The sequence below is a fragment of the Ammospiza caudacuta genome, chromosome Z, assembly GCF_027887145.1.
Source record: "Ammospiza caudacuta isolate bAmmCau1 chromosome Z, bAmmCau1.pri, whole genome shotgun sequence".
Classification (NCBI taxonomy): Eukaryota; Metazoa; Chordata; class Aves; order Passeriformes; family Passerellidae; genus Ammospiza; species Ammospiza caudacuta.
In genome coordinates this window covers 15,031,842-15,176,020 of record NC_080632.1, presented here as the reverse complement: position 1 = coordinate 15,176,020, position 144,179 = coordinate 15,031,842, and the positions used below count along the sequence as shown (strand labels likewise).

The 144,179-nt window shown below is 37.7% G+C and overlaps 1 protein-coding gene across 2 annotated transcripts; it reads left to right on the top strand.

The window, feature by feature from the left end:
• The first annotated feature begins 37,275 nt into the window (after positions 1-37,275).
• On the top strand, positions 37,276-105,753 carry KCNN2 (potassium calcium-activated channel subfamily N member 2). 2 transcript variants are annotated; one of them, XM_058823967.1, is made up of 10 exons: positions 37,276-37,297; positions 37,540-38,714; positions 38,888-38,983; positions 58,483-58,901; positions 73,233-73,271; positions 83,136-83,277; positions 96,092-96,202; positions 98,699-98,826; positions 103,175-103,244; positions 105,096-105,753. In XM_058823967.1, the coding sequence occupies exons 1-10, from the start codon at positions 37,276-37,278 to the stop codon at positions 105,381-105,383; spliced, it is 2,490 nt and encodes an 829-aa protein (XP_058679950.1). In that variant the 3' UTR covers positions 105,384-105,753. The 2 variants fall into 2 exon arrangements, with proteins under 2 accessions (XP_058679950.1, XP_058679949.1); XM_058823966.1 differs by lacking the exon at positions 73,233-73,271.
• The last annotated feature ends 38,426 nt before the right edge of the window (positions 105,754-144,179 follow it).

Genomic DNA, 144,179 nt, shown 5'->3' with positions numbered 1-144,179 from the left:
TTTCTGCTCAGTTTCATCTTAGTCTGCAAGCTCCAAAGCCTTTACCATTCTTCAGCAGCTGAACCTTTCTGCAGACAGCATTCAGCAGTGTGTATCCCTCCTTTGGTTAAACACCTTTGGATGCTTCTTACATCAGTCTCTTCAAAAGCAATCATAAAGAAAGCTAGTAGCCTTCACCCACCAAGCAGCTCAGAGTGAATAATCTTTTGTTTACCCACAAAGTGGTTTGACCCCACACCTCCTACCATGCTGCTTTGTCTCCTAAATTACAATGTACTCTCTGGTAGGGCTGTTCTGCTTCATTCCTATGAAGCTGTTCCCCTCAATCCCCAGCCTACAGCAGATGCTTCACCTGCCTTAGAGTACCTTGGAGTGACTGTTGTGACAGGAGTTTTGTGTATGTGAGTGCACGGGCACACACTCATTGGGCTTGGGCAGGTTTCTGAGATCCTTCCAAAGGATGTGCTCAAATTTCAACTAGCTGCTGGTATTCCTGCTTGAACTCTAGTTGATATTCCTTCCGTTTAGATCACAGTTAATTCAGCCTTCCTTTTCTGAGGCTTCACTAGTAACTTCTTCTATTATAGTCTTTGCTAGTTTTCACTTAGCAGAGTTACTTAGCAGTAAGAAGGCCCTTTGTCACTCTTCTTGTTGCTGTCAGACATGCCTTTGAGAAACTGAAGAAGAGGTTTTGTTATGCTAGCTCTGAACATTAAAGGGTCAAAATAAAATGCCCCAAAAGACATGGAAAGAGAGACAGGTCACAAGCAGAGTTTTTGTGTTGGCTGCTGACAGCTTGGGTAGCTTTTGCTGTGGTTTCTCTTGGTTGGATTTACCATCTGGCCTGTCCCTCCATTTTTCATCCTCTGAAGCACTGTGGGTTCTTGTGCACTTGTGTCAGGTGGCACCATCTAACCTTGGCTCTGACTGAGTGGGAGACCTGTGGTGACCTTCTCTGGCTTACAGCTGTGACTCTTTACTTTGCTCCTCACAGGGCAGCTATTGCTGCTTTAGCTGCTTCTCTCATTTCTCACCCACCAGACTGCTGTGCTGCTACTGTGAAACATGATAGATTTCTCCTTGAACTTGTTCCTCATAAAGGAGCAAAGTAGCAACACACTGCCAGGTCAGATATGTGGATGTGACAATCTCCAGGCTGCAGGGCCAGGGTACTGAAGTATTTTATAGTCCATTCGTGGGGTAGTAATGTCACAGCAAGTACCTCAGCAGACACAGGACAATTCCATCTGCAGATTCAGCTCGTTTCATTCAGCGATTTCAAAATAATTTACATTTTAAATAGCAACTTAGAAGTGTTCATTTTCTTTATTTAGAATGTAAAAATGGAACAGCTGATCCCTATGACAGTAATTATCATGATGGTGTGATGTTGTTAGTACACAGATCATACAGCAGAAAATGAGGACCTACAGATTAAGGTGTCCAGTGGGAAAGTACAGGGCAGATGCGGTTCGAACCTTTTTATTTGGGCGGGTTCATTTGTTTATTTGTTTGTTTTGTTTATAAGTAAATTACTTGTATTAGGACTAATCAAAAGGAAGCAGCTGTTCTGTGTCTGTGAACCAATTCTTAAATAGTAGTGGAAAGTAACAGGAAAGGATAGCTGAATGATAAAACAGGGACATTTTAAAAAGTCATTATTTGATTTGTCAGGAAAAATTTGCTTAGGAAAAACTATTTAAACCAGAAATTACGTACTTGTTTCCACAGTTTGGAAGCCGAACCGTGCTGTTATTATTTAATACTCTCCCCTTATTTCCTGTGAGTGAACCAATTCAAATTGCAACAGTCTCTAGTCAAAGGCTTGAATTGCACCAGGATAGGTAGCTGGGATGAGTTTCTCTGCTCATTTGAATCTCAGAGCAAGCCACAGCATTTTCACTAGAACAATAGAGAGGCTAGAGAACAATGAGGCTAGAGGGCTTCTGATATCTATTGGCTTACAGAGAATCAGATGCTGAAGCAGATGTGTGTGGCCCCTCAGTACCACTTCTTACTTCTTCTACAATTGAGAGGATGGTTAACAGTTTTCATTGCTTTGCCCATGTCCTTTCACTTTTTCTTTCCCTGGGGAAAGCTATGTGGACCATTTTTCAGTCTATTCCTGCTGCTCCTTAGGCACCTTCTCCTGAAATCCATTAAATGAAATTAAGTCTGTCTACTGGGTGTCTTAATTGGGAAAAATTACAGTTGTTAACAAACTTGAAGCTACACCTCAAGTGACTGAAAACATGGCAACGAAAGATAGCTTAGTGTCTAACTTCTGCCTGGCTTAGGGGTGCAGCCACCCAGTGTTTGGCACCAGCCACACATAACACAGATATTTTCCCTGTGCTGGAAAATTGCTATAGAATAACCTCAGGAAATGAGCAGATGCAACAAGCAGGAGAAAGGATATAAATCAATAGTGAAATAAAATTGGCTGGTAAAATAAGCAATGGTCAAAGCACACCATCTGCTTTTTTTTTTCTTTTTCTGAGCCTACAAATCACTAAGCAATGGCTGGAGTGTGTTTGAAAGCATTTGAGGGGAAAAAATTATGTTGCTGTGGTTCCTGAGCATATGTAAAAGAATGGATTTCAATTGTATCTTCATCTTTTCCAATAATTCACAGGATATTACAATTCAAGACTATTTTATTCAGAAGTATTTCTGTTTCTGAACCAAATTTTTGATGGCCAAAGCAGCAGCTATGTTTACAATTCAGAGGCACAGCTCTGCTGTCAAAGCTCCAGGAAAAGCATCTGTATTGGAAAACTTTCTATAAGGCAATGGCAATTTTTTTCTTTTCTGAAGGAGCATAACTCAAAACTGCTGCGAGTTGTGATTTTGCTGTGTTTTCTCAAAACACTTGGAAAATTTGCTACCTTCAAAAAGGTGGTTGTATGTTAAATCAAAATGTTTGCTGAGAGCCACATCTTTCAAAATTCCTCCCCACAGGTGTAGTGTGCCTCTGCTTCTTCTGGCAGCTTCCCTGAAAGTAGAATTTGGACTGCATAAAGAATCAGTACTCCCTTTTGCTAAAGAAATATTATCTTTTTTTTCCTATGGCAAGATATTAGATATTATAAGAGGTACAATGAAGCACATCCCAAATATACTAATGGCCTAGGACTTGAATGCAAAATACAACTCTCTAGTTCCATGTCACATACTTCAGGGAAATAAATTGTCATTCTTTTTATTGAGACTTGCCACATTATAAAAAGGATACCAAAATCTACTGCATACAGTCTCTGTCTTATGTAATCCACTCTCTCTGAACTGTGTGCCTAGTGACAGATACAATTCCTCCTCCCAAACCCCACCTTGCCTTGAAGTTTTACATCAAGAACATCAGAAAATAGTAGTCTTGCCAAGTTGCTATTGTCACTAAGGACAAAACAATAGTATTGGCCTTCTATTTTAAAATAGCATTGGTTTTGATTACTAGTAAACTTCTTTCTTTTATCTATTACACTAAGTTACAAACAATAGAAACTAGAACCCAAATTAAGTATGATTTCCTGCTGTTTCCCTCCTGACACTACAGGTACCTCTGAGATTAAGTGATTCTGCTCTTCATCTCCACCACTTGTCTCATACCCTCTTTTAGGTGTATTTCACCGGTTATGTGGGAAAAAGCTCACCTCATTTTCTAATTTTCCAGGTTTTTCAAAATGTAAGATTGTAATAGTCAAAATACTTGAAAGCTAGTACATATCCCATGGTCAGCATTGTAACACAGGGGAGCAGAAATATGCAGAAATGCTAAAGAGTTAGGAATTTCAGCCCAGAAGGCCAAGGCATGTTATTTAAGCTTTGTCAAGCCCTAAATCTTCAGGCCAGATTATACTACATATTGCAGCTGATAACCATCAAGGGACCAGTTCACAATTTGGTCCACCTGCTTTAGCAGTGTATGAACAAATATTTGGGCATCCAGTAATCTCTTGCGGGTTTTTTACTTGTTTTGTAGGTTTTACTGATGAATTAGCTCTTGAGGGATCATCTGCTTATCAGTTTCCAAGTAGCTATCAGGTGTAATCTCTGGACAACCTGCTATTATGGCCCAAAGAACCCTCTATTCTCTTGTTTCTGATGTGGTCAAGTGAGACACAAGAGCCTTACACTTCTATTACAGCTGATCATCATTCATTTTAAGAGTGTGCAGTTAAAAGAAATGCATATTTTCTTTCTTACACTTCCATATCTCACAAGGGCCACAGTCCCATGCTTTACTATCATGTTTTATTGCAGCATACCTCACGTGGTGATTTGAGACTTTCAGGGGGAGTAAAATAAAGGTCATTTATGTGGAGGCTATTCCAGATATTATAAAAATTTTGAGGCCATAAAAAGTGAAAAAAAAAATTCCAGTGATTTTTTTCCTCTATGATTCCTAAAATCTAGGACATCTGTGAAGGGTAAATTTTTTCTTGGTTGTCTTGCAGGGAGTCTGAAACACTGAATTATACATGCATACATACATACATACATACATACATACATACATACATACATACATATAAAATATTATATTTTACTACTATGTTAAATATATATAAATATATATATATTTCACATATATTTATTTTTGCTAATTTTATGAGTGAGGAGGAAATGTTTGTGGAGGGGAATGGCTTCTTTGCAATCTCTTTCTTAATGAATTGGAAAATCAAGGAAAAAAAATGTTTGAGTCCTGGCTTTTTTTTTCCCTCCTGAAAATATGTGGGACAATTTGCCCTCTGAGCTCTTTGGAGAAAAAATATTTGTACATAGAAGTGTGCTTGGACTGGGAAGAAATCAAAGCCTTTTGGTCACACTCCCCTGCTTCCACCACAGTTGTCTAGCATAGCTTAACCGGGTAGGTAATGTGAGAGAAAGAAACTCGCAATAACTAAACACAGCCCTGATTCAAGCACAGTCTCTACCAACTACCATTGAGTTCTGGACAGTTTCCAACATTACAGACAAATGCAAGAACTTCTTCAGATGAATGTATATGTAATTTAAAAATAATCCCGGATCTACAAGAGTTTTCACTGTTTGATGCAGTATGTGAGGGATTTTAATTTAACTTATTTTGGAAGGGAAACTGAGAATTCTTGGTCAGTAAGAAGAGAGAAACTTTGTTCTTTCTGTAGGAAATAATTGCCATTGTAAATTTTCCATGTGTTGGCTTGTAAGGCACCAACCTAAGCACTACAGTTCCTGCAACCTTGCAGGGCTGTCACAATTTGCCAGTTTAATTGCTCTGCTACTGTTTAAGGCTGCTGGACTTACAAATGCATCCAGCCTTCTTCAGAAAATACTGAAATTTAATGTATCAATATAGAAAAAAGGAAAGGAAAGGAATAGGAGGATTTATTTAAATGGGATTTTTCCCTCTCTGTCAAGTCATAACTCCCTGTGCTCTCTTAGAATGTCTTTCAGCTCCTACTGTGTTGCTGCAAGGGATTTACTTGTAAATTTAATCTCTTTTCCTCATCTGTTTGACTACTTAAACTTGGTGACTTCTAAAACATAAACAAAAATCCAGACATTTGTCTTGCAATTGTCTTGGGAAAAGGCTTATTTCTACAGGGTACCTTCAGGTATCTTTGTGCTCATCTTTGGTTTCTGACATGCTGTCTGGCAAACTGTGGCAGGCTTTGGGCTGCACCACAGCCCTACCATCCTGGAAATAAAACTCAAGATAACAGAAACCAACCTGTACAAAATGAATATATAGGAAACCTACCAGGCCTTTTTGCATAGACTAGACTAATGTATTATTTGTTGCCAAGTGTTACATGGTCCTGGATTTTTACCTGCTTACAGGAAAAAAAATCAAAGAAAACTCAGCAGACTTTTGCTAGCTGCTGAATAAACATACTGCCATTATTTTTAGTTGTCTAGTGATCACAAGATATTTTTTCATGATCTGCATTTTTTCATGACCTTTATGCAATGAAACACTAGCATTTCTCTATTTCCAAGGATGCAGTAAAGCCAGTCATTCAGTGGCCTCCACTTATGTTAAATTAGCCATGGTTTAAGTTGTGATGTGACAATGTGGCAGGAGTCAAGTTCCTCCACTTCTAGCTAGACATTTAGGTGTTAGATATGCCCAGAAGTGTTCCAGCAAGTTGTCACAGCTCTAAAAGGACATTGGGAAACACCTTATTTGAAGGGTCCATGTACAGTCAGGCACTAATACTGTGGTATGTATACAAAGTAATACAGCTCCCTTTCCCACATTTTTTGTCCTGTCCTGTTAGGATTTTTATTCATGCCAAGTTCAATTAAGTCAGATACTTAGCAGTAACTATAAATAAATACATCTTAGCATTGGTGTCAAATTAAGATTTATGATTTGGCTTCCTTGTATAAAGTTTAGTCTCCATAAACCTTTGTCACTCTACAGGGTGCTCCTTGGGGCACTAAAGGAATAGGATGTTTTTACACTGTTCTGCCATATCACAAAAGAACTATGAGTAAAGGAGAAATAATCTCCTTGTTCCCACTCTCTGTTACACTGACAGAGAGCAGCATCGGAGAGGTGGGTTTGGCTCCCTGGTTCTCCCTTTTTGTGATGTAAAGAAGCACAGGGCTTCTGGTACTGGCTTAGACTAAAATAAATAATGGGATACAAGCTGTGCAGCTTATAGCCATATGCCCCTAGAAAATTTGAAACATCCTCTTTCTCTGCAGAAGCAGGAGAACAACAAGCCCTGCATGGTTTATTAGGTTCAGGCTGGCATGGACTGCTGCTACTTGTTCAATTGATGTTCAAGTCTAGACCTCTGGCTATCTCAAACCCACTGTTTCATGTTCACATGTTTCATGAAGAAAGGAGTCTGTATGTTGCAAAGTTTGGACCAGTAAATCTCATTTGTTTTTAGTGCAACATCTTTCAGCATTTGTGCCAAGTTAAGCTCTGGTTGAGTTACCAAAGACAAAAGGAACCCATAATCCTGCATGGACCTGCATTGCTTTGCAGCAGTCTGTGAGAAAAAAGGAAAAGCAAAAGGATTAGTCTGCAATATTTCACTAGTATGGTGTTAAACTCCTCCTAAGTTGTTGTGTTTTCACAATTAATGTGGTAGGATTAAAACAGTAAAAAGTTTATCAAGTCTCATTTAGATGTTCATTTCAGAAATGTGGTGGATTAAAAAGCTATTTTCCTTGGATTGTTTGCTACAGCTCTTTGCCAGAACTTAAAACAAAGGGATGCAGAGGATCTTTCCAGTGTTCATTATTACCCTCAGGACAGTGAGAACCATATTGACATTACCATGTTTTAGAGGTCACTCTGAAAAGGAGGCTGAGCATGATTCCCAGTGCTTCTGGATTAGGAACTGAACCCTCTTTGGGCAATAGGATTTTTACCATTGTACCAATTGACTCAGTAAGCATCTGCCTCTGTTTATCATCTTGCCTTGATATAAACACGAGAAAAAGCTGAAAGGTATTTTCAAGTTGTTATTCAGATATCCTTTTTCATAAACTGGTAAATGTTTGAAGCTTCATTTTTTTCTCTGAATGCAATAAGAGAAAACATACAAACAAAAAATTGAATTAATTTTGCTTGGATTTGGGCTGTGCTAGCAATCTTTTAAAATTTACATATTTCCCGTATTTCACCTCTGAAATTTTAGAGGGAACTTCCTCTTTGAAGGAAATATGAGCATTTTGTGATCTGATTTGGAACAGACATTGATTTGAAAACTTCAGTAAGATAGGGTGATTTCTTCCTATTTCTGCTTATTGCAGGCTCAATATAAAATCATGGAATAGTTTGGGTTGGAGAGGACCTTAAAGAGCACCCAGCTCCAATCCACCTGCCAAGGGCAGGGACACCTTTCACTAGACCAGGTTGCTCAAAGCTCCATCCAGCCTGGCCTTGAGTACATTCTGGGACGTGGCATTCATGGCCTCTCTGAGAAACCTGTTCCAGTGCTTCACTACCTTCACATAAAAGGATTTCTTCCTAATAACTAAAATTTCCCCTGATGTTTTCTTCTCCATTCTTTTAACATTTTTGAAATCGATGCAGTTGCAGATGCAGGCCAGATTTGAAACAAAAATATGTGTGATATATAAGTACATTCTTGCTCATAAGGTTCAGCTTTGGGTTTGATGAAAAAGAAAATTTTCCTCTTTTAAAAACTATCAAAAGGAAAAAAAAATAGAGAGTGTCTAAATAAATCCTTTTTCTATAGCTCCTAGAAACAAATAGCTGTCCCTTGACTTTATTCCTAATCTCATTTATTTTTTTACAAGGATCTTTTTTCTAATTGCTGTTATTGTCTTCAGTTTGCACTGGCTCTCTTTTGAGTGCCTGCAATTCACCATGCTCAGATTACATGGGACCATGACATTGTTCAAGGTTCATGTTTTATATTAAATTGCAAGATGATGGGGAAGTATCATATGACTGCTGCCAATACTGAAGAGATATTGCCTTATAGACAGTTGGATAGAAGGCTAAGCTGGTGCAAACTCTGACATGGATCTGCTCAAATATTCTCCTTATAGTGAACTCCTGTTCAAAGACCAAAATATTTTTATAATCCAAAAATCTTCGTTTCCATTCAAAACACAAAAGAAGGGTCATTCTTTTGAAATAAAGAGAGCACCAACCAACAAATTAGGGCAGAACAGAAGTAAAAAGTGTTTCTATGAGATTTGCAGGCCCCCTCTGTCTTGTCAGCAAAATGCTTCTGTTGCTGGTGCAGCTTACCCCTGAGATGACACAGGAGGTTGAGAAGGTCGAGGTAGAAGAACAAGCCCTCTCTTTTCCCTCCTCCAGGGACCTCTGTCTGCCTTAGTTTTCTTAAAAAAATGTATACATCTAAGTCAAGAGAAAAACAGAAACTCTCTGTGATGTGCATAATAATCACAGGGTTTTCTTGGGCATTGCCTCTATTTTTTGTTATCAAGAGGGCCTTTGGATGGAGGTGCTTTTTCCACAACAGCAGGAAAATACAGAAAATTTCTGTATGTAGCTCTCATACAGAAAAATCTGCAAATGTTATTGGTTTCTATATGGAATTAATTTCATAAGATATGAAGATATATTGGCATTTTATTTTCTACTTTTGTTGCAGGCTGATGCAGGCAACTAATTAATCAAAATATTCTATTTAAAGAAAAAGATCAAGCACTTAACTCTTATACAGAAAAGCTGCAAATGCTACTTGTTGGAATATAAGGTATGAAGATATATTGGCATTTTAATTTCTACTTTCATTGCAGGCTAATGCAGGGAAATAATGAATCAAAATATTCTATTTACTGGAATGATAGAATTATAGAATGGTTTGGGTTGGAAGAGATCACAAAGAATATCTAGTTCCAATGATTCTGTTGTGGACAGAGAAACCTTTCACTAGGCACTTTCTCAAAGCTTCAACCAGCGTAGTTTTGAGCACTTCCAAAGATGGGCCATCTGCACCTTCTCTGGGCTACCTGTTCCAGTCCCTCATAGTAAAGAATTTCTTCCTAGTATCTAACCTAAACTACTCTCAATTTGGAAACTATTCCCCTTTTTTCTGTCACTACATGCTCCTATAAAAGTCTCTATCCATATTTCTTGTCAGCTTCCTTCAGGTACTGTGAGGACTTATATTCCAAAAGAAGCAGTGTCTACCGCTATTTACAAAGATTAATTATTTCCAAGGCAGCTAAATTGTGACTCAAGGCTGTAGAAAATTAATGAAAAAAAGTTTTGGCAGAAAAATTTCAATTCTTGCTTCAGACTTTTCAAATGAGACATCTCATTTGAGCAGTCTGAAGCAAGAATTGAAACCCCAACTGTGAACAAAATTAATGCTTTGCAGCTATGCAAATTTTTAACATGCATAGGAGGATAATAATATGATAGAATAGTTACTCTGCATTGTAATACTGCCAGTGACTGTTGGATCAAAGACAATGAAAAAATTTGATGATGTGTATCACATTGCGATAAGCATCTATTAATTAGCACACACTTTTGCATGCCAATGTATTCATAGATTATGCAGCTTGCAAGACAGTAACAATGGGTCTGGAACAATGGTATGTGTTCAAGATTTGGTTTTGAATTACTGAATAAATGGTTGCCCAGAATGTTAATCTGCACTAGAAACTTTCAAAACAATTCTCTCCTAGGCAATATCCAAGCAAACTGGATTTGCAGGTCAAGTATGTCTGGTGGATTGCAAGAAATGTAAATGTTTTCTTCTATGCTTGTACAGAACACTCTATGTGAGGGAAAGAGTGCATAGCACACAACTGTTTCTTTCCCCCTTATGTTGTTATGGACAGGAGACTTTCTACATGGAAAATTCTGCAAGAAGGCAAGAATGAAATTACATATCTTAGAAATGCAACCATGAGGGCCTCAAAGAGACGTACTTTTCCCTGTGCTTCTCACTTGCTTCACTTGTGGGTTTTGCCTCACTCCAGAAGAATGCAGGGGTCTTGATACCAAAAATTGGTGAAGTAAAACCCATTAACATCAATGGAACATTAAGCAGAAGACATTCTTTACTCAGCCAGATTCACAAGGAGGTAAAGGCCCTGAAATTCTGTACACACTGAGTACAGAAAAGGCTCCTGTTTAAATACTATATTTCACATATATTTTCATTTGTTTTCCTGGAATGAACATGCATATGATAATAATTTCTTCAAAATCCCTGTCTCCACTCCCCTTTGTGCACATGTTCTTCTCTCCTGGGGATCTCTTTGGTAGTCCCTGGTGGTTTGTGACCCCAAAGCCATACCTGACAGCCTGATTAACTACTTCTTTCAAAGTTGAGAGAAAAGATGGCATAAGTGGTCTGTTTACTCTCCCATTCTTCTTCTTGGTTAGTGTTTAACCTGATCCTACAGAATAAGCATTGTGTGGTTCCATGGGCTGGTGGTTTTAGAAGAATAAGCATTGTGTTAACCCACCAACTGTGCAAACTGTTCTTCATCTGGGAACAGTCTTAGAGGACTCCTGGAGACAGATGTGCCTCTGGAGCATGAAAACCTGCAGTGAAAACAAACTAGAGCCTCACAAAGACAAACTGAAACAGGTTTTGACATGTCACATGGTAACTAAACGATTTGTAGATTTTTATTCATTCATAATGTGTATGCTTTTCACATAGAAGATTTACCACCGTCCTGGATGAAGAAGACGTAGCAAGATTGCTGCAGACAAGTTGCTCTTTGGATAGTTGCAGTGTCTAAGTGAGCTGTAGATAGAAAGCAGCAGTTGTCTTGAATTAGTGGTCTCTTTATTCATTTTTGGTAATTAAGACAATTTGAGGTGCATATAAGATCATGGTTCACTAAGTTTTTATGTAACCATCCTCTGATATCTATTATTTCAGACTTGCCTGGCCTCTCCATGCTGAAAGCTCAGATATCTAAACTCCTTTTCCTTTAATTTTTTTATACTTTTTTGAACATATAAGATTTTAGATTCAGCAGTAACTAGACAAACTTCTGTTAGTGACTACTGCTAAAAAAGTCAGAGAGAACCACAACCCAGAAATTTGAAAGAAGTTTGCCAGAAGTAAGAAGTGTCATTTCCTCAGCCAAACTATGGATCATTTCTGTAAATGTTATTGTTTCCAACAGTGTTATGCTGTACAATATAAGAGTGTGGGAAAAATATAAACTAAGATAATTGTGTGATGATAGCAGGGAGGGAGGACAATTTTAGTGGATTTTAATTAGAGAGATTACCTATACCATATTTGAAGTATTTTCAGCTTAAATCTTTTCAGTAGGAATAGAGAAGAAAGGGTGAACACACAGCTTTACTGTGGGTATCAGTCCAAGTCTATTACCAGAACTAACTATAGTTGAAATAAATAAAACAATTTGTTACTCCAAATTAGAAACATCAAAGAGAAAGAAATCTATTGTTCTGAGACACTGATGAATTTGGCTCAAGGGGTCACTGCCATCAGCAGACAAAAGCTGACACATGCTGCATTGTGCTGCACTGCACGTTGTGCTCCAATAGGCATGCAAACACAATGTTGTTCACTTTGCATCATATGCCATTGGTAAGACACCATAGTCCTGAAACACTGACTACAGAGAACTATCTGTCCTTGTGCGCTTGTAAAATTGTGTCACATGTGCCATTAAATGGAACTCTCAATTATGTCACCCCCACAGAATAGCTGATAAAAAAAGACTAAAGTAGAACAGTACTAGATTTTTTTTTAATAATTCTTAATTAAAAGTGAAACATCAATGAGTATGGAAAAGGAGTCTTCCCTCCAGTAACGTGTTAGGGAGAAAAACACAAGGTAAGTCAGGAAACATTGGTTTTTCTAAAAAGTCTGTGCTGTGCTGGAGAGGCAAGTGAGAGACAGCAGTACTGATGGTGGTAAGAATGACATGCATTGTGTAGATTAGGCCCACAAAAGAAAATTAATGACCTAAACTTGTGAGCCACTGTACACATTGGGCCAAGAATATGTCATGAACTTTTCTAAAACTAGTTCAGTACAGAAGATGAATACTCGGCTCTCCTAGACCCAGCAAGAAAGAATACAGCTAGAAGGGACCTCTTTAGATTATCTAGTTCATTCCCAACTACAGGAACTCTTCCAGAAATTTTCCTGGCAAAAGGGTTTTTCTCTAGAAAGTTCTATATTCTTTCTTGCATAATACATTCTCTCTCTTAACTGTCCATACCATCACAGACATCTTATCTACATGCAGTTGAGGATTGTTGCTCTTGTTCTACATCCAGGAGACATATGGAAATACTTATTAATTCTTTCACTGAAATGTAGTGTCTTGACTAAATAAATATCCAGTCATTCCTGACAACCCCAACACCCTGAAATTTTGTTACCACTTGTTGCTCTTCTCTGAAAGCTTTCCCTTAATATAACATTTTTTTTAACTGTGGTGCTTAGAGCAGAGTATTCCCATTAGTAAGGCTTTCACTCGTGTTGGTTGTCAGTCAATTTCACTGCTGGTAGTCCTGCTAATAACTCAGATGATGTTATATTGGAAAAGTATGAGTGGTTAAAGCCTCTTTGATCTATGAGTCATTCTATTCCCCATCTCCTTTTCTGCAAAGCTTCTTCACAGATGTTTTTCCAGTTGAACTTGTGCAGTTCATTATTCTCACAGAAACATAGCATTGTGCACAGATTATCTCCTTGACTTGCCGAGATAATTTTGCATTACTTCTTTCTGCCAAAGTGTGTGCAATCTTTTCCACTTCACACACACACAAATGTATTTAATGCACAGTCTACTCAAGTATTCAAAATGATTAATGTAAAAGCCTATTTGATAAATTTTTACAGGTTGATGGTGAAGCAACAAGGACTACTCTGACTATTATTTTTTAATCGATTCTATATTTGGTTCATGGCAGCTCCCACCTGAACAATATTGCGGCAGTAAAATTCTGGAAAGGTCATCAGAGACAGAGAAAACCTTCCTTAAAGTAAGAGATATCGCATCTACTCTCTTTTGCCTATCTACAAAGCTTTCAAAGACTTTTTTTGCCCTTGAGGAGATTATCTTAGAGGGCAATGCATTTTCCCTCTACTTGTAGCTTTTAGGTTAGAGAAACTGGTGTCAGGAATGCCATAAGGGAATTGCCTAAGAGAATTGAGTATATGATATCTTGAGGTCTATTTCATCCCAATTTTCTGTGATAGAAAGACATTGCTGGCTAGATTGTTCTTTGGCACTCTGCTAGCTTTATATAAGCCTGATGAATGCAGCCTCCAGAGACTTATCACATAAAACTCAATTATATGTTCTCCAAGAAAGAGCTGGAACAAAGATATACTGGGTTGTTAGGGAAAAATATATTTTGGGAAGTGGAGATGTTACTCAGCTATACATCTCATATTAATTAAGAGTTGAGCCCACAGTAAAATCTTAGTGGAGTCTCTGCTTACATATCTTCTTGATAGTTGTATATTTTGTGCTTCACCAATAAAAATAACTTGCCAGTTTGCACTGGACTCCTCTCTGCTCTGCTGTCATTTACTACCTGCAAAGCCACCAAGAAGTTTCAAGCACTTTGAACCTTTGAAACGAGTGCAGTTTAAAGCAGAGTCCATGGAGTTGCAGGAACCATTGGCACATCCATGACTCAGACCCAAGCTTGTGTCCACTTGTGTCTTTGCAGAGCAGTGTTGTAATATAACTCTGCACCACCAATTCAGAAGGAACTATGGGAGAAAGAGGAGAATTGTGAACCATACTTTAAAGATAAATGCTTCAAGACACATTGAAAAGAGACATAGTAACTGCTTTTCTCTGTGACTTTCAGGCTAATGAGTATAGAGAGGAAAAAATGTTTTGTTTTCCATTTTAACTACATAAGATTACTTTTTGTTTATGTCAGAGTTGTTTCCAGCTCCAATAATGGTTTGTAGCCACCTAGCCTTCTTGTCATAACTACTCTGGCAGTGCAAGAGCTTCATACTATTTAATGCACACAGTTTAGAACCTAGACTTTTGTCTTTACCAAAATTCATTTTTTGATCAAGTAGTAGTTATACAACAATGCATTTTTTGTTTTAGTCCAGCTCTTGCATTGTACAGGTAATGAAGTTTGACACCTTGTTTCCATGTTTCCCACTGCACAAACACTTTAAACAAGTGCACATAGAAACTACATGACTGTTATCTTAATGCTCCCAGGAGGCTTAGACAGAAAGACTGGCTTGCACAAAAGATAGGCAGGAAGAAACTAGTGCAGGGTATACCACTTCTGAAAGCTGAGTATTTTTTAAATCATGTACTTGTCAGCCCTGGCTTCTTCTCTCGGTAAGAAATATAATTTGTCTGTTTCTTCTGGGGGCAAAATGACAATTTTATGCCTCAGTAAATGTGACTTGTAGAATATGTTATTTCCTGTTGTAACTAACAAATAACACAGTGAGCCATTTTGTTTTGACTTAGTGGTTATTCTGGACTATCTTAAGAACCTAGGTTTTTTCTGTTGTTTTTTCTGTAAAAAAAGAAATTTTTTTTTTAATGATCAAAATGGTCTGTTAAGTTTGCTAACTACCTCAATGACTGGTCTTAAGAAAAAGGCTGTGTGTTATACTAAAATAGGTGGAGATTTGATTTGTAAAACAATTTGTAAGTTCTCATTCTTTCTTCTGTACATGCAAACACATGTACAGAAAATATTTGGGCTAGAGGTGTGAGCATTTGAATACTGGAAAATAAGTTAACTCATTGTGGATAACCTTATACTGATTTTTTATAAAAAGTTGCATATTTCTCCTTTTTTTTTCTTCTCAAACAAAAGAGTAAGCAAACACCTTCTTCCCAAACATAGAAATGTATTAAATTCTTTTTTAACTTAATGAAAATATTTGTTAATATGGTAAGGGATAACATGATCTTATTATTAATTTTTTAATAAATTTATTAGGCTTTTCTCCAGTCTTGTGCAGACAGTAATTTAATCAGGAGCCACATAGGTTTGTTTCACTGCTGGGAAGATATAAGGCAGTTTACTCCAAAAGTCAGAGATGCCTTTCTTGCTACTATTGAGAGATATAGCCTGTTATGCTTCTAGTTTGACCTGTTACCACAAGGAATAACATAACATAACATGTTAAAAATTCAAAGGGGTATACCCAAATGTGCAAAAATATTCAGGGTTATACCCAGGCCTGAATCTATTCTAACTTATGGCCTTAATCAAATCATATTATAACATGAAATGCCTATATCCAGCTAACTGAAACCCTTGCTCACTGAAATGTTTTGACTGTGTTCCAGACTTGAGCTACAGACACAGACTTTTTTCCAGTCTTTTGCTCAGGGTATTAGAGAATGCCACACACCTTTTGTTCACTGTGCCAAATCATTGTGAAAGCTAGCATCTGCTCTGAGTTATCACCTCTGAAAAGACTGCATTATCTGCATAAAACTACATCTGTAACTATGGACAAAACATCCCAGGGCTTCACTTGGTTTCTAAAACTTTTGTCAGATACTGCAAAATTCAAAAAACCAAATAACCATCTCCAGGAATCCTGTGTGAAATTCAAACATTTTTCTGTCATTTAACTTATATAAAATAGGCAGCTTCATAGAAGATGATGAAACATTTGAGACTAAATACATCATAGCAGACTCTTTAGCTTACAGTTTTCTGAATTTGAAATCAATCCAGGACTACATCAGATCCATTCTAAAAAATAATGCAAGCCTAAGGATACCAGAACAAGCTTCATGTATTAATCTCTCTCAAGCATAGTGCCAACTAGAATTATCTTGTTAAAAAGGAGTGTGTGAGTAAGAGGTGTGTGTGTAGACATAAATATTCAGTCTGGATCAATATTAAATGAAAAATCCAATCCACTTCTGTAGTCGTAAGGTGGGAGATGTGACAAGATTCCTCCAGAATCTTACAGTAACAAATGTGTAGTGGGTTTCCCTGTCTGGATAAGGGTTTCCAGTATGATGCAGTAAGACAAACTTAGCATCTAATAGCTGTGTTTTGGGGGGCTTCTTTGGTTTTCTGAATTTGCTTGTTTTGTTTAGGTTTCTTTAGGTTCCTTTCCTTTCCTTTCCTTTCCTTTCCTTTCCTTTCCTTTCCTTTCCTTTCCTTTCCTTTCCTTTCCTTTCCTTTCCTTTCCTTTCCTTTCCTTTCCTTTCCTTTCCTTTCCTTTCCTTTCCTTCCCTTCCCTTCCCTTCCCTTCCCTTCCCTTCCCTTCCCTTCCCTTCCCTTCCCTTCCCTTCCCTTCCCTTCCCTTCCCTTCCCTTCCCTTCCCTTCCCTTCCCTTCCTTCCCTTCCCTTCCCTTCCCTTCCCTTCCCTTCCCTTCCCTTCCCTTCCCTTCCCTTCCCTTCCCTTCCCTTCCCTTCCCTTCCCTTCCCTTCCCTTCCCTTCCCTTCCCTTCCCTTCCCTTCCCTTCCCTTCCCTTCCCTTCCCTTCCCTTCCCTTCCCTTCCCTTCCCTTCCCTTCCCTTCCCTTCCCTTCCCTTCCCTTCCCTTCCCTTCCCTTCCCTTCCCTTCCCTTCCCTTCCCTTCCCTTCCCTTCCCTTCCCTTCCCTTCCCTTCCCTTCCCTTCCCTTCCCTTCCCTTCCCTTCCCTTCCCTTCCCTTCCCTTCCCTTCCCTTCCCTTCCCTTCCCTTCCCTTCCCTTCCCTTCCCTTCCTTCCCTTCCCTTCCCTTCCCTTCCCTTCCCTTCCCTTCCCTTCCCTTCCCTTCCCTTCCCTTCCCTTCCCTTCCCTTCCCTTCCCTTCCCTTCCCTTCCCTTCCCTTCCCTTCCCTTCCCTTCCCTTCCCTTCCCTTCCCTTCCCTTCCCTTCCCTTCCCTTCCCTTCCTTCCCTTCCCCTTCCTTCCCTTCCCTTCCCTTCCCTTCCCTTCCCTTCCCTTTCCTTCCCTTTCCATTCCATTCCATTCCCTGCTATACTTTAAAAAGTGTGCCTACTTGAAAAAATTCTAAAAATAACATTGAAGGGCAGTACATGTAAAATTATTTCAATCCTCCTTCTAGGATGGCTACATACAGTCATATAATAAGGCTGTTGATTTTGTTCATATTCCATTCCAGGGTAAATACTTATCTAATTTATTTATCAATGGACAATACAAAGACTTTCTTAGCTTCCTTCATAAGTACTTGCATGTAATGCTTTATATGCCTGAATAGCAGGCTAATGACTGTAGAGTAATATATAATGAAATCCGAGACCTGTGTGATGTAAATGCAGAAGCAATAGACATCTGAGAAAAAAGAATGCTACGGCTAAAAAATGAAGTGTTTAATTGTAAAAAATGCACCCAATAACTCAGGGATGGTATGAAAGCTTTGTATGAGTACGTCTGCTTCCAGAAGAGAGCTTCCTATATAAGGAAGTTCTGACACTTTGCTTCTGAGCAGAAACAGTCTGATTGTGTTGGAATGACAGTTGTTGAGCCCTGTGTCTATTTGTTTATACAAATATTTATTCTTTCCAGCATGTTATCAAACTAAATCCCAAACTCTTTTAGTTTATTTTCAGTTTAGAAGAATTAATTGAGGGGCAAAAATGTTTCATTTTTATCAAATTGTAATGGCTCAGGGAAATGGTTGAACACAATTGCAATCTTTAAATATTTATCTACCTTGGGTTCTACAGCTTGAATGATACTTAGTTTAATCTGTTTACATTTGATTTTATTTTTAGGAGAAAATATCACGTGTCAAATTCAGCTTTATTCATGAAAGGTACTGAGTTCTATCATTTACATCAATGAATACTAAACACACTGATTTTAACAAGATGTAATGAATCATACTTTCAAGTGTTCAGCCCACCTCAAAGTTTAGCTCATAATGTAATTAATCACATAGGCAGGACAGGCAGGATTTGAACAACAGCATCCTTGCTAACGTAGCAAAATATCCACTCATGGCAATGAAAAAAAAAAAAGCCCAGGATTTTTCAGGCTGAAAAGTGTCTTCCTGACCTCAAACCAGTTTGTTGTTCTTGTGATCTTAGTGTAGAGGAAGAAGAGGGAGTGGACTGTTCTCATATTGGAGTAGCCAAGCTCTGTTTTCTCCTGTGGGAAGACTGAATGCTGCACTCGGGACAGGACGCCCAGGTCTTGAGACAACAACAGTGTAGCTGCACTGCTTTTGCAGTTTACAGGCTGTAAACAATAAAGTTACAGGAAGGTGAGGTGGGACTGGCTCACAGGCAGAAAAATGTCTGGCTGCCCTAATGCAGCTGAAGGAAAAACGGAAATTACAACATCCTTGCAGATTATGTATAAACACTTTATTTTCATGAATTGAGGGGCAACATGGCTGAGAAGAAAGTTCTATGTGAAATACCAGGTGAGGGTTACTGGTTAGGGCACACAAACCACACACCAACCTGTGCTCTGGCTGTGTGATGAGGCAAGGGCTTCTCTAAGACACATGTCACAGAGAAGTGCTGAAATATCACTGAATAAAGATGCATAAATTCACCTCATCAGTGTCTGTCCCAGACTCTACCAAACTTCTCTAGCTGAATCACTTCAGTGTTGTGCAAGCCTCTGTTGTAGCAACCATTTCCATGCATTGAAAGTGTCTACATTTCTAGCCTTTGTTATCCAGCTCTATTAACAGGTACTTCAATTTGTTTCTTCCAAAGCACCACACAAACAAATTATTCAGATGAATGATGTTGTAACTTTTTAAGTACTTTTCTCTGTTCACAAAGTTTCATTAAGTAAACATTTTCTTTGGCCTTCACATATTTATAGTTATTCATATCTGCCTGTAGCAGTGGCGTATTTGTGGCTAAACATCAGAAGACACCAAAGCTTTATAGAAAAGAAAACAGAAAACATAGTTTATCAATTTGGTTATGATAATAAGGTTCAATTATTTTACTAAAATGAAAAAGTAATTTCTAGAACTAATAATATAATGTGTATATATATATATATATATATAGTCAATTTCAATAATTGCTAATATATGTATTCAAGCTGGTAATATTTATTTGCTGAAAATTTAAAATGTATTTTTTGCAATTGTCTATTAAAAAAAAGAAGAAACAATACCAACACCTTCCCCCCACCCTTTCCTCCCCAGATTCTCAATTTATTTTGGGTCCAGTGAATTTTGTTTTCTTTACAAATTGTGGCCTAATTATCATGACTGGAAAACAGTGCTTGACTGAGACAGAAGCCTAGGAGAGAAGACACTCTGGGCATTTTAGCATTAATGGGGTAAGACAGCCTTAGGTTTGGTTTTTTCTGCCATTCACCTTATACCACAAGTAAAAGAAACAAGACCATGGGACATTCCTGAACTGACTGGAGAAAAAATTTGTTTTCCCGAGGTCAAAGTAATATACTCTCAACAATTTCACTTATTCAATTTGTATCTATCACATTAACAGATACAAAACTCTAGTGAGAAAAAAAAAGCTGACTATTCTCAAAAACATATAAATAATTAAAATTCAACCCAGGGACTATTACATAAACAAAGACAGAATCATTTTTGCTGTTAGCCATCTCACTTGAGTCCAATAAACACATTTTACAAAACCCTAAAGCTTTTGTTAATGAATTACAGATAAGAGACATCAAATGAACCATGGATATTTTGTGTTTCCTTTCTTATTGGGGACCAATCACAAGGGAAATGTAGGCAGACTCTGAATCACTAGAACAACGTGGGCATGCCAAAGAGTGGTAACACAAGGGAGCTCAAGATTGCAGCTGTGCTTTGCTGCTGTGTTGATACACAGGATACATAGGCACACAAGATGAGGGAATTTTTTATATCCCCTCTTCTTGTCCACCTGAAAGCAATAATGAAAGTATGATAAATATTCATAAACATTCACTTTCATCTGGGAGTCCTTCTGGGGGGAGTCTATTCAATTATAATCTACACGACCTAATCCATGACTACTTTAGCTTCTTCCTCTAAAACTAATTTCCTGTACCAGAAAACACTGTTGGTACCTTTGTTGTACAGTTAACACATAATCTCCCTTTGACATAGAAATTAGATGTTAACACATCAGCCTCTTTGAGGCAGTGATCTGGTAGGGTTTTGTACAGCACACATTGTACAAAATCTAGAGGACTTCAGTTTTCATGAAATGTAATAACCACAGGCATTGCTGTCTTCCAAGCATGGCTTGGGAAGAGGTAATTGAGGTGATGCTCTGGACTGGACAATTATCAGAGTCTTAGACAGCAGGAATCCCTGTCCCACAGAATACTGAATAGGCTGTATAGTCATGCTGCTTACCTTTTTCTTTTTCAGAGACTTTATTTAATGCTTTGGCAGGAGAGACGTGCAGACCGTAAAATATTATTCTGGGAGGGTTTCCAAAAGGTAGGAGATGAGTTTCTAATCCCAAGACTATGATGCAGGAGGGAAGATGCTGTTTCTGTTTCTGGCTGTCTTCTATACTGACACGTTCAGGAGAGGTTTTGGGTTCTTAGGTGGACAGAGCTATTTCCCTCTGCTCAGAGACCTGGGCATATATATTGCATCTTTTTTACACTTGTGTTTACCTATTAGCTAGTTCTTACAGTTCCTCTTTGGGAAACAGTATCTGTGCAGGAAGCCTAAGTGCTTAAAATTAATTCCCGTACCTCAAAGCAAAGTTTCTGCGGTGCTCAGAACTGTGACACTGGAGTGGCTTTATTGACGTCGCATGCTAAATGTGACAGAGTGGTACACTCTGATGTGGCAGATAAATGTGGCACCTGATAGTACTCTAGACAGAGGTTTGTTTCATCATCTGTTGAAATTAATATCCTTTTACTTACTCTTAGAGGCATTTGATCCTACTGAATATTTGATTTTCATGTGAGGAATTTGTCTTTTATACTTCAGAAAACAGAGAACTAAAAAGAAGGCTCAAACACAGTTCTGATAGGAATTCTATACAGGGATTTATACAGGTATTTCTCCTTGCATCAGCAGCAGTTGCATAGAACATGTAAAAGTCCAAGACTTTCACAGGCCTGCAATGACCTTGGAAACACTGCTTTTGGTGATTTCAAATATTTTCAAGGTGTGATACTTAAGACTGGATTTTCAGCAACTTCTGAAGACCAAGACACTATTTAAAGTGTTGAGTATATTTGTCAAGAATTAATAGAGCCAGCTTTTATACTCACATCTGAAAGAAATAAATTAATTATTTCAGAAGATATAGAAAAATTGGGTTCTTTAGCAAAGCAGTTATGAGGAAGCACACTGATGAATTAAGCAAATGAATATAAGGTATGCATATAGATAAAATGGGATAACCCCCCCCCATCCCCAATATGTGTTGTCCAGGTCCCAATTTAATTTATGAAGAAGAGAGCTAGAAGAATTATTCAGCACTTTGGTGCCTCAGTATTTTTCAACCACGTTCCCCTAAGTTAAAATCAAGTCCTTTGTAACTCATCTGCAAAGTACAAATACTGTGCAAAGCAATTTTGAAGTAGAAAGGCAACTTTTTCACAATACTGTACATTGCAATAGCTGTAACTAAGTCTAAAATAGATATTTTTTTCTCTTTGGCTTCACCATGTGAGGAAGTACAAAAAAAAAAAAGCAAGTAAAAAACAATGTCCTGTATCTTTATAGATTGGCTATATACAGTCCAGCTGCAAATGCTGAAGTTCAGTTTCTACAGTTCTTCTTTAGTTTTATTACATTTTGAAGGCTATGAGAAAAGTAACATTTTTTTATGTAGATTGCTAATGCTACTCCTGTTAGATGGAAGACAGAAAATTCAAAGGAGAATTTAATATACAAAGAAGATTTTACTTCTTCCATTAACTTAATATCTTCTCCACAGAGGAGCTTCTCTTTATGTAAGATCAGCATTTCTCAATGCTGTTCTTTGTCTTTCAATAATCCTTTTGTATCTTTCCCTTTCATATAATTGAAATCAATATTGTCAGCTAAAATTGCTTCCTAAATTCTGTTCAATGAAGATGAATGATAGAGTGCAATGGAATAGTAATTAGATTCTAAAATTTTAATTTTTTTTTTCCTCCTCATGACAAAAAACTGTTAGGCATTATATTCCTTTTGGAAAGGTGAAGAAAAATGCTACATAAAACTTATTGACCAGCTGTCAGTAAAAAGGTGATTCAAGGACTCTATTCCCTCTGATCTCCATTGCCTTGGGTTTTTTCTTAATTAAATCAGTCTGCAATTGCATATAGTTAGGTATAAAACTCTAGTCACAATAAAGCTTGAATAAAGCTATATAAAGAGGAGGAGAAACCCCTATGGGTCTCACCCTTGATGAAAATATCACTTTTGATAAAAAGCTATATACATTTACTTTAAAATAGATTTGTTCCATTATCCAGCTAATTCAGTCATGTGAAAAGTCTTCCTCCAAATCCAAGCAAAAAAAGCTTTTTCAGTATTTATTTACCTCGATGGTTTGCTGGAGGAATCTGTCAGTTTGCCCACTGACTAGTGGACTAGTCACCTTAGCAGGAGTTTTCCTGCCACATGACTCACAGTTTCAAAACAGGAAAAAGAAAAAATATGCTGTATTTTACTGCAATTTTTTTCATATTCAGCTGCCATTTTGTTTTATTTATTTACAGTAGGGCCTTAATGGAACATGCGGTAAAATTTTCTGGAGCGCTATGCATCCTGGAGCACTACACTTACAAATAAAATCTGAAAGTGTTTATACAGAGGAAAAAAACCCAACAGTTGAAATCAATGGGTTTGAAATTCTTTGAAGAAATTACTTAGTATTCTGCTTCACTAAATTATTAAGTTTTAGTCTTGTGCTCTTGCCATATGGAATTTTACTTTAACATTAAAGAAATATTGTATGATTGGGTAAAAATTGGCAATCATCCCAAGACATTACTGAAAAGACAACTTTGCTTCAGAGTCCTCTACAGATTTTGAAAATCCAAATGTATTAAATGATTGTCCCTTGTTAACACCAGTGTGGTGACTTCATCAAGCAAATCCATTGAATTTTTAGGCAGGACATCTGCTGTGGGAAAGAAAAAGGGATTTGCATCTTTCCCAAACTCATATCAGTCCAAGTATGTATTACTATTATCTTTTGATATAGTTCTTACTAATTTTTGCAGTTCAAACATCAGGTTTACTGGTCTACAGTGTCACTCATCATTCCAGGAACCTTTGCACTGTATTAGCCATTTGCCAGCTCTGTGGTGTTGACACAGTCTTTAGCAAGATGTTATATGTTCTGCAGTTAGCAATTCAGCTACTTCATCTTCAAATCCATTTATAAACACTCATTGATATTTTCCCCTTTATTTCTTTTTACTATATCCTTATACTGCAAAAACAATATAGGATAGCTATTCAAACTATCCATCTTTTTCTTCTTTGTGGAGTACTAAGTGAAAGATGTAAGATCAGGACTCAAGGCTTTGAGGTCTTTATCATATCTACTACTTGACTCTTTAGATGTTTTCCCTTCTAGTAGCTAAATTCTTATGTCATTTATTTTTGGCAATGCCCAGGATTAAAATCTCACATGTAATGATCAGCCAAGTACCCAGCTCATGTCTGCATCTGCCTAAAACTGATTTTAAGTATTTTTTCTACCTCTGTCTCACCATCATGGCCAACTCCATTGGACATTTTTGCAACCTTTCATATAATTTCTCTTCTTCCCTTACTGCTCTCCTCAGAACAGAGGTGTTGCTACCTGTTTCCACAAACTCACTTATTTAATAATCTCATGAGATAGAAGTGTCCCCTAGCATGTGAGAGACAACGCCATAGATCCCTTCTGTGTGATAAAATTTTAAATCCCGCTGAGCAGGATTGCTAATTGCCAGAATATAAGGTAAGGTTTTTTCAATTACTCTTACTGTAGAACAGAATAATTAAATAGCCACTGCAATGCTTTTCAGACTAATGGCTGAGGAAGTAATTTGGGACTTGGAAACCTGGATTCCAATCCCTGTACTAATGAGTGTTTAAAGTTCATTATATTAAGTGTTTTATTTCAGAAAACTACTTAGGTTAGTGGCTAAAGCATAGAGTTAGGAGACACATATTAAAACTCATCAAACAGAAGGAGATATTGACCCTATTTGTTCTGCAACTTGGGCATATGCTGAGCAGGTGAAACATTGCATGGGCACTCCTGCATCCTGTTTGTCCTTTCTTCATGTTCTCTCCATTTTTGCAAGGAGCAGTGATGAATTCTGTGCCCCAGGAAACAGTCTGGATGTGGGATCTATCCTGGCATGGTAGTATCTCATTTCTCTGAAGTGCCATCATCCTTCACAAAGCAGTTGCCTGCTGGCTAGCTTAGGCTCAGGTGCTGCATTTCTATTTTGCAGTTAGGTGATTAACTCTTGAAGTATATTAGGTAAAGTTTCAAGTTGTAATCAGCAAACAAAGGGTTCCTATTAGATTAGTAGCTAGATACCCAAGAACAGTTGTAGTGCTGAGAAATACAGCATTAACAACCACCGCTGATGTGGTGCACAGCTTTTGAACCTTTAATTCAGGTCACAGAGATCAAGTGATGCACTGTGGAGCAAGGTGCGTATTCAAAAAAAGAGGAGTTTCACTGGTTAACAATTTTAAGTATCACAATTTTAAGTATCACTTATGTCCTAGAATGATAGATTTCATAATTTTATGAAATTTTTGTGAAGATATACTCAGGTGAGAGACAGTATAAACCATGATTAAGAAATCCATCTACTAGGAAATTTTCTGGAAGCAGAAACTTACAGTATGCAAGCTACTGAGCAGTTACTCAAAACAGGCAAAGACTGAAATGAGAGAGGTGTTCTAGGATACGTAAAAATTGCCTGTCTTAAATGAGCACCTTTTTAAATTAAATTCTAAAATTGAGAAAATACAAAGATAAAATTGCAAACTAACCCTAATTTGGATTATCTTCTAACAATTCCTTCTTTTGCCAGTGGTCTTGTGTGCTTCATTGATCTTTCATAATTTCTCAAGTATTTGGATTATTATTACATCTTTATCCCAGTTTGGTCATATATTAGTGCTCCACTGGCTCACTGAAAAAATCTAAGAGGAGAAAGGCAATGTAGTGGCTAAAAATCACCCCTTAAACACTTCACTCTCACGGTATTCCAGGCATGCAGGGATTCAGGGAAAACTAAGACAATGTAAAAGGATTTTTAATCAAGCTATAAAACTGCTGATATTCTCCTAGCCAAATAAGGAAGTTTTATTTATATTACTGTAAAATATGTATCTTTAATTCCATGACCACCTGGAAACACTACTGCTTTCTTCCCGAAGTAGCCTAATTCCAATAGTTTACTTTTAATGTATTTTATTGATATTCTTTTAGAAAAAAGTCTTTACACTCAGGGGAACACCTGAACTCAGGCTGGAATACTCTTCTTCTGCTCTTCTGCCTTGTACTGAAAAATAAAGTCTTGTACTAGAAATATGAAAGAATACCAAATCTGGTAGCACAATAGTAATTGGCTTCATTTTCAGAATTCCTAAGCACCTGATATAATTGTCAGTTTAGCAAAATATATCAGTCAAGAAGTTCCAAAAGATCTGTCACACCACCTCCAAGAGTTTAACATAATTTGCAGAGTACCTGAGTCATATCCTTCACTGGTATAATAGAACCAAATGTGTCCTCTTGACTGCAGTGCTCTGTGACAAGTATTTTTAAAAAACGTGAATATTCACAAGCCTCCTGAAAAGTAAATTGGGTTAATCTTTGCTCATGCCTTAACAGGATAGAGGATGTTAAGAATGAGCTCATCATTACTAATCCTGTGTTCTTTGCTTGGACTTTGGAAATAAGCTTGGTTTCAACAAATTACATAAAATTAGGAACCTTAGGAAACTACTGCTTTAATGTAGCAATAAAGGAAGAATTTTTAATGTTCTTTTACAAAATGACCTGAGGTAGGAATATTAGACATTGCTGCGGGTAACACAGTGAACAGCTTCAGTATGCTTTCACAGATAAAGATGCATTTTAAAATAATAGGGTGAAGAATAACAAGAATAGCTTAATAACTTTGAAGACACATCAGTAAGCATTCTGCTCTGAAATGCTGTTTTGGACATTCCTTCTCAAGGAGGTGTTTCAGTCCTAAGTGTGACTAAGAAATGGATAATATACATAGGCCAGGTATAGGAAACACGTTTGAAAGAAAAAACTACATGGACTTCTCACTTAACTTTTTTGAGTGGCCTTCTGTTGTAAAACACAATGTTATTAAAATAGGGTTTTTTTTAAATAAAAAGCCTAAAAATGAAATGCAATAAGAACAAAAGAAATAAGACCTGTGTCTCCTTTCTCTTATCAGAAAAGTTAGCAGCAAGTGAATGAAATATTAGAAACATAATTATTCAAAATTTATAGTGGAATTGGGGTTGTTTTTTGAAATTTTTTCCTGAACTTTTACAAATTATTTTCTTGGGGAGTCTGATCTCTAATGCCAGAAAGATTAGAATGTGGACAGGGCATCAATTTAGATTTATAACTAGTGTTTTAAATAAGAGACCTTGGAAGAGGGATCCAACCTATTATCTCACAGCATCACTGCCAGAGCTATTACAGGGCACATCTGAAACCAGACAGGTCTGCAGACCCTGTCAGCCTGCTGCATTCTGGAGATGCTCTTCCTGTCAGAAGCAGAGCTGCTTCCTTGCTCCACATCCACCGATCCAGCCTCATCAATCGCCAGGCTTCTGTCACCCACAGCATTTAAAGTCATGCTGAACACATGCCCTAGCAAGGGGAATGGATTGTCCCCTTATTTACTGCCAAGTCCTGAGCACCATCCATAAACCAAATGTCTGATCAACTTCCATCAGAGATAGGATACTCTCCTAAATTTGGGGTCTAGACACTGCCTTCTCCTCACAGATTACAAAGAGGGGCAGCCCTGGTGCTCACAGGCCTTATCTGCTTTCTGTAGTTGAGAGGAAGGACATGTCAGCCATCTCTATCATCTGCTGAGGACCTAGATCCAGCTCGTAAAAATGACAAGAAATTTTCACTAGCATGATTATTCTTAAAAGAGCAAGTACTTTATACCAATAAGCCAGTTTTCACTGCTCAGGAGTCCACTAAAATGGTATTTGTATTCTACAGAGATAAAATATGTTCCCAGAATTTAAAACTAGTATTTAATTACAGGCATTCTTGCATTTAAGAAATTCAGACATGGTGACATTCAAATTCAGACAATTTTTTTGTATACGTATTGTATTTCTGGCCAAAACATCACCTCTCCTTTTAAGCACCCTTTTCAAACACTGTGTCTCAGATTTTTTTTTAAACATCTGCTGTCACATCTATTTAGGAATTGCAGCTTTTTTTATCCCTCATTGCCATTCTTTCCACCTCACATAATTCATCTCTATAGTTCCACGATTCCTTCACAGTGACTGCTGTCTTGTTTTCATTTCTAGCTCTGCTGCCATGAGTCAGTTTCATACTAGAGACCAGTAAGCAATACTGTTCTACTTAAAAGGCTTTTACCTGCTTACAAGGAAATTGCTTATGAGCATACTAGGGGGCATTTTCATGCAAGTTCAAACTTTGCATCATAATAAACTGAAATTACCCTCTTCCTTCCAGTGTGTGACTCTGCAATCACTTTCAATGCTTCAGTGCCGACCTTCCCAGCCTGCCCACAGCCCTGTTACTACATAAGTACACATGTAGAAATAAATGTGTATTGGCAGAGTTTGTGCCTGCCAAAAGCAGCCACCCTTCTGCAAATGTAAATCACTACATTCCATTAGAAAATGACACCTATAATTGTATGTCTCTTTATTAATGCCTCATAGTGCCTCCTGTATTTCACTTGCTGTAGATATATCATCCTCACCAAGAATCTGCGATTACATTTGCCACTGTCTTCTAGGACAGATTTCAAAAGTAAGCCTTTGGACTTTGTCTACAAAATACTTGTTTACTTGTGCAAAGAGAGACTTCTGTAGAAAGACATGAGCAAATACTATCTGTCATATACATTTGATCTGTGTAAATACTTAACTGTAGAAATGAAAGCATTACACTCAAAGCAGTTGAGCTAGAGTAGAAGGAGTAAAACTGAATAGTTTATTACTAGTAATTAGTTTATTACAGAGTATTAGGTAATTCAGGTTTACATCAAAATAGATTTAGGAATTTTTTTAATCTCTAATGAAACTGGAAACTGAAAGAGGTTTTGTGGTTGCAAATAAAAGAAAATAGATAAACACATATTTTCATAGATGTCATTATTCTCTTCCTTATTCCATAATCCTACTGCTAGACTAAGCCAACAAGGACCTTGCAAACTTCTGCATTTTTTTGGGAGATCCAGCCCCACAGGGCAGCACAAAGTGGTCTGAGCAGAGATATTTTTGTGCCACCCTTTTGGTATTTTTGTGCATTGGATAGATGGCTATTCATGAGTGCAGAAGCAGAAACAACAGTGTTCACCTGCAAGTCTTAGCTGCCAGACCTCAAAGGCCCTCATGCACAAAAGGGAACAGGAAAAGGGAACATAGAAGCACTGCTTACAGCTAATTATTTGAGAAAGCAGAGATGGGCTTTATTGATTTATTTTTGTGAATAAGCATAGACAAACTTTTTATAATATGGGGTTTTTTTCATTAATGCCACATTTCACTTTCTAAATAAAATTTGTGGATATTTGAGTCAAAGAGAAAGTATTTTTTCCTTTTTCTGTTATGCAAAATGTGCTCATAAAGCACAATTCATAAAAATCCTGGTGAAGTTGAAAAAAAAATTGCCCAAACAATTTTTTTGAAGTGGCTCTTCAAAGTAAGTAAAGAGTGTATACAGAGACTTAAAATAAATTATTTTCAACTACCAGAAATATAGCAGCTCCACCTCTTGGAAAAACTGTCCTGTCAGTTATGTAGCATGTGCATGAGAAGGGCAGCAGAGCAAAAAACTCATCCAAACTGACACATGTATATTAGCTTGATGACAAATGAATTTGATGGCATTTAGCTTGTAGTGAATCCTCCTTTTCCCACATACCTAACAGACATAGGAGAGATGACATGCTGTGTTTAACATGCAAGAATAACAGCGACTATAGGTCACTACAGGTGACTACAGATTGGCATGTTTTAAAGTATAAGCAATCCTTGAATGTCAGATTAAACTCCCAGAGGTCGTTGGAAATTTCTATATACAAGATTTCTATATACAAATTTCTATTATACAAGCCTCAAAATTTCAGGGCAATTCTGAAAGTAGCTTTGGGATCTGGGGTTCAAAGTGTTGTGTGTTTCCCGAGCATTCAAATGCTGATACTGCATTTGATATAGAAGCCTGATCATGAGAAAGGCTGGAAATGACCAACTGGTTCCTTTGGCTCCTCCAAATGGGACAGCACTGGATGTTGCTGCTGTTTGGTGAGGATATGCACCCAGGTTTTGGAAAGGTGCCTGTTAAAGGGCCTCTCTGCACCTCTCTGTGGGGGTGGAGCTGGGATCCTGTTCCTGTTCTGATGAGAGTGACTGACTTTTGTTTAGACATGTGACTTGGGTACTTTCTTGCTCAGTGACCGATGAATCATCTCAAATTTCATAAACAGATAATTGTAAAGGGACGAGATTGGTTGTTTCTTCCCTCAGTTACAATACAGCTTGATTTTTAGGACCTGCTTTCTGAGATGGAATTCATCCAGGCTGGCAGAAAAGAAAATAACTATTTCTTCCCTACTGTGTTTAAGTGAACAATACCCAGATACATATGCCGTAGATTTAAGAGGCGAACACAATAGCTGATGGTATTTAAAGGAAAATATGCTCCCACCCCATCTGGAGAGAGTTCTCAGTAGAACCATTTGTTAAGTGTTGGATTTGTGATTGTGTCCCTGTCCTCTGTTGACACTTCTGACTAGCTGAAGCTCTGCACACTGGGGTTGCTACATGCTGGAATCCACATCCTCGAACTCCAGAGTGGGGATCAAGGGCCTAGAAACAAGGTACATGGAGGCACACGTAGATGTTGCCGCTCCACCCTTCAGAGAACATGACTTGCTGAATACTGGAATTCTGTTCTTGAAAAGACTTTTCATGGTCAAGTAGTGTGTAACACTTTGATGACTTTTTGTTTCAGCACTGTCACTTGCACTGCTGTTTCCTGAGACAGTACAGGAAGATGTTTTATCTAATGATCACAAATGGGAAAATGGATCCTTCTACAAAAGGCTTTCTACTCCAGAAGACAGGCTTCTTTGAGACAGAAAAGGCTCGTTTTATTTAGACCAGCTTCAACACTGATAAATTTTCGATATTGGTAAAATTTTCTGAGAAAGAACATTCAGGTCATACTTTGTAACAGTAATAGCAGAGATTTCATAATTTAAATAGGAAGATCTTTTCCACATTGAGCTTGGTTTTGATCTTCTGAAAAGATAAATAATCTAAAATACTAGTCAGGGTGAAGAAACCATACTATCTATATATTTTGCATGTTTGCATCAGACTACTCTAATGTAGAATATATTTTGAATGTGTGAAGAATAATAATTTTTTAATTTAAGAACAATAATTTTTTAAAAGTAGTTCTTCTGTTGAGAAATCGTCTGGTTATCCAAACTCTTTAAAGCAGTCTACTGTGTTATATCTATTTGAAATATCACCTTGCTAATACAATAGCTACTAATCTCATATACGGGGTTGCAAAGATATTCTTTACCCATCTGGAAGGAATTAATTGTAATTCTGTAGAAATTCTATTTCCTGAATAGGGTAGGATTTAATGGAAAAGTTGTTGTGTTTTAACCCCAGCCAGCCAACAACCCCCAGGCAGCTCCTTGCTCAGTCCCCCACCAGAGAGACTAGGAAGAGAATGGGAAGGGTAAAAGCCAGAATACTCATGAGTTGAGATAAAGACAGTTTATTAGGGAAAACAAAAGCCATGCACTCAAGTGAAGCAAGATAAGAAATTATTTCACTGCTTCCCATGGGGAGGGAATGAAATGAAATCACTTCAAACATTCCCCCTTCCTCTTTCTTCCCTCCAGCTTTATGTCCTGAGCATGATGTCACAGGGTCTGCAAATCCCTTTGGTCAGTTTGGGTCACCTGTCCCAGCTGTGTCTCCTCCCAGCCTCTCATGAACCCCCAACTTCTCACCAGTGTGGCAGCACAAACAGCAGAAAATGCCTTGGCTCTGTGTAAGCCCTGCTGAGCAACAACAAAAACATCTCTGTGTTATCAACCCTGTGCTCAGCACAAATCCAAAACACAGCCACTGTGAAGAAAATTAACTCTTCCCTAGCTGAAAAATATTGAAATAAGAGATAAAGTAGAGAAGTGAGAAGAATTATACTTTAGGAAATGCAAATTTTATAAAATTTCCCATCAAGTTCTGGAATATCACTTCAAATAGTTTTTTTGCTGTACAGCTGACCCAGCCAGGCCCAGCATGAAGCAGAGGGTGTTTGAGTAACTCCATACTTTAATAAATTCTTCCCTGTCTTCTACCACCTCAGAAGTGCTTTCAAGTAACGTAAGTGTACTGTTTCCTCGGCAGCAGGGAAGGGTGAGAAGGAGGGGTAATGTGAAAGGTAGGGGAGGGGAGAAAATAAAGTACTGCAGACATAGCTAGCTAGGAAGGAAGGAGATGCTCTTCCCGAAGTCATTTCTCAAACCAGCCATTTCATAAATTAGAAAAACAAGTACATAAATATAATCAACAGTATATTGAGTAGGAAGTGTAACTGCAGGTGACAAAAAATTGAACATTTGCATTCATCTTTTCTCTGCTTCCATTTGTTCTGCAAGCGCATAAACTTTCCAGACTTGTTAGAGAGAATTTCTGTAAGCAGGACCACAATGTACATTGATATTTGTGTGTCCTATGAGCACATCCATAAAACTTTAGGTGTGATGATGACAGCACTAAACAAACAGACTTCTGCAACAGGAGATTTGAATATGCTGTAGAAATTGCAGACTTTCAGGGTATCAGGAATGCAGTAACAAATAAAAATCTTCCAATAAACACAAAGAAGGAAGTTTACATTTTATATGTTTTGAATTGTGAGGGTTACTGGCTGGAAGAACCTACCATTATAGATTTGAAAGCATTCATACACACCTGATAAAAGCAATGTCCATCTTTCACATTTTACAGCCTAATAAGGGAACCTGTTATTAAGTAACCTTGAAGGAACTTTCCAAATAAAACAAAGAAAATACAAATCTATAGCAATTCTGTTCTTAAAGCTAAACAGAGCACTAAAGATTAAGTACCTATAGGGAAAAAAAACCCCAACAACCTTATTTTTAAACATGGGCAAATTTAATTATTTAGAACCAATTGCTACATGAATCACAGATGACATATTTTACAGAGAGAAAAAGCATGGCTAACGTCCACCTCTGCAAGGTATAATCTTATATTTAGATGTAAGTGCTGTCTCACTGGCTTTGACAGGTCAAAATGCTGCAAAAACATTCTGCACAGTTAAAAGTAAATTCTTACACTTGATAATTCCATACATGCTAAAAGTCACTCTGCGCTCTTGCACAGGCTGAAATAGGAAAAACTATTTCAATGCATTAAATTAGCATTTCAGTAATTGTACTGAGTTATCTGAGTTCCGTTACAAAACTGCAACAATTTGTGAGAATAATAAAAGGCAGTCTGATTAAACATAATTTAAGAGTCACCTGCTGAGCACCTGAATCAGCTGGCTAAAAAAGTATTAATGTTGATGCATTTAGCTAGCTATGAAATTCTTTAAAGGTGGCAGTATCCCTTAATAATGAAAAAAAAAGCAAAGGAAAGAAAGTAAGTCATTAGGTGTGTGTGACCTTCAAGTACTATAAAAATATCCAGAAAAAATGGAAAGTTAATTAAGTGAAGAAATACTTTTACCAGGTATTTTTTGGACCACATTCAATATTTTCAATATGTATAATAGAAATAAAAATTGCTTTTAGTAAAAAAAAAAAATAAACCCCCATCCCTTAATGCCCCTTAACTGGATGAAAGGCATGCAGCAATTCTAGATATCTCTTAAGCTACATCCCTATGAATGAAACCATCCCCAGTCTTGAAAACTTTGGCTACTGTTTTAGAGCTGTTGTCAATCCAGTGTCCTTATGTGCCACACCCTACACATCCCAGATTACAAAAGGTTTTAAACTGGAGCAGACTTGCATTTCCATTGGTGGTGTTGCTGGAGAAGCAGAAGAAAGTGCAGAAATAGTCAAATTGTATAAAATCAAAAGTAGAAACAGCAAAGCACACATCCTACTAACACACAATTGTATTATCTGTATGGAGTCATAGTATTTTCCTTGTCCTTTTAATGTGGAACATTATCAAAAGGTCTAGGAAATAAGCATAGGTACAGCAGAGGTGGAATTCCAGTTAGGGTATATAATTGCATGACACCAGTCATTGCTGGGGTGAAAGTTAGGGTCTGGTGGGTAAAAGCCCTGCCAGATGGTATGGAAAAGGTAATTTACACACGTGGTTCATGCAGTTAGTTTCCATGCCCATCATCTCAGCAGCTATACTGCAGTCATTTGGTATGGTCTCAAGAGCATTTTTATTGCTGTATAGATACCCTTGAATGATCTTGTATTACCCTATATTACCCTGGTGTTATCCCTGTTTTTATCGTGACTCTGCCTTCACTGAATGACACCTTTCAGCCTAATATTGAGCTCTGCAATGCCAGGTTAGTTTTTTTTTTTTTTTTTTTTTGTCATTGGACAAGGCTTTTTCCTTTGCTGCCTTCTTAAAAACTCTAGATGTTGTGCAGAATATGCTTTGAGAATGGAGTTTCCTTGGCTTTTCTTTTTTCTTTGTTTCACTTTCTTTTATTTACTGTATTTCTTTATTTTTGACCTTATTATGAGTTCAGAATTCTCAGTTATTTTTACAGGAGCTTGGCATTAGTAGGGGCAATAGGGTAACAGCCAAAGTAGCTTTCTAATATCTTTTATTGTTGTCTGTAGCTGTTGTATCTCTGTTGTATGTTGCTATGTGAGCTTTTCAAATGACCAGCTGATCCACGCCACTTCAAATATTTCATAGTGGTTTTTATCCTCCCAAAAATCTAATTTTTCTTGTGTCTGTTGTGTTTCCAGTCCTGTTGTTAATACAGTTTAGCTCAAAACTGCTTGGCAGCATTTATCTTGTTCTTGCAATTAGAGAGGTTAGGAAAAAAAAAATCTGTTTTCCAAATATCTCCATTAATCATAATTATCAAGGGAGATCTGCAGTAACTGCTTCTCTCTTTATATTAAGGTGTGCATGCACATGCATGTAGGCATACCCGTGTAAAATCAACCTTTTTGGCACAGCAGATACAGGCCTTAAGACAATCAGTAACAGCAGTTCCACCCAGTATATAATGAAAAGGCAGGAAAAACCCTGAAGTTTTATCCCAAACAGATAATGTTTCTGTTGTAGGTGTTCACCGTTGCCATGTTAGCATGATTGAGCAGTTCTGAGCTGCCACACTAATTAATGTATGGTATATGAAATAGTGTAACAATTAAGTTTGCATGAAGAATAGATTTTTTTTTCAGAAAACAAACACATCCATTCTTTAAAATTAATTTCAAAATTATTTAGCAATGGAAGATAGAACAAATAGCTAATTTCTGTTCTTCCTCATTAATCATGCCACAGCAGGGAAGGTTTATTTAGCTCTGAAAATGCAGAGGTAAAAAAGTCTTAGTTTATACCTTGAAATTGTGATAAAATATCCCAGACTGCTCAATGAGACTGAAGTGAAAACCTGGCTTATCAGTTTTCCAGCAAGCTGTGTGATGAGTATGACCTCTTGTGTTAGACATGGGAATATTCTTTTTTTTTTATTCACACAATGAACAACCAAGACAGTAGACCAAATATGTGAAAACTTGTAACAGCACTGTCCTTGCATTTCAACAAATAAACAGGATAGCAGAAGCAGAGGTATAACATTTGGGACTTGTGACTTCTATATATGAATTACAAAAATAAATGCAATCATTTCCCGACACAGCATAAAGATATCAGATATTTTAGTATAACAAGACCTTAAAAAGATTTTTTTTTTTCTTCTTCACAATTCTAATATAAGCTTCCATGATCAGAGTAGATGAAGTTACAGGACAGAGCCTTGGTGACTTCTAAATAAAACATGGAGATTTACAAATTTCTTAAAAGGCTTTTCAAGGTAAACTACGTCATGAGCATTTATATCCTGGTAAAGTGAAAGCTTAAAAGAAAGTACCTTTAAGAAAAATTAAGGACACAGAATGAACAGAAAAGGAAAGATGGAACCTTGCCTATCTAATTTTTACGTAGTTCACAAAACATGTATTTTGAAACCATGGTTCAGCAAGACTGAAGCAGAACAGTAGAAGCCCAGGTTCCCTGGGATTTTAATTTCCAAAGATTGCTGAGATTCATGTGTGTTTCAAAAAACAGGCAAAAATGGGACAAGCAAGACAGAAGTACAGCACCATGTTTTTCCAAAGAAAATGGAATATCTGAAGCTGCGCTAAACAGCCTGTTCATTCTTAAGAACAAAAGCACCTTTTATCTTGGCTGTTGGTGTTCAGGGAAATTAGTGCAATCTTGAGCATCCAGATATACTTCTGTGTAACTTAAATATGAAAGTACTTTATCATTTGTGGAATGAAGTGTGTGTAGATTTCCATTCAAAACTTGGTTGTAAGACAATTTTTTTTTATCACAAGACATTATGATTTTTTGTATCATATATATTCCCACTTATGAGTGCTTTTCAAAATAACATGCTATGTAAACATAACTGAATTTTGGTCTGTCTGTAAATAATTTATCTATACTGTAACACATGATATTTACCACATTAGTGAGGGTTGTTTCATTGTGGGGGTGATACATGTACTTGCTTTAAAAGCTACATATTGATTAGGAATTAACTTTAAAATTTTATAACAGAGCATATTTTAAAACGTTGCTAATGACACTGCCTCACTCATCTTTCTAACCTACAACTCATGTAAGGATTTCCAAGGAAATTGAATGTCACAGGAGACACAGAAATTATAAGGATATTATAAGGATGCGGGCTTTTATCCTAGAAAGGCTTGGTGGATTTTGTCTTTAACATTGCCGAGAAATTAAAGATGTAAGGAAGTCTTCCATGGTATCAAATATTGTCTGGGAAAAAAAAAAAAAAAAAAACCAACAAAAAAACCCCTCTCTTATAGTCTTGCCTAATTAACAGCTGACAGGAATGACACAGCTGTAACAAGGTAAACCATTTCTCATTTTCATAATTCTTTCCTTAAATAATCTTTCCTTAAATAAATGCAGAAAGCAGACTTTACCTGATGCAGACATGTCTCTGCCTAACGGAGCTGCCAGAGCAGATTACTCAGTGGGGGCTTGAGAGGCAAAGAAAGGGGAAAAGGCAAAATGGCAGCGGACAACCAACTTCAGGGCAGTGCATGACAGGGAGCCGGAGACGGAGGGGACCTACTCAGTGACACCGGTCCCGTTTCACGGTACAGCTCCTGCCGACCCGGCGGAGCAGGTCTGCAGCCCTCGAACCTCCCCCGGCTGCCGCTGGCCTCACGCCCCGGCTGCGCCTCTCCCTCCTCCGGCTGAGGGAAGAAGGAGCAGCCGGCAGAAGCCGCGCGTCCCCCCCACCCGTCCTTCGTGACAGGCCCGGGATGTGCCGGGAAGGGCTCCCCGCCCCGCGCCGCGGCCGCGGCCCCTTCCAGCCCTCCGCGGCCCGGGGCGGCGGGTGCGCAGCGAGCCCGACGCTGTGTTTTGCAGGGCGGCGGCGGCGGCGGCGCTGCTGGACAGCTCCGGAGCGCGACGCGGCGCCCATGTTCCGGAGACGGCGCAGATGTGAGTGGGGAGCCGGGGAGAGCCGCCGGGGAGAGCCGCGGCGGAGCCCCTTCGCCGACAGGCGGGGGAGATCCCGGGAGCGAGCGCGCTCCCCGCCCCCGGGAAGCCCCGGGTTTCCGCGGCGCGGGCGGGGCGGGCGGGGGGCGAGGGCAGCCCTCACCCGCGGGGGGCGGGAGGCGGGATCCCCGCGGGCGGGGGCCCCGCGCCCCCCGCTGACGGCGCGGCCGCTCCGCCCCCGCCAGGTGACGTGATGCCCGTTGTTTTGGTGCGCCCGACCAATCGGACGCGGCGGCTGGATTCTACGGGAGCCGGGATGGGCCCATCGTGGCGGCAGCAGGACGCTCCCCTGCCGACCGTCACGCATTGCGCAGGGTGCACCACCGCCCGGTCCTCCTGCGGCTTTAACGGCCCCGGCATGGACCCGCCGCGCCACTTCCCGGCGGGCTTCGGCCCCGAGCAGCAGCAGCAGCAGCAGCACCAGCAGCAGCAGCGCCCGCCGGCGCCGCCGCACTGCCAGCAGCACGGCCAGGACAAGCAGAGCCTCCAGCAGCAGCAGCAGCAGCAGCAGCAGCAGAGCCCGTGCCTCCAGTGCAACAACTGCGCCTACTACGGGGCTGCTGCGGCAGCCGCGGGGGATAACCTGCCCCTGCTGCTCCGCGCCTCCTCGCCGCTTTCGGGCGCCTTTCGGACGCACTCCTCGCCGCTGTCTTCCGCCGCCTCCTCCCGGCACGGCAGCCAGCTGAACGTCAGCGAGTTCACCCCGTCCAGCCATGCTGGCGCGTCCAGACAGCCTCACCAATATTCCCAGTACCACCAGTGCCATAGCCTGCAGCAACAGCAGGCAGCCAGCCCCAGCAGCAGTGTCAGCAGCAGCAGCACTCACCATCATCATCACCATCACCATCACCACCACCATCATCAGCAGCAGCAGCAGCGCCGGGAGAGCAACCCCTTCACCGAAATAGCCATGAGCAGCTGCAGGTACAACGGCGGCGTCATGCGGCCGCTCAGCAACCTGAGCTCGTCCCGCAGGAACCTGCACGATCTGGACTCCGAGTCGCAGCCTCTCCAGGCGCCGCTCGCCAGCCCCGCCGCCGCTGCCGCCGGCTCTGCCCCCGCCGCCGGCAGCCCCGCCGCCCCGGAGATCGTGGTCTCCAAGCCCGAACACAACAACTCCAACAACCTGGCGCTGTACAGCTCCGCCGGCCCCGGCCCCGGCCCCGGCACGGGAAGCTCCAACAACGGCGGGGGCAAGTCCAGCAAGAAGAAGAACCAGAACATCGGCTACAAGCTGGGACACCGCCGGGCTCTCTTCGAGAAGCGTAAGCGCCTGAGCGACTACGCGCTCATCTTCGGCATGTTCGGCATCGTCGTCATGGTCATCGAGACCGAACTCTCCTGGGGCGCCTACACCAAGGTATCAGCTCAGGCGGCAGCCGGTCCCTCCGCCCGCGGCCCTCGCCCCGTCCCCGTGCCGTGGTGTCCCCGCTGTCCGGTGCCGCCGGCCGCCTCCTCGGGCCGGGGTGGCGGTGGGGCGGAGCGGCCCCGCGCGTGGGTTCTCTGAGGAACGGCGGTGTCTTTCTCTTGCAGGAGTCTCTGTATTCCCTCGCTCTGAAATGCCTTATTAGCCTCTCCACGATTATCCTGCTCGGGCTCATCATCGTGTACCACGCAAGAGAAATCCAGGTAACTTTTCCTTCTGTGGGTCAGGGAGTGTGGCTGGCTTAGGTGGGGGTGCGAGGCGGTTTGTCCAGGGGAGCTGTGCTGGTAAGTACTGGGCACGTCCTACCGCTTCAGAAAGCAAGCGTGGTCTCTGCAAGGCTGCCGAAGTCGGTGAATGGACCTCAGCCCCGGAGACGGGCACCAAACGACGGGCAGAGAGCAGCCAGGAAGCTTTGCCTGCTAGGGACTGTTGTCTGCAGTTGTGCTATAGGACTGCCTAGCCTTAAGGTTATAACCTGCTTTCTAGGTGATGTGCCTGTCGTCTCCTGCAGCAGATGTGCAGCAATAGTCTTTTATTTTTCAGTGACTAAATTTCATATTGTGCGTTTTCTCTTGACAGTAAGGTTAATGGTCTTCACTGTGCAAGGTATGTAATCCTCAGTGAGCTGTCTGAAATAGGAGTGCACTCTAGGAGAGTGTTTAAAAGCAGGGGGATGATTAATATTTGACTTGTTTTATTTAATGCTGTAGTGTCTAGGAATGTGACCAGAGAAAAGTGTTAGGAAGGATAGGGCTGAAGGTAAGAGGAACATAATGGTCAAAACTATAGAATAAACCTCACAGATACTGTCGCAGGTTCTGTCCAGGTGACTTAGTCCTAATTTCAGTTGCATTTTTTTCGACGAAGAAATTAAAATGTAGCATTTCAGCTCAACCAAACGGTACAACAGACAGAATTCAAAGTTTTGAAGGGAAAAATAACCTTACTCATAGATATAGTGCGTTTGCTTTTTCAGAGACTCCTTGAGCTGAAGACTGAAATGTCAGGTTTCAAGGGCAATGAAGACTTTTCCATTGGTACCATTCAGTTAAATAAAAAGTAAAAACTTAAGCATTGTATAGTACAATTCTTCTTCTGTGCAAATGAAAGCATGTAGCTTCAACATGAAATGGTACATGGTCTACTAAGGGTAGTGTTTGCAAAGTATTATGTCATGGAAGACTTTTTGCCAAATTGAATCATGTTGTACAGTCTTTGCACATGCAAAACTTCTTCTCCTGGCTCAGAAACAGATTTTTCTGCATTAATGTCAAAGATATTAAAAGCTGTTTAATGATATTGTATTGAATAAACAAGTGTTCTGGAGAGACAGCAAATTTATAAACTACAGGACTATTGATGAACAGGTTTCTTTATCAGTATAAAAATAAATAAGTAGCACTCCTGCAGTGTGGGAGCCTTATTTGGTGTATCTTTCCATAATATTTCTTCAGGCATGAACAGCAAAGCATAAAACAAGCCCTCTCCAAATGTTTAAAATATTCTATGCATTTTTCAGAAACTTTAAATGAAGAATTTTATGGAAGATAAATAGTTGAATGAAATAGTTGAATGAAAATGAAATAGTTGTAGGTCTGTGCAGGTACCTCAGCTTATACTGAATAGTTACTCCAAGATTCAATAGTTTGTTGGGTTTTTTCAGGTAAGGATTTAAAAATTTTCACTGTCTTAGGAATCAGATCCCTTATGGATCAGAAAAGAAATATTTTTTTTAAATTGTCGTTCCATTTTGGTCGGTTTTTTAACTGATCATTTTAAAGAACTTCGTCATGTATGCAGCTTCACAGCAGGAGTTGTGCAGTCATATGGCTTAATCACAGTTAATGTAGTTTTCAGTGCTGCTGGACAGAGGACAAGTATACCTGCCTGTAAAACTGAAATACCCCATGTTTCAGAATGAGAGACACCAGAAACTGTAGTAGTCATGACAGTGCCTGGAGGAGCTGCAGCTTCAAGAGGTTCTGTCATTCACATCAAAAATGAAGAGAACTTCTCTGTTTCAAGGAGTTTGGAAGGAAAGGATGTAGCACCTTCTGTAGCTGTTAGATATCTGCTCTCTTTTGAGCACACACTTGACTTTTAAAAAATATGATGATGAAAGTGCAGGACAAAGGCTATGTCAATTCTGTGGTAATAAAATCTATGTTGCACTAGACACCTGGGGAGAAAAGGTATCTTTAAAATCCCTTGGCTAAGGACGTAATGTTCTCCGGGCAAAAGAAGATACTGTGTAACCCTGATAATGTAATGTTTTTTAAATAACCTTTAAAGTAGACTGTTTTCTGAAGGCAGATGTGTCATTAATTTAAGGAAACGTTCTGCTCTGTGCAGAAGAATGAATAAGGTCTGCAGAACAGAGCCCACAGCTGGTTGGTTGTGTCCTGGAGGATTTTTGCACCAGCTATTTGTCAGTTGTTCCCGTTGAAACATTATTTTCTGATTATTGTCTGAAACATACTTAAATATTTGTTATAGTGTAAATAAGCAGGAATTCATTGAGAGAGGAAAATTTGTTCCATTGAAGAGAAGAAGGTGGCTGTATTCGGCTTGCAGCTGTGGTGTCTTTCATACGGGAGCAAACTAACCTTTGCATGAGTGGATTTTTCTACAAAGCATGAGGCAAAGAAAAATGTCGGGAAATACAGAGCTGACAGTTTAGTGATTATTACTGAGTGCAGGATGAATACTGACTGAAAAACTACTGTTGACCTAGAATACTGGCAAGTGGAAGTCAGCTTTTTCATTCTTTTCAGTAGTCTTTGACCTTGATTTATTGGTAGGATGATCAAACAGCCATGCTGCAAGGATGTCCATGGGACAGTGCCTAGAGGCACAGCAGGTGGCTTTAGTCTTCTCTTGAAGTGACATTGCTTGTGTACTTTGTTTTGAAAAGTCAGCCAGTTAAACCAGTCTCCGGAGTTTATCTGCCCCAGACTGGCTCCTCTTTTTTTAAGGGAGTTGGGAGGGAAGTTTGTAAAGGTTTGCCAGGATTCTTCCTCAAGGCGAGAAGTGATACAGCAGCGTAAGGCGAGTGGGTGTCCGTCCGTTCCGGCGGTCAGGCCGCGGTGTGTGTGCGGTGGGGCGCCGGAGCCCCCCGGGTGCGGCCGGGGCGCCGCGGCCGCCGCCGGTTCAGCACCGCAGACAGCTCCGCGCGTCCCGCCCGCCGTCGGAACCGGGACCCGCGCGGCTGCCCCGGGGCGCGCACCAACCTCTCCAGAGGGGTGCGAACGCTGTGCTTAGGCAAGGCTAACCGCGGGCATGCTGAGCAGGCTTTGTGAAATGCTGGAACTGTTTAAGCATCTCCCACAAATACGTTTTCAGGTATGGCGCTGTACTAGCCAGACTCCAGGAGTAAAAATGTGAGCTGTTATGAATTTTAAAAAATGTGAATTAGTGTTAAAAATACAATCAAAGTCAGTTGAAAACAGTTGGGTTCAATTGTTAATTCGTAGCTTAATTTGGCATTTCCCGAAGAGAGGATAAAAATTGTGAGCAAGATTGCTTCACATCCTTCCCCCTTCTAGAAAAAGTCCTAATGAGTAACAGAGTTGGAGTTGAGGCTAGTGATAACCCCAAAATGTGTGTTCACTTTTTGCTCTATTTTTTGTTGTGCCTATAATGCTGTTAAAAACATTACACTTGGGAGATAATGAAATATGCATTGCTCCCTCTCCAGGCCTGTGTGGTTGTTGATTCAGTTCTTCAGAACAAGTGCTTTGTGTTTGAAAGATCAACAGGAAAAATGTAATTCATCATTACCCCAGCCTGGAACAGGTATTTCTCTGACTGTTACTCCAGTTGAGAGTTTGAAGAGGTGAAAGAGGGAAGAGCTAAAAAGACAACATTACCCAATTATCATAATATTTTTTGATGTATTAATTATCCACTTCATGCATAAACAGTTTGTTACTTAATACTATTTTACATAATTAAAGCAGAGGCAGTATGTAACATAATTAAAATTGCATTCTTCAGAACTTACTGTTCCATTCCACATTTCTCTAGTGGAATTCAATTCATAAATAAAATGGAATTTAAGAAAGTTTTGAGTGGCAGTTTACAAGGTAAATCTGTGGTTTTTTAAATTTTATTTTAAAATGGACCTTTCTGCCTATCTCTAGTATGGCTAGAGATAGAAATGCTTTTTAACTATGTACCTCTGAACTAGTACTGACACTTTCTTGTATTACGAAGAGCAAAAGGATTAAATCAAAAGTCTGTGAGACTGCCATTCGGAGGTCTTTAATGTCTTTTGTTGGGCATTCCACCACAGCTGAGTATCTGTTGAGAGATAGTGTTCAGTGGAAAAATATATCCACTGGAACACTTCTTTAATGCTGGACTGCTTAGTGTACCCTTTCTGTAAATAAACATACTGCCTGTCCTGAATAATAGTAACCTGAGTATTGCTAACCTGTGCTGTCTCAGACAGCATCTGGGCTTCTTTTTCTTTTCCCTGATACAGATGCTGCCACTCATGCAAAAACATGAAAGTTGTTGGTATTTGTTAAAGCTAATAGAAGTCTTGTGTGTATGTGTGTGTGTATCTGAAGTTTCTAACCACATTTGAAATGTATTGCTAGTTCATACTTTGATAGAACACCCGTGGAAAGGCTTGCAAACTCCAAGGTTAAGGTTAAGTTATTGCTTGCGTAGCCGAGCGTCACAGAGCTGCAGGGAGAAAGCAATGTCAATCCCAATGGTTCCGAAGTGGTGGGATAATAACGTGCTACTGATAGATTTGAAGTGAAACATTTTCAGTTGTCATTACCTTTCTATGAAATTACCACAGCTGAGAGCCCAAATGTCTTCCTGAAGAATCAAGAATCTTCTTTTCCCTGTGCCTGAAAACTTGAAAAAATGGAACAAGCAGTATCAGGTAACAGAAAAGAATGGTAATAACAACATAATACCTATTAATTATGCAAATACATCCCATAATGCATGATGATAATAAGCACAGTTTATGGGAGTTTCATTATTTTACTGGCATCAGTGGAAAGTTTTACGGTAAAAATTATGCATTTGTGAACAGTTAAATCCCTTACAGTTTCTTGTCATAAGAAGTAATGTTCTTCTACAGACAAACTTATTTATTTTTAGTTAACTGTTATTTATTTGTTTCTATCCATGTCATTGTTTCGCCTTCACTGGAGTGGTACATCTGTATTTCATTGTCTTGCTGGCAATCTTTTGACTTTGTGTGGAGTTCAACTTGTCTTTGCTTCGGTGTATTGAAGTATCAGAGATTGCTCACACAGACTAAATCTTCAGCTTAAGAAAAGAATGAGTTAGACCAAGAGCACAGAGAGCAAGTCTAATGAAAAACTGCTGCAAATAAAAAAATAAACTTAGAGTGTTACTTAGCCTGATCTGAGGTCTCTTAAGAATTAGTGATTTCTTTTTCTAATTATTCCAATAGATTTTGAGTCAAGCAACAACAAAGTCATTGTGACGAAGTTGATCAAGGATACGATAACTTCATGTGCAGATTCAAAAATTCCCTTTTACCAATTAAATTTAATACACATTTCACTTCTGTAATGAACAGCAGAAAATCACACAGGAATCCAAGGAATCACACAGGAATCCAGTGTCACTGTATTTGACAAATTAACAGCATATCTGTCAAGTTAACACTGTACAGTATTCTTGTGAAAACGCTAAGTTTCAGTTCTGTTCAGTACATTTTTGATAGCTTTATGTGCAGATCCTGTTGATGTAGGAAACACTGCACGTGCCCGTTGTCTCGGAGAAGCAGCAGTGGAATGCGTATGGCATGGAAGGCAGGCTTGAAAATCCTTTAATGGTGATCAGCCTTGGAAGGGGCAATAAGGTTAAACATATATTATGTCTCTATTTCCAACAGGCTTCATTAAATCATAGAAGGAGGTGGTACGTGGTGGTCAGTACACTGAGTGGTTGGTCCGGCCATACTTAGAGTTATTTATTTATATCTGGTGTTGTTCCAACCAGTTTTTAGTGAGGCTGTTAGAAGTTTTTCAAGACATAACAATGCATTATGAGGTGTGAGAAGGTATGTCATTGTCACTGTTGGAGGAGAGAGAGCATTGAGAACATCTGTAACCAGGAATCAGATTGTGGATTTGTATAAATTGTGTAGCCTAGCTGAAATGAACAGATGCTCTTGTCTGCAGTGTTAGAGACATTCTGCATGCCCATCTTAATGTGAAACTGTGGTACATGTCAGATCTTTCACCTGTGAGACCTTCAGATTAGGAAATTCCATCAGGTACTTGACTACAGCTCTTTTTTGCCTGACTTTAAGTGAAAGTGTGCCAGAACTAATGAGTATACATAAATGCCTTTTTGGTTTTGGTTCTGGTTTGTGTGTGATCTACTAAATGTAGTACTTGGGCTTTGAGTTTGATTTGAGATGTATTTGACATCTGTTTTGAGTGAAGATCAAAACAGGAATGGCTGCTGTTTAGGACTCTGGAGAATTAAAAGTTTCTTTTTCAATCAGATGTTTTCACCATTGATGATGAAAGTTGTCACCTTGCCTTAGTAGAGGACAGAATATTGCTCTGAGCCTATGAAGCTCCTTTTAAGATGTAAATTACCACTAAAAGAAGAGGCTGTAACTGATCTTGTAACTAGCATTCAGGTAAGCTGGAAATATTGATCACTGTAAAAATTTAATTAAAAATTTTATAAAGTGTTCAGGAATTTTGTGAGGAAGTTTTTACAGCTTTTTTGGAAAAGAGAAAACTTGCATATCATGATAACACACACAAATAGAATTGAATTTTTCTCATGCCTTTTTTAAAATTTAATATCATTTATTGTAATTTAAATGGCATTACATTGAAAAATGTGAATGGGAAAACTTATGTTCAGTAAAAGTGATATGAGAAATTCAGATCAAATCCTTAACACATAATGAGTGCTTTAAATTGAAATGCTCTAAAGATCCAGTTAATTTAGATATTCACAGATATAGTTCCCTTAGTGTGATTATTCTTCTTAGAGAAATATTATGATATATTCTTGATTCAGTTGTGGAAATTGACCTTGTCCCACTGTTTTAATGAAAGCTATATTAAGAGATTTCTTCCTCGGTCTCTCAAATGATCAGAAGAAACTGTCATGAGAACATGCTTTACAGCTTAGAAAAAATTATTTTGTTAAGGCAGCAGTCAAATATGAACATCTTATATTTTAAACTGGTGTGTCTGAACCCAGACTTTTGCAAACAAAATTGTTCATTTAATGTCATGTGTAAATATTTTCGTATTGCAGAGTATCAGACATTTGTAACTAACTGATTCATTGACTTCTTCCCGCTTGAACAGTCCCTGCAATTGTGCCCTTCATCTATACGAGAACAATCGTTAATAAGCATAGTTTTATATTGACATTTTATAGAAGGGCATGAGTATTACATATTCCATGAAGGAGTGAGAGCATTGGGTTCTGAAGAGCAATGGCTGTATTCTAAGGTGCTTTCTTATCTTTTTCATTTTGTTACAGACAGACCGATCTTTTGGAATTAAATTTCTTTTAAGGAAATTTTAAAACTTTTCATGATGGATGAAAACACTTTTATGTGTTCCATATAAAGTAAAGCAAAAGGGCAGGCCTCAAATAACTTTATATTTTAAAGACCTGCTCTTAATCTTTTTAAGAGTAATGTGCTCTGGTTTTGTTTTTTTTTTTTTTTTTCCCTACAGAAACATATTAAAACAAAACCTTGTGTCAAAGTAGCAGCTTCTGAAATTTTATCTATACTAGTACTATAGAGTTATCTTGATGTGCAGTGGAGAGGTGGGTTCTCTGTTATATGACTGACCAACAAAACTGTTTATGGAATTCTAATTGAATACAACCACAAAGTTACTGAAGGCTGCAGGAACCATGAGGGTGAAAAACAGAGTTAAGAGGCTGTATAGTGTAATCTCTTAAATCTCATCTTCAAAACCCCTGCTTGTGAAAGAGTATATTTGCAATAAAAAATAATTGAGAAGTAAATATATGTGGGCTTGTATCTACAGATTTTATTTTCACCTTTGTATAAAGACCTTTGTGACCTTTATCTGTATTCTGCAAAAAATTATGCAACTGTGTGTCTTCCATAAACAGTTATACATCAGTTCTGTTGTTTGATGAGAAGGTGTAAGATAGTCTGAAAAGAAGGAAAAACTTTTCTAGCAAGTATTTATATGGTAAAAGTATTTCATTGTAAAAGGCATTTATCTGGACAATTCCTCACTTTTTTTTTTTGGTCACATAAAAGATGTTTTAATGAAAGGGAACACAGAGATTAAGAGTTCAAGTGCTGTGGATAAAATCTGGGGATGGCTTCATAGCTAAACTTGAAGCTTAGGCTTGCCTGTCTTGTAGTCTTATGCTCAGATCAGTCATTTGTCATGTAAATAAGACATTGTAATTGCCATCCATCTATGCCTATAATTTTCAAGAATTATATGCCTACTTTAGCAGATGTCCCAAAACCTGCAATATAAAATGAATGCAGTGTTCCACAATATGTTCTAATGAGATACTATTATTTATGAAGCATTTTATTCCTATTAAAAGTTTTATTCCATCTTTCATAGCTCTGCAAGTTCTGTAGCATTACTGCAGATCTACACAGTCATTTTGACGTGCCCTATAACTGACCTCTTATGGTAGTGTCTTTCAGTAGAGGAATGCATTATGAAGCAATGCTTCATTTTCAGCCACTTAGCAAAACAAAGATTTGTTCTAGTTGGTGAATGGTATTTCTTGTTTTGTGACAGTTGTTAATAGCTGTCAATAGCTTTTAAGAATATGGTCTCTTGCAGCCAGAGAATAAGGCACGTCTTTAATTAAAAACAAAAATGGCACAGTAACTTTGATTCAGTCTGCACCATTGCATCCACAATATAAATAAATAAACACAAAATAAAACCCATGCATAAGAAATTCAGTCTGGGAACCTGGAGAAAGACTTAATGTCCAGGTGTGGCTTGACAGCACAAAATAATATAGCTTCTACCTCAATATATTAAAAAAAAAATATTAGAAATAATGATCCTGAGCATTCACCGATAGCATCTAAGTTTAATGACATTTTCGCCAAAATTATTCTCACTGTGTTTCTGGTACAAGTACTAGTTATTGCTTTTACACCAGTTATGAGCAATTGACTTCAGAAGTGCATCTGTATTTTGGAGTATCTAAATTAGTGGGATCTTTAGAGCATTTCAGTTGAGTGCAGCCGTATTATATGTTAATGATTTGATCCTCAACACCTTTATTATCATTCAAATATTTTTTCAGGGGGATTTGAAAACTCTTGAACAGACACTGATTTATGAGTATGATGAAGTTCTCTTAACTGACTTTGCCTTGGCCATTTCTCTGCAGTAGCAATAAAATTCAGTTTTAACCATGCAGCTACTATAGCGAGATTGTAGTGGGTTCTTTTTTTGTAAATTTCTTCATAGTTTGCTACCCATGATTTTTTTCCTGGGCACTACATAAGAAGTGGACTGCTAGAGCAGAAATTCTTGTCCATTCAAATTCAAGTACAACTGAAAAGGTACCTTATGGCAGCTGCTATGGAATATGATCCTTATCTGAATGGTGTCGTGGATAAAGGGGATTCACACCAGGACCACTCCATTCTTTTGCCCGTATTCAGGATTAAGCTTTATGGTAAAAGCCCGTAATTTGCATTTTGTTGTAATTTTTGCAGTATGATAGTTTAGAATAATTTAAACTTCATGTGGTATGATAGACAAGTGCTAGGCCTGATGAATTGCCAGATAAGTTTCAGTGTAGTTTTAAGACAGTTTAATGGCACTATGTTTTGAAAAGGTATTGATATAAGACTACCCATGGCCAGTCTGGTTTTCAGATTCAGTTGTCAGAAAAGAAAGTGGTTCTCTTTATGGGGAGCTGTACACGACTAGACATTTGTCTACCTCCCAGCAACAGAATAGGATGCAATGGAGTCAGATGAGAAATTTAACAGTGTGGCTGTCTGCTGCCAGGCCATTCTTCTCCCCCACCATTTGGCACTGGAAAGGAAAAGAGGGGACAGGGTTTTTTTGGTTTTTTTGTATACAGCTTGTGTCAGCAAATCCAAAATTAATAGTCCTTGCATTTCACCAGTGGCTTTTGTATGTATGTTATGGCTGGGAACATCCTATGTCAACTGCTGGACATCAGAATTTTTGCTGCTCTAGTATGTCCCATTGAGCATAAAGGTTGTGAAAATAAAGCTTTCTGAAACATTTTGAACAGCAATTTTATTTTTAAATTGTGGATGATAAGGAGATTGGCTGAAACCAGTGCAAGCATGTTTGATGTATTTGGTTTCCAGAGATATTAAAGAAGCAAGTTTCTTTGAGAACAGAGCATCATTTACCTGAGAGCTGCTGTAAACCAGACAGATTTGATGAAGCTGTAACATTGAAATAATTTTTGGGCAGCAAAAAGAATTTTGTGTACTAAGACATAGGCTGAGACAATTCTTTTCCCTGAGGAAGCAGGTGCACTGATAATTAATAGTGACCAAGTAAAATGGTATTTTACCTATGAAGAAATGCAGATAAATACCTGTAAAGAAACTTGAGCCTATGTTTATTGAACCTAGTGTTGAAAACTGCCCTACTTAAAGATATTTTAGGTTGATCTTTGAAGCAGTTTGAAGACTTCATCTGCCATACAGTTTAGCCAGAAGCCCACTTTAGGCTTTCTAGCGGAAAAGATATTAAGTACATACCTTCTTTATTGCTGCCCTCTCAAAATTTTATTTGCCAGGATGTATTACAGAGACATTTGAATAAGACCAAATGCCTCTAAACTTGGAGTTAGTGCATAATTATGCTAATTAGGATTTTGAAATACACAAGTACTTTTAGCTCCATTCTGCTTTTCCTTCTGCACAACATACTTTCCCTTATTTTAGTAGTCACGCTTTAGGACAATACTTGGATTTTATATTTCTATATTTGTAGTTGTTTTTAACATACGCTTGAATGAAATTCTGCGTTAAACTGTATTTCCAAGATAGTAAAAACACAGAGACTTCATGATTCCTGTGGTGCTGATGTGTACTCACCCACTCTCATGTAAATAAAAATGTACTTAGTATAAAACGACCTCGGCATTCAAACTTTCTCACATACCTGAAGTATTTATGTGATAAGTAAACACTAGAGGAGGAACTGAGAAGAGAGATTCTTGTGTATATGATGTGTTGGTACTCATCATTTCCTAAAAACAATTTCCTATTTTAGAGTCACTGTTGTGCTCCTTTGGCAGAATGAATGAGTTAGCTCATCTTATTTAGCCTCAGATTTAGTGTTTCTTCCTTTAACTCCTGTCTCCCCTGCAACAATATTGCTGGTTTCTTCAGAAAATACGTCCTTTTTTAAAATTGATTCCAGTTTTCCTAGTAGTAATGAAGTTGATCATCCCTGAAGAGAGTGAGGTTTCTCTCACAGTGGCAGATGGCAGTCGTTTTGGGAGATGGTGATTTCTTCATGCAGCGATCCATAGAACAAACTATTTTAGTTCTGAATGAAGAAAAACAAATCCTAAATGAAGAATTGTAATATAATTATTTAAAGTTAATAACATACATATATTGAAATGTAGATTTCTTCCAGTGACTTTTGCATCTGCAAGAAGAATGTAGAATTAGAATTACTTTATTTCTCAGGTACTTGAAATGGAGAAAAACATATCACAAACCACTATGTTTCTTGATATATATTTTTAAATTTAGTTCTGCAAAATAGCACAGTTACTTTATACGAAAATGTGCTGTGTTCTTTATGTACAAAGTTTGGTAACTGCTGCTCCAGTGAAAAGCTAAAATCATCCCTTACTTTGATATCAATGTTTCCATCCTTGTACTATCAAGTTCACTGTAGTAGTTGAAGCAGACCTAACACACCAGATGAAATTTTTGAAGAGTTTTTTTGTATTGTTGTTAGAGATTATTTCATTAGCATGGTTGTTTTTTCAGTGTGATAATTTTTTATAAATTTGTGAAAGTAGACCTAAGCAATCCATTTACTTTGCAAATTTCCTTTTTAGATGTAACAAAACTGGCACAATTTTTGTGCACTCTTTTAGTAGGGAGAGTGTGCCGGGGTGGGCCAGCAAAAGCACAGGGCAATGCAGGTTGGCAGCTGAAGGGAGCTGAACTCAGAACAAGGTGTGGTCTGGCTAGCTTAGGCTACTGGTAGGTTTCTTAAGGGCTGGCTACATCCAAATAACCTTACTCAGGCCTTAGAGATGCTCCAGACCCTTCAGCTCTTTGGGCCTCCTCTGGACCTTCCCCAGTAGCTGCTTGTCTCTGTTGTACTGAGGAGCCTGGAACTGTACACAGCACTCAGGTGTGGTCTCCCTAGGAGTAGAGGGGCATACTCCAGGATTTAACCATTTATAACCTCCCTACCCTGCTGGCCACACTCCCCCAAATGCGCCCCAGGCCACCACGGGCCCTCCTGGCCTCAAGGGCAGTGCGAGCTCATGGCCAGCTTGTCATCCACGAAGACTCCCAGGTGCTTCTCCACAGAGCTGCTCCCCAGTAGGTCAGCTCCCAGCCTGTGCTGGTACTTGGGGTTTTTCCTCCCCAGGTGCAACACACCCTGCATTTGCCTCATGAAGTTTCCCTGGCCAACTCTCCAGCCTGTCAAGGTCTCACTGAATGGCAGCACTGCCTTCACGTGTATCCGCCACTCTCCCAGTTTTTTCCTTTCTCTCTTATTGTTCTTGCACTTCAGTGATGTTCAGAGCTTTGATAAACCATGCTGCTTCTGTATCTGCGTGGAGGACATTATTGATTCTCAAGGCCAGGCACAACAGTTTTTGGAAATTTCTGATGCTGGATGGAAGTCTTCTTCATGTGGTAACTTAGGAGCTTATTTTTGTTGTTTTATGCAGCACAGGGGGTAGGATCTGAAACGCTGGCATAATGAAATAGCTGTTAAATTAATATTGTTAAAGTGGAGGAATACTTTTCATAGACATTGACAAGTAGAAACTCCTGTTTCTGTCAATTCAATTGAGTCACATAGTGCTTATTTTGCTGAATATCTCAAATGAATATACTCACCCTGAGTGGTGGACTTTTATTTACGGAGCTCTGATTTGTTCAAAGGTTCATAAAAATTCATGTAGCCAAATATCTCTCTGTTGATTACAGATCTGAGGAAGCTCAGCTGTGATTGTTCAAGAAAGACTCCAAACAGAATTATGCTAGGAAATTGTCTTGTGAAATATCTGTTTAATAATGAAAGTGAAAAAACTCTGCTTTTGTTTTAATTTTGTTTACAATCTATTGTTAATAGTAAGCTCATTACCTAATTACTTTGATTTTTTAATATATTTATGAGCTTTTGATGACTTCTTAGCTCAATCCATAATTATGCTTTTCTTAGGGGGTTCTCTGTATCATTGGGAAAGAATCTTGATATCTTGGAATGTTTTTTCTATTATTTTTGTAGTCCTTGGATTTAGATTCTTAATTCTGCATAGAAAGTAAGGACATTATCAGGAGTGTCTCACCTTCTTTGAGTGCCTAGAGCACATATATGTATATGGAGAGACCTATATGGAAAGAAATTATGTACGTCCCAGCAATTGCTTGTGCTATAATGGTCTTTTGGCATTGTAGGCTGTTGGGGGGAGGAGGGGGTGTTAAGCTATTGCATAGTTTGGGATGAAGAGTACAGCTGAAAATCTGTACAGTACCATTTAAGAATATTGAGGAATGCTTCTGAATATCTTTAGAGAGAAAAAGCTAAAAAGAATACTGTTAGCATGTGGATTAAACCAGAAGGGAAATATGGGTAGGTGGAATTTAACTTTGTGTGCTTATGCAGAGTTTAGCCCTATGTTATTCATTGGTTCTAAATTCTTTTCTTTCTAAAATCTCTCCCTTTTTAAAATAATGATCTGAGGGATGGATATTAAAAAAAGACACAGACAAACCTGGTTAAGAGCATTGTTTAACACACACATCATTTTTTTTTGAATGATTGTGGTTATTAGTGACCTGTCAGAGTAACCAAGATGTACTGTTCAGATGTATTTTAATGTGAAATTTTTAGTACTGCACTTCTGAAAATATAATTCACAAGGACTATAAATTCTCTGAGCCTCTTTTCCCCATCTCTTCTCAAGATGATAGCATTTAAATACAGTATTTAAGAGGGGGGCATGTTTAGCCATCAGGAATCATTAACACGAAGTTTGCTTTACATACATGCTTTAGTTATAGCAAAATATTAATAATTGTAAAAATTTTGCACAGAGATGTCAAATTTAAATGTACTACACAAATAATAATTTTTGGGCTGATACTAAGTACCAGATTTTTAAGATCTTCTGTTTAAACTGGGATGTTTATAGTTGGGAGGGGAATATGTGTGTTCATGCATGTGTACAAGTAATAGAGCTCCCTCATTTGAATGAACTAAGCATGTTTCATTTTGTAGATAACTAGACCTAGTGGATTAGTTTCTAGTGACCTACTAGAAAGTTTGTTTTTTATTCTGGATATGGAAAACATTCTGGCAAATACAAGATAGGTAGCCCTTCATGTCATTTGTGAAAAAATGTATTATTTGCCTTCTGTGCTTTGTATGTGCAGAAGGAGTTTGATGCCTCATGACTTTACATATGTATTAAACCCACTAAGATGTCTCATCCAGGGCATTGTACTTAAGATGAGGAGTACAGCAGCTTCCAGAAACTCCTGGAAGGTTCTCCAAGGTCAACAGGCATTTGGGAGATTTACAGACCATTTGATTACATGCCTTCTGATGATGTAAGAAAGTAATTTCCATCTCCTAGTTAGAGGCGACTGTGCTAAAGGCTTAAGATGGCAATCTCCCGTCATGACTTGAAAATGGCTTTAAATAATTTTTACTTAATGCGGTGCTGTGGGACAGTAACTTGGCTTTTTGGACTAGTGGGACAAAGAGTATCTTCTTTGTCTACCATAATGTTTTTATTTTTTTGATTGTGTGAATGATACTTTGTGTAATACCCACTATAGAAAAATACTGGATCAAAAATTCTGGTAAGTTATCAATCCCAGAGGCTATATTTTGCTACTGTTAATCATAGTCCTATCAGTTCTTTTGTAAGATTTAAGTGACTCCAGTATTTAACCATTTTTAATTTGGGTTCTTAAATTAAACAATTGCAACAATTTTCCTGTAAGTAAAGTTGATTTCCTTTCTCCATGGAATGCTTCCAGCTCTACAGCTGATGCTGCCTTATCACTGATTATTGCTTCCCTTTTGCTCCTGCATTATTGTATCCCCACAGTATTATAGCAGGGTAGTGATGTAGTTCTCAGGTTTCTTCTTTTGCCTGCAAAGGCATTTTTAAAACATGATTTGTTTCCTTTTTCTTTGCATTCACCAACATTTAGAAAGCTAACTTCTCTCCTTTTGCTTCTCTCCTTTAGGGAGTCTCTGATCCAATTTGTCATTATGTGCAATCTGTCTGTTTAGAATGCCTTTCTGTTTTTTTTAATCTGGTGTTATATAAATGTAACTGTGTAACTCACAAGTGTTATGTAAATATACACATACCTATCTACATAAATATCTGTCATTTTTATGTTTTTAAAGTGGAACATTGATTCTATATCTTAGATTCACATAGAACATGCTAGAAATACATTACATAATTCCAGGTGAAAATACCTTCAGAATTGTTCACATGAAGTGGAGACATAGTAAAAGTATATGAGAGTTCTATATTTGGAGAACCTTGCAAGACACTGATGAAGTACTTGCATTAGATTTTAACTCTGAATAATTACAAAAAATTTGAAAACTATGAATAAGAATAGCATATGTGACCTTGACTGGAGTTTGTCCTTCTCTGTGAAGTGCAGGACTCAAATCTACAGAAAGATTTGGTCACTCTTTTATTAAATTCTCATTTTATTGCTAGCATCATTCTCCATTCAGATGAGGAGTAGTATCTTGAAATCAATGCATGATTATTACAGCCAGATTGTCTGAAATCAGCCAAGAGTGTGCGTACATACCCTTTGAATTGTGCTGTTCAGCTGTCCTTTTCCTTCTATGTATGTTCCTCACTTTCTGGAGTGGAAATATACATAGCCAAGCACAGAGACATTCACAAATACCTCTGTATCTTCCAAATTAGAAGTGAAGCTTGCATTAAATGGATTTCATAATTGCAAGCATATAAAATGTACATGGAATCCTGTACTAGTTTCTGTGTCGTTTTATTATGTCTGACTTTAATTGTTATTTACAGCATGTGGTTGAGGCGTGTTCGTGTGCTGCAGTGTTTGATATCTGTCATAGTTTGAACCTAGGCAAAGAACTGTAACAATGTTATCTTCATAAATGCAATTTTGAAATGTCAATATTGTTATGAAATAGAAATGTTTTACTGTATCTGTGTCTTTGTGACTAGCGGTGTTTTCTGCCTTTCCTGTTTTTACCTCCTAAATCTCATTATATGACAGCTAAAGGTATTATCACTTTAAAATATATATATTAATTTTCTTGGAATAAATTGTCACAGCTAAGGTCACAGGAGGTCGATAAGGATCTTCTGTGTCCATAAGCATAACCATTCCACTGAGATCTGCAGAGAAATTTTTCTCTGTGTTTCATTTTAGGATTTCTTCTGCTGACAGGTGACACTTATCAAGTATGTGTTCCATAATGACGTCTCAATGTTTTTAAAAAATTCAGTCATAAAATAACATTATCTCCTACAAAATGGCAAAATCAGATTTTAATGCCCGTGTTTAGCTCAACATTTCTCTATTCTCACCTTTTAAATTGAATCAGTACTGAAGGTATAATTTTTCATTAATTGACTTTCTGCATATAAAATTCTTTTTGAAATCTATGAAAAGCGTACATAAAAATGGAGGAGAGAAGACCATTGCTTTTTTCAGCAGATTTTGAAACTTTGACATGTATTTGATATGTATCTTACAATTGAAATATTTAAATCAATTGTAAATTTATTCTTTTTTTTGTAAACCCACGCACCATTCGAGAGATCTGATAGTGTTCTAAATATCTAGATTTCTTCTTGACTGATGTAACACTTCTAAGATCTGACTGCGTTTGCAGGCTAATCACAGGAATCAAATGCACTGGAGCTGTACAGTACTTTGGAAATTTGTCCCTTCATACCAAATAGTGCATTTGCTAAGTGCAAACCTGCATTGTCTTGGTAAGACAGACGTACAGACAGACATAAATTGACCTTCCAGTATCAATTCACAAATCTAGTATCTGTAACTTCCAGAGTGACCACAGGTAAAAGAAATGGTATGTGCTCATGGTGCATATATTGAATTCACGTAATGTTTCTTCAGCTTAATTCAACAGTGTATGACTTTGTCTTCAATAGTATTGCAGAAGAGATAAGAACTGTCTGTAAATGTGGTGAATTCACCTTGACCAGGTGTGAGACCTGCACCCAGCTATGCTTTTGCTCTCTCTCTTCAACAGCACAAGAAGAGATAATAAGATGAAAAAGTTTGCAATTTGAAATGAAGATGAGATCCCTTGCCAGTTACTGGCACTGGCAAAAGAGGCAAAACTGAGGGGAAATTAATTCATTTGATTGATATTTAAAAGCAGAATAGGATGGCAAAAAATATGCTGTCCCACCCCCCTTTCCTCAGGTTCAACATCTCAATTCCCAAATCCTGTGTCTTCTCCTCCATGAGTGGTACAGAAGGCATGAGGAAGGACAGTGTGTCCACGACGGTTCCTCTCTGCCACACATTTTTTGTCCCACTTTTTTTGTGCAGATGTGTGGATCTCCATGGTCTGCAGCCCTTCAGGATAAATCTGCTCCAGCGTGGGACTTATGTGAGCATTAGTTCTTCTAAGGAGAATCTGCTGCAGTGTGAGCTCTCTGCAAATGAGCGTTTCTTCAACAAATATCCAGCCTGGCCTGGAGTGGTCTTCTCCAAGGGCTTCAGGGAATTACCTTTCAGGGAAATACCTTTATCATGGTATTTTTTTCCATGGGTTTCTCTCTGTTCCTGGTGCCTGGAGCACCTACTCCCTCTTCTTCTTTTCCGACCTTAGAATTTCTAGTGTTCTTTCTCACATTTTTACTTTTACTCCTCAATGCCTGGGCCATGTTTTGCCCTTTCTTAACTGTGCTTTCACAGAGACACCACGTGCTTTACTGGTGAGTTCAGCTGTGCTCTGCAGTGAGTACATTGAAGAGCAACCCTGACCTCTTCTTGCTGACATCAGCCCTGCAGCCATCCCCAGAGCCAAAACCTTATCATCAACACCCAGTGTAATAAGATGGAGAGAAAGAAAATGAGGGATAAAAACCACATCCATAGAGATAGAAATTTATTTTGGTTTATTGTGTTCCTTACTGAGGTTAACTTCTTTATTTCTTTTTGTATCAGATCAACTACACTGAAACTAATTTGTGACTATCACTTTTCTAAGCAATTTCAATAGAGCACTTTTATGAAAGATAAACTGAAGGTATTATGAGGAGGATGTAGAGTGGTTTTTTGATCACTAAAAACACATGCAGTGAAATCAATTTTTAAACTTTTGAAAGAAGGGAGGGGGCAAACAGCAGTGCAGATGAATGGGGTTTCGGTGTGTGTATATAGAGTTTAGGATGCCAAAAATACCTTTCTTACTCTAGGGAGCACATAATGTACTTTGTCTTCTCACCCATTATTTTTGAATAATCTAATTTTAAAAATTCTACAAAAGTATTTTTTCCCTCTTACTTGTTTACTGGACAGCCTTGTTAGGATTCAAAGTATAGCTGAAGTGATGAGAAGGTCTTCTCTCTAAAATTGTATCTTCTTGGTACATATGGGTTATGTTCCTCTCTAAAAGAAGTCTATTTGCAAGGTCTTGCAAATCTCTACTCTCACCTAGTGACAAATACTGCTTGATTAGCTATTTATTTCTTAAATCATCAGGCACATAATTTGCTGAACAGTGTGAAATATTTTAGTACCTTTGTTCCTGAGTGCCAAGTTGAAAGCCTTGATTGTGCAACAGCCATAATGTGCATTTAATTTTTAGCTACTGGACATCCTTGGGCCACTCTGATATTTGCTGGCTATTATTTTTCATATTTTCATCATGAGATATCTTCTTGAGTCTTTGTGCACTTTCTCACACAGTTTTGTATCTCATATTTATTATTAGTGATATTGATTATTATTGGTGGCTTGAAGAAAGCTTGGGTACTGCTATAGAAGGTATAATATCACTTTGGCTGAAGCTTAACAGGAATCTTGAAAAACATTTTTACTTTGTAATTTAGTTATCTATTCAAAAACACCTAAATGCTTCTCAATTTTGTGAATTTAGAGTAAACAACTGATTTTGAATGGACAAGGGGTCCAGACTTTAAAAAAAAAAAAATTTAAAATATATGAGGAATTCTGAGTTAATAATTAATGAATGAAAATTCAGTTTCATGTGCAGTTTTAAAAATAGTGTATTAGAAATTCTTTTTGCCTTAACCAGAGTTGTATTTCCTTTCATAGTGATATAATAATGTCATTTTCTAAGATGGCATTTTTAAAAATTTTTTTTAGTGGTCTTTGGCAGCATAGAAAACTGTGATAATTTAAAATGGAATTATAACAGTTTTTTGAACAATGTACTAAAGTTAACCTTATATTTTATAATTTCAGTTGTTCATGGTGGACAATGGAGCAGATGACTGGAGAATAGCCATGACTTATGAGCGTATTTTCTTTATCTGCTTGGAAATACTGGTGTGTGCTATACATCCCATACCTGGGAATTACACATTCACATGGACAGCCCGGCTCGCCTTTTCTTACGCTCCATCCACAACAACAGCTGATGTGGATATTATTTTATCTATACCAATGTTCTTAAGACTTTATCTTATTGCCAGAGTTATGCTTTTGCATAGCAAACTTTTCACTGATGCCTCATCTAGAAGCATTGGAGCATTAAATAAGATAAACTTCAATACCCGTTTTGTTATGAAGACTCTAATGACAATATGTCCAGGAACTGTACTGTTGGTTTTTAGTATCTCATTATGGATAATTGCTGCATGGACTGTCCGAGCTTGTGAAAGGTAAGGTTGATTTTTTTTCAGCTCTTTCTATTTGTCTTTCTATTTTTTACTCCTGCTTTGTCTCTTAAATTTTGAATTCAGGAGACTTAAACATTGTTAGAATGCAGCTCCCTAGTCCTTGATAATTTGAGTGTTGGTTGCGTTGAATTCTGTGACAGACATTGTCAGGAGTGATTTGCCTCTTAATCTGATGGACTTCTGCAAAGAGATCTGTACCCCACTGTTTACTTGTAGCACTACAATTTCATTTCAGTGTATTGACATATTTAACACACTGGACAGACACCACAAAATGCCTTTAAGAGTAGTTGTTAATATTCTGCATTTATACCAATTTTCATTTATTTTCTTTGTGAGATAAATGTACTGAGGATAATATAGAAAAAATAGCCAGGGAAAATGCTTGGGGGGATGTGTAATTTGAGTGTTGTGCTGAAAAAAGAAAGAGAGTGCAAAATGCAGTTGAGTTCTTGGCAAGATCAGTAAAGGGGAACAGGCAGAACACTTACAGTAATATAACTCCTTCTTCCAATTAAAATCAGAAGTGTATTTGAGAGTGTGACTTTCAATTTCAACTAGTTTTCCAACCTCCCTTTACCACAGACTTCAGTGTAGGGGCAGAATAAATGGCTATCAGTGCTGACAACTGGAAATTGAATTTCTCAAGTATTTAAGAAAAAAAAAGGGGGCTTCTGATTGGATAGGATTGCTTAGGAATATGAGATAGGTTAACTCTAAGAAGACAATTAGAATGATTCTCTGTAAAAGATTTAATGCCTTGGACAGCTCTTAGATCCTGGAATTGATTTCTCCTCCTTAAGCTGAAAAATCATCATATTTAAGGCATTTCTGCTTCTTCTGTTTGTTGACCATTTTGTTTTTTCTATTCCTTTCCATGTCTGTCCATTTTAGAATCAGTTTGGGGAAGTTACTTGTGACAGCTAAATTATTCAAGTCAGCAGTAAAATCAAATGCTGTTGTGCGTTTTTAAGTTACTGCTTTCATTCCCTTTCAACTTGTTAAAAGGAAAAATACCCGATCTTAAAAATGACTGTAGAAATCATGGTTTTGTAGTTTTATTGCTAAAACTTCTTTTCAATATTGTTTCCTCATATTACAGCTAGACTAATAGTTTAAGAATATTCTGAAAATACGATATTAAGACACAATGACATATTACAGTTTCAAAATATTCCCCATAGTGGCAACGAAGGAGTACCCTAGATTTTTACTCAATCTGTAGTAGCTGTGTTTGCATAAGCGTGTTCTTGTTTCAGATGTAACTGACTTCTGCAAAGTCTCTCCTCTTTACCTCATATTCTCCACTTCTCTTCCCACTAATTTTCTTTCAATGCAATTGCTGCTCAGGAATTCTTGAGTGTCTACTCAGGCATTTCCCAAACTGTTGGTTTGAAGCAGCTCTGAATAACTTCAGCATCCATTGCTATCATTACATATAACTGCTTGATGATGATGGTGATGATGATGAAATAATAATTTTTTATTAACTTTTTTATACATGTGCTTTCAAAATAAACTAGTACAACTCAGTGAAAGTTACTGAAAAATATTTGCTACTGTCTGACACATGTCTGTAAAACATATTTATTTGTTAGTATACAGACTGCAGGACAAGAATGTATAATATATAAGTAACACTAAAAATAAATGAAACAAAGACCACCTCACTGTTTTTTCAATCAGGGGGAATGATGACAGCACTCTCATAAAGTTTTGAGTTTTTTAGTTTGCTTATTTATATTTAGAAAGTGACACACTTCTGCATCACTGTTATTCTGGGAAGAAGATTATTTATTTGGTTAGTTACACTGAATTTTCTTCAACTCTCTGCTAAGTTAGTAAGGGATTTTCCACATTTTAATTTGCAGTTGCTGTCCTTGAATTGACTGTAATAGTTTGGACAGTAGGCTGAGTACCTACAGACTCCTCTAAAACTGAAACACAACACAACTAAAAGCAAGTTAAATATAAAAGTTAGTACTAGGTTATTATATCTCTAGCATAATTGCCTTCCGTCACTGGATCCCAGTCCAAGATTCATATTTAAAAAAGGAAAAAGTTAATTTTATGTTTCAGAAACATTAAAAAGAATTTATTTTGGCTTTTGGAATTAGATACTTATGTCATTCATGCTAGTTGCACAGCCAGTTTTTTTGTGTTTTGCTTCCAGTTTTTGCTTGAGGGAATATGTAAGTATTTTGCCAAACAAATGATACTGACCCTGGATTCCAGTTACTAGTCAGCCCATCAAAACCATTTAAATCCTTAGCCCCTATAGAGGTATGTGGTAAAATAAAAGTTCTCAGAAGAAAACCTCAAAACCCCATACAACAGCCATGTATCATGAGAAAGGACAAATGTCACTGCTGAATAATTTCTGTTAGGTGTAGAAATCACAGTCCTCAGAAGATGTGTCCCAAGGTCCTTATGGCTTTGACTTGCTTAGATGTTAAAAGTGTAGTTTACACAAATGAGGCACATTTTTTCCCAGCTACTCTTGACTTTTTTCTTAGTTTTAAGTCGAGGGAAGCTTTTTTTTATTTTAAGTAGACTATTTTTTGTACACAAGAAATAAATTTTTGTACACAGATCGTGAAAATAAATTCTATCATTGAGTCTTTTCCATTTGCTACTATATATGAAAACATAACGAATTTTAATACATCTAACAGAAATTAGGAATTAGGCAGCAATCTGGTAGCTTTGGTTTGAAAACGAGTGATTTATATTAATAAAATTTGATGGTGTTAACTATTTCTTGGCATCACTCTAGCGCCATGCTCTAATTTCTCTTATATAGTAGCATTACATGAGTTTGAATTAGCAGTATTTCTTTGGTGTATTAAATCATTTAACTGACCATCCAAATTAGAACAAGATGATGGTAATAAGTCATAATAGACTAAAATATTAAGATTTGGGAATGGAGAGGAAAGATTCTCATTCTGTTCCATGTTCTCAGTGAGGAGGGAAGTCACAGTAGGCAGTGTCCTTTATTGTGGAGTTGTGTGTGCTCAGCAAAAGCTGTTGCTGCTGAATGACAGCCTGGTGTTCAGATTGTTCTACTCAAAGTTAAGTTTTTATATTGCAGACAATCCTGGGAATAGGAAGGGAGATTGGAAGCCCCACATTATATAGGAAGGTAACATGAAAGAGCATCATTACCCATCTCTCAAAAGATAACCTGTGGAGACAGGTCATGGGTTGAGCCAGGCAAGTTGGCTGTCTGAATAAAGACTTCACTGCATTAATGGTCATCTGACTGATCACTTGATACACACTGAACTAAGACAGGACATGTGTCTTTCTCAGTGCCTTAATGACTGTATAGTTAGCTCCCAGAATGCTAATTATAGCAAGTGACACTTTGGGTTGGTGAGCAAGGTATTTTCCATGATTGGAGTGTAAGGTCATGTATGAGGGCAGAAAGTGTTACAGATGATGGTGGTGGACAGCCAGCTGAGTATAAATGGGTTTCTAGGGCTGCAGAGTAATCTAGATGAGGGAATTTGGAAGGCAAAGGTGGGGAAAGCATCAAGTGTTGCTGTATACATAATGTCCGTTTTGAAAGGAAGACTGCATTGCATAGATTTCATCTGCCTTCTGATTGCCAGTAGTAGTATATTTCTGTTTTTCAAGTCTAGGCTTCATAATGAAAATCTAAATTTTTATTGGGTCTAACTCAAAAGATGTTTGTATTTATAACATCTCTGAGGCACATGATCTACAGCACTTATGAGTATATTACTTTCACATTTGAATTATGAGCCCTACAAGCAGATTAGTTTTTGCAGTTTCCCATACATATGTTGTTACTCAAAATGGATTTGTGCATGAGCATCAGTTGTTTATTTCAGTTAGAAAAGTTTGGTTTATCAAGAAAAAGAAAGTCAGTATGTTTAGCATTCATTCATGGAAGAATCTTACTAGAAGAATCTGAGTAGAAGAATTCTACTCTTCTGTAGAATGGGTGTTTTGTCTCTTCTGTGAGAAGTGGGCTGCTTTTCTAGGTTGTGTGAAAGGTAGCCACTCTTTATGGTCTGGGTTTTTTATGAAAAGGAAGAAAAAATATTGTCTTCCGAATACACACAAGGATATAACGTGCCTGTTTCTTGTGTACCAAGCAGTATGAACCAGAAATGCCCACATTACACTGTTGTATGTCCAGAGCAGATCATATCACATGCCTGGCATTTCTGTGGATTTGCAGAGGAGAACTGAGAACAGAACTGGATTTTCTTCTGCAGAGAGCACACTTTTGGCACCATTTGTTGTTCTATTTGTTCATCTCTTTGACTTTTGGCAATGAAGTCAGTTCAGTTTGAGCAGTTTTTTTTTAGTCAGCATTTCTCCCTTTTGTCAGTTTCTGCTCTGTATTCTCTCCTTGTTTTAACAAAAACAAACTCAAAAAACACACATATGCAAAATCCCATCTGTGTGTGATGGTGAAATATTTTTCTGCTTTCTGCTCATTCTTGTTTTCTACAAATAAATGTCTGTCTTATTTCTTGGAAATATGACACCATTACAAAGTTTCCAGTAAAGCAGCTCACACATGACAACTGGGAGGCAAATGTTAAGGATTCATTTGATACAAGCTAGTGGATACACTGACACTTCAGTTGTAATTCATGAAGGAAAAAATGTTTCTTAGCTATCTAATTTCCTCTCAGTATGTATTTCAATTCTTTACTTGTATTGAGGACCTTATCTGACGTTGTATGTTGCATGCATTTTCACAAGGCCACCTTCTAATGGAAATTGCTTTTTGCGTTCTCTGCAGTGCCAGTGTGAAGATTCTTGTTCTTAGTTTAAAAAAAGCAATCAAAAAACTCAGAAAAACCCCAACAAACAAGCAAATAAAACCGATCAACAACAAACCAAGCCTGGACATTTAATTTTAAGGCTATTATTAGGCTCAGAAGGTCAGAAGCAATGACATATGTTTTCATTTTTTTCAGTCTCATGACTGTCAAGAGATCAAATAGTGTTTGTGTGTGGACAGTGCTGGCTGTGTATCATGATTCTTTACCTTCCCTTGGCTCACAGCTCACTGAAACTAGAATGTGCAACTGGCAGCCAGGTTTCTTCAGTGGTGGAAAACATTAAGAGTTAAATATTGAAAACAACAATAAGCAATGATGCCATGTCATCATCCCGACTTGCAGCTGTGCTGTGAATGAATGGTTCTCTGCCTACTAGTCTTAATTCCTGGTTTTCCACTCTGAGTGTAGCTTAACTTTAAATGTTAGGTTACTGTTTTATAATATTTACATCTCAAAGCAATTAATAATTAAAACCACATGTAACCAATTGCATTTTTGCTGCAAAAGTTACAAATAGACCATCAGATCCATTATTTTATCATACAATGAAGGCAACAAGGGAATCTATTTATAGAAGTACATTGGTAAATGTCTGACGTGCATAACCCAGATCCAAAAAAGAGTGATCGATCTAAATAAAATATTCCTTTTCTAGGTGTATACAGAGGGATTAATATCTAAATAATGTGTTCTTTTGCTTGAAAACAAAACAGTTATGTATATTTAAGGGAGAAAGCAGATGCACCTTCTGATGCATGTAGAGTTTGCTGTTTCTTTAAATTCATATTTTCCTTCCCTTTGAAAATGCTGTTTGTGTATTCTCAGCAAAATAAGTTTGGGATATAAGTAAGAATACTCTTCAGTTGGTTTAGGTTATTAGAATTTTCCTTATAAATATGGAAAGTAGCAATAACTGATGAAGTGTCACTGGATATAGGCATGCCTTCACAAAAATATATCAAGCCAAAGAAGATCAGTATTTCTGTAGTCCAAAAATAGCAGATCCAACTTTGAGGAAGGGAGTGCAAAAGACAAAAAGTTAAAAAACAAGCAAAAAAAATTCTACTTGCTTAATTAAAGAAAAAAATATCTTTCTTTCAGATTAACTAGAGCAAGAAAAGTTTTCTTAGGTTAATTTCCCTATTATTTACAAAGGACTTATATGTATATCAGTTGTAGAATAGAATAAAGTGGAAGAGCTCATGTACAGTTCAAAAATAGTAAGCAAAGTGAAAACTATTTTTCTAAGCAGAAAAATCTGAAAAGAATGAAAATACTTACAGGGAAGTACTTACCTGCTTTAAGGGATGAAAAGATTTTTTTAAAATTAATCTTGAATCTATAAAATATTATTAAGAGAACAGTCTTTGTTCTGGTCAGTACAAATGGTTGTACGCGCTCCAAATTCTTTCAGATAAGAAAGCAATTTATAGAATTTTTTTAACCATTATTTCATTACTGGATCCAAAGTTATATATTCTGATCCTCATATTTTTAGATGTGATAATTGAATTTTTCCTCCCTCTTTTGGCCAGCCTTTTAAACTATTCCGAATGTTTTACTTCAAAATGAGTGAAAGCTATTTGACATAGTACCCCAAAAGCAATCCTTATAAAATAGGGTCATACTGAAGCAAAAAGCATGTCTTGTTACTTCAAAATAGAATTCGTTGCTCCAACAGTTCAACATCTTTGAAAAGTGCACCCTGAAGTGTGAATTTAAGGTTTTCTACTGGTTCTCTTTCACTTCTTGAGCAAAGTGAGGAGTATAGGCCGTGGTTATCACTTCACTGCGAATAAGCTTCCAATATGCTGACTCTAGCCTTAGATATTGAAGAGTGGATTCTATTGGGAATTTACGACTCAGCCCTAAAAATTCAAATTTATGAGGTCCATACAAGGATATAGATAGTGTTGTGAAATTGTGCAATTCAAGGAAATTAGTTGTTTAATGGTGGGAAACATGAGGAGGTGCTTTTTCAATTTTTTGTATGTTCTTTATTTTCCTTTTCTGTGATTTTACCCTCCTAATTTATTGTCTCAGCAGCAGATTTTTCTTGCTTGGGTAGTTTTTTTTTCTTTAAAAGTTCAAAATCAGCTATAATTTTTACTACAGCTGATCTTGAGATAGTAAGTGATTTGCACCATCACTTAGAAGTAGTAAGTACTGGTGTGTGTCCTCATTTACACTTTTGCTCCCCAAAACAGTGATATTATACTAGTTCAGAGCTCAGGCTGATCAATCTAGAACATTTCTTACTGAGACAATAGAACATGGCTCTACTTGCAGTTTTTTTTTCTCTAACCCAGATTGATATCCAATATTTCTTTTTAAGCCTTTTTCTGTGATAAATTAAATCCACTGACAAAATTCCTGTGGCTTTCCACAAGAGCGGTTAACTGAATTGAAGTATATTAATTGGGTATTAAAGGCATCATTGCAATGTGAATTGGACAAGTGTCTTGGATTATTTAGGTTGCAAGTTTCTGGGTCAGGGGTTGTCTTTGAACTGTGTTTGCGCACTGCTCAGCACAGTGGTGTCCAAGAATAACACTTACATATATGATGCTGCAGTACTAATAAATGCCGTAATTTCTAGTGAGGAAAAAAGGGAAGCTAAACACTTTGAAGGCTGGTAGTGTTCTGATGAAGATGATGCCTTCATGTGTTGATAGAGCAGTTTAAGCTGAACTGTTCAGTTTTGATGGATGCTGACTGTGCTGACAGCTTGTGCTGAGAACGCTGCCCAGGCAGGAATTACACCCTGCTAGCTGGCTTCTTTTCCCTGTTGTACTCCCTGCCTCAAGTGAGAAGCCTAGGGCAAGAGCCTCCGTGTTCTCACTTGCAGAGGGGAGTATGTTCGTGCTGGTTTGGTGGTGGGACCTCCAAGTGCCCTGTGTGGTCAGTGAAGCTGTGCTCCCACCAGGCGTGTGCAGGCTCCCTGCTCAGCGCTGCGGTCTCGCCTCAGGCTGCCTTGGGACTGAGGAGAAGTCTCTGTACTGTACTTTGTATACGGTGCTTGTGACTCAGGGCTTAAGGGTATCTGCTGTTGCCAAGACTGGCAGCAAAAGGTAAAAAGTGCTCCAAATGTTCCAGAGCAGCAGGTACCTGAATAGGTTAAGAACACACAGAAATAGAGGGTGTCAGTGCCGTGGGGCTACAGCCTGGGTTGAAACCTGGTTGCAGACTCTGTGGAAGCCAGTGAGCTTGCATTAGCTTCAAGTCCTTTGATGGTGGGGCTAAAATGATTGCATCTGCCTGGGTAATCGTGCAAATCATGTCAAATTGTTGGCATGAGCCTTGGGTACAAACCTAAGTATCAGTATCAGGAATTGTATATAGGCCTGCAAATTGGTTTTGCAATGTTTTGGGGTTTTTTGCTTGTGAGGGCAGTTGTTTTTAAAAATTTTATTTATTCCATGAATTAAGTAAATATTTACGAATAACTTTGACTTGCAAAAGACTACTTAAAATGTGAAAATAGCAATAACAACCAGTGTATGCAGTCTTTAAACAATAAAACCTATTCTAATACATAAACAAGAATTATAAAATGTGTAACTGCAGAACAGAAGATTTTTATTAATATTAGTGTTACTGTAGTCTTCTATGACAAACATGGTCAGCCAAAAGTGTAAAAAAGTATTCACTTAATTTGAAGTGAATGAGATTTATATTTCAGGTATGCCATACTTCAAGATTATGTTTCCCAGGCATAGGAGTACAATGATACATTGTTCACCAGTGCTTATTTTGCTTGATGACATTATAAAGTAGGCCATTGGTCATGTTAAAGAACGTCTTAATACTTTTAAACTTGAGTAGATATAAGTGCAGTTCCATAGCATTTGTTTTGTCTATTATATTGGCTGCATTAAAAATATCTTGAGCTGTAGACAGTTTTGCAGTACAAGACAGAAGAACTTTAAAAACCTGGGACTTGAAAGTTACGTGTAGGACTGGATAAATGAACTTAATTTTTCAAAGATCAGGATTTTCTATAAGGCTGGAATACTAAAACTCAGCTTTTCCACAAGCACTTCTGCAATCCAAGGGCTTTCACTTACTATACCATACCTGTGCTTCAGTTTCCTTCCCTGTTGTGCTGTCATTCCTCTTTTGCAGCAGGTTATTTGGGAATCTTCAACAGGTGCAAAGAGACCTTACAAGCGAGGTATATGCGGCTTGAAACTGCAAAGCAATTTTTACTTACAAGAAGTAAAATATCCAAAAGCTTAAGATGGAATTTAGTGTACTACTAGACTAAACATTAGGACACTCACTAGCCCAGTAAGATACCGAAAGAGGTTTTCCTGGCCATGCAGGAGTGAGATAGGCAGTAAAGGTCTGTTCTCCACAGCTCCCTTTGTGCTCCTGCATACCCATGCCATGCTGCTGTGGTGTTTTTGTCCAGATATGTTTTCTCCATATATGGATGGAGGATCTTCCAGCTTCCAGTGAGACCAACCAGCTTGGCTGGCCCTCTTTTTTTTTTGTTTTTTTTGTTTTCCTTTTCTTTAGGACTTTACCTTTCCACATTGGGAATGACCTTGAAACCTTGAGTTATAGACCATACCTTTCAAGAAGAGCTGATACAGTTCCTTTTAGTTAAAACAAAAATGAGTGACTATTACCCAAGGCATTACTAAAACATAATATGATGAAACATTTATAATATGATGAAACATTTGTATCTTGCTACTTGAGCACAGCAGCTGAACTTGGATTTTATTTTCGTTATCTTTAAATCCTTTTATATTTGGTTGGGTTTTTCTTTCATAGGAAACATCCAACAGCAGATTAGGAAGGATACAAAGGACATGGTTTTAATGTAGTGAGCTTCTGGTCATTGCACAGTAGAGCAAACAGTTAAATAGAAATGTGATTAAAAAACTTGAAAAGTTTGGGACTCAGCTGCCAAAACTATATGGTTCAACCTGTAACCTGGTGATCTCATAAGTTAGCTTCTGCTGTGAAAAATCCATGTTCAGGAAGGGGTGCTGATTGAATAACTTGATAATTTAGGAGTTAACAGTTCTGTGATATCAAGTGTCATCTTTTTTAAAAAAGACTTTAACCAGTGCCTAATTATTATTTGTAAAATCTCTTATCTTTTTAATAAACACAAGAGACACCTAGAAGGAGTACCTTGTCTTAGTTTACAGAAAGAACTATGAGCCAGCCTGTGTTTTGGCTGTCCAATAAGGTCTGGATATTTTTTTAATGAATCAAAGCATCAAAGAGTCAAAATACATTGTTTCCTAGCTGCTGTATAAAAGTTAAATTGAATAATTTTATGTAGAGGCAAGAAACAATATTTTAGTTTTATTGCAACTTAATGCTGCTTGAGGAGAGAGGATGAATTTGCCTGAGTGTGTTTTCCTTATTTTTGGCTGTCACCTTTCTAGTACATACAGAGGGGATGTAGGACATGAGTTCTAGAGAAGAGGAGCTGCTGTCTTGGTCAGCTCTGGCAAAAAGTGCAGCAGGGCATGGAAGGTATTTTGGTTATAATCAGTTGTGCCAGCGGGTCGGTGGCTTTGTGTTGAATTCGGTGTTTGAATTTGTTTCGAGTGCAGCACGCCTGAGGGAGGAGCCTGGCCGTGGGTTTGTGGCGCCACACGCCTCACCAGCTGCCCTGGGGTGGGAGGCTGTGCAGAGGGCTCTGCTGCAGGTGCTCTTTGCAAGCGCAGCCACCGAGCCTCAGGCTTGCTTTTGGTAGCTACAGAAGGATGACGTTAACCTTTGCCCCATGTTCTTCAGTCACCGCATTCTTTGTTTTTATTGAGCAACCTGAATTTACCAGTTTGTAGACACTCCAGTTTAATTGGCCTGACTTGTCCAGAATTGTCCAAAATATATACACGGACCTGAGTGTCAGTTCAGGAGCTGGACTATGCATTTTTTGGGCAGGCAGTAGTACATGTGGAAAACGACCTTGCAAAATATTTACAGTAAATAATAGCCTTCTAATAAAAACAATGTATCTTTTCACTGCATTTCAGAAAGAGGATACTTGATGTTCTAATTCCTTGAGTTAAAGGTGACCTCTTATTATTTTGTACTAAAAAGAATGCAGTGGATGTAATAGGCAAAGCTTCTCACAGTCTGAAATCAGAGATACAACATTCTCTGAAATCGAACAGAGATTTCAGATCAAGTATTCATGCCCAAATGTCTTTTCTTTTTAACTCTGTTTTTTATCATTCATCTTTTCAGAAAATCACGATGCACCTTCAGACTAATGAGCTTCTAAAATTGTATCCCTGACTGTTTAAACTTTGATGTTAAATTGCAGTCTTTCGCAGTAGATTCTTTCCAAGGCATTTAAAGGCAAATTATATGTTACATTTAGTTAATTGAACACCTTGATACTTGTCAGCTCTCAGTAATACCTTCTGCATTAATTTTCATCTTTTCCCAAGCCTTCCCACAAGGATTTAACAAAAAAATGTGCATGATAGTTCTTAATAATACTGCTTTTAGAGTGGTATTTTCTCCTTGCAAGCAGATCACATCAGTTGCCTTCCTTGTTCCTTGTGTGCTGGGAGGCAGAAGACCTGCTGATGCAGTCAGTGTACCTCAGCAGGACACTGTTGTCCTTCAGTGATTGTATTTCTGATGTGGACTACGATTTCTCTTGATTTTTAGAAAATCACATATATCACAGATAATAGGCAAAGTAGCAGATGCTATGTCCTGCGCTAGTATCTGCAGGAGACACAACCATCTGTACCGGGAATTACATATTCTATTGGTTTATTTTCTTTTTTTTTTCCAAAGGAAAACAAAAATGTAGACTGCAATAATGTTAGCTTGGTTTTAGTAGGATCAACCCTAGCACTCTTCTGTTATTGAGGTAACAGTGGTAGTAGCATTTTTGGTAGTATAGAACACTGGAGTGAAGGTTTTATTATACCAACAAAAGTATGGTAAATATACAAATAATATGTAAAGTCACAAAAGCAATAAACAGTGCATATTTTTTGGTGACAAACTGCATTATTTACTGACAAAAAAAAGGTGTTCTGTTTGTTGAAATAGCATGAGCTAGAGAATCCGACCTACAGTTCTGTTGTGACCTTGACCAAAGTCATTTAAGCTCTTTGTGATTACGTCATGCATAGAATCATGTGTACTGCTGTTGCTTGGTCTGATGTTCCTGTTCTGAATAACAAAATTTATTTGAACTCTGTGAGCAAAGGATTCTACTAAAGTGTGATTGCAGTGCTGATGCTTTATATTGTTTCAAATTATTGTGCAGGTAGTGATGCAATCTAGATATGCTCATTCTGAGAAACCAGGTGAGAGGTATGAAAATAGAGGAAATGTTGTGAATTCTGCATGCTTACATTTTTCTTTCTCATGCTTTTGGATAGGATATTCAGAATAGGTAAGCCATTCCCTGCTGAAGTCCTTGCGGCTGTACCACTGTTCCACATGTACTTCTCTAGTCAGGACTCCGGAATCTGGGAGACGAATTGATAGAAGCTGTATATCATGGAAAAGAAAGACTATAGATTTCATGTATTTTCCAGGGATCTTTAATCCATGTAGTTGGAATTCTTTTTCTTCTCCCCCTTTAAGGGAGTCACAACTGAAATTTTGGAACTCAAAGGATGCATCTAGAGAAAACCAAGGGGTTTTTCTTTTAAACGTGAAAGATAATTTTTCTTTTAGTCACATCATGGTTTTGAGTTCTTTAAAAGGTAACACTCAAATGTAGTTGAATTCCTACAGGAAAAGTTTTCTGTGTATACATCTATCTATCTGTCTGTCTGTCTATCTATCTATCTATCTATCTATCTATCTATCTATCTATCTTTCTATCTATCTATTGATCTATCTATCTTCAACATATCCTTGTTTTGCATTTTTAAAGTGAAAGTTTTGTAGCTTCAGAGATACAGCTTAGTTATAACATGGCCTGTACTCTACTCAAATGAGACAAACATCTACAGCTCAGTGTCTAGTTTTTCTTTTCCAAAACAAATATGCTGAGATCTCAGACTTGTTTTTTCTTTAATGTCATGGACTTTTGGTAATGGAATAAAGTGTCTTTGACCTGCAAGAAATTTTTCATTTCTCATTTAAAATGAAGAGGGAAGAAAGCCCCAAATAAATATCTCTTTTTGTTACTTTTTGCATTGCTTTCAAGTTATAATTTCAGATACTTTTATGAAGCAGGGCAACTGAAACAGTTAAAATACCATAAAAGTTGCAGCTCTCCAGTCACATTTGGAGTTCTTAAAAATGCTTGGGATTCTTTTTTTCAACTGGATTGAGTTTTTCTTCTATTTGTAAATCTTGCAAGTCAAACAAGTGAAGAGAGGAGGCATAATAGCTCCCAAAGAGCACTATTCTTGCTAGAAAAAGACCTGCTTGTGCATATTACACTTTCTCAGTATTTGTCCCATATGTGAGCTCATCTCATCTCTAGGGCTAAGAGAGCATTGTAAATTAGATTTCAAGTTTGTTTAACATCTCATCTTCCAGCGTGTTGTTGTAACTTAATGCTAATTATGTTGGCAGCCTTTGTGAAGCATTAAACACTCTGAAAAACAAATAATTAGTAAGAGTTAAAATTAAATCGAGTTTTCCTAACAAGCAGTCCCAAAGTTGAATGTTCCCACTGTGTACATTCTTAGTTAAGCATAGCCCCTGATTATGTGCTTGCCTGTTTAAATCTTGACCAGGGAACTGGGTTGAAGCATGAAAGTCACATAGATAACTCACATATCTGCTGTATGATTTCCAGAGAATTTGCCACTGGTGTAAACAATAGACATTAAATAATTTCGGGATTATTAATGGACTCTTCCAACACGTTTTACATATAGACTCTAAGACACATGCTTCAAGTGTAGATAGCACAAAAGGTAAGTTCTGCTGCCACACCAACCAGAGTACTCCCGTCCATTAAAAACAGAGTGAAAATATGTGGATTTTTTTTTTTTTAAATGTCATCTGCTTAAGTTCCTTTGGAGCACAGAATTTCATTCTTTCTTCAGTGCTTCATTGAAAGCAGTTAAAATGCAATCAGAAAGTCTTGAATGAAGGCCAAGATATCTGGCAGCAAAATGGTTTTGGTAAAAAAAAATATCATTAGAAAGGGTTCTGTCATGTTCATAGTCTTCAGAGAAAATAGTAGAAGGTCCTTTGTTTTTGGTAAATGTTTGTCATTAAAATGAAGATGATCACTACAAAAGTTATTCTGTACTGAAAGCAAATGGAAAACAAATTGAAAATGCAAGTTTTTTTCTGTCTGACAAGCAAAACATCAAATTTTACTCTTTTTTAATGACTAAAGGGGGGGAAAAGTTCAAGGTTCAGACTACATATAATCTTACACTGACAGTATGACAGAATTTGGTGACAACATGTCAAGGCCTAAAACAGAGCAAAGAAAACCATAATTGCATCTAGCATATTTAACGTATTATGGTGAAGGTCTCTTAAGCCTTTTCTTTTTGGTTACATTTAGGTGGGCAACCCATCTGTCTTCAAATGTGACACTGCAGAGGTCTGTATAAGCAAATGAGGATGATGTTCCTTTATTACCACGCCAGAGTAAAGTACTACATGTAGCCCTATTGCATTATTTCTAGCCTATCTGAAATTATGGTATTCTCTCAACTTGCATTTCCCTTGAGGCCCGTGTGGCAGAAGTCCATCCTGCAGCTGGTGCGTGTGAGCTGAGTCTGCTGTAAGACATGGTGAAAGAGTCACAGGAATGTCTTCTGTGTAGATAACCTTTCTCAGTCCCTCTAAATTAACATCTCTACGTTAACCACAAAAATTTACTCCAAAGTATTTTCCTAGCCTTCTGATTGGTTTGACAAAGAGAACAAAATTTCAAAAGGGAGAACCCTCGGGTTTTTTCCTTAAATATTTACAATCTCATGCTGAAATTTCATACGTAAAAAGTAAGTGGGAAATATTTGTTACAAGTGCTCTCTTTGTTTCTTTTCCCATTCAGCAATCCACAGTTATTTTTTTTATACATTATGCTTCAGAACATTAAAGGTGTAGTCCCCAATACTTCACTAATGAACTGTTAGTGAGATCTGGTACAACTTTCAGCTGACTCTCAAAAGTATATAGACACTGGGTTTGGAATTGTCTTTAGAAATATTCAGTAAAATCTGTTTGGTTTCAGGCAGTGACTTACAGAAGCTAAAGTGTAAATACAGTCATTCCTTTTTATAAAATAAATTAAAATTTAATCAACAGTAAGTTGAATTTGGCTGATTTAAGTTAAGCATATAGCTGCAGCAGTGTTCCTGATACAGAGTGGTAAACTGGTCCCCAGTTCTGAGTAACTCAATGAAACTTGCACTGACTGCAAGCTTCTGCTCTGATCTAAACAAAATTAATTCTGTCTAGATTTTTTAAAAATGTTTATTTGTAAATTGCTGTCCTATTTAAACCAGTTTTATTCTCCAGTTTATCCAGAACATACATTTTGATTAATCCAGTATTCTGTTTTCAATTCTAAAGGAAAGGGAATTGGCATGTTATTTATTTTATTTTATTTTATTTTATTTTATTTTAGTCATCTGTTCCCAGTGTCCTTTACATTAAAGAACTTGCATATGTTGGTAAAATTGTTGATATCCCAATGAACTTTGGATAAAAAACCCCAAACCAGAAGTCTTTATGAACATGAGCTTGTGCTTCAATTCTTTTTATAGATGGTAATACATCAGCTACAGAACTAATAAATTTTGTGATGGTAAATTAGTTCCATTAGAGAAAAATGCATTCAGAATGCTCTGTTTGTCGGAAAATCTTTTTGAAGAACTCAGCATAATCTTTGCTATATAGTTTCACCTCCTCCTGTTTTCTCCTTCCATAAAAGGCTAACTTTTACCTTGTTCTGCTGTTTTATGTCACAAAAAAAAGGTATGTTTCATTTAAAGTCCATTATGATGAATTCTATTTGTAATTTCTAAAACTTTATTTCTAAATTTTTTCTTCAGAAAACTAATTCAGAATCTTTAGATATCAGTTGATTCTGATAATCTCCATTAAAAAAAACCTTTCCTCCTTCTGAGAGAGGTTCAGGTATAAAATAGCAACAGGGAAAATGCAAAATGCAAGAAAAGGGAAAATTTTAGAAGGGTTAGAATTAGTTGCCAGTGAATATAATGATTCACAGTAGAGCTCATTAATAAACTCTTTGATTTTGAATTATTCATATTTTTATCATAACACAGCTTTAGCCAGTGCTTTTGCGGACCTCAAAAAATCAAAGCAAAGCAAACTTTAGAAATAAAATTCCTTCTCATTGTATTGACAAATTTTAGTGATTAGACTTTGTGAAAAATATGGATGTAAATAAATATGCAGGCATATCTTTTAAAATAAGATTAAAAAGTACTGAAAAACAGGAATTTTTCCTCACTTCGGTTTCCTTCTTCCATTTTCATATATTTTATATCACATTAACTGCATATTTATAGTAACTTACTTTACAGAACAATTTATGATAAAGATAATATACAGAACGACAGGAGGAGCAGCTCTTGGATATTTCAGATTTTATTTCTAATAGTTAGTGTGTTTGCAGTCACTGTCCTTTCTGGATTACTTGTTGAATTTTGCTTTCAAAGCAGAATTAATGTTTACTCAAAGTGTGGCTTGTCAAGGATTTTAGCATACACACTCCTCTTATCAGCTTTTTTCTCAAGCTTTTCAGACAGTATGTCCCTCCACTGGATTAAAGAGTCATTTTAAATTTGATTTTAAATTCAAATAGCTTCAAAAACATATTCTTGGGTACTTAGCCTGTATACTAACAGGTAGAACAGTGAGATGGAGATGCTGATGTAAATCAGCTTTGTGCTTAAGAAGAGCTTGACAAGGAGTTCACTGCCCATGGTCAGTGCTCTCTTCACTAAGCTGCTAAAGTAATAAAAGAGTGTCAACTACTCATTTTTCCTGTGCTTTGTGGAAAGCCTGATGCATTTAAGAGGCTATTTTGCCTCTTTTGGATATGCCACTATTTTTGGCAAAATGAAGAATTTCGGTGTTATGCAATTTTTTAATGTCTAATATAAGAGAATTGTTTTTAAACATGCGAGTGATTATAGTGGACTTTGAGTTCATTGGGTTTTAGCCAGAGCTTTGGGCATACAGGCTAATCAAACTGGGAGGTTGGGAGCTGAGAGCTCACAAGGTGAAGGCCACCAAAATAATCATCAGCTGTAAAATTAAAAAAATCTTAACTTCATCCAAAGAGTCTGTCAGAGAGCTATGAAAAATTAAAATGATATTTCATTTCCAAAAAAATGGGGTTAAAAATGCTATGCCAGTGAGGTATTTTATGCTGTGACCAGTTGTGCTTTCCATTGGAAAAGATACTAATGTGGTTTTTTTGTGAAGACCAAAAAGTCACATGTGATTATGGAATTGTGGAGCACATTGTAATACATATGCCAAAGTCCATGAGTAAGGATATTTTTTCATGCCATACTGTTTTGGTGCTGATTGCTATTCCTGATCCAGCAACTAATATCAACCATTAGAGCCTGATTTTGCCTCTTAAAGCTTATGTAAAGCATACTTAGTTATTCTGCAGAGTCTGGGTGTGTATATAGAAACTGGGAAAGGCTAGAGAGTTGAGTTTTTAAAATCTAAAGGCCCTCCTTTGGAACAAGCAAACTCTTTTTATTGGTGACAGAATATTATCAAATGTAAAGAAACAGAGCTGGGAAACGCTGAATTCCTGACCCTGCTCTGCAACATGAAGATAGATCTTTCTGAAGGAAGAAGGTATGAATGTAATAAAATGTCTTAGTCCAAATACTTAAGATTAGGCAGGATTTTGTACACAGAATAATAATTGTAAGTTTTTTGAAATGAGAAGAGTCAGTCGTGGAACCTTTGTGACAGCTGCTGCTGTTAGTCCCAGCTGTCACCTCTGGGAGATACAGAGGTATTCCTATATGCTTTGCATTCTGTTCCGTTGTGCACATTTAACTTCATTAAAATGAACCATGTTTAGGCACAGTGAACCTAATTATTTTTCAGAACAGTCATATTAATATGTTTAAAAAACACTTCTGTAGGCAAAGCTCAGGACTTTTTGTACAGCTTTCCAAGAGCTTTAGGTATATTCTTTATTTTGCTGAGTCACAACAAATCACAACTTCAGTTATGCCACTGCAGGAACAAAATAGCTTGAAACTGCTGAAAAGAACACAGTGGGAGTAAGAATATGCCTGTACTGGGGGATAAGTACCAAAACTGGGGCTTGAGGAGAGGTGGGTGCATTTCTTAATTGAGGCAAGAAAAAATTCTCCTTAAACTCTCTAGAAACTTTGATAAGACACATTATTTTTTCACATAGTCAAGACCTTCTGAACCCGTAGTCACCACTTTATTTGCAGGATTACTTTTTGATACATTGGTACTGAGCTTTCCTGTCTTTATCTCTATTCTTTCTAGTGGATTGCTATCTGTCACAAATTTAAACCTTTCCCAATTTCCCAATACTTACAGAGTTGATTCAACAGATTCTCCTTAACATTCTTAACACTATTATTGAAAGCACATTTTTTAAAAAAAAAGATCAGGTACTTTTAAGAAGCTTCAGCAGCTTTTTTGCTTGAAACTGAATGGCTTCTCTTGGAAAGATGGAAAATATTCACAGGTATAGTGATTTAGCACAGCATTAGCTCTCTACAGCACCATTGAAGACAAGGCTGCCACCAGTGGAAGACAAATAAAGGCTTGGCATCCTTAGTAAAAATGGCATTTAATTCTTATTTCTTATTCTTTACTGGTGGATTATCTGTTGTTTAAGCATTGATGGGTGGCTATCTGATAGAGGCTAGGGGTAATTTTATGTCTTTACCCTTATGTTTAAATTATAGTTTATATTAAAAGTAATGGAAAAATTTCTTACAACATACTAGCTCACCCATCTGATTTTGTGTTGGTTTTTCTCCCCATGTCCTTTTGTTTTCTTTTAGATTATATTTTTCATTCATCTTAGCAAATAACATGCTAATTACATAGAATACTTCACATTGGTTTTATTAGCTTTTTGTAAATAGCCTGAAAATGCTCTTAGCAGAAAAATCATGAACATTTTTGGATGTGGTAGAAGCAATCCAGTCAACCGACTCTTACCCATTACTTTTGACTGGGTTCACAACTGCTAATGTTGTGAGTCAGTCTGTTTGAAATGCAGGCATTTGTTGTGGTGTTTTGCACTTTCATTAAAAATTAAACATAACTTTCATTAAAGTTATTGTGACAGGAATGTTTTTTGCTGCTCTTCGTAAATATTTGGGGGACATCAACAGCAGTGTTAGGAAAAAGATAAGGAGTGGCATACATTTTTCCAAGCTGCCCTTCTGATCCTAAGCCCATCAAGGCAGGCAAAATTTCCTCCATTGACTTTGGATATTTGGAGTCATCCCCACTGTTCCTTCCATGTGCCATTATGGATTTCTTCTTTCCTTTCTTTTAAACAGGAGGAAGGGAGAAGGAGTACAAAGACATCTCTGCTATCATCACAGATAAAATGCTGCTGGTACTAACCATCTAACTGAGAGTAAAAAGACAGTAACAGAATGGTCTGATACTGTGGGGTAGCTCTAATAGGTGGTTAGATCGATCAGTTCCTCAACAGAGCCTTGACAAGTTCTGATTTACTGGGATAAGCCTGTTTCCAGCTGTTAATAGTCTAAAAGATTTTAACGTTTGACAAAAAAAACCCTCAGCCTAAATTGTCATTGCCAGGACTTTCTTCTTGATTATGGTAAAAGCAGCAGAAATGGTCATCTTTTCACTAATTTTTACTTCTTTCCTTGACTTGTTCAAGGAGGCAAAACCAAAAATAGCAAAGTTATCAGAGGCTGTTTATGGAGGCAAGAGTAACTGAATTGGAACTGCTGAGTGTGAATTAATGCACTGGTGGTCAAACTTAATGTTATACTTGATTACTTCTTATTAATCTCTTTTAAGATGAATGTGTCTTAGATGTCCAGATGTGAATTTGTGATAATTATGTGCAGCTAAAAAGCAGATGTTCTACCAATTACATGAAACTTCATCATATACAAACAGGGAAGGGAAACAGTACTGAAAATCATGACACTAACAGTGAAAGTAGAAGGAGACTGCTGTTTGATAAAGAATTTGAAATATTTCTTTGACAAACAAAGCCACTGCAGCATTGTCGCCTGAGGAATATATTTATATTTTTCTGAGATGAGTTGTAAAACTCCCACTCAGTTTGGCTTGAGAAAGAATTGAGCCATGCTATTTTTTCACAAATATAATCATTCAGCTATTTTTGGTTTAAATTACAGTGGTGTCAAGACTTATATATGCTGATTGGTGAGAACTGGATGGTGGTGTTTCACAGGATGATGATTGCCTGGTGAATAGTGTGTTCCAGCTGCAGCACTGCCTGCCTGCTGACATATCCCTTATTAGAAAAGAAGTGTGATAAATAATTCTTACGCCTGTGTGACTTCAGCCAATGATTTTTGTACACTGCAGGAATACATAGCTTTTGTAAATGACCCTTTATTCTGCGGCTGTGTGAGTCTGGGTGTAATCAAGAAAATCAAACTGTATATAGATGCAGTTTTAATACAGTTTAATACTAGTTCTTATCTTCAAGTGATTCACAATATTTCTTATGCAGCTTTTTATTGATTAAGAATAATGGGCATTAAATATTTATATGAATATATTTGCCGTGACTAATTTTAAAAATATAAAATATATAAAAATAAAAACCTGTATATAAATAAGAATTAATGACAACAAATCTTCCATTTTGGAATTTGAATGGTCATGACAAGATTCTGCTTTGTGTGAAACTCTTCACTGAAAGGAAATCTTTGTTTCTACTTCTTTAATTCTGAGCTTTCAGGTTTCCTAGCTTTTCATAGTAAAGTGTTTTCCTATTGGGTTTCAGAAGTTTCAGATGTAGAATTAATGGATACTTTGGGAAAACTACAGTTGAATATTGCAATGTGTTACACCCAGCTGTCTTTCACAGTCCAGCTGCAATGAGGAGATGTTTGTAGTGGCTTGTGATTGCTGACAGAGAGCAAGACAGCTCTGCTCCAGTGCTGGTGTGGTTGGCTTTTCTGCTCTCTATAATGTCCACTGGAATTGGCTCTACTGGGGATAATCTCAGTGGTGAAATGAAAGATACAGTTGTAGGAATGGCTTTTATGTGGTCTTCTGGTGACTTCTGGAGCCACGCATTAGTGATGCTCTTAATAGAAAATCATGACAAAGTTTAACTTCTGCTGTGACCATTTTGCTATTCCCTGCATAAATGGAGAAGTTCACTCTTTGATGCTGGGATAACTTTGAAAACACGTCTAAGGTCAGTGGGTTGAATTCTTTCCCCTTCTTCAAAAGAAAGTAATTTAAATGCCTGAGGTGTTAGTTTTTAGCCATTTCCATGACTGTACAAATAAAGATTCTGCAATACAACTTTCTTAAGATATTGCTTTTTCTGCTTTGATGCAGATAAAATTATTTTTTTTTTACCTGATTGTGGACACAGTGTAGCAGAAGACTGTCCTGACTTTCCTGGTTCAGGCTTGAGTCCCAGGTGATAGTGGTGCCTGGTGACTTTATAAAGTACTTGGAAATCTCTGCAAACACAACAGCAATCTTATGAAAATTCAAAGCGTGTAGACATATACCAGAACTGCTAACCAAAGAGATTAAAAAATCTTAAGTGAGGTTACAAAATAGATGGGACAAGATTAAACTACCTGCTTAAAAATATGTCAAAGAAATTACAGGATTATCGTGAGAGTGACACCCTTTTATACTGTCTCAATTTTACCTGCAGATTTTTAACTTGAGAAGTCAGCCCTTCAACTTTCCATGTACAGTTGCAAGAGAAAAAGTTTTGAGTTTTTTTTTAAATATTAAATTAGGCAAATTATGTAATTTGCATGCTTTACTGTGCTGGAGCAGTTGCAGCAATAACTGCAACTATTTCATGTCCTCCCATAGCCTTTGTTTCTTAATCACAGTAAATTCATTAATAAGTACTGCTGATGATTTTTAAATTAAGCATGCAACATTTGATTGCTGAACTATAGCCTTTAAATCATAACTAGGTGAAAATACTCTGAGTAGGAAATCCTGGACGCCTGACCTAACAACTAGGATGGAAACATTTAAACAGGTCCTTGAATTGTGCTAACAAATATTGATGTAGATAGCTTTAATGAATAGTTAATCTAGGGAAGCTTAATTGTCTCCATGTCTCCAAAGAAGCTTGTAAAACTTCTGATGTGCCTTTTAAAATTTATGTCACCTTTTTTAAAGAACCTATGTGTAGGTTGGCTTGTGTGTGTTCTGACATGGGTAAAGGAGGATAAGCGGATAAAGACTCCCATTTTCTCTTCCGTTTCTCTTCAAGACTTAAGAAAGTAGTTTTAATATTCTTATGGGTTATTCATTTCTGGAACTTAGTGAGTTGTCTTTGATTCTTCCGTTTTCAGTCATATGAAGCATGGAAGTGATCAGGTTCAAAATCCAAAGAGAGGCATTAAAGCAATGTATTATAAATATTTATGTGGGCATTTCTTAATATTTGCCTGAATTGCTAACCTTAGAATGTATTCTACCCTTCTGTGAAGTTCATCCAGATCCTGTGGATCATATCTCTTGATACTCTGTACGGGTTACCATGATAGGTACACAGGCTTTCTTCTTGCCTCCTGGATGGGACAAATGTGTTTCTCTCTCTGTATCCATATATTTATTTCACAGCTGTTACTTGCTATGATTCTTGAGTGGAGACTAAAATCCCTAACATTTAGTGCAGTCTAGAAAACGAAACAATGTCCGATTGTGGTTTGCTACATGCAAAGCTCTGTGGTCATGAGCTAAATCTGCCATTCTTTTTTTTAACTCTTTTTGCTGTTGTGGTTATCATTGCTGATGTCCTTAGGACCTCCAAATGTGGACTTTTACTACATTTTTCTAAGTTTTGTTCTAGGCAAAACAGAAAAATCTGCATAAAGTATGTGAGAGACAACACTGACACCAGGAGAGAGGAAAATCCAGGTGAAGTGTGGAACAGACTTGATTGGAGTGATTGCTGTGGTCTCTGGCAGTCAAAGAGCTTTTAAGTTGTTGCAATCATCAGAGCATAGGTGGGACTTTGAAGATAGTATTTTGCAGACATTTATGGTGAATATCTTACATGTGTGAGAAAAGGGAATTTCCTGAGAGTGCCTCTGTGCTTGCTCTGCATTCTTGGTCCGTCACGGAGACTGCAGTCTGGACAGGAAGGAAACAGAAGCGGTTATTTCAGTTGTGGGAAGCAGGTTGTTTATGGATTTGTGAACTAATCAAATAAATGGCTCTCTGTGACCCCCTGTGAGACACGGATTTAGGGACTGGCTAAAATAATACCCTTGGGGAATCTAACAGCATTTAGTTAACCGGAGGCTTCACAGCAGCTGCAGGGGTGATTGCAACCTTGAGTCTGCAGTGGCTGCTGCAAGTAGTCTCTATGGCAGGGCTGCCCTGTCCAGGAAGCAAAATTCCACCCTAATTAGGCTATTAGGCTTTTTTTTTCCCATCACAGAGTGAGTGGTGACAACAGGTTTTTAAACATAAAATGTATCTTCACCTTCTATACAGTATATATGTCATGTGAAGACAAGATTATTTATCTAAACTTAGCAGTTTTTGGAAAGGAAAAATGAACATATTCTACTATAATATTGAAACTAAGTCAAGAAACAGCACATTGTGAAATTTCACATAATAGCTGACTAAACACTAAAGGGAGTTTTTGCTATATTTAAGGTAAACATCTTTTGGTGGTGAGAAATACAATGGCATACTTTTTTATTTACCTTGAACTTGTAGAAGGAGGGAGAAGACCATGGGTTGTCTAAGTCAGCATTTATGTGTTCTTTTAGGATTGGATTTCTGATCATAGAGTTGCGTTTAGGCCAAGGAGATGAAGATGTACTCTGCTGTCTGGTTGTGCACACAACCCATTCTGACTCTCATATTTGCCTCAGGCCGCAGCACCTGTGGTGTTCTGGGGTCTTATGCTACTGCAGAGCATTACCAGGACTTGCACCCCTGGTGAAGAGATTATATTAAAAACAAAGAGGTTTCTGCTGCTTTACAGTAATAACCAAATACTGAATTATAAACTATTTCTACTACTGGTGTTATTTTTATATCTTCTGATCCATTACTGCTCCTGTATTTGAGTTATATTTAATTCCTTAGAGCTGCTTTTAAAATGAGATTGTAAACAAAAATGGTCGTATGGACCAGTCAATGCATTTTTTTTTTCAGAGAGCACAATAGTTTAGCAAATGTTTTCATGATAAAGAAATTGTTTTTTTCTTCTTTTCAGATACCATGACCAACAGGATGTTACTAGCAATTTCCTTGGAGCAATGTGGTTGATTTCAATAACTTTTCTATCCATTGGATATGGGGATATGGTACCAAATACATACTGTGGAAAAGGGGTCTGTTTACTTACTGGAATCATGGTGAGTGAATTTGTTAATTGGATATGAGATTGTGATTGCTGTTAATTAATTTGAAATTAAGCCAAAAACTTTTGGTAGTCATAAAGAAATATTCATCAGCTGTCTTGTAGAGGGTGTACTTAATCAGACCATACCCCAAGTCTTTCATTCCTAGTAATAAAACAGAGTTTTCTTTTTCTTTAAGCAAAAATTTAGCAGCTGTGTAATGAAATACAGAGAAACAAATTGCACGCTGACATAATTCAGAAATCTCAGTAAAGTCTTCCATTAGATGTTAAGGTATCATATCATCTTGATGATCTTTGGGCATGTATAATTGGACCAGTACTAATAACAGATCTTCAGTTATGAATTTCTTAATTTCTTATGAATTACTTAGAATTAATCATAAAGAGACATAATGGTGGCTAAATTCTTAAAATTCTTTGGTTTGAGTATAGTTTTCTACTCTTTCTTATGAGTCTAATAACACATTATTCATAGCAGTCCATTGCTTTAAGTGGAATGATGTTATGCTATTTGAACAGTAAGACCTTTTGCTACCATTGATACCCTGCAGCAATTGTTAGGTTATGCATGCTCAATATATATTTATTAAGTGCATTTCGTGTCTGTTTTTAATTTTTTGTGCTGCACCATTTGATCAAAGTTGGGCAGGGAGTAAGGCAATGTATTGTTATGGTGGGAAAATTTACAGTTATGTACAGTAAATTAGATGTAAACAAGTTCTGGACTCTTCCACCCTTATTTGTACCAACTTCTGTGTAAATGTCCCTGTGAATGAGAAAGGCTGAATGATTGTCATGTATGTACGGTATGCAACAATAAGATACATACTTCCTTCTGAATTTTTGCCACTGATTATAAGTAATGCATGTATAAGTAATCTGCCTCTGTTAAAACAACTATATTGGGATTATGGCTAAAAGCAGATACTATCAAAGCATTGTCCCTTTTAAGCAGATAGGTTGATAGAAGATTCATTTATAATAAGTGTACATTTTATGTCCAGAGAGAAAAAAAAGCTGCTTTTTTTTTTTTGTAAGGTTTAAGGATTTTTTTTTACAAATGCTTCAAAATAATCTTTTAAAAAAACCTGATCGGTTTCACTTAATTGACATTTATTGATAAAGATTGATAAAGATTTCCAATATATTTTCAAAAGGTGGTAAATGCATATCTCCTTAAATACAGAGTTTGCAGTAGAGTTGAAAGGTACAGCCTAAAAGCAGAGGAAGGACTCACAGGGGCTTTTTTAAAGGCGCTTGGGTGAACTCTAATTTGCCATCTTCTGGGGTGCTTACCTTTGCTCCTTTCTGCATTGGATATTGATGCCAGAGAGAATGAAATGTAGTAATAAATTCACTAGGAAAAGGGATGGAGAAGCAGTGTTTATTGCCACCTTGCAGGGCAGGGATTGCAGAATTGACAGAATCCTCATACAAAGTCGCTTCCACTGCTTCCGTGGAAAAGTCAAGTATGGATTTATACATACTGTTTTCACACATTGGTATCTCTTTTTCACAACTGGGAGACTTGTAAAATGTATGGATGATACCTTTATGTCTCTGATTGGGTTTTTTTAGTATTTATAAGTTCTGCAGCAGCTTTGGAAGAGCAAAGGCTCCAATCAGAATGTCGTGGTAATGAATTTGGGAAAACGAGCCAAGTAGCTGCTGTGTTATGATAGGTAAAACAATAGAAAGACTAACCACTAACTACATTAAAGTAATCTTTGAGATAAAAAAACATGGAACAATGAGAAAAAGTCAGATGCTGGATTTATTCTGGGTTTTTTGGTACTTGCCTTTTGTTTTGTTTTGTTTTTATAAAGGACCTGGGGAGTATGAAGTATGGCACAGTAAATATAATAATGAACTCTCTTCTAGACAAACCTGTAATACTGAAAAGCTTACAGGTCTTGAATATCATTCTTTAAAACCAATTACTCTTCTGAAACTTGTACAGTAACTAGTTATTGTTTGTTGTGGAAAATATAAAATCCTAAAAGAACAGACCTAGTGATTTTTATTTCAATAGGAGCAATTGATGATCTGATTAAAAGACACACAAAGGTTACTGTTGAATTAATCTAGTAAAATAAAAACATATATTTGCTTTTAAGAGGTAAAGTGTAATTCCCTAGCATGTGAAGCAGCAAATGCATTGGATTAGTGTGATCAATGCCAAATACTGCTGAGTGTTTGCTTTTGGGTAAGGTCCCTATTAAAATGGATGGAAGGGGGAATAAATAGAAATACATGTGAATACAGTAGTAGTTACACAGACAACTGAAGAATTATTATTGGCTTTGTGGAACTGGTGGCCCAAGGAAGCCTGCTTTGGTGTCTTGATCCCTAGGGATCAAGGAGGAAGGTAGACCCTGGTGCCATGTCTACCTTCCTGCTTCTGCCTCAGGAACTGCTTTCTGTGCAATGGAAATGGGAGTGCTCAGGCTGAGCTCTGCCTTGTACTCCAGCCTGAGAAGTGGACTTTGTGCAGCCTGCTGGTGGCACCAAGTTGTGTTGGTGATTGACATTGTAACTACTGCTGTCTTAGGTCACTGATGTGAAGTGACACCTTTTAAACTCTACAACTGCACACTGCTGGAAAATAGGAAAATATTTACATATATTCAGATTATACCAAAAGGAAAAATGCCTTGAGAATTGTTGAGAGTAAGATAGCAAAGAAGTATGTTTAATGTATTAGAGAAATTGGGGGGAAAAAAACCAAAATAAAACAAACAAACAAAAAAAACCCCAAACCTCCCCCTCCAAAAAAAACAACCCTGTGAACAAAAAAAGCAAACAATGAAAACATTTACATTTTGATCTTTCAAAGCACTTAAATGTATGAAACTTTCATAAAAATACTGACACAGCATGTTACAAAGAGGTCAATGCAGAAATGTTTTACAGTCAAGCAGGTGAAACTGAAAAGCGAGTGAAACTGAACGGAGTGCCTCAACTCAATTACCAACCTGTGTTTTTCCAATGAAACTTTACTGGGCGGCAGTCGTGGACTGTGGGCCAGGTGGGCTGTAAATTGAGAGCAAAGGTATTCTCTGCCCCTTGTGTACTTTAGGTAGCTCTGGAAGAGTGTGCTGGATGGATACACATACAGCTGCTGTCACTGTTCTCAGAGCAGGATAGAGAGGAAAGAGGGAGACCTGTGGCGTCTTTGCCGTGCCATGCAGCTTGTTGGTGTACTGGATGTGCATGTGTTTAGTGCCTGCTGGAGCTGCCATGCCTGGTGGTCAATGCCCGCCCAGGCAGATCTCCCAGATGCTCATCAGCAAGGTGATCTCAGCTGCAGGTGGAACACTTTCCTTGTATGGTTTCTAAGTGGAACTGCTGGTGTAGGCGGCGCTTCCACTTTTTAAATGGCTTTTTGCATTTCAGGCCTTGGAGTGGTTTGCAAAATTTTCCCTGCTTTATAAGGAGATTAATGAAGTTAGCAAAAATTTAAAGAAGTTCTGTAGAAATTGGTAAGGGAGAGTGTGAGAAGATATGGGAAGCTTCGTAATTATGGACTGTGAGATGGATAACTTTTGCAGACCTTTGCAAGCTTTTGCAGTTACACAAAATAAAACAAGGGCAATCAGTTCTTCTGACTGCAAATGCAAGGACCTGCTATGAGTTTTAAGAAGGACATTTTTCCTTTTAGACCCAGCATTATGTGGTGAGGTGGTGCTTTTATTGTATGATGCAAAGTTTATGATGCAGAATCTTCCTGCAAAGCCACCCACCAACAGTTAGAAGCAGACATGTAAGCCAAACCTATGTTGCTGCAAATAAAATGGATGAATTGCAATTGTCCTGTCACAGGATGCAGTTGGTTTGGTATAATTCAATGAAGTTTGCTTTAAATGAAATAGATATTATTTCAAGTGTCTGCTTTGCTAATGTGGAAATTATACTTTAATTGCTTCTCTTGTTGAAATGAACTTCAAAGGGATAATTAGGCTTAGGAAATAACCAAATAAATACAGAAAGTTTCTTAAATGTATACAATAGCTGTGGACAAGATTTGAGTTTTTCCTTGCAAAAACTTTAAGTGGCATTTTTTAACTACAGTATTTGAAGACCACTCCTGTAGATGAAATATTCTTATTAGAGTAGTTGCAATGAAGTCAGTGTGTACAATCTGGCTTTAGGAGCAATAGTTTTTATTCGTTCCAAATGGTGAAATCAAAAATTAACATCTCATTCTAAATCCTCTCATGCTGAAGGTTTTATGTCCTTTGGAAGTCTGCATTTATTTCTAAACAATCATGGTTTCTTTGCTATGAATCATGGAAAAAGTGATGAGGATGAGGTGTTTCTAGTTTAAGAACAGAGGACTCTTCATCTAAGGCTTAATTGTGATATTTGTGCAAATGATAATTGTAAACAGCCTGGTCTTACCAACAAATACAGAGAACTATCTAACATAGGAACGTGGCACTTAGAGTAGCAGTTTCTAACTGTCCTATTTTTTGTAAGTAGCAAATCTGAACTGTATTATTTTTGAAATTTATTATTTGTTAGATTGTAAGAAAAAAGAGGTGATAAACAAGTAGATTCTAACTGCATAGTTAACATTGTTTGCATGTTTTCTGGGATGAGTCCTGAAAAAGATAAAAAATAAGGTAAACAACAGATTCGAGCAAATATGGAAATTATTTTATAGAACTTTATGGGTAGTGTACAAAAAGGTCATAAATTATTGTGCATAATAATGTCTAAAATGTGTGATTTTATGAAATTTTTTGTTCATGTTGTTTAATTGCATAGTGTGTCAGAGAAACAATGGTTTATAAAATATAGAAATGTATTTTGAATTACATTTAAAAGCTGAAAAGGTATGATCAAATCAAGTTAAAGCACTGTGGTGCATCATTCTGTTGATAATAAGATATCTCAAACATCTAGATCTCTGTTCAGTTTTTACTTCTCTGAGAGTACAACAAATATGAAAAGCTTTTCATTTAATTGATAGCATCTTGGGTCCATGTCTCAGATACACGCTAGAATGTGATTCAGTAGATTCTGATAATTCAGTAATAAATATAAGTGACATTAGGACTTAGAACAGATTGTGTTTATTCCTTCTATCATAGTAGAACGTAAGTAGACAACGTATTGAGCAGAAATTTTATATGGACAAGACAGTTAATGATGCCGGCATTCTTAGGCGTAAAGCTGTTAAAAGCTGGGCTGCTGAGGAATTTGTCCGCTCTTCTACTATTGTTGTTCCAGCACAACAAATTGCAAAAATGGTAACTTTGGTAGGGAAGAAGGGTAGTTTGGGATTATTTTGTGTCTGTGGCTTGTTGGAGTGAAATTTCTAGCTGAAGTAAAGAATCATAAATTATCAAAATCAAGTTGAGAAGCTTTAAAACATGTTCCCTGAGGCAGTGGTTGAGGGAACGTTAATCTGAAAAGTGAGGCAATGGCAGAGGTTTTACTCCATTTGAGTAAACAACACCTCTTGAAAGGTTTCACCATCTTTCAAAACTAAAAAAAATTAAGGAAAAAGACTTCTTCAGAAGGTCTTTAGTTTGTACCAGTAGAGCAGGGAAGTTTTTGAAGTGTCAGAGGACACAGGAACTTTTTCCTGTGGTCTAGTTATGGATGCATTTCAGTAAATTCAAAGGCAATTATTTCCTGGCTGGAATGAGAAGCAGTTGTCTTATGCTTTCATTGTCTACATAGATATGACTAGAGCTGATGACTGTTGCAGCAAAACTTCTTTGATCTGAGAAAATGTAATTTCATTTGCAATAACCTTAGATTTAATACAGCAGTTTTTGTATACTTTTACACATATTCTCATGAAACTTTTGCATTTGCAACACAGGTGAAGAACAAGAGCATCACTGGTAGCTTTCATCCTGGTTTATTGAAGTGATGTTTCCCATTAGCCTTATAGGCTGTTAAGCCTGCTCATTTAAGGAAATTAGACTTCAACCCTTGCCCAGCAAAAAGTTTTTTATGAGTTTTGGGTTAAACTGTCCAGGGATGTTTTAGCTGTTATGACCACTGAAGGTTTACCAGAAGCCCAGTCATCAGGGCATATTCAATTGTCAGGGATTCTGACAATTCTGAAAATTGTCCTAATTTTTCTGACAATCTACATTTACACTACATTCATTAATGCTACAGTCCTTTATAGGTTTCCCTGTAGAAGAGACACTGTCTTCATGTTATAAATCATTATGTCCTGTGTTGTCTCAGATGTCTCTCCTAGTACCCAGCTTTCATTTTTCAAGAAGTTTACTTCACCCTCACTTATGAATACCCACTCTTATGTGTGACACTAGTTAATCAATTTCACATTTATTCATAACATTTGAATGGTCTTCATCATTTTTATTTTCGCAACATTGCCAAAAAACTTATGGACTAATTAGAAGTAAACAAACCTGCTCATCTATTCCTATATAGATCAGAAATTTAAATGTTGCAGTAAAATTCTAGATGTGATGCAGACAAACGCCACTGAAGACAATAGTAGCCAGACAAATATTGAATACATGAAAGTGTAAATAATGCAAAGGTTTTTTAGATCACTCTTTGGTGAGATAACATAGTTGCTGTCCTATTGCTCATTTTATTTCAGTCTTGCAAGGTTATACATCTCTCCCAGTAAACAGTGACAAATACAAACCCACATTTATACAGCACCACTTCCCTAGCTTCTGCCTGTGTTGTTTTGGAGAGTTTTTTTTTACTTCAAGCAACATTTTTTAAAAAAATTTTTTCCCCTTCCCTGGTGGTCATATATGTCCACCTTTGAGAGAGCCAAATGAACAAAATGCCTGTTTAAATTCTTACAGGATTTTCATTTTATGCAGAGCAGCAGGAGGAATGTTGTGCCTTTTCTGGTGCAGAGCTAAATTTCCCACCAGAACCATATGTCTGCAAAGCGCACCTTCTCTCTCCCTCAGTGGATCCCAAGAAAAATGAGCAAGAAATGTGGCAACTGCCTTCTTTCAGCTACAGGCAAGTATAGCAGGACATTTTTGTGACGCCTACAGCACTTAAGATTGCTCTTCATTCCAGTCCAGTAAACCAGAGATGCTAGGTGACTTGCAGCAGAGGCACCGGTACAGTGTTGCTTCCCTTCTCACCGGCAGCACCCTCCAGGTGGTTGCAGGAGTGATTCAGTTCACTGTAGTCTTGTGAAGGTATTTCACAACCTTATCAAAAAAAGAACCAGGTGACAACGCCCGAGGCATTTACTTAGAGGACAACAGGGTTTCTCTACTGACCAAATGCTGCTTTCAGTTCTAACTGAAAATGCAGCCAGTGCTAAGCTTTATTTGCCTTAGATAAACCTTTGGGTGAAGACCTGAAAGCTTCTCTGGCTGTCAGTGAAACTGGACCTTGACAATAATGTTAGATGTACATGCTAGACTGCCCTTGAAGTCTGAACCCTGCAGTTTTGCCAGCACTGTCTTGCAGCAGTGTGGACCTTCAGTCTTAGCACTTGTGAGTGGTAGTAAAGGCACGGTCTTGATCCAGATTCCTTAGCCACATTTTCATTGTGTTCTGTGGGAAACACCAGCTTTTTCCTTCCATCTGCCATGGCTGTGTCAGGTGTGGTTTACTGTAATGTAAAATCCTCTGTAGTAACTTTTAGTTAGTCAGCTTTGATATGGTGATTCTGCTGATAATCAGCAGAAAGCTCAGTGTGGATTGCAAAAGTGAAGAGGACAGAGGGTTGTGGTTGGACAGCAAAAGGCATCTCAGCTGGCATGTAGTAATATATTGATGTGTGACTTTAATAAGGAAGAGAAAAGGAAAGTCAGGTCTAGTATAATGTACATGCCATAACTGGGTAATACAGGCCTACCACCTTTATTAATTCTTATTTATATTCCTGTAGCCCTTCAGGACTCTTGATCCTATTGATGCCAATGCTGTATAAAGACAGTAGAAATACATAGTCCAAGTTACTGATGAGTTTACCATTTCCGTAGAGCAAATAGAATGGGAAACAAGGAGGAATTATGTAGGGTAGTAGAAGTCATCTTGGCATATAAGAATCTGACATACCTTCACTGGTTTTGCTAGGCTTTGTAGTAAGTAAAATCCTAAACAAAGAAGGGGAAGGTTTTAAAAAAATATTATATATTAGATTTATATGTTTCCTGGGAGCTTTTACTAAGTAAATAGGTGATGCAAAAAATCTTGTCTGAAAGATCTTGTTAGAACTGAAATCCCTGAGGAGTCATAAAATACTGCAACTGAAGGCAAATGTTCTGCATACGATGCCATAGAGAAGGGACTACATCAACACAGAGCAGAGTAACATTTTAAGAATGACAGGTAAAGAAAATAACCATTGCAGCAATGTCTGATGTGTGTAAGACGTAGTTTGCTTTGTTAAAGCAGTTGAAAGAAGGCTTGCAATAATTCAGAACTAAGTGCCAAGAGACTGTGCAGAAAATAGGGAAAGTTGCAATTTATGGCACCTGTAAGTAAAATGAAAGAAAACACCAAGTAATAGTCATGCTTTTTTCTGAGAGTCACATTTAAGTTAAATTCATGTCATGTTCAGTTGCTAACTTTAAAGTATAATTTAAAATACAATTAATTTCATCTTTCTTCTTTTTCACTTTTCAAATAACATGGGCTTGACATTACTGCCTGATGACATTATTTTTTCCCCCTCAATGTAATCCATCCTCCCATTCATTTTTTAGGCGTATCGGTCATCATTATATTTATGTAACAGAGAAAGTTGTTGTCCTACTAGTGTTTAAAAACTGCCTAAGCATATATGAGTAAAATGCCAATGTACACTTCCACTTACATTTCTATCAGGGAAACTCACTTTGGATTCTAGGCATCAAAGAGGGCTAGAGAGGAGAATGGCTTTCACAGACTTGCGTACCTGCATGAGCATTTGAACTTCAGGTGTCATTCTTTGTGCTCAAGAGGAGCGGCATATTTAGAATTAAAGATACAAAGAATGTCCTCAAGTTGCTTGCAGTCACATCAAATTGCTTTCATAAGGGACAATAGCTAAATAGATTGACAATTAAGACAAGTTCTGTCCTGTGTAAATGGTTGTGAACCCAATGCTAAAGGTTGTACTGCTCAGGAGTGCAAATTCTACAATCACCATGAGAGATCTGATGCCACTGTGAAGACCAGAGTTTGTTGATTTGCTCCAGTGGAAGACTGTGGATATGTTTATTTTCAGACTTCTTGCTTTTACTGTAGACAAATATGCTACACTTCATATCGAGCAAGAAATACTGCGTATTCAGGATTAAATTCATGTGCTTCATCTTCTGATCCTTGCAAACAGAAAATAAGCATTGCTCCGCTCATCAGCAGAGTCCTAATCTTGCCTATTCTTCAATCTGTGATCTTTAAGAGCTTCTCATGCTTTAGTAGATAATTTCATTCAGCTTGTACATGCCTTCTGGAAAACAGAACAATTCAGGTGTCAGAATCAGCTTTTAAAACTGGTGGTTGCTGGCAAATACTTGATCATAGAGTACTTGAACACCATCAAATTAATGAATGACTCATTCTGTTACTACCTGTTTCTACTAAGTGGAGCAGATGAACAATATGAACAATAGTCAGACCTTAGCCTTGGCTTGATCAATTTGCTTACACTGCGTGTGTTGTAATAATTTCTGTCCTAAGTCCCCTTAAAACCAGGCTGCTTACCAAGCCCAAACACACTGCAATAACTCCATAATGCAGGAGGTGGTCAGGCTGCTGATTAAGGAGTGTGAATTCCAGATAGAATTGATTAATGCTTTGATACCTGAAAATATATGGGCCTGCCTTTTTAATTTTCTTCATCTTACATATAGTTCTCCTGAACAAGAGCTGGAAGCAAAGATTTATTTTATTATTTACTTCAAAACTGGATAAAAATAATGATGTTGAAAGTTAATACAGTAATCAAATATAAGACTTTGTAGAATTTTATTCTCTAAAAAACCCCTCCTGCAGATGAAATAATTATTAGTGCTTTCACTTAGTTTGAGCAATTTTAATAAATAAATAGCTGATGCATTGCATAGTACTGGACGAACTAGCTGACCTACTGATTTTCCTATGAATCAGCATAGTCAAAAAATATATCAAGTATCATGCACACAATGCTACAATTTTTTAAAGTAACTATAGTTCCTCCATTTAATTTCTGCAAATTTGAATAATTCTCACTTTATGAGTATTTTTAAGGATGCTGAGCTCTTTATGGGAGCCATGTAATACTGCAGGTTGCTGTAACATAAAATACTAATTAGCATCATATAGGGTAAGTGGAATTTTAGTCATTGTTGGAAGCTGCTATGAGTGATTATTTTTCCTTCACAGTACTATGAAATGTTAACATGCAGGTAGTATAATACTTCCTGCTTCTGAAGAAACACTAGAAGAACTCATGTTCATGTCCTGAGATCCCATCATATACCACAAAACGAAGAGGTTTAAACTGAATTTAAGGTACCTTGCTATCACACTTAGCTGTTCTGGAGATGAGGAAGATAGCAGTGCATATACACCATAGAGGTGGTTGTCACAGCTCACCAGTGACAGTATTGTGACACCGCAGGCAGTATATTTTATGTGAGACATAAAACTCCTACTTTTGACGGCATTTGGCCCTTACAGCTGCTGTGCCACATTGAAAATGCCTTAATCACAAAGGCAGGAATGATTTTGCTTCAAAGCAAGCTGTTTTGCCTGCCACCATTCCTCTAGCCTTTTTGAGGTGGATTGGGAAAGAGTCATCTAGCATTTCCCTCCCCCAGTGAATTGGCTTAAATAGGTGATTTTTTGCCAGTGGGGTCTGTATTGATAAGCTCATTTCCATTCTAGCTTTGAGCAGGCAGAACTCTGATTATGTCATTAAATCAACATCTGGCCCTGGTTTTCCTAACATACTGAACCAAAAGATGTCTGCTTTTATCTTCATTCCCTTGCTATTATATGGGGTAATTTGTTAATTTATTTGCCTAAAGAGAAGTATTCTGCATAATAGCATTTACCTCAACAGGAAGAAGACCTAAAGAGCACTGTCTGTTTTCTGGGGAGGTAGGATGTGTTAGGGCATCTTCTGCCTTGTCCTCTTCCCAGTGGAGGCTCAGTGGACCTCTGAAGTGCTTAGCCTTAAGCTGTGGCTGTATTCTTTCTCTTTAACTGTTGATGGGGTCTTGAGAAGAGGAACTTATAACACCATTTTGACTCACGGAGAGAGCAAAACTTCAAGTAAATTCCCATTCATTACATCATCACAAGACTGGACAACAGAGAGGTGGAGAAAAAAAAAGGCTTATTATTGAGGACAGGAAAGAAGCAAGAAATGCAGCAAACTTATGAGGGACTCATTCAAAGGAATGCTGAGAGCTGTTGAGGATGGAAGATGAGAACTAACTGGAGAAAATTAGAGGAGGATTAGATGGATTTTTTGGTAAAATGTACCAGAGAAATGGAAAAACTATTAATTCAAGGCTTTCACAGAATTCATTGTATGCCTCAGTAAGTACACAGAGAGACAAGATCCAGTTTTTTAAGGACTCTGTGTGGAAAAAGGTTTCCAATTAGTTAATTTTTTTTGCAGTCTCTATGTTTTTAATAATGGATTTTGTATTTTGAAAGCTAAATTCTGAGATTTCTTCTGGATTTTCTGGAGAGGGTAAGGCAGTTATAGATGTGAGGGATAGAGAATAAATTTACGGGAGAAATATAGAATGTGTAGAAGAAAGCTCTGTGAATCAAAATGTGCTAAGCTTCAATGAGAAGCAATGAGAGATTGCTTTATATTGAAGAGTAACTGACACAAGTGAGTAAGAGCTAGATTGAAATGAACCTGCAAGTTAAATGTAGCTTTGTATATTTAATGAGATATTTATACTTTCTTTTAAAGAAACTGTAAGATTTTTTTTATTAAAACAAAATATTAAAGCAGCACAATTTATAAATAGTGTAAAGGTAATGACACCTCTAGATATGTAAAACTGACACTGTTTATTACCTGGCTCATTTTAGCCTCCTTTCTGTTTCACCTGCCCCATAAAGAAGCTTTTGTATTTGTGATGCTGATAAAGCCACTGTCATTCCAAAGAGACAGTCATCTTTGGGAATTTGCCTGTTGTGCACATGCATGTCAATGTGTATACATGCATGTGCATACATATACACAGCATGAATTAGAAAATTGGTATTTTCTCTGTCCAAGTTTTGAACATGTGGTCCGGTGTATGTGTTCTATTTTATATGGTAATAAGATAAGCAGAAATAATATAGGAAAAGATCACTGAAGGACTCAGAACAACAGGAAGATATACTAAAGTGAGTAAATAATAATTTTACTATTATTTTTAGGCCCTGCAGAAAATCCTAAGAAACTTTTCTTTTGTGTGTGTGTGTGCTAAATACTAATATAATCTTATTTCCTCTTTAACAGTTGTTATAACCTTGGGAAAATTTTTAAGAACAGGGTACTCTGTTACTGGGTTTAAAAAGTTGTTTTTAGTTACCCCCTTTGTTTATGCATTAGAAATGGAAAATGTTCAACCCTTGCAGGAAAAAAAAAAAAAAAACAAAAACAAACAACTGAACTTTTAAGTGATGCTGCTCACTTATTATTTTGGTCCCTTAATAGTTTACCAGCCTGTAAATACTGACTTGTCATAATAATCTGAAATGAAACAGCTGTAGTATGTTCACTGTATTTACCTGGGATGAATCACCTGATGCTTGCCATACTTCTACAGGAAAGGAGAAACTTCCTCTAAAAACTCTGCAAAATGCAGTAGTAACATCTTGGGGGTTTGTTTTATTGTTTTCAGGGTGCTGGGTGCACTGCACTGGTGGTAGCTGTGGTGGCAAGGAAGTTAGAACTTACCAAAGCTGAAAAACATGTGCATAATTTCATGATGGACACCCAGCTAACTAAAAGAGTAAGTCACACTTTATATTCACAACTGAAAAGGAATACTGTGTATTAATTTATTTCTGAATTTGTTTTTAAGTAGTCTCCTGCTTGGTATCCTTGCTGAACTTTATCATGGGTATTGTTTTGAAAGATTAGAAATTGGATGCCTTGAGTTTTCCTTTAAATTGAGGACAACTGCAAGTTGTCAGCAAATTTTAAGGATTTGTATAGAATATTGTATAGAGGGCCCTTGTAACTGGAAGGTATTTGGTGTTAATTAGTTAATTAGCAATTAAGTGCTGTGAAACTAGACTATTGTATTAAACCAAAAGCTTTTGCGAAGCTAAAATAATATATATGAAAATAATATATATGAAAATATATTTCTTGTAGCTAAAATAGATGAAATGACAGATAAAAACAAAAATTTCAAGCTATGAGAGATGTTCTTAAGAAAATAACATACGTTTTCATATGTTGCAACATATGAACAATAACAGTGAGGCAGTCTTTTCAACTGCGTTTTGTACATAATGCATGATTTATTTAGTGGCACACAGTTCTGAAGGACCCTGAAACATATTTGTATATATTATTTTTAGAAGAAACTATTTTTCACAAAATAGGAGCTATTGGTATTGAAATATTTTAAATGAAAGAAAATGCAGCAAACAAGGCAATACAAATCCTTTGCCGAAATAAAACAGGTCAGTGTTGAGGGAACAAGAAAAAGAATATTAACTGTACAGTGCACTCAACTTGTTCAGTCAGTCTTCATTATTGAGAAGAGCCAATGTGAACACAAAGGTGCTTATAATCACAGCTCAGCAGAGTTTCTCCTTAGTGGTGGGTGCCTGAGATGGAGGCAGTCGTTCTGCTCCAGGCGAGGAGGAGGAGGAGGAGGAGGAGGAGGAGGATGGCTGCCCCAGCACAGCTCCATGCAGCACTGCAGCGCTGCACTGCTGCGGGTCTTGTGTTGCAGAGAGCCCTGTGCTGTCCCCACGTCTGTGTGTCTCAGAGCACTGCTCTGGCTGGGCTGGCTCTCACTGCTGTGCTGCTCACCACTAACAGCCTGTATCTCCTCTAAGGAGTCAGAGCAGGGAGAGACTACGGGTGAGTGAGGAGAGAAGCCCTATATCGGTATAAGGGGTGTCTGACAAGGTGTCTCTCTGTGCTCGTTGATTTACATTCCCATTGCAGTCAGTTAAGGTGGTGCTGATACTAGACCACAAGAAATAATTTGTCCTTTCATAATATAGTTACTGTTTTAGTGTTATCTGACAGCTGAGCCCAAAATGTGTCTCAGAGATTGGCCAGATTTTGAGTCTAGTCTTTATTTATGCCTTTTGAAGTTTATTTTGTTCATCTACTCTTCATATAAATCTCAATGTTAGTCTAATACTTTATTAAATAAAGCTTTAAGCTCATGAAACTCAAAGCACATGAAAAGCAAGCCAAGCAAACAAATCTAAGATGCACATCAGATCACAAATCATGCAGATGCTGGGGATCTTTCCTCACAGCCTGATGATAGCCATGCCTTTCAGGAGTGCAAGGGCTACTTAGGGATTGTGAGGCTGTCTCTAAACCAAGTTGTGCTTTCAGTGAAGACAGGACAAGGTTCTCCAACACTTACAGGTGCAGGGTGAGGAGGCTGTTGCTGGGCCAAGCTATTGCATGACATTCCTGCAATGTCTTAGCCATTGACTTAGCTCTGACACTGCAGTTACTGGCATGATGTAAAGCTGGAGGAGAGAAAATAAAGAGGAATAATTAGGACAATTTTTCTTACCAAGTATCCTAGTCATTCAGCCATTAATCAACATTGCATTTAAATTATTTGTATGTTTTTAAGCATTCTTGAAAATTTTGGAGGGCCTTAAAAGGGAATTGTAGGTACTCTTTAACATTTTATGGAACGCTGAATTTAAAAAATAAGTCAAAGCGCTTTTTAAATAGAACTCTGCCTACGTTAATTGACAACACATTTTTTCATCTTCTTGGAGATGTTAAAAAAGAAACAAGTATAAAAACTAAATGCCACACAAAAACAAAAAAAAAATAAAAGAAGGGGACAGAGTGCTCAAACAGCTCTGAAAGTTTAAAAGACTGTTACGTGGCCAAAAGAATTAAGAAGTGCTAACCATAGAATATGAAAGAGAAAAATCTTATGGTCCTATTAAATACACTTAATTAACATACAGATAATGCATTAGTATTTCCTCACTGTAATTTATATTGCCATACACACCAAACAGTTCCAACTTTTTGAAGAGGGAAAATTATTCCTGGATGCAAAAAGATTTGATCTGAGCATCACATCTATAGAAAAAGGAAACTGCTCAGCAGTCCCCTTTATCCAGTTGTTGCTTTCTTCCCTCAGTGCTTCAGCTTCTTGAGGTGGCCACTTCCCACAGTTAAGACAGCATTTCAAAAGCTTTGGGAAGAGTTAATAACAGAAAAGTAAAAACATAACAGAGTACTACTTTTGTCAGCCTGGTGTTTTTCTTTTATTAAACAGGTGAAAAATGCAGCGGCCAATGTACTCAGGGAAACATGGTTAATTTATAAAAACACAAAGCTGGTTAAAAAAATAGACCATGCAAAAGTAAGGAAACATCAACGCAAATTCTTGCAAGCTATTCATCAGTAAGTACTATTTTGCTTTCTTTTTCCTCCCAAGGTGTTTTCTCTGTTAGTTTCCTTCTCTCTCAGTCACTCTTAGTCTCATCGTGCCCCCTCCCTCCTCTCCCCCCACCATTCCCTTCCCTTCAAGATTGTTCTGGAGGTTGATTTTCTTTCAGAGTAAGACAAAGATAACCATTTACTGCATTATCTATTTACAATAAAATAAGAAGGTGCACTGGCAGTTTATGTCCATATAAACCGGTGAATGTTTTTTAGAAGTTTCCCATAGTTCTTGAATTATCTAAGACTTTTTTTGTTCTATGCCACTGAGACTGTCCTTTATTTTTATGCATTTTCTTCCAGGTAGAAAAATGTGAGCTACAATAGACAGAAGAAAATTAAAAAAAAAAAAAAAAATTTTGTAGTAAATGTTATAATATTTTAAAGTCAGAATTATGTGATAGAAGAGAGTATGTATGTAGTGTTTAATAAACAGAATATCATCAAGTATAATTTCATGGCCCACCAGCATTTAGCCTCTCTCCACTGTATATTCTCAGTGCATAAGATCAAATGTTGGTATGTCAGCTATGACCCTGGCCATCTATTCTAGAAAATGGGAGTGTATGCCAATAGTTGAGACCATTGAGCACCCCTGGCATTATTCAAATGAGTTCTTCCCCTCTGCATGAGAGTCTGAAAACAAGCCTGAGGCCTAAAACTGGTAGAAGGTTTAAGCTGCGCCATGGTTGTGCCAAACTACAAGTATTTATCTAAAATTTGCAGTATGTATTTGTCATAAAGCACATCCAAATGAGCAGAATTGCACAATGGTTACTATTCTTGGAACTACATGAGGGGGAAAAAAACCTCAAGAGTTTTGTCCTCAGGAACCAGGGAATTTTGGTCCTCAGGACCATTTTGAGGAATGGTCAGGGTCTGTTTGTTCCATTTGTTATCCCCATTCAGCTGAGGCAGCCATTTGTACAGCCTATGAAGATAGTTCCAATGAGTTACAGGGAAGAAGTAGACAAATTAAGTTTCGTTTCAAACTGATGGTTTCATAACTTTTGAGTGTAGGTCTGTGCCTGAGACAACCAGTGAAGTGATGTGAGGGGAGCATCCATGATGAAAAGAACATCTAAGTAGCATCTTACAGGAAAGACAGGAAAAGATGGCCAGGTTTACTCATTTCCTATTAGTAAATTTAGACTAACAATCATTCTCTCTTTCATAGCAATGTTTTAAAGCAGTAGGTAACTAAGCTTAAGCTATGAAGTACTCTGTAAACCTTGATTACTGTATTACATTTAGCAAACTTGCAGATTGAAATGTTACTGAGTCATTGTGGAGATACTTTGAGGAATAAAAAGACAACAGAAGTTGAGGCATTTTTATGTGAATATAAAAAGCATATTTTTATATAGCAGTTTGGCCACCCTGCTTAGCTTAAAGGATTGGGAGGTGGTGGGTTCTGGGGAGAGGATAGCATGTCATGTGCATCCTTGCTGGACTTGAATCCTTGATTGAAATGGTTGTTTCTTAACGTTTTAACTTTACTATTTATTCTGTGTGTGTGTGTTGTGTGTCTGTGTGTGTGTGAGCACATATGTTCAGAAAAGAATCTAAAAAGCACAGCAGGCTCGATCTCCAGCTTTTTTTATCAGTCAAGCTCAGAAGAACTTTTCAGGATATAAAGTGTGTTCTGCATCTCCCTTAAAAATTAATTAATCAGGTGGAGGGAAGAAGTAATTTTTTCCTAGGTGTGACAGCTAGATTGCACAGCTATCTTAATAATTTCTCTCTGTCTTTTACCACTTTGCACTACAGCCCCAAAACTTTTGTATTCAGGAAAAAAACTGCAAAAGATAATTTTTTCAATATGCTGAAGAATGCACCATAAATGAAAAGATTGCACTAGCAGTTTGCTTTCTTCCTGTAGCTGATTAGATGGATGCAAATTAATTTTCCATCTCTTTGCATCTTTGTACTTTTTCTCAAGTGACTTACAATTTTCCATCTTTCTAGAGTCTTAAGTTTTGTTTAGTCCCCTCCTTCACCTTCAAACATTTCACTGGAGACAAAAATAAAAAGAGTGGGCTCTCTCAGGGCTGATTTAATAGAAGAAACCAGACCAGATCATGATAACAGTCATGGCCACAGCTCTGAAATGTGTTCAGCTGCTCTGAGTGTTCTGCTTCTCGTGCACATTAGATACGATGAAGGTGAAATCATAAAAAAGCATATTATGTATTGTATGAATAAGAAAATCTACAGATGATAGGTAATGTGAAGGCTTGAAGATATTGCAGATTCCTACATCATGAGTGCGAGTTATATGTTAGTTAGTTAGACTCCTCAGGCAGCTACTGATCAAAAGTAGCAACTCCCTAGGACTTTCCACCTGCTGAATCGAGCCCACTGTGCTCATTTGGTTGTTTTAGTATATTTTACACTTTGTTTTCTTTTGTTTTGTCTTTTTTTCAACAAATGAAAATAGAGCTCGGAAGTAAGTTGTATAAGCTGTTCCTTTCTAAACTTGCAGAATTTACCACTGTCTGCATGCAAAAAATAGAGTTTTTATTTGTGAATTTCAGTGGTCTGATTGCTACCATGGAAATGCGATCCAGAATCATGATCTTTTTCTGTGATAAGTGAAGTTCATAAAATCAAAATTTTATCTTGATGAATTACACTAAGAAAGTCTGTTGGTTTTCTTTAAATCCAGCTGCTGCAGCTAAAGACTTGCCATATCTATATGTTCTTACAGCCTGTGGTAGGTGTTGGGTTGGTTACTATGAAGAATTATCATGTTGGTGTCAACTGGTACTACAATAATAATGAACTTCCTGGAATTTTAAAATTAAAATACTGCTTGTCAAACAGATGAGTCAGTGAATCTTAAGAAAAGCAGAAAACACATATTCTGCACATTATTTGAAAGAATGGTCACCAAAATTCTGGGGGTTTCATTCTCCAGTAAAATAATTTCCTTTGAATAATTGTTCTGACATTTTGATAATACAGTTCTGTACCTTGGAGACTCCTTTTTTGCTTTACAAAATCTTCACCTTGTAGCCTCTGAAAACACGACTCCTACCATCTGCATTTTTGTTGTGCTCTGAAAGAAGCTTCCAGGGGAAGAAGAACATATTGCATTCCAGTAACAATCTCCTGGAGTGCCAGTTTTATGTGATCAGTTCATTTCTACCTTAAAAGAGTTATTTCTGTTTATATTTTAATGATATTTTTAAATTATATTTCACTCTCCACAACTTACTTTCTCATACCAGTTAGCCTAGATATGAAAGGAAATGCTTGTCAACTAAAGAAACTTTTTTTGGTTTTGGAATATCTTCAAGAAGGTTTTCTTTAGACTACCTTTCTAAGTAATACCATCACTGAGAAATGGACAGAGAATGCATTAGCAACCCACCTGTCACAAAAGGTTGCCAAACTCACTTCCATTTGACAGCTAACCAGATTCTTGTTTTGGTTGGCACTTGGCACACTGGTAGACTGAAGTGGTATCTTATCACAAATCTACAAACAACCTTTCTGGTAGTCAATCTGGAAAACATGGGTTTTGTATCAGCGAATGTATAAGAAGGGTCATGTATCTTGCAAAAAATGTGCATAACCAACAATAATGCAGATAAGTACGCATCAAAGAAAAAATGTACCCTTGCTCTTGTACCCTTGAAAAAATGTACCCTTACTTCTTTCATAGTTTTTCAATGCTATAGTTTAAATAGTAAATTTAAAATGTAATCATATTTAGATTCACAAATTATCCAAAAAAACGAAATGTATTGGCAAGCATGTTGGTTATTTAGCTGCTGGTCTGATGGAAGTTCTGTTTAAAGTAAGGAGAAACTCACTTATCACTGTATGTTCATCAGGTTCCAACACCTGCTAACCCAATCCATTTCCGACAGAACAGGGCTAATACCTGTATCTAGTCATGTAGGCATGGGAAGATTCTTGATTGCTACAACAATAATGACAAAAAACTGTTGTTCTATGTTTCTTCCTATATCTACTTGTCACGATACTGAGGCTTTGAGGAATGTTTTGGCTTTCTTTCATGTAGTCTGGATAAATTGTTATCTTCTTTATTGAATTCAACTTTGACCATGGCAAATGGTATTCTCAAGGACATCACATTTCCTTGCTGTTTCCTTTTTTGCGGTGTTGAAGAAGCATGCTTCTCATTGTAGCAGGCACATGAAAGATTCTGACTCTACACAAAGTAGTCAAGGCATTGTCCATGCAGTTAATTGCTCTTGTAAATTTTGTGCATGCTCTCTAGAAATCCTAGTATGACCTCATACAAAAAAAAAATCTGACTTAAAATTCCACTTTTTAGATTAAGAAGTGTAAAAATGGAACAAAGGAAACTGAATGATCAAGCCAACACTTTGGTGGACCTGGCAAAGGTTAGTAGGCAGTTACTGTTGTTTCAGCATTCATCCTTTCAAAATGAACAGTTTTTTAGTGAAAATGTTATGCATTATATGTGCAAATATTGTTAACAAGGTGTTATATGTAGCAAATGAAAATATGTGTGTGTTTTGTGGTAGCACCTACATCTTGGAGAAGTATCCCGATGAAAGTTTGAACATGCCATATTTATTTATTTTTTTGTACATTTGAAAAAGACTTCACAATTGAGAGGCTGATCCTGAGAGCTCCTGAGCTGACTGCAGAGGTCATGGTAAATGCTGAACTGTGAGTGGGCTGTAGTGGTGTAGTGCTGTGAAGTAAGAAGACTTTGCCATGTGGTGATAGTGACTGTGCCATGACAGACCATAGTAAATAGCCTCTAGATTGGAGTTAGAGGTTCTGTATTCCTGTTCCTGTTGTCTTATGCAGCAGTAACTTTGGACAAGTAAATTTAGATCTGCATTTATTTAATTTTTTTATAATGAATAATAGCTGCCTATTTTGCCAATATATCATAAGGCTTTTTAAATCTTTTTTAAACCATTTGAGTTGAGGTAAAAGAGGCTATTCAGGTGTAAGCTGCTTGTTTATTGTTGTTAGAATTTTTCATAAGCATGTAATAACTAGAAAGCCAGAGGTCTGAGCTGATAGCAGTTTGGACTTCCATTGGAACTTAATATTTAACAGTTACTGTGAGTTAATTTGAGGCTACTTTAGAAGCATTGATGGGCTCTTCTTAAGGGTTTCTTGTACACCTCTTCATTTACCTCAAAATCCTCCTTGATTTCAACTGCATCAAAGCAAAGATTAAACTCTTCAGTGTTCATTCCCCTCTTGCTTTACAGAGCCACGTGACAACTTCAGGTGAAAATAAAGTTCAGTCTAAAGCTTCTGGCAACTAATAAGGACTTTTAATATACTATTTTGTGTAGACTACTTCACTTTCAAGGGTTATGCTAGCATCCTGAAACAGGAGGCAGAGCGATAGGTTATAAAACACCTGATACTGAAGTGGTTTGGTTACACTTCAGGTAGTCATTCAATTAATTTTCCTTTCCTTTGGATGGTTCATAAATTTCAACTGATTTTTTTCTACTGAATTATATCCAGTTTTGACTCTAGTTTAAATAATCTGGACCCTCAATCTATAAGAGGCAGATATTCAGCCATTATGTTTTAAGCAAATCTCTTTGAAACAACACATTTCAGATTACATTTTTACTGACCATTGTGCATTTTAAAGTACATTCTATATATTTTCTTTATTCAGCAGTGTTTTGTGGAGGCCAGATAGATTGGAGAGTGCAAAAGTTAAAAAAGCATAGAATTGAGTTTTTACTTCTTGAAGTACTTTTCAAAAAAAATCTACTCAACTCCTCTTACTGCCAATTCAAGAAAATCTGCCAAGTTGAAGGAGCAAGCCAGTGAACAACATTTATGCTCTGTTGAGCTCATTAGAAGAATGAAGGTATTTAAAACCAGAATCAAGAACAATTAAGGGTGGAATACATCAGTGGAGCCTTCAGTCCCCTGGTAGCTTACACTGACTGCTCAAAAAGCTTAGCCTGGTGCACTCCCAAACATCTGAATTTCCAAAAGGGGCCTGGTCTTTAATTGATTTCAACTTCGACATCTAAAGTGCTACTAAAAGCCATTATGTTTCTACTCAAGAAATCTAGTAGAAAGTTTAGTCTACTGTAATTTAATCTACAGGGAAAATTATTTCACAAAAATAGATGTTATAATACTCATCTCCTGTTTTACAAACCCTTGTACAGTTGTGCTACTTGTTACAATACTTGTAAGGTCTCTCTAAACCTTTACTTACATCCTTCTACTTTCAGACTCAAAACATCATGTATGACATGATTTCTGACTTAAATGAAAGAAGTGAAGATTTTGAGAAGAGAATTGTTACTCTGGAAACTAAACTGGAAACTTTAATTGGTAGCATTCAAGCTCTTCCTGGACTGATTAGCCAGACAATCAGCCAGCAACAGAGGGAATTCCTCGAGGCTCAGATACAAAATTACGATAAGCATGTTGCCTACAGTGCTGAACGATCACGATCTTTGTCAAGAAGAAGGAGATCATCCTCCACAGCACCACCAACTTCATCAGAGAGTAGCTAGAAGAGAATAAGTTAACCGCAAAATAAAGACTTTTTGCCATCATATGGTCAATATTTTAGCTTTTATTGTAAAGCCCTATGGTTCTAGCCAGCGTTATCTGGGTTCTGATGTCAGAATCCTGGAAACCTGAACACATTTTAGGCCAAAATGAGTGAAAACTCCTCTTTTTTTCCCCCCTCCTCCTCTCAGATGCACAGTGAATGCACCTAGTATTGCTATATTAGATTGTTCTTCCTGTAATTTCACTTTTTATTCATGCACTTCAAACAAGCTTTACTACTACAATACATAATCTAATATAATAAAAATGTTAATTTCTGCACATAGTTACTTGATTACTTTGACCTAACTACCAAAAAAAAGATCACAATCAAAAGACCTAATTATGAAATTTAAGAAACTAAATTGAACCTTAATAATTATCTCTAAGTATGAAAGCTAACTGTCTAAACCTTGCTTGCAGTGGAGGGGGAAAAAAACCAATATTAATCTAACAGTGTGCTGTGTATGTATAGTCATTTTAAAAGGTCATGAATGGCTTTGATTTCTGAAGTGATTAATTTAAAAATATAGTTTATCCTAGAAAATAAGTCTCAGAATAAGCTATGGGTTTTAAAAATATTCTTAGGGCTTTTATTTAACATGCATTGGTACACACACACACATAGATAATATATATATACATATGTATTTATGTATATAAAATTATTTAAGCAATGCCCATAGCAATGATCTTTTAAACTGACTATTCATAAAGCTACTGGCATGCAAAAAGCACAGGCAAAGTCCTGTTTTCTTATTCTGAGTCTCATAACAATGCCAGGTACGTTTGTCCAGATCAAAGGCATCACTTTCACCCAGAAGCCTCCTAATAATGCTATTTGGGTTTTGAAAGTGTTAGGTTACTACTTTCTCCACTCCTTTCTTTGTGTTTCTGGAGTGAATGACTGACACACAGACTTAGAGTACACACGGGTGTGTGGTGGCAGCACAGTGTTCTGTATACATTATGTTTGGGCAATCCCCATGGTTCCTGCTATGCAGTCAAGCTTAGCAAAACACTTCTAGCAATATTTCCAAAATCTCCTGTCAAAAGCCAGCTGTAGACTGGAGTTACAACAGAAGGGTATCTAGAGTACTTTATTTTCATGCATAAAAATAAGGTCTCCTACTTTATTAAAGAAAAAAAAAACAAAAAAAAACAAAAAAAAAAAAAAAAAAAACCAAACAAAAAAAAACAAATCACAAAGCATTGCCACCAGTAGGCACTGGTGAAAAGGTTTTGACTGACATTTCTCCTGGTTTATGCTCCAGAGTAGCAAAACTAGGTAAGTTTAAATGCTCAGTACATGCAACTTGCATTAACAATTCCTAGTTATAAACAGGAAATTTGACTTTATGAGACATTTTTAGTACTTGCTATTTACAAAATGTGCCAGTCCAGTCTGCCACTCCCCCAGTTTACAGCCAAGGTGACATCTGTAGCTAAAGTGGCAGACATGGCTGACTGTTTCTATGTCTGCCTGGAAGTAACCAGCTTGCTCATTGAAGAAAGTGAGGAAATGCACATTGCTCCATGAAACACTGTGACTTCTGGTCAGCAAGGACAGGCAGGAAAGAGTAATGCAGGAGGTCAGAGCAGAGCCCTTCTGGGCAAGACAGAAGAGCTTTCCAACAATCAGAATTCCCCAAACCAAATACATAATCTGAAAAACAGCAGACACTTTAGGCCTATTCAAATTAAAGGATCTTCCTTTTCTGGTGTTACGAATGTATAAATGATGAATGTATAAGTGACATCCAGAGGTATTGCATGCTTATTAAAAGGTCAATTATTTCTCTAACTTTTTATGTCCTTGAGAAAGATGATGAGTTCAGTATTTTTCCCCCTAGAGCAGGACAGTTGCATGCCTTTGGCGTGCCTTATTTACAGACTGTGGTATTTTGTGACTGGAAATAACAAGCAGTATGCATAGTATTTGCAGTTCTGCTTTTGTTTTTATGGAGATCATTTTCAAAGGAAAAGACGGATGTTATATAGTCCTAATACTTTTCTAGTGCAGTCCTTAATTAGATGATATTTTGAGTGGTCATAAGGCCAGTAGTGATTAATAATATTGGAATTTAATAGTCAAGATTTAGAAATCTTTTTTCTCCTTTTTTGCATTTAGTTTAGAATACTCTTCTTGACATTGAATGTGAAATACACTTTCTGTAGCTTGAATACATTCCTTTTTCTCCTGTCAGCTTGAACTAGCTCTTTCATTGTTTACATCTTTTTAATATATGTATAACACCCATTTTTTGCACAACTGGGTTTTTAAAGAACTGTAGGTCCACTTTGAAAATTTTTGTCAATCTGTCAATTTTAATTAAGATCCAGCTACAGGTATTGGGCTGGCTATTTCTGTTGTGAAAGAGCAGCTGTCAATCTTTGACCTCTGAATTTCTTTTACTCACTAGGACTTGGAAGCCTGAACCTAATATTATTGCCACAGCTTTATGCAATGGTGAGATTCATCAGGATTATTTCCATCAGTAGCATTCTGTAACAACCTGCCAAATTGTTCTGGATTCCTTTATTTTCTTTTTAAAGCAAAAAACAAATGATGTCACCATGTTATACTCCAGTTCTACATCTTAATTTACCTTCAAGACCACTACAGATATTTTATCTGCATTTTCAGCACATATGATTTTTTTTCTTATAATATCTGATTTCAGCACTAAGGTGCTGCATGGGGATACACTACATGAAAGGACTGATATAAACTTTTATTCAGGAGAGCACAAAGCACTCTTGGTTTGATTTTCTTACTCTTGACACTAGACTCCTTTTAGTCTTCCCTTGTCTGACTTTTGTAGTATCACAAATTCCATTACTGAATGTTTAGTTCCAAAGCTTTAGCTCTATCATTGTCAACATATATAATCACCAAAAGGAAAACATATCATCATGACAGATTGTGGAAACTGTATATTTAAATGTAGACTTTTCTTGTAAAGATTGTTTACAAATGACAGGGAGTCTTTCTCAAAGCATATGGCGTATTTACCATATTACAATTGTAAAGCTTCATGCACCTCTTGCCTTAGTTTCACCAGTAGGAAAATTCTGCTTTTGGTTGCTATTAAACTCCTTTTCACTACATTCCAGACACTGATTCCATTTATAAGTTTCTTGGGAGTCTTGTTGCTAGTCTGCTTTTTTAAAGACAGCGAGCAGAGATACCTTGCTTGGAAGGACTGAAATGTAAGAGTTCAAATAGGCCTGTTCACCATGCTTAAAATTAAATGCATTGATTTAAATAGTACTTTTTACTTACATTTACATTTTTTGCAGAATCAGAATAATGTGTTCATATGTTTTATGCTTGCAAATGCTCTGCAATTTTTGATTCTGTAAATCATTATGTATTTTAAGCTTGCATATCTTTCCAGACAGAATTGTGCAACTCAGCTCTTTACCTCCTCATGCTCCATAAGGATGTATCTTTTATGGAAAGAGATTTGTCATCTAAAAGTTTGGCATCCAGCTTAGGAGCTCTAAATGCTTTCTGGAGGTTCATACCTTGTGAGCTATTTCAAAACTATGGCTCCCCAGACTGAGTTTGGAATCACTGTCATCATTAGAGCAAACATAAGTGATAAGTATACTGTTTTACAAATTGTAAGACTCTTTCCATGTCAGATCATATGTAAACATTCAAGCTGATATGCCGCACATTAAGAGCATATCTAAGCATAAAAGAATAAAAGGTGTTCAATGTGTCTAAAATTCAGAATAAAATCTGTAACCCTTATCAATACTAAAAATTAAAATTGTTTGTAAACTCTTTTCCCCTAACAGTTATGAAAAATTATTACTAAGCTTTATTCACAGAATGTTTTCTCCATCTGTCAAACTTTGTGTTCATATCCATTCTTTTTTTAAAATCAAAGTCCTTAAAGTCTTTTTTCGTTTTATTAATAATTATTAAGGGGTGACAAAATAATTATAAAGGGGTTACAAGCAATGAAATAGAGGGGAAGGTGGGAAGGAGCTAACATATATGTTATTTCCAGAATTCCACCTCTGCGTTAGCATATCTAAATGATCAGGTAGAAATGGACAAATTTTAGCCAGCACTGCTGGCTAGCCAGGCACCCAAGCCTGCCCTAGCCTGGGAAGAGCACTGCCATATCTGAAAAGTTCTGGGGTAGAGCTTACACGCACTCAAAGCCAACCATTTATGTGTGTGGAAATTAATGTCCACAGAACCTTATATGTGTATAAAATTAACATACAGCTGTCAGTTAGGGCTTACAAATGTGGTCCTGTATCTGTTGGCACAAACTCAGAGAAAACTAAGCTATAATGTATATTAGCCTTTTTATTCTGAACCTTTTAAGGGGTATCTGTAAGACCTTATCTCTCTCCATGACTGAGAGAATAAAAAAAAAGAGATGCTTAGAAGATGCTTTGCAGTTAGGTGCGCATAGGGTTAGCTCTGACTTGCCTGAGTCCCTCACTGCACATCAGCTTTGGTCCAGAAACCACAGGGTTTTATTCACTCCAGAAGAAACAGGTTTCTCTCACTATAGAGGGGGTTAGCACAGCACTGAGCGCATAAGTCCCGTCTCTCAAGAGCAGCCCGGTGTGCAAGACGATAACAAAAAGTAGGAGAGGAGGATTGTGATAATTTATGCAACTCTGCTCAAGACTTAGGGCTTAGCACAGCATCAAGCCCAATGCAGACAGTTGATTCCCTGCCAAGAATTGCCTGCAGCTGGGCAGTACAGCATGTGGTTGGAGCAGGTGGCCGTGTGGTCTGGCCTAGGGTGTGCAGACATCCTGAAATGGAGGCAGTCACCAGAATTAGCATCACCCTACTGCCATATACTAGACTTTGTTACAGTGATATAGCTGAAGATCTATTAGATAAATAAATTTCAGGCCTTTTTGTGAAGAAGATTCCCCTGCAGAGGATTGCAAAGCTTTTCTGCACATTGAAGGATATGCAACACAGTGTCAGTGAAAAGAAAAACATAAACAACAGTCTTGAATCTGTTGAAAACTAGCATGGCAGGTAACAAAATTAGATGGAGAACAGAAGCTTTGTGCTTCCCTTTCATTCAGATTCACTTAAATCCATTAGTATCTTCAAATATTTAGGAGAACCTATACTGTTTTCAATTATACATGAAGCGAGCTACAAGCTTTTAGTTAGATTAAAAGGTTCTACTTTTAGACTATGCCTATTCTGACCTACTGTTCCCTTTCTAACCTGAATTCCAAAGTACCTTGAGTCTAAAGAGGACATGCATATTCTCCTATGTGGATTACAGCAAAGTAGGTCTCTGAACAAAAAAGCATTTTCAGTCCAGATAAATGACCAACCATTATATACACCAGCAATAATAATGGAGTAAAAATGTTCAATTCAGAGCTTAGAAAAGGTTTAAGTGAAGCCTCACTCCAGGTATGAAATTCATGGGGATCAATGAAATATAAGAGACTCTGTAATTATATTTCCTGAAAGTGAATTGTAGGGACACACTGCATGTGTTTAATACCAGCTTATCACCTTATATGGAGAATTTTTCCAAATGTGAGTAATGGGAAGACTGATCATCCCAGAAATACAGAAATAAATACACAGAAATAAAGCAGGATATTTTAAACAAAGAACTCCAAAGTCTAATAGAAATGTGGAAAGCTCAAAGAGATTGTGCTAGACTATTCTCTTAAAAGGCTCCTAGCCTCCTTAGGTTAATATAAATTGCAAGAGATGATGTTTCAAGTGGTTTCAAGCAAAAATTAAGCAAAAAATATATCTCAGGAATAGTGTGGGACTTACAAAACATCACTATGTTTGTGCTCAGTACCACAAATCTGCACAAAATGAAATGTGGCAGATCAGTTTTCCTGATGAAGTTAGAATGATAATCACATTAACAGAACATGCATGTAGGAGAACAAGAAATCTTATCTTGGAACCACTCTTTAATTTAACCTGCAGTTTCAAATAGTACGGCACCCTAGGTAGTATGATAGTAACAATTAGAACTCCAATTTTATTTTTTTTCCCTAACACTTAGCACAAATGAATGCACTTTGGGTAAGAGGCCTCTGAGGAGTGCATGCCACCCCCTCTGTTGTGGTAGCACACCCTCAACCTTTTGCTCTGTGCTTATTCCTCCTGCAGCTGCTGAGCACTGAGAACTGTGGCTGCCTCTCAGCATCCCTGGTACAGAGCTGCCCAGACTGACCTGAAGGGAGGTGGCCCTGGGGCCCTGAGAGGCCTCGGGCCCGGTGCCTGTCACTGGAGAGAGCAGAGAGCAGCACCCAGCCCGGAGCTGGCCTAGGGCCCAGTGGGGCAGCAGCCCGTGACCTCTGCTCTTCCTCCCACACCCCTGCATCACGTCATTCTTCTGCTTCTTAAATGGTCTACTACACTGAAAAATGCTTTTCTTGTCACATCTGAAACGTGATAAGACGTCACTCATTGTGACAGGCTGTGCTACCGCTGTGAAGAAAGCACAGGGTCTGCTTCCCCACTGTGGGCAAGGACCACGCTGTGGCACTCGGCAGGACTGTGTATGACAATGACCTGCTGTCAGGGTTTGACGTCTCAAACCACGATGCCTGCTTTCAAGATAGAAACCAAAAGCACTCCAACAGCTTCAGTTATCAGGATTCAAGGGGAATAAACATTAGAAAACTGTTCTGGCTTGGCAATGAGATTTGGAATTTTGGCTTCTCAGTAGTTAAAATTAAATCTACTTAAAAAAAACACCAAAAAAACAGAGGGATAAAATGGCAGAAGAAGAGACATCGATTTGCCCTGTCTGTGTTGGCCAAAAGACTTGTAGATTGACTCCTAATCACACAAGTTCAAAAAACAGTCCCAAGGCTGAAATGTGCTAGCAAACCACCTAGTTTCACTGGCTTTCTTTGAAACAGAGCTTTCAGACAGTATGGCTAGTAATGGTGGATCAAGCACATCACAATTCTGGTGATTTCAACATGCTTGAAAGCACTTCTTGCTGCAGAGCTCAGTATCCTTGCACTGATTTGAGTCTGCTCAGCTGGCACTTCTGCCCAGCCAATTCCAAAGACCTGGCAGAAAACATCTCTGCCCTTTGAATTCACCTGGTCAGCTGTACTGTAACACCTTCCTCTCAGCTCAGGACGTCACCCACAGTCAGGTCTGCAGAGAAAAAGCCCTGTCATGATTTCCTAAGCTACTTTGGAAAATAATGGAAGAACAGCCAGAGAAGTTGCCTTCCTTTCAGACTTTTTAGTTGCAATCTATACACAGAGGAAGCTGTTCAGTTATCGAAAGCGCAGTGGGAGGAATTTAGGTCATATTTCTTTCAGTTATCAGGTGCATAAAAATGAACAAAAAAATTGAACATAAGAAATAGATTGCTTTTCCAGACCTTATATATTCTGGGTTATATTTCCTGCCTTTCCACCCTGTTTTATCCAGCCTTTAAAATGCATTTAGTAATTCAGCTGTACTTATGTTCAATTTGAATCAATTACTGTAATACAGCAGTATGAATATATATGCCTTTCCAGAATTGCAGACACTCTTTTCAGCTGCAGGAAAACAGAAGAGAGATGGGAAAAAAAGCAGGTAGGCTTTTCAAATAATTTTTGCAATGAATTTCAGAGAGGCAGAAATAAGACAGAGAGGGTTTGATCCTCAGCCTCTCTATCCTCAGCCTCTCAGCCTCAGCTATGGATACATCTGGGTTTTCCCTTGAAGGCTGTGCCCACATCTGTCATGGAGAGGAAATAGGACATATCTGCAGAAAATGCAAGAGTCTGGTGTCTGGTAGCAGCACGAGGGCATCTCCTTGTTGTCCGCGTTTCACCCATGTGAACCTCTCCTTCCCCAGCTTTCTGCTCAAAGACCTGCAGCTGTAGTATACAATATTCATAATGGACTACACCAAAAAAAAACAAAAAAATGGAGAAAATGTTTCTTATGTGTGTATGAGATGGCCAGAGACACACTGGTGGTATTTGAATGCACAATTCAGGGTATGAAGTTCTACCCCCTGTGATTGCTGGATATGATTTTCTCTGCAAGGAGCTACAGAGTAGCACACCGCACACCACTCAAGTCCCACTGTTTTTTGAACAGCTCTGGCCCAGTTCACCTGAGTCCATAAAAAATGCAAAAGGCTGAGCAACACAGCTAGGTACAAAGCAGCTGCACAAATGAGCCCAGCAAAGAGTGTGGAGATTTGATTTTGTGAATGAAGAAGCATTTGCCCACAACTCTGTTTAATTCACTTAAAGAGAGCCAGAAGCTTCCCTCCATGTGTATTATTGTTCCGAATAACTTCCAAGATGACTGTCAGAAAATCTGGATAGAAATGAATTGTTTATGTTGTAAGCCCTGGCATTTCTGCTAGATAACTCTCATATGGAATTGAAGTCTCAGAGAACAATGAAGTTATTTATCCAAAGTAATTTATAGGAAATACCACTCTTTTCCCTGACATTTGATTTCTAAACTATCAGGGATGTATGTACATCATGCACACCTGTAAATAGACATTTCCTTTTATTTTCAGGCAGATGAGGGGGGAGGAACATTTGAATTATCGCCAAAGCAAGGTAGCAATGACATTTGTAGGAAAAAGATACTTTTCGTTTTTGGAAGGTTTAGCTACCTAATTTTCTCTGTGTCCTCAGAGGATTGAAATATAAAGACACTTAGAGCAAGCACCAGCAAGCAGATTTCTTCTCCTGCTCCTTTCCAGGTACATGCTATAATAGCTTCCCATTCATCAACTTCATTCTTTCAGTGACAGGATGCTCTTCTTGAGAAAGCAGGAAAACTGGGCTCAGATCCCTCTGGAAAGCAGTGTGTACTTTCCTACTCCTCTTCCTTGTCTTGTTGTCTGGGAAGCACCCTGGGCAGCTTGGTGCTTTACTTCTTTGTGAGTCACAGTCTCAGCTTCTGCAATCCGGCAGCACTGTGCAAGTGTAACATTACCAGGAAAACATGAAGCTGTTTCTTGTGGGGTTTGAAAGCAAACCAGACGGAGAGCAGGTCAATTATGCAAGTACCAGACGCTGTTTGAGAACTAATGCCATTGTTAAATACCTCATGTGAAGTTAGTCCTGGGCTCATCCTGTCCCCAGTCTGGTTTTGTGGGAAAGGAAGAGGTGTTAAAAAATAGCCTACAGCATTCCTAAAAGAGGAAAGAAAAATATAATTACTTTTAAAGGTCTTCTATAACAAAAAGAATGAACAAAAAATATTTTTTCCAAAAATAATGGAATTATTCGGCACTTGGGAGACAGAATTAAAGGTTGTCAGTTTCACCAGTTGCCCCATCAAGTTCTGTTTGCTTTCTAATATTTAAGTGCAATTTGCTTTTTTCCCTTGACATATTTTTTCTTTACTTAATGTAAGGTGTTTATTCATTATTAGGTCTTTGCCTTCACTTCAGTAACAGAAGAGTACTTCTCCAGACTTCGTTTGAGGTGTGCAAAATCACATTTGTTTACACAAATATGTTCATGTTTGCAGTTACCTTGGTCACTCTGCTTCAAACTCTGTGACATACATCAGAGAATTAAACAGAAGGCAGCATATTAAAGCAACAGGCTCTTGAAATCCATGGGTGCAATACATTCTTCTCTGTTTTCTTCATTATTTTATTTCTTTATTATTAGTATTGAATATCTGTAATGACAATAAGGCAAGAAAAGTTTACTCTGGTTAGAAAAGACTGGGGCTGTCTTGTGTTTAGGGTGTCACTGAACACAGTGAGACAATTCCTACTCTCTCTCAAATGCACTTCAGTCTATACAAGTTTAAAAGCATGGGGGAATCTCATCCACCAAGTGATGGATTATATCATAAATCTATCATCGAATTTCAAGATTTCAATTTAGACTGGTCCCCTAAGTTCATAGCCACTTGCTGCCCTACCAGTACTTCTACCAGAAATCTTTTGGCAGCTCTCTGCTAAGCATGTGGAATCTGCATATCACATTTCAAGAAGACATAACCTTTCAGATACATTGCCTGCAAGTCCTTGACACACCCTTGGCAGTCAGGGTCACACAGTATAAACAAGGAAGTGCACAACTCTCATATAACCAAAACTTTTGTCATGACAGTTCCTTCCTTTCTTTCTTGGTGTTTATTCAGACGTTGTTTTTGTTTGGTTTTTTTTTCCTAGTTTTTTTTTAAGGGGGGTTGTTGTTTTTTTTTTGATGGGGAGGAGTTGTGTTGAGTGGGATATGCTAATTCAAAAAGGTTGATATGTCAGTGTATTAGTTTTATTAGCACAATTTTTACACTATATTGAGATAGTGCCTTTGGCCCATGATATCTTTTGTCCAAAGTAACCTCTGCAGCTTTATCAAGTTATAGTGCAAAAAATCTGAAAACTTTTATTAAGATTTTGGATTTCTATGCTCCTCTTTAGGTAGTTTTCCTTTCCCTTTCCTTATTATGTTGGTTTCAAGGTACCTGGATGGGTACCGAAGACCATAAAAATTTGAAGGCTGTTCTCTATTTAGCATTAAGGAAGTTAAATAAAAAGCTAATGCTGTAGACAACTTGTTTGCAAGATTTAAGATGAAAATAATGTATTTCTAAAAGGAATTTACCTGAATATTTAATCTTTGCTCTTTTTCTTCTGTTCCTAAATTCCTGAGAGTTTCTGCAATTTCTCTATTTGGTTTGTAAGTCTCACTGAAGAACTTCAGTCCTTACAGTCCTGCACAGTTATCTCCCCGTGAAAGAACGCAGCCAGAGACCAAACACGAAGCAAATTTCCATGGAGAATGAGGCAAACACAGAGGCAAATACACAAATGCTTGTAGCAAGAGATGAAGTTGGAAAAGGAAAGAGAGAAGTCCATGTTGGTTAAAAGTATGTTGCCGTTTAGACAAGAATAATATTGGAAAATCCTTTTGTGATGTCTGGATCTTCCTTACAAATACTTGCAAGTTTTAGTATAGCTGTGAGGCAAAAAAAGAAGGTGCTGAATGTCAGCTTTATCAAATGGGAGCTCTCACAGATGCTTCTAAAGCTCAGAACTCTTTCAGCTCATGCATAGCTGGATCTGCACAGCTGGTAAGCTTTACCAAGCTTTACCAAGCTTCAGAGAGTTGTTTTTAGCTTAGTTGTTGCAAACTGGTCTAAAAGACTAAAATGTGTCCTCTGTTGCAAGACAATTGGTGCAATACTCCAGAACAGTCTGGAGTCAGGATGATCCTACTGTCTTCTTAAAGGGAAGGGGAAAAAAATGAAAGAAAAAAAAAAGAAAAAGAGAGAGAGAGAGAAAGAGAGAGAGGAAAGATCTCAAACCCTCTACAAAACCAATTAAAAAAACAACAATAAACACCAAACTCAAACCCATCTACCTTTCTCCAAACATATCACTCAACACCGTCCACAAAATTCACTAATACTGACAGATTTCCTTGAGTGGAGGAACCATAAAATTGGTTGCCTCTCTGAGGATGCAGCTCTTGCAAGGGTGTTGCCACCAAAATTGCACTTCCATGAGCAGTGTAGTAACAGATCCTCTCTTTCTCCAGCTGCTAAGGTCCTAGAAGTTTTTAAAAAATATTTAGTTTTAATTTTCTACTACAATGTTAGGGATTTTTTCTGAAATTAGGCAACATTTTTAAGAAGAAAGGTGGGACTGATTAATTTTATAACCCTGCATGCCTCCCTGCTTTCAGAACCCAGGTCTAAGCACTTTATATACTATACACAGTGTATAAGTTCATTGGTAGAGATTGCTACCAATCTCTACCAGAACTAGCTAGCTAGTTTGCTGTTGCAGTTATTGGTAGTTGCCTGAGTAACAAAATCTGGTTCCCCTACAACTGCAAAGAATCTTCAGATGGAGGTCTCCCCAAGGCTCCTTCCACACACGGGGATTTGCTAATTAAATCTCCTGGCTGGCCTGTGGTGAAGATGTGCATGCTCACCTTTCAGAGGCAGCTGGCGGGTGCAGGTGGACGAGTCAAGAAAAGGAAATTTTTTGCCTATAAATTTCTAATGTATGCTTTATGCATTAACTGCGTAACTACTTAGAAAGTACTGTCAGTTCCTTGGGAGCTGGAGTCCACAGTATCTGGAATACATCAGACCCTGACTACCTTATAATACAGTTTTTCAGGCCAGAGTTACCTGGCCACATAAATACAGAAGCAAACCAACATTTGTTTATGTACCCATAAAGAAGCATACTTTTTCCTCTCAGCCCACATTTGCCCCAGATGCTTTGATTTCTTCTCCATAAAATGCAATATTATTGATATTTCAGTGTGTGTATGCTCACTGGTATGGCATGACACCTCAACCCACCCTGCCTAGAGATCACAGAATCACAAAAGATATGAAGGCTAGGGAATGGAAGGGATATAAATTGTGCAGTTGTTTTTAGCCTGACAACAACAATGGCAAAAATTTTAATTTCTTCCCCCCTCATCTCCACTCTACCAGATACCCTAAATTTGTGCTTTCATAGGGGAAGAAAGCCCACATCACAGTGGTTCCTTCCAAGACATTTATATTGAATAAATGTCTTTAATAACTATCTATTCACATATTTTATTGCACACACATAACTGAAAAAAATGAACAGGTATTATTACTATTTTCAACCTTTTTTGCAGATATTGGCAGTCATGCCCATGACTTACTATTTTGCAGATTAAGTCCACAGTTCTTAGCCACTAATCATGCATTACTTCAATCCACAGGATGTACATTACATACATACATGCAACAACTAAAACAGACCAAAATTCGTCTCCCAAAAAACAGTTAGCATTATTTCTTCACTGGAAGTAAAAGCCTTGTAAATATTACTTTGGCAAATTAGTTATCAAGTTTCCTCTTTAGTACTTCCTCTACGACTATTCTTTCCACAATAGCTTTTACTAAAGAGCCCAGTTCATTAAATCTGAACACCTGTCCAGCTTTTATTTGCCATGGATTGAAAAAAGAAAAAATGACTGGATGATGATATACGAAAAATAATTTTAGAGATGACAATACATAAACCAAATTCTTGGTGAATATATAGTACACCTTGATTTTCCTAAACACAGTGAATAAATTTCAACATTTTAATGCTGTTAGCAGGCCTTAGCATTAGTCTTTGTACACAGTTATGTGGTTACAAATTACTTGGTGTAAGTTTGAGGAGAAATATAGACTTTATGCTGGTAAGTCTTTATACCTTAAAAGACTCCAAATATAGTTCCTAAATCCATATCCCAGTACAGAAACAGCCCCCTTAGTTTTAGAGCTTTGATCAAATTTCCTAATACTTCACATATAGTAATATTTGTAAAGTACTTTGCCTCCCTAAACAACAGCACACCTCCCTGAATTCTGAACATACTGTCTGTTTAAACTAATTAATATATTTGTTTTGGGAACAAGTGAAACTGCTACCTATTGTGTAAACAAAAATACCGTTGTCCAATTTGATCAGCTTCAATGTAATTGACTGCACCCTCCAAAAAATTAAAACAGAACTGTAATTGCATCATCTGCTGTTGAATTTGCAGATACTGAGTCTCCATTCTCTTAAATATGTTACATTTTACTTGAGGCACTGTAGGCATCTCATTTCACAGAGATGTAGTAAAGAAAATATGAAGGGATCGGGTGGATGGTGGTTTGTTGTAATTTTTTTTCTCCAAAACATATCCAGGACATCCAGCACTGCAAGAGGTAGGGTAGCTTAGTACTACAATTCATGAGGAAGACAAACATTGTCTTGCATGATCTCTTGAAATGGGAGCTTTCTTCTCTCTGCTATCAAGATTAGTTGCAGGAAGAGGAAAGATCAGCTATCTTTCAGTAACTTCAGTGAATCTTGGAGGTAAACACCTGAGTGAAGAGTAACAGAAAACAAAAGGAAAAAATCAGACCTTAGTGATAATGTGAAATTAGACATGAAAATAAATAGTTTGGCCATAATTATTGTATTCTCTGACAGTGAAATGGAATTTCTCTCAAATGTGATTGAAAGCTAAAATGGTATAATCAAATCCACTTATGTTGCAGAATCATTGGGGTTTTTTTAAAATACTTTAACTGCTAAAAGGAAAATATGTAGTTCATATTAAGTACATTCTAAGCAAGAATTTTAAATATTCTATTGCAAAGAAAATTCAAGTATCTTAATGCAAAATGAATATCAAATGCAGTCTCCCTTGTAGAGGGCAGCCCCCTACTTCTCATATGAAGCATTAGTTTGGCAACTGAAGAGCAAGATGCAAGGCTGACTACAACCAAGAATTAATGTGAAAATCCAGAGATAGCAAACAAAACAGGGAACAAATGTGCTTGTTTCTCTTGTGGCCTCCTGTCCCCTGGTATATTGGTGTCACAGGCAGCTTCAGCCAGTATCACATATCTCTGGGGACTCTTAGCTTGTTCTCTTTAGTGCCTGACACCAGTATAGAATATGGTATCCCATATTCATAAAATTCATACAATTTTATTTCTTTCAAAATTGTATGAATTCAACCAAAAACTTCTTTTAAATTTAAGTGAATTCCATTTAAAATGAAAAGCAGTGTAGTTTTAGTTCCTAAACTCTTTGTGTCAGAAGAGATATGGACCAAAATCTTTAAGGAGGTCTTCCTTTTTCTCTGTGCTTCCTATATGAGACAATGACAAAATTATATAAATATAAAATGCCTATATGAAGAAAAAGGTAACTGAGTGCTTTCAGATGAGAGACCTTGGAGAAGGAGGAGGCAGGGAAAAGGAGGAGAGCAAAACCAAAGGAGATTCATCTTAGCACTACAATTCTGAAATTGTACCTCAAAAAGTATGGGTCAGAAATATTATATTTCTTACACCAGTGCAAAGGTCATGTATTTTAAAATAGATATTTTTCACTGAATGCTATTCTAACTTCCTAAACAAACAACTAACTTAGTCTAAACTATTTTGGGCAATGATATTTCTTGCCATGATGACACTGGAATAAAAATTCATTTCTGGCTGCAGTGACACTGAGTTCCTTTGGGAACTGTCTTCTGGCTTGAACTAGAATTTTTTTTTTTTTTTCTCTTTTCCCCCCAATACCACTAAATAGTGGAGGATCCTTGTGAAGTGTTAAGCCTTCCACAGCTTCACAGCAGGCAGCTACAGCAGGAAACACATAATGAGTCCATTCTTTCTTACCACAAAGCAGAAATATAGTCTCAGCCCTATGCAATTCTATCTTGCTGCTTAGAGATCTGATCAGAGGCTGATGCAAGTAAGGGCTTTGGTTTAGACTTATTGCTGTCAGAAAGGCAATGTTCAGCAGTCTGCAGCAATACTGTGTGCATTACAGGCATGTGCCCAGCAGCAGCTGGGCGTGTGGGAGGGGCACATAAAGTATGTAGCTGGATTTTGTTGTCTTGCATGATAGCAGTGTTTCTGGCATGATCAGCATCTTCACAGGAAGCTGCAGGAGTTCTCCACAGATGTTGGATACTCCAGTTGAGCAACACAGATTCTGGTGCTTGGGTTGTCTAACTAAGATGGCTTTCACATGGGTGAAATGTCTTTGTACTAGTATAAGCTGCAGCCTTCACATCAACAACAAAGAAATCAACTAAATAACAGACCTCAGAAGTGAAACCTCAATCCATCTTGATCCTTTGCCTCTGGACCTCTCATGAAGCTTAGACAAAATATTCAAGTTATGTTTTGGCTACAGCTCTCAGCATCCTTTTCCTGAAAAGCCACAGAAGTAGAATTAAGTACCATCTGGCAGGACAGTTAGTGGAAATTTTTTGGGGTATCAGGATTTTGCTGGCTGCCATTAAACTATTGATAGCAGCCATTTCACTGCCCTTTTTGAATGTGGACACACCCAAGAAAATTAAATAAAACAGCATGACTGCTGCTTTCAGTCAGAAAACTGAGGAGCTGTAAAGATTTAAATTTTTAAATAAAATTCTGTCTTTTGCCCACAAAATACTGAACAATCTAGAATTATTTTTTTTATGACTGTATAAAAATATCTTTCATAGGTTTGGGAAGAGTCCATGAAAATCTCATGTTTTATGATTGAGGTCATCAAATGTCAGCATGACTTATTTGTCTGAAACTATGGTCACAGCTGGAAGGTAAAGTATTGTTGAAAAGATAAGGAAGATGAAGAGGCTCTTTAAAATAATGCAGATGATGGTACTGTGACCATTTTCTGAACTGTCTTCAACCTATGACAGGAAATCCTGTTGTCCAACTATTGCTCTATCTTTTCTCCTATCAATAGTCAGGTTTTTTGTTGTGTACAATGGAAGACTTGATAATACAAACACGGAATCTGAAAACACCTATACCTACAGAGGAAGCCTAACTCTCTTTTAATGAAGTTTGGGGAGGCAGAGGTGGATATGAATAGTGAGGGAATGTTCATAATCATAAGGTGCAAGAACTTTCCCTGCTACTCAGAACACAGCCGTGAGAAGCACCTAAAAATAACTTTTAGCTTCACAAATCCACAGTCCTGCAGGAGACATTAATTTCTGCCAATAGACTGAAATTCCATGAGCAGTTGAACATGAGCAAACTTATTATTGAGAGCACAAGGTTGTCTTCCAGCAGCTTCCTGAAAACCACTTACAACAGTCTTCTAGACTAGAAAACTGAGCCTGGTGGGAGATCCAAGTACTTCTTTAACCTTAGCATTAACAGCATATCCATTTGGGGAAGGCAAAACTTAAATTAGGTTGCTATAAATACTGTCAATCCTAGTGTCACAAGAGGAAGTTCAATTATCTTAGGCTGGTCCCAAATTCATGTTCTGAAAATGAAATGATGAAGCGCCATGTTGTGGGTTTTTTGTTGGTTTTGTTTTTTTTTTTTAGTTTTTTTGTTTTGTTTTGTTTTTTATAATTAGCCATTCTGTCAGTTACTCTGAGGGAAAGCTCAGCAGCAGTCTTCTGTAAAAAAGCAGCAGCTGTTTGTAAGGGCTTGTTGAAATCACCATGAAACTTGAACTGTATTGGAGGCAAGACTGTGAAACAAAATAGCCTGTAATGAGCAGCTGTGCCTGAGGAGTTCAGCTTCAGTGTTTTTAAACTGCCAGCTCCTTGCAGAGATCTTTTTCCAGGCTCAAGAACAGATTCTCTTGATACAAGGGTCAGAGAAATTTTTAAAACCTTCTGGGTCAGACAGCTCATTTATCTCTTGATTTCTTGCTAACCCACCTGACTTTTAAGTGCTGATAACATCGCTCTCACTGGGAAGGGACTGAAGCAACCAACCCAGTAACTATCAGGGAGACAACACTTGATCTATTTTTAAAAATCTAGGATTGCTTACAATGCAAGTTAAACCACCCTGTATTCTATTCCCTCCGCTACAGAGGACAGAGTCAAGAAATTCCCCAAATGCTGCTTTTCCCCAAGGAGTAGAAAACAGGCAACTATAAACATCGCAGAAGTCTTGCCAGATTCTGAGCAATTTTTTTTCTGGTTGCTGCCACAAAAGATTCACACAGAAGCTCAGCAAACATTGCTTTTCAGGAGTGTTCAGATACGTGATTAATAAAAATAGGGAATTTTTTACTCATAAACCATTTTAGCTTTGTAGTACTGGCAAGTAATTCACTTTATAAAAGAGTGTTTAAAATCTAAACTGGAGGAATGAGGAAAGGAGGTCAGAACTCCTTAATAAGACATCTGCAGAAACACAATTCACCCAGATCTCAGGAAGACCCAGCCAAGAGCAGCTGTTTGATTCTGAACATTAGCTAGCTCATCTGACACGGCTTCTCTCTTGTGTTAACTCCTGGCACATATAGAGCTGCAGAACTTATTTAATAAAAAAAAAAAAAAAAAACAACACCCAGAGAATATAAAGCCATCTATAGCCCAAGCAAAAATTTTTTCCTCAGAAAAAAAATATTATGTGAGCATAAAAGGGCTGCACAAATTTTGCCATATTTGTAAAAGTGGGTTTAGCTGTATTTGGGTAGGGCAAATTGGCAGTTCTGGGCCTTACTCCAATTTGGTGTGCTCAAGAGGATAGCACTTAAAAGGAATACAAACAAACTGCTGTAGGTCTGCCCGGCCCCCATGACTCTAGCATTAATCCCTCCTCTACCCTTTTCCAGCTTGTAACTCAAAACCGCAGCTCGCCATTGGAGTGGATGGCACAGAAACATTTTGAGGGTGCTTAGCTCTCTCCCTGCAACTCTCATGAACTCCCCAGCCTTTTTGTCCCTGCAGCCCGAAGGAGGGCACCCAACCAGACCTGCAGAACTCCTCAGGGAAGAGGCTGGCCTGCTGTCTGTACCCATGCTGGCAGTCTCCCACCTGACATTTGTCACAAGACATGACAGGACGGGCTGGCACACCAACATGAGAGCTGCATCTGCTCCTGGGTGGATTTACGGGAAGATGTCACTTAGACAGGTCTAAGGAATCCAACTTGTTTCACCACAAAACCCAAAGCTAAAAAAATTAGCAGCCAAATAATAGGTAGCACATTAGTAAAGGAAAAGAGGGATATTTTTTCTTGACCAGTTCAGGTCAAATCTGAGTTCGTCCCTACAAACGCAGAGCAGTCAGTTTAGCATGCTTCTAAACACTGACTTTTCTACTTTCTTGGTCGTTTTGGTACTCCATGAGGTGGAAAAGGGAGGGGACGAGAGAGGAAACTAAAAGATGGTCTCAAGTTCACCCCTGGGAACTGTCAAGATCCTTTGAGTATAACTTGAGAGGTTTACAAGATGTCTCATCTGAACAATTCACAGCATTTCACACTCAGTTCTCACAATATTGCACTTTTCAGCCGATGTGGGTGTCTCAAACTCACATGGTACCAAACTGAGTTAATACGATAGCACACCATTAGGGCCAAGGGAAAGTGTTGCCTCTTTCACATACACCCATAAAGCCTCCACCCCCATCGCTGCAGCTGCTCTGTTTCATCCCTTTCTGTTGTTTGGCTTGCTGGAATAAGTAGTGCCCGAAGGAGGTATGAAAGGGAAAGTTTCGGAGGAAGACTGTGCAGCTGCCACATTAATTCTTGGAACTGGAGAACAGACTCAACAGGAATGGGGAGAGGGAATCACACATCTGCACTGGTGGCATGTTGTACTGGGATCAAGGCAGTCAACCAAGACAAGGTTAAGAGTTTTCCATTTCTAATACTTTCTGCAGTTACAGTTGTAATTTTCTTTTGAGAACGTAATTTCATAACATTGTTTTGTTCTGCTTACTTCATAACTGAACATTTGAAAGAAATCAACTTTAATAGCCTCCCTGATACATTGCTACTTGCAGTATTTTCCTGGTTCGTAATCTGAAATCCACTTGGTGGAAAGATGATTATGAAGGAGAATCCATGAAATATCATATTAATAGTTCCACAAGCCTAGAGCCATTTAAATTCATAAATTAACTGAGACAAGTATTTTTAAAATGCTGTAGGATGCCAGGGCCCTGTGAGGAGGGGACACTGCAATGTTCCATGCTGCTTTTCAGGGTTTACTTGCCTGTGCCTATGGTTGGCTCTGCCACAGTGCAGTCTTGGGTGTAAACAATTTTATTGTGAGAAAGAGCTGTGTGGTGACTCTTGGAGCACCCCTCACCCCTTGGCTCAGGAGATACAGTAAATCTCAGGGTGTTGCTCCTTGGTCGTTGCTTGAGCCATCGTGCAGATACACATTTCCCTCTGCCTGCCCTTCTCAGCAGCTGCTCCCTGACAAAGACTGTCTTAAAAACGAAACAACTTTTGAACCAGAGGTATATCCAGTATTAGTATCACAAACTTGTCTGGAGGATGCACTAGGCTACCCCTTCCGCAGTTGATTTTTCTGCTTTTTGCCCACCCCCAAACCTCCTGAGCAGCTGCTCTCCTGCCCTCCCTGCCTGTTTTCTTTCACAAGGCTAAGCAAGTGTGCCAGGGGCAGAAAGCAGAAAAGCCTGATGAATTCCCTCGGAATTTGCTCATGTTTGAGCGGGGGTGGCAGGTGGAGAAATCCACGAAGAGTGTATATATCTTCTCACTCACCCTGTAAAACCGCATGCCAATCATCCTGTGCAGTCTGCGTGGGATCCCAGGGGTGCTAAAAACCAGAAATCAGGGCATATTGGAGGATGTATAATTCACAAATTTTATCTGCTTCAGGTAAGGGGTACTCCTTCTTACATATTTATTCAGCTCTGCTGCACTGCAGCCCCTAGGCATCAAATTATTGTAATTTCAGTTCTGTTTTCAGAAAATGTCAGAAATCTCTGAAAACACTCGCTGAGAAATGCTTGCAATCATTCCAGTGAATTAAGTGCCCATTTGGGGACTTTCATTTCTTCAGCTTCTGAGGTTTGTCTAGGACGGAGGGTTAGGTTAATCTGGAACACTTTCCAAGTGCTATTGATTTTGATCAGGCATTTGCTGCTTTGCTGTTCGCTTTCATATAGCACAAGAGAAAAATCAAATGTTATCTGGGACATGGGTTCTTTACCTTTTTGTTGTGGTATGAAGAAATGGGTTTTTTGCTGAATAGGAGGAATAGAAAACCATCATTCCTCTTCTTTCACCCAATGTCTGTATTAAGATAGTGGGAATTATTTCTTTAAAAAACTAAAAAAATCTTTAGAAATACATAATATTACATTACCAGTTGGAGGGAGTTTCTTAAGCAAGTTGCCATGTATCATTTTAACGTGTGAACTATGTAGCAAAAGATTTTTGCATAGCAAACATTTTGTTTTTCGCTTATTAAAAATGTGCACTGTATTTTACAAAACACAAATTTCTGCAATTTGCTGGCATATAAACGCAGCTACTCTGAGCTATCTCATATCTCAAATTAAATCTTCTATTTTACTCTAATTTCCATCTGGAATAGAAACTTTTACCATGCAATGCTAAATTTTCAAACAGTGCATCTCCTCATGTATAAACAGTGAGTTGTCCACACACACTCATGCTTGCATTCCAGAAGAAAACAGTTGTTAGGATTTAATAGCACACACGTTACAATCCAGTTCTGTCATATATTTAAATTTTTCACATGTTCTGGGCAAGATTCTGTTTTAAAAATCTGATCTATATAGACAGGAATTCAGCTGCCAGCAGCACTGGATTCTGTGGTCTGTCACTACTGCACCTTATCCAGCGTTATTAAAAGCTGTCCTTAGTTTGATCATTTCTATATTGCTTCCCACATCATCATATTGATTTTCCTTTAACAAAATCATCTCATCTACTCTCATAGCATACTCTGACCTGCCTTTTCTGTGAATTGCTCTAAAAGGTACCCACCACACTGCTGCAAAAATGAATCAAAACCGCCTTTCCTCACCACTGCCATCACCTCTTCCACATGCTATATCGACCACGACTGGCCACTAGTTATTAATTATTCTTTGATAAGCAAGAGTTACTCTGCAGGTGATTTTAAAGCATCACAGTGATTACAGAGCAAGTGACTTTGGCATTACTTCTGGCTCAAACCCTTATAGCTAAAAATTGGCTTCTTGAATGTGTTTCCAAGTAGTCATGAGGATTTTTCAGGACTGCATATTTCAGCCTGATAGAAATTCAGAAATTCAAGATCAGATCCATCAAAAAAATCCAAGACAGCAACCATAGAATTAGTATGATTTTTAATATTGCTGAGCACAATTGTTACATAGTCTTCGCAAACTCATTCTGAGAGTCTTTGTTGCAATCTGCGGTTAATTGAGTAGCTGCAGAATTAAATAAAACACTATCAGTCTACTATATTAAAGCATTGCCTTTCCTCACTTTAGTTAGTCCCAAAGCTTTCATAAAAAGGCAAGATAAATAACAACTAGAATGAAAACTATTGATAAAGTTTATTCAACATGCAAATAAAGTGTAGTTGAATATAGCACGAAAAACCTGAAGGAAACAATCGTCTAAGAATTACTTTTCCATCCCTCAACTTATGCTTTTGCAAAAAGGAGAGAAATAAAAGCCAGAGATTTTTTAAATTGTAGTTTTTATGTTGTTATTGTTTGTGTATTTTTGTTTGGTCTTGGTTTTGTTTTTTTCTTCAGTGTAGAATGTGGTTTCAGAGAGCAAACTACTGGGGCAAAACTGGGGCATTTTTTCCCTAACTTTCTACAGATTCTATGGATAATGCATGAAATAACTCAGAACCACTGAGAGTCTATATATCTGGTCAGAATAGAACATATGTGGAAAGAAATGCCAAAAGGAGTCAGACACCTGTAAGCTTGTAGGGGAAGGATTTCAATGTGCAAATAAAGTAGATATATATCTTTTTCCTTGAAGATATACCCTTTAACCATGAAATCTGACACAATCAATCTTCTTTCCCAGCAGGAAAAGAAAAAAAGAAAGTTTAAAAAAAGACCAAAGGAAAGCAGAAAAAGCAACAAATGAAAAAGAAAAACAAAATGAAAAACGAACTCAGACCCACTTTTTTCCATCCCTATATATATAGTTTCTGCTTGTTTTTTGGCATACTCACTAATCTTCTCCTTTGCTATTGTTTACTATTGTTATTTCTATGGGAAACTACTATTGCCTTTTAAGAACAAAATCCCCTAGGAGACAGGTAAAGGCAGGCCCCATGCTAAGTTTCATCAAATTAACAGGAAGCAAGCCCAAGGCTTAGGTCCTTACCATATACCTCTATATAAACAGCTTGCTGGTCTGCACTCTCTGGTACAAATTCGCTCCTTCCAGAGATTAGTGCTGATCTTTTCCCAGTTCAGCTTCTAGTCTGTGCTGAAAAATTGTTTAGAATTGCTTATAGACCTCCCAGATGTTCAGGTGTTAAAAACTGAGGTGACTTGATATCCAAACATTTGTCTTTTCCCATACTAGACTGCACAGGTCCAGAGCTAGGATTAGAAGTTGTTACAAAGTAGAATGTTTGAGATCGTTTTAAAAAAATCATTGGTAAGGGAATGAGCAAACATCAGATTTTATATTTAAGCGACAAAGGACAACATCAGATTTTATATTTAAGCGACGAAGCAACAAGGAGATTGTTGGCAAGATTCACTCTACTACTAACAGGGCAGCTAAGGCACAACGGAAAGTGAGTAACAAAAAGCCAAACAATACCCAATCAAACAGAAGTTAGCTGATAACTATGTAGGGGTGTGCATGTGCATGTGTGTGTCAAAAGACAGTGCAGGCAAGGATAAAAAGGAACACGGCCCAAAAGCTTAACAACACTCAAACTTAGAAGTACTTTAACTTAATTTATACCTTAAGCCTAGCAATTTGACATAGGAAAAACACTTAACAGACACACAAATTTGCTTATAACTTAATTTATAGCTTAACAATCTAACAGAGGAATAACACTTCATAGCATTTAACCTAAGTTATAACAATTACTTCAATGTCTAACTTCACAACTTAACAGAAGGACACTCAGCAACACCTAGTTTGGCTTATAACTTATGTTTAACAATTTAGAAGAAAAACAACACTTAGCAGCATTTATGTAAGTTTATAACTATAACTTAACCTTACTTAGAGGCCTAAGTTACTTTGATATCCAAGGTACTTAAGCATCTAAGAAAGCAGCATTTCTCTCAGATTTGCTGTAGCATATGCACAGGGGCATGTGCACAGGCAGAAATAGACAAGTGCAGGCAAGGTAATCTCTGAAAAATTCCCCTCAGAGGTCAATGAAATTCTCACTTTGGATGCTTTTGCATCTCCCAACAGAAGGATCAAGCCTTGAGGAGTGAGTATAGACCCAGGACATGTCATGTTTCAGCAATCCTCCAAGTACAGAGAACCTGATTGTTTGCTGTCTCTGAGAGTCCCACACTGCTGGTCACAGGCTCTCTGTAGTCCAGGAGAGCTCAAAGGGCTCCTCCTTGGACAGCTGTTTATAGGGTCTCAAGAGAGTGGACTTCAGTCAGGGCAATGTTTACATCGCAGCCACCGTTTGGGTTTGCACTTCCTTTGAAAGTGTGAAAACAGGAACATTGTGCCATTCAGGCCAGAGGAATATTTTCCAAGGCTTGTCATAAGGAAAACAGGAGCTTGTTAGCAATTTCTGGGGACAGACAATGTTTCTAAAAAACTTGGAAAGAGCTGAGCCCAGGTGCTGTTTTCAAGGCCTAACAAGATTTCTCAGATCACGCTGCAGCCTGGAAAGGGGCGGGAAGGCAAGAACCACCACAGGGATATAAATGCCAGCATAGATGAACTTAGCATTGCAGGATATTTCCTGCTCACTACTTTCAGGCATATGAAAATTAAGAAGTATTTTCTGGGCCTGGGCTTCTGCTGTGCTTGAAGACTTCTTAGATTATGAGTTCAGCCTTCCACTCCACTCTGAGAGGTGTCTTTAGTATTGCATGCTACATTGCTTGCAGCTTACATAAAGTGTTTAAGAGTAACTCAAATACAAAGTATTTTTCACACTAAGATACAGTCATCACTGTAAAGACAAACAGGTTATGTTAGGTTCATGGATCACAGCAGGAAATCATCCTGCATCATCCTTTTAGATTAAGGACTCCAAAGAGTTTTGCAGTCTTACATAATTCAGAGAGCATTTAAAAAAATAATACAAGCAATGTGTTCTTTAAAAACAAATTCACACTAGTGAACTAGAGGCAGTTCATTTTATAACTTTATGAAAAAAAAAATTCCACCTGTTTTCTAAATACACTTCCCATTTCCACAAGAGTCAATACATTTTCTCTTTCAAGATGGGATAGAATTAATGTGTAAATATTAGGTTTGAGTGAGACGATCTAGATGAGATTCTGGTGGCATTGAATCCATGGATAACAAAGGTATTTACATTGCAACGCTAGGAATACAGTGCCTTTAGCTCTTGAACTCCAGGGAAGGACCAGAAGAAGTTGCAGCCATGAAGTGCACAGTCCTGCTGTGGTATAAACCATTGTGCATTGATTGCATTCTCACAAAATGTCAATTTTGCATAAGCAGGCTTTGGGCTAGTTTTATCCTGGCTAATAAATGAAAGATGGGGCTTTGCCTGTTCTCTTTCCTTTACCACATTATTTGACAAGTTCTGTAGAATTGTGGTCCCATGCCATGCCCAATTCAGATTTTCTTCCATGAGTGACTTGAGTTTGTAGTGTTCCCATCCTGTTTTATGATTGTGGAAGCAGCAGTCAAAAATGGAAGAGATGTTTATAAGGCAATGAACCTTACACTCATGAGTAAGTTCTGTTCCATGTGTAGCGCATGCAAAATTATTGGGAGATAAACAAGTCTAACATCTTCAATATCTCTCCACTGGTTTTTGCTTTTGTAACTGTACCCATTCCTTTTTCTTGAGCCTTCTGCTTTAACATTAGTTAACACAAGATTGTTATTTATACTGAGGAGAACCTAACCATAACTTTATGGCCTGGCACTGTTAAAGTCAATGTCTCAAATGCTGTCCCCCTCTGCCACAAGTGTTTGCATGCCTGCATTCAAGGTCATCCCTACCATGGTGCAACCTTGAATGGAACTGCTGGGAAAACACAGTGTTTTCCAAGAGAGAAAGAAGAGTGAGCTGTGCAATGACTTGCTGACCACCTCTACCTTCCTAGCTTGGGAGCTGCATGACAGCTTAGACCCTGGCCATCTTTGGCTTGCTGGCTCGGCTTCCTGGCTGTGCCTGGAGCCTCCTCCGGTGCAGCTGTGGTGGCCACAGATCCCTTGGCCATCCCTGATCACGCTGAGCAGCCCTACATCACTCTCTTTGTTGGGATGTGATGGGTCTGTATGCGGGCTGGTGCAGGCATAGTCCTGCCAACCTTCTTAACACCCTCAACACTTGCTCCTGGCTCTTAGGAGTGTGAAAATCCTAGATTTTCAACCTCTTGTACCTCAGAGTTAAGCAGTGGTGCTCATTTTATTTCAGCTATTTTAAGCTTTGAGAGTGTGTCCTTCTGTTGCTCTTTTTAATCTATCTTCCAGAAGTCTCGGGGGAGATTATCTCTTTTTGTTAGAAGTTCTCAGTAAATTAGCATTTCACACTACTTACAGTAGTAGTAGTAGACTATGTAAAGTGAATTTTTTCTAGTTAGGCAGATAACAAAATATTTTTGCATGAAAACTTTTTTCTCTCTAATTGGAAACTGACAGTCACTTAGAGACAAGAATAATTACATGGTTCCCATTTAATTTTTTTCATAGAGAACAATGAAATTCTGGATTTTTCCTACAGCATACTGATTATTTATGACAGTTTTTAACCTCTCTGATGACAATTTGCCTTTGGATGTTATGACATTCAAGATACTGTAAATTCAGGTATCATGAAGGCAAATACTAATTTGGGTACCTGAAATGTCTATTTTTCCAGTGCTGTAGCCTGAAAATGAGCACCATTCAAATCCCACAGCACAATTCAGCTCTAAGTAGGTCTCTTCACCTATAAGTGTTCATTTAGTGCTTCTAGAAATTTTCTCACAATGCTCAAACATTTTTTTGCTGTTTTCCAATGTTTCATTTTCATCTATTACTGGGTTACTCTTCTTTCCATGCCAACCAACTCACCAGTACCACTGATCTTGTCTCATAGAATAATAAGTAGTCTCAGGACTGGTATTACTTGAAAACCAAGCTAAGCACAGCAGAAAGTGATACTAGCCAGCTTTTTCAAAGTATTCAGCCCAGAACTGATTGCCCCTCTATGACTTCTATTCTGTTTTATATCACAGTAAACAACTCAATTATGGAACAGTTCTGTGAGCCAACATTTTTTGGTTTTATTTATTCAGTAAGTTATTGAAATTATTGTGCATTATTTTGGGAGAAATGGCTATGATACAGTTTCATTTTGATATTTCAATGAACATGAAATAAAGAAAATTATTTTTCCTATCTCTTCATTCAGGAAGGCAGGGGGCTAGGTGGGTGATGCAGAACTCTCAGGAACAAAATATAGTTTTCCTTTTATTTACCTTGTACCACATTATTATTTCTATCCACAAAGTTGAATTGCCTTTAAATCACCATAGGGCACAGGTTAGGAAACAGCAGCACTGAAACTTAGGACCCACCGTGTAAGTGCTGAAATTGTAGTGTTCATCCTCTTTGCTCAACAGTCATACAGGGATTGCAGGAAGATCTGAGAAATGCCATCTTGACCTTTGTGCACAGCCTTAAAATGAACATATCAGAAATATGCCAGCACCCAAAATGAAAAGATATTTCTTTTTCCATTCACATTTTCAAAGATGCAAGGGAAGCACAGAAGGAGCTAGATGGTCCCACAGACGATGATGCTTATTTGAAAAGTATACTAATGCTTCTCAACACCTACTCTTGTAAGCTTACAGGTCTTCAACACTTTCAGATCTTCACTTGTGCAAGCTGGCTCTGCAGCCATGAATTAAGATCTTGAAAACTGTTCCTGTGTGTTCCTGAAGGGCTTTGGGCATCCCTTTGCATTGGACACTTGCCTGAGAGACTTGTATTAGCCATAGGGCGCAGCCAACAGGAGATGACGGTTCCTCAAGCTACAGCTCCAAGTCACTTTCCTCTTTGCTCAGCTTCCCTTCTGCCCCATACACTTCCTATCCCTGACACCGTCTAGCTGAGTAACAGGATAACTTAAATTTTACTTCACTTCAAATTTGCTGTTTCATAAGGCATATGTGATGAATTTTTTTTCCCATGCCCTGGCTGTGTCATCTGGTTTAACTGATTACTTAAGGCCATACACCTGTGCACATATAATTCTTTCCACCCTATCCATGCCACCACTCTTTGTTGTGGATTTCAGAGATCTCAGAAAGAAGTTGCCTTGCTATTTAAAGTTCTCACATAGAGCCTAGCAGAGTTTTTCCACAGTTCTTGCAGCCCTGTTTTCTCATGTGTTTAAACCCTCTCTAAGAAAGGGTTTTTCTCATTAAACCCTTTCTTAGAGAGATGCTTAGAAGCATCACCTTGATGACCTAGTGAGCCAATATTTCCTTTTTTTATGACATCAGCCCAAAAACCATCACAAGGTCCTATTATAAAACACTGTAACTCTTACCTTGTCTACTGACACAGCAGCTCACATACTGACCCTATTCAATATCACATCTCATAGCTTTGTTATAAAAACCTTGTGTTGTTTTGTTCCTACCTGGAATTCATAAAGACTCCATATCTTGACTGATGTGTAGGACGACACTGCAGAGAAACAGATTCCTGATGAAACAAAACTATTCAAATTGTTGGTATTACCACAGAATAAGATTTCTTTAAGGTTTTGTTTAAATCCATAAGCAATAGCAAATGCTCATGAATATCCATTAAGAACTTCAGGATCCTTACCTTTGGCTACTTAAAAAGAAGATTAAACTCTGAGACCATATAAATATCTAAGAAAGACAAATTCTGAGCAAAATTACTGAGCTAAGAAGTCTTCATCACAAAGAAACAAGGAGTACAAAGGAGGATGAGACATAAAGGTATTTTATTTACTTTTTAAAAACAATACGGCCTTCATTCTCACATAAAGACTGCTGGAAGTTCTAGAGACAGATCAGTGAAGAAATTGTTCTGATGTTTGTCTCAAATTTTTGACGTATTTAGTCAAACTCCATCTGTAAAAACTGGGAAGGCAGAAATACTAATTTCAAAATAGTAATGCTATTTCTGGATAGTTCTGGAAGACTTAACAAGCTGGAGCCCAAGAAATAGTGGAAGAAGAATAAGAAATTCCATAAATTAAAAAGACTACAGGCATGAAATTGTTTTCCTTGCTTCTCATAATAAGAATACTTTTCTTGATAAGGTGCAGGGAAAAGATGTTGAAAAGTCAGGACAACCCGAGTGGTTAAGCAGCTAAAGATTTATTGTATCAGCAATAGTAAATTGCAAGTGCATGCAAGCGCAAGACCATGGGTTATTAAAAAAGGAGCAGCGCAGTTTCCATTTCTATACAGAGGAAAAGGAAGTCACAAATTCCATCTAAGCAGATTTATGATGGCTATATGTAAAACAGAGCATTTATTTCTAGGATATTCCCTTATAGGGAAATAGAGGCAAACTGGAGCAAATAAGAAGGAAAAGCAAAAGGACAAGTTTAAAGGACAAGTTTAACAAGAACTTTGGACAAAGTTGATCTAACAGAAAAATAAGAAAGAACTGTTGATCCTTAAATATCTCTCTGATAAAGCAGATATTGGAGATAGGGTGCAGGCTTCAGAGCCAACCACACTGCTAAAAAAATATTTCTCTACCATTTTCCTTCCACCCTTTTAAAGAGAGTGCTACTGTAACAAAACTCAGAAGCACCCAGGTTTCTGTTTTGCACTGTCATTTCCTTGGCAGCTGCTGCAGGGAAGAGTTCAGGACTCAGTGCTCTGACACGGAGACAGAATGGAGGAAACACTATCTAAGCCCTCATCTGTCTTGTCCCACAGGTTAAGTCACATGCTTTGGCCAGAGTCACCTCTACCCTGCTCTCTCCTCCTCCATATCCCCTCTCATTCATGCAGACTCCTCCTCCTCATAAATTTAGCTGCTGTCAGCATATTTTTCAGCATTTCAGTTTTTAACCTTCTTCTCAGCTTGCAGGCAGTCCTATGTGTGAATCACTCATACATGGCTAACACCTTGCACCTCCTTCTTCTGCTCCCCTTGTTTACTAGAAATGCTCAAGCTGCCCACAGAGCAGTTTCCTTTTCTCTGTACCTTCATGCAAGTTGTGAGCAACGTGAGCACAGCCAACAACTGGGACCCTCCAGTGGCTGCAGCCAGGCAGAGCTCAGGTCAGAAATGAGGAGAAACAAAAGCATCCAGCTGCTTTGAGTAGGGAATGACTGGAAAGGTAGATACGGAAAACTCAAGGAAGGTCTAAGAGCTGCAGAGATTGCAAGATTCAGGACAGAGAGGAGTCCTGTGCTGCTCCAAGGTGCCAGCATCTCTGAAAGGGTGGCCCAAACCACAGCCTACATCACTCAGTATTGTGTCTCCTCTTCAGGACATTAGTAGTAGTAGTACTACTACTAATTTTGAGAAACTGAGAAGACTGTAGCTGAGTTCTAGCACAAGGTGACCTATGGAAAAGTTAGCATGTTTCTGCATATCATTGATAGGCAGAAGTTTCCCTTCAAATATGATGAGATTCCCATATTTATTATTTTTCTTTATACAGTGAAGCATTGCACCATAGGAGTAATAACTGATGGTGGGCATATCCCAATTCATACAGCAGTAAAAGAGGAATTTGTTATCTTGTGTTTGGGATTTAAAATTAGGTTGCACAGAGCACTACTTAAGTACTACTACTAAAAAGATTCGCATTACTGGGGTAATAATTAAATTACTCCTAAAATCTTTTCCCTAAAGTTACTATCTTTTGATCTCTTTTTTTTTTCAAGGACTTAGTCTTTGGTGTGCTTAACAGCCATAGCATAAATTGGGAAAAAATTGAATAGGCTTAGGAAACCCATTGCTACATAACCAGTGTTCTGTTGCTGGTTTGATGTCACCAGGGAGTTCAAAGAAATCCTTAAAACAAGAGGAAGTCATGAGAGAAAAGGCAACAGTCATTTTATTTTGCATTCCAAGTAACATGACAAAATAGCAGGAGGACCAACTTTTTTCTTCTTTTTTAATGCAACATCCGGAAGGAAGGAAGGAAGGAAGGAAGGAAGGAAGGAAGGAAGGGTCGGAAGGAAGTGTCGGAAGGAAGTGTCGGAAGGAAGTGTCAGAAGGAAGTGTCGGAAGGAAGTGTCGGAAGGAAGGAAGTGTCGGAAGGAAGTGTTGGAAGGAAGTGTCGGAAGGAAGGAAGGAAGTGTCGGAAGGAAGTGTCGGAAGGAAGTGTCGGAAGGAAGTGTCGGAAGGAAGGAAGGAAGTGTCGGAAGGAAGGAAGGAAGTGTCGGAAGGAAGTGTCGGAAGGAAGGAAGGAAGTGTCGGAAGGAAGTGTCGGAAGGAAGGAAGGAAGTGTCGGAAGGAAGTGTCGGAAGGAAGGAAGGAAGTGTCGGAAGGAAGTGTCGGAAGGAAGTGTCGGAAGGAAGTGTCGGAAGGAAGTGTCGGAAGGAAGGAAGGAAGTGTCGGAAGGAAGGAAGGAAGTGTCGGAAGGAAGGAAGGAAGTGTCGGAAGGAAGGAAGTGTCGGAAGGAAGGAAGTGTCGGAAGGAAGGAAGTGTCGGAAGGAAGGAAGGAAGGAAGGAAGGAAGGAAGGAAGGAAGGAAGGAAGGAAGGAAGGAAGGAAGTGTCGGAAGGAAGGAAGGAAGGAAGTGTCGGAAGGAAGGAAGTGTCGGAAGGAAGGAAGTGTCGGAAGGAAGGAAGGAAGGAAGGAAGGAAGGAAGGAAGGAAGGAAGGAAGGAAGGAAGGAAGGAAGGAAGGAAGGAAGGAAGGAAGGAAGGAAGTGTCGGAAGGAAGGAAGGAAGTGTCGGAAGGAAGTGTCGGAAGGAAGGAAGGAAGGAAGTGTCGGAAGGAAGGAAGTGTCGGAAGGAAGGAAGTGTCGGAAGGAAGGAAGGAAGTGTCGGAAGGAAGGAAGTGTCGGAAGGAAGGAAGTGTCGGAAGGAAGTGTCGGAAGGAAGTGTCGGAAGGAAGTGTCGGAAGGAAGGAAGTGTCGGAAGGAAGGAAGTGTCGGAAGGAAGGAAGGAAGTGTCGGAAGGAAGGAAGGAAGTGTCGGAAGTGTCGGAAGTGTCGGAAGTGTCGGAAGGAAGGAAGTGTCGGAAGGAAGTGTCGGAAGGAAGTGTCGGAAGGAAGGAAGGAAGGAAGGAAGTGTCGGAAGGAAGGAAGGAAGGAAGGAAGGAAGGAAGGAAGGAAGGAAGGAAGGAAGGAAGGAAGGAAGGAAGGAAGGAAGGAAGGAAGGAAGGAAGGAAGGAAGGAAGGAAGGAAGGAAGGAAGGAAGTGAATTTGAAGCTTTAGCTTTGTATGCTGGAAAGAGAATGAATAGTCTATGACTAATTAAGCCCCAGGTAAAGCTGAGACTAATGTCCCCAACATTTTTAAAGAAAAGACTAAGAGAGAGATTGTTATTCTAGAAGTCAATACCATACCAACCTCAGAAAGACTCTCTGGAACACCCAACAAGACTTGTCCTGCAAGACTGGCACTAAACTATTCCACATACATTTTCCACAGTAGACTAAATCCCATAAGGAATCTTTCAGCATTTTTTTTCTGAAGTCATTTCTACTGGGAAAATAACTATGCCATTTCCATGCTGAAAACCTCAGCATGGTTGTGGGTTTTTTTTTTGTGATAGGAGCCTTTTAGCAATTTGCCATTAACGTTTATCTTCATACTTAACAGAAGTTCACAGCATAGCTTCTTCATTTCCTCTTCAAGACTATGTCACATCTACAACTATTTTTGTTGGCACCAAAATCTTATTTCTACAGCATTTAAGGACAATTCCTGTACGTAGCCATAGCTACTTGTTACTTGGAGGAAAGCACGAGCCCCACTGCCTGCTGGCTGAGCTCGGTCTCCCACAGTGACTTATCTCAGCAGGCTGAGGGGCACAGGCTGGCTCTGCTCAGCAGTACGTGCACCACAGGCTCCAGACATGCAATCACAATCCCTCAAAATATTCAGATGGCTGTCTGTGGAGATTGTTTACTCTTCATCCAGTATTCTCTGCATTCACATGAAAACCCCAAAGACCTCCAATGTGTATTTCAATACAAAGAATAGTTGTGCTCCTATAGCAAGTTCAAGGGCAGGCATGGGAGTCTTGAAAAGACTCAATTATCAAATATCCTATTTAAAGAATTTTTTATGCTGAAAACACTAAGCCTCTCCTATCCTTATAGCACATAGTATTTTGATTATCCTATCTACCCCAGTAGGGTAAATAACTAGGAAAGAGCAATAAGTGTTTTATTCTCTATTGGGTCAAAGGAATGTATTTTTCAAAAAATTTTATTCACACATTTATTTTTGAAACAAACCATAACCTCCCTTTCCCATAACAGATTAAAAAATCAGGTATTTTTGGTCTTTAAATTTTGAAATACCAGGGGAATAAAAGGCATCTTTTTCTTAACTACTTTATTCTCAGAAATTATGACTATAAATCAAGTTTCCATCTGTCAGACTTTTGCTGCTTAGGATGCAAACAATAATTCAATATATCAAGAGAGAGTTTTATAAAGATACTATAGACTCTGAATAAAGTTCTTTTACCCACCTGAGAAAAAGGAACAAAGATATTTGAGAAGTATCTCACTCAGACACTGAAAACACGAGAGCTGTGCAGATAAATCATAGTTAACCAGGTGCTTCTAGAAATAAGCACATTCCTTAACTGCAACTAATAGAAGTTAAGAATTATTTTAAATAGACATAAGGTGCATTAAGGTTCTGAATCTCAAATTTCATAATTTCCATAAGAAAGGAAGGTACGTTTTTTTCTGCACAGTATCATAGTAGAGGCCTAAATGTGACATAACAGAAGTGTATGAGGTCATTTCCTCCTCCAGAGGACTTTAGTGTGATACAGCTGTGCTGAACAGTTCTATATCTCTAGATGTAAAAACATGCTTTACACTTACAGTGGTAAAATAAAGGGCATTAATTATAATTTTTAGCCATTCACTCAAACAGAAGTGTGTTTGTACTTTGATTGGACTCTAGATATTCATGCATTGGTAAAAATTGCTGTCGCAGACTAATCCTTGCATTTGCCCCTGATTTACCCTCATGGATGTGTGATAAGGAAAAAAGCAAAGTCTAGTCTCTGTGATTAGTTAGAGCTTACTCAGCATTGTTTTCACTCATGAGCAGCTGTATCCTGGCCCTTTCTGCCTCTTCTGATTGCAAGCAATTATTTGAATACATAGGTGCTTGACTGTCATCCCTTCTGCCCAGAAATATACTTGCCACTAAGACCATGGTGAGAGGGATATATATATATATACATATTTATGTAGGGACAGATAGATAGATAAAAATTTAGACAAATTAAGGTAAGACAAGGTAAATTGGAGCAATTTCTTTGTACCCTGTTTATCAGAGTAGAGACAACAGGTGATACATTTCTAAGGACATTACAAGTATTCAAGGTTTATAAGGTTTAATTGTAGAAGCTGATGAGGACTGAATTGAATTAACTGAAAAACGACCATTGGTCAAATACCACATATAAATTCCAAGACTGTATTGTATATGTAAAAAATGAAAAAAACTGCATCATTTTTACTCAAAATTAATTTCTAATCTAATACTAGAATACTTGAATCATTATTTATTGTAATTAAAAAAGAGATTTTGAGATTGATCATATTACTATATGCTCAGGAAATTTAAAAAACAATACTATGGATGATAACAAATTCAGTTCTAAAGAAAGATTATCTGAAAACCTTCACAATAAAACTTTCTTTAAAAATCACCTGGAGATTTAAATTATTTAGTGCAGAAAAAGCCCAGCTCTCCTTCATTTGTCATTGAGAAGAGAGAAAAAACAACGGATGAGCCAGATATTGAAAAAGTCTTTTTTTTTGAAGACTTTTTCTTACGTTACTAAAAACTGCCATTTCAACTTAGCTGTGCACTTGATGAGAGGAGGTGCTTTAATGTACATCTGTATCCTGCCAAGTGCTAGCTGGCAGCAGAGAGGCACGGTGCTGCACTCTGCCATGCCACTGAAACGCTGCAGCGTGAGCAGGCTGCACTCTCCTTGGCTGAGTGGGAGACAAGTGAGAAAGAGCCTGCAGTCTGTGCCACACCACCCTGGATGGTGCTGCTGAATGATTTCTATTGCACAGGCATGGTCTGATGGACATTTTGCACTGCTTTGCTCCAATTCCCAAATGAGAGCTGTTTCAAGGTATTTCATTAATAAATCCTGTTCAAAAGGTTACACTTGCGTTATGGGGACATAGCCTACTGTTTTTCATAGAACTACTGTTCATTTTGCTGTAAAAAGCTCAGTTCAGGGAGGTTAAAAAGACAGAGATTTCATATGTGGGATGTTTCTTTGAGGGACATAAATTTCTTAAGTGTTTTACTTGTTCACTAATGTTTTACTTACATTTTGATTACCCTAAACCTCACATCACTATTTTTCATTTAAAGGATACTTTTCTGCTTGTAGTAACTATAAGACACCTGACTTTAATATTTTTTCCATTTCTTTCTCTCTTTCTCACCTGAGGGACCCTAATAAATCCTTTGTGTTACAAAACAAATCCATGTCTCTCTCCTCACACACTTCAGCTAGGCCTTCCTTTGTAGGGGATACTAAAACCCGCTGCTGGTTCCAGTGGGATTCCCAGCCTCCCGACGGAGGCTGCACTGCCAAGACGGCAGAGCCGTAGTAGCTTCAGCAAGCCAGACCTGAGCTAAAAAGGAGATGTCATATCTGTGCTTTGTATTGAGCAGGGTACCACACTAAAAGAAAGCCAGATTTGGCAAAGATACATATAATTTAATTTCTGTTAAAAGAAAGGAGTTCGCTTCGTGTTTGACAGCTACAAACATAGCAAACCATGTTATGTGTATATCTAATAGTCCAGGTTGTTAGGTGGCACAAGTGAACATTAGACACTTGTCAGAGTGTCAGAACTTGTCAGAACAATTTTGTTGGTTTAACAGGATCTGAGCTCTGATTCTATCACCAGTTAGCCTCTCTCTTAGGCAAGTATTGTGGAGGGGGATTCTGGTTCCTTATCCATTCTAGTCTCAAGCACATTATGACTGTAAATGACAGATTTGACAGGGAATGGAACCTATTTATTTGATTAGGAAATTGTGCTTGAACTCACTTTGTGTCCTCTTGGTCCTGGATGCCTCTGGTGCATTCCCACTGGAGTTTCTTAGTTTTTTGTAAGTGCTCAGGTATCATTTTAATTATTATTCAATAACCTCCTAAGAAGATACTTGGAGGGACAGATTATCCATATCTTTTAATCTTATAGTTCACCATTTGATTCTGTCCAACTGATGCCAAACTGACTTCTGCCATTTTGTTTTTATATATATTTTTATATATATTTGTAGTTCTGTAACCTATTATTGTATAACCACATAGATTCACAGCTAGCATTTCACCTACTCTCTTAGGCAGAAAGGCAAAACACATTCCTAAACCCTCCAATATTAATCTTGCTTCCTCTGGGAACCAAGGTTAAAACAGCTTCTAGAGACACTTTGTCATAAACAAAGTTTAGTTAGTATCTAAAGGGAGAGTTTTGGAGAAGAGTTGAACCAAAGGGGAATAACCTCATCACTCGTGTCTCTAATTGGGGATCTTTGTCAGTTATGCTAACTTGCTAAACATATAAAGTTGTGCCTGCTTTATGTTATGGTGTGCATCTTTGGCACGTTCTCGGTGTGTATTTCCGCATGTTGTGTACCATAAAAGAACCTTTATGAAGATAATCGCATTTTATCACCTAATTGTGTCTGGCTCCTGATTGTAGGACCAGGAAAAGCCATCACAACCATGTTTACACTGAAACTACTGTAGAAGTTTTGCAGTAAATCTAGCATTGTAATAGGAATTGTTAGATGCTATTATGTACTTTTCTGGATGTGACTAGTGAAAAGAACTACAGAAGAATAATTGTCTATCATTTTTCTCAGAGATCAAATGGTAATAAAGTTTCATTTTATCCAGAAATTATAAAGTGCAACACATTTATCCCCAGCATATTGTTGTGGTTTGTTGTTTTGTTTTTTTTTTTTTTTTTTAATATAAATGTATCATAAAAAATAGCACATTAAATATGCCTGATATATATATTCATTATTGTTCCAAAGGAATCATTCAGCTGAATCACTGCTGAGTCAAAGTATAACCATTAACTCTAAAAATACAGAGATATTCAAGTAAGTTATATATAGGACAACCACTTATTAATTATAACCATTCAGGTTTTATAAAAGATAACACATGAAAATAGTGAATTTATATTTACTAGCAAATTATAGAAGTTACCATGGAACTGGGTAAACAGTTTGCTTTCAAATAAAAACCTCTCAGATTTTTGATTAAGAATTTAGAACTTTGGTAATGCTCCATGCCCACTTTTTGTTTCACCAGTCAAGTATCACTGAGTAGGCTTCTGTGCACTGCAGCTGAACAGTTAGGATAATAACACCAAGACATACACAGCCTCTGCTATAATTCTGCTATGCATACCGTAGGTTGAGCTCTGCTCACTCATGTCAAACCTCCCCAATAAAACTTAAAAATCCTTTTTGCGGAAAATTCCTACATTATGTAACATACCCGTCCACTTTGAAAGTTGTTCTTACACACTGGTACTTTTATTAGGTAATTTTAAATTTGAACTGCAATATTACATAGGAACTCAGCTGTGGGTAACATCCCACCACACTTGCCACTGATAACCACAAATGCAAAAAGAATCTGTGCCCCAAGACATTCTAAAAATAAGGGGTTTTTTCACTATTCTCATGGGCAAACTTTTTCCGTATCTGCTTATCTGAGAAATTTTTAGCTTGCGAAAATGGACATAAAATTAGAAGAGTATAGAGAAACATAATTCAAAAATAATAGTTCAAATGAAAAAGGCTGTATGAGACGTACAAGGGATAGCTGATGACAATTCATCACTTTGCATGTGGAATGCAGTCCCAATAAAAATGGTAGATATTCAAAACCAAAAAAAATCCCAGAATACTGGGTAACAAACTGTGCAGAGCCAGGTACAGATGCAAAAGGTATTCTCTGGGTTTTTTTGGTAATTTTCATCTCTGGAGCCTTGGTTTTGTTATATTTTATTTATGGCAATACTTATGGTAATATTTATGGTAGTTTCAATTCATCAGCAAAAATAGACAATGCACTAAACCAGTAAATTCAAAGCCCTGCTTTTACACACAGAATGACTTGAAGACTTCCATGGTCCCTTTCCAAAAGAGTATTTATAGTTTTCCTACAATATTCCTACAATATTTAATTGTAGGGTGTATAGGCGTTTATAGTTTTCCTACAATATGTTAATATTGTAGGAAAACTATAACACCCTATAATTAAACAATGGTATCTAGAGGAATATGTGCCAGCTCTAAACTGTGTATAGTGATAAGTCACACAGATGATATATAGGTTAAAGATAACTAAGAATTTCAGAGGCATAGCTTGAAGCCCAGAGACCCTGTTCAAATGTCAGGGCATGATTGTTTCTTGGGTCTGCCAGATAATATTTCTCACAGAAGTACAAAGAGAACAAGGATTCTTGGTCAAAACCTTTCTGCTGAGTTATGAAAGACATTTAGAAATTGAAGGCTGTCCTTGTTTATTTTTGAAAAAAATACCAATATGATTATTTAATAATTAGTATTATATATATATATATGTTATTTTTGTCATGACTCTCAAAGGTTTTTCCCATAGGCATTTCATACAATAGATAGAAGTACCTTTATAAACCCTTGATTTTTCAGCAACTGAATGCATCCAGAAATTCAGTAAAAGCAATGGACTGATATTCCTGCTCTTGTATGTGCAGAGTTAGGACTTCTGTATGTTGTAGATGGAGACCAAGAAGCAAAACATTATTAAAGAAAATGAACCACAGAACACATATCTTGCACAGACCACCATTCCTGCCTATCTGAGTGCAGTTCTTTGGTGACATTTATGGATTTTATGTGCCGTATTTGGATGATGGAAGACTGCAAACTTCAAAAACAACCCTAACAACACAATGAGGTATAGCAAAGCACACTATTGCTACCTTAAATACAATTCTCTGAGAAATCTGATGCCTTAATGCCTACATATATACTAGCTATATGTTATTATCTAGTATATCTATCTTTGTTATTATCTAGTATATCTATCTATATTATCTACTATACCATCTATTCATAGAGATGACTATTCTCTGCATTTCAAAATTTTTAAGATTTGTTTTTAGC

Excerpts from the sequence above, each read along its gene's own strand:
- KCNN2 (XM_058823967.1), top strand. The coding sequence starts at position 37,276 with ATGTTCCGGAGACGGCGCAGAT. Across the intron at positions 58,902-73,232 it reads ACTGTCCGAGCTTGTGAAAG|GTGGGCAACCCATCTGTCTT; the intron begins GTAAGGTTGATT and ends GGTTACATTTAG. Across the intron at positions 103,245-105,095 it reads CTTTGGTGGACCTGGCAAAG|ACTCAAAACATCATGTATGA; the intron begins GTTAGTAGGCAG and ends TTCTACTTTCAG.